Raw genomic sequence first — 144179 nt, forward strand, 5'->3', positions numbered from 1 at the left:
ATCACAGTTAAGTACAGTATTATGAGAAGCATCATATGAATGCAGATATAGATAAATTCATCAATTTTTGCCATGGGACGTGAAATGTTATTTACCATTACTAAGCAGTGATGCACAATGCCATGTACCATGCAAAAGCTGAGGAAAGAAACACAGAACTTAGTTTATATGACATTTCTGGTCATGTGCGTGGTGTGTAAATCTATCTGATGACCAGATTAACGGTGTGATATAGGGCTGATGGTACAGTTGTGAAAATGGAGAGCAAGCAGAGCTTACAATACTGGGGGAGTTATTCAGAAATGTGTTGGACAGTGGTAGAAGGAACCATAGTTCTCCACTTCTTCACAAAGTATTATTTTATTAATAGAATTTTCCGAAATTCAGATAGCCACATCATAAAGAGTGTGTGACAACAACTTAATAATGTTGTGTGACCACCTGGAACAAATCAAGTGTGTCATGCACACACATATGTGAAGTAGCGAGCTATGTATAGGGTGTAATTTATTTTTCTTGTATGTGACAGGTGCCCTTTCTATGTTTTTTTTGAGAGATAGAAATGTTGTGAAAGCAAGTTATAAATGGGAGGAGTAGGTAGTAGATGCAGATAAACAGGACATATAAGACAGACAGGAGTGGTGATGGGCAAAAGAAGTTGGGGACACTGTGATTAGAGATATATATTGGACTTTACAGAACTAATCCTGATGGGTATCAGTGCACCAGCCCATAGGGCAGAGTTGCATGATGAAGTTGGAGCAGGAATTGTAGGTGTTGTGGAGAAAACACTCCTAGGTTGTGACCCAGAAGTTCAGGGAGCCTGTGCTGCAACTGGAGATGTTGCCTCTGCATCCACCTGTGGAGGGATGACAGCCTATGCTCCTGTGCCTGGATTACCTCCCATGCTGGCGGTTGTGTTGCAGCAGGAGTACTTTCCAAATACCACAATTGAAAAAAAATTGAGAGGGAGAAGAGAAAGGAGAGACAATGCAGAAAAATATCATAAACTTCATGTAATTATAATATATCCCAATTAATGCATATTTACACATAAATATTTACATTTGCCACAGACACATATGAATGTGAAGCCATACAGTTGTGTTACAGTAAAACTTAATCTCCTCAATATTATACACATTTTGCAAATAGTGTGACTATAGGATCGCTGCTTTATGCATTTCAAGTCATGAAATCTATATGTGAATTGAGAAAAATTTTATTCTAAGTTATTGATAGCAGAATAATAAATAGTAAGTAATATGGACTAATTATTGATGCTGGGATTTGACTCCACAGACATCTACATTTACTGAAGCATTCACTAATTAAATGTTTCAAGAAATGTTTGTCTAGGTCTGTTTGATTTCTATATGTAGAGTATACCTACTTATGTATTACTGTTTCAAACAGCCATGGACTGATGTCCACTGAATTGATAAGCTATGTTTACAATCAGTGCTATTATGAAATGGCAATCAGTCATACATGACCCAGACTTATCTTGTGACTATCTGAAGCATTGTAGTCTTTCCTGATGTGCCTCCTTATTTCCTTCAATCTCTGCAGAAGCTACACAAAAACAGACAAAAAATAATGAACACCTGTTTCTGTTATGTGGCATTCTACTGCCTGGTTATGGTGCACTATACTTATGCAACCAAGGTGGGTTGTGGGTCTGATAATATTCTTCCCATCAATAAAGAAGGTCCTGCTTTTGCTTTTTCAATTCACTATCTCAGTGACACCATTGTTCAGACATGCAAGGGGATGCCAGTTGCACCAGAGACAACCTTGGCAGAGTTATTCTAAGCCTCAGCTTTCTATTCTGACTTGGTACAGTTATCCTGCAGAAATCTTGGACTCCTCTTCACATCACATCTGAGTTTGAAATGGAACACTACCCTTGCCATCACCTACCATGGTTTCTCAAAGATCTCTGGAAAAATTGCAGGAAACTAGTGCCCAGTTTAGATCTCACGTTTGCTAGCCTGTGCTCAACAACAAACAACATAGAGAACTGCATTTGCATGACAGAAAGCACAGGGATAGGCTGCAATCAAATGCACATATTATTTCTTCGATGTCTGCTTCAGGTGAGAAACATGACAGTAACACATGGCCATATGTGTGCTCATTATATTTACAAATACCCATTACTGACTCCAGCTATTGCTGGTTAATGCTGATATCGCTATTACATTTCAAATTATATATTGTCACGTCTAGACATGTTCTCTGGGATGGTTGATAGCATTTATAACAAGAACATTATCACAAATAACATGAAAATCTCCCTGATATTGTTTTTCAGTGTTGCCATATGTAAATTTTGTTTAATTAGTACACAATGCCTTAATGGCACATAAAAAGTGATAGCACCTTGGAATCAAACCTATGACAAAAAGATTCATACACTTCTGAAATCTGCATATTAACTGTTAATTCCCCACAAAAACTGATGTTCAAAGGTTGTAAGTTGCGGTATAAAGTTTAGAACATGACTGGATATAAACTAACTTCTGACAACCCTGTAACTGTCACACTTTGATATATTCCTTGACTGGAGTAATAATTTAGCCAAATATGTATTCCTCTGGATATCATTGATTTTTGCAGTATAGTAAATGCTAACTGATGTGTGCTAAAGCCAAGCTTGTTTGCATGACTGATGGCAAAGTTTTAGCACATGAGTAACCATTGTCTGATTTTTTTTGCCCCAGGACATAAAGTGGCAGTTCTCTGCAGTCATGTCTGCATACCTACACGTCAACTGTGGCACAAACAATAATCAAAATTTTAGAATTCCTAACTTAATGTGTGATACAATGTTGTTTTTCAATGACATCATTATGTCTTTGTGTTATAACACATACAGGCAATGCAGTGTTAAGAGAAGGTGATATTCTCTACGGGTCTATATTAGAACATCGAATATTTAACAGTTCGAATCACTAAAGATCGACCTTTAGTGATCGAACTGTTAAAACATTGAATGTTCATCAAAAAAATAAAAACAAAAAAAAAACTAAATGGTGTAGGCAGGGGGCAAGCCCCCCTGCACCCTCCAGGTGGGGGGCTGTGCCCCCCCACACCCCCGCTACTTAAATATACCAACTCCGAGACCGCACCACATTGAAGTAAACGGAAATCTCCCCTTACGCAGATTTCCGTTTACTAGTTCGATGTTCTACAGTTTTGCTATTCTCGTGTCGACAATGTCAGATTCGACATTGTCGGTGTACGAGAATTTAATATAGACCCAATCTCTACAGCATGTAGCAGTACAATGTATATTTGGGATAATTAGAAACACATTCCATGAAGCAATGTTCAAACATATTTTTAAAGCTGCATTGCTGTGCTCATCATATTTCTCTCACAGAATTGCACATGAACTATTTTTTTACAAGCATCCATACAGAACTATGCTTTTGCTATAAACATTCATACAATGCAGGTGACACAGATCACATTTCTCTTGTTTAGCAGCCATAGTACATAAGTATATTGCAACATTAACATTTTCAATTCCATGTGCAGTGCAGATTAAAGTACAGAAAAACAAGGATCACACACATATATTATGCCACATAGATGTAAACTATCCCTGATGAATGTGGAAGCAAACCCTGCACTGCTTCTGCTGTTAGTCAGAATGTACTTCATTAACACAATGAGCTACCAAGAAAGTTATGCAACACATTGTTTTCTGCATTCAGTAATGTGTAACCTGCAGAGCAAGGTGCAATGCCACCACTCCTATTTGCATGACTGATGGCTAAGTCGTTTTTGCATGTCAAATTAAGTTTTGAGTTTTTGCCATAGGATGTGAACTGTCATTCAGAGAAGGACACATCAGTGATTGGCACTGATGCATAATGTCCACCATCGGACAAAGGATGAAGCAAAAAAAATATTTATTCATAAATCAGTGCGATGATTTCACAGTTTTGTGGGTTTATACAAGTAAAATGTTTGCAGTAAGGACACCTACATTCACAGATATGGCACTTGCACAAGATTTGAACACTACAGCCACAGCATTACAATGAAGCATTGACATGCTAAACATATTTTACCACCAGAACAGTTACATAGAAAAGAAGAAAAAGTGTGGCATTTTTACTTGGCATTATACTTCTGAACTTTACTGTTACTCTGCACTATACCCATGTTAACATACAATTGTCATTCTTCCTGTCAGTACAATTGAGTGACAATGATCATTGAAGAAATAAGGATACTAAAGCATGCGTGGTTGCAAACAACTGCCTGCAAGACAAGAGTTTCTGATAGCAGTTGTTGTGCATTACATCACTGTATTACCTCTGTATCATGAATGTATTACATTTTTCATGACTATGAGTATCATGTGTTTTTTTTCTGTCTTTCTAAGTTGCATATATGCTATGAATTACAGTCACTTTGTCATGCTAGGCAACTAATATTTTAAAAACTGTTAACTAAAGTGTGTATCAAAGTTCTCTCCTAAGTAAATATAATTTAAACCTACTCAGTAAGGGATTTCTCTCTGTACTCCTCAAGAGCAAGACTCATAAATGGTTACTGAACATGCAGAACTGATAACGACTCACAATGCCAAGGCATTACCTAGGCAAAGGTCTTAATGCTAACTCTTGTACTACTCAGGTGTGTGCACATCCTTGTGCAGGTACTAACACCATGTTTTGCTACCCAGCACCTCAAGTAAATGGAGTGATTCAGGCATGATAATGAGCTGAGAACTAATTAGCATATTTAACATGCACAGAGAAGATATTCTACATGACATAAGCAGACCCTGGGGCTATGGAACTTCCATCATGCTAGGGAAGACTGCTTGGTTTTCCAAGTCCAGCCAAAGAAAACTGCTGCTGACACTACAACTGTTAGATTTGCAAGGCTTTTTGGAGAACTTTATGAAATCTTTCAAGGTATGTAATGTCTTTACAGGTATTGCTTCTAAGTGTACATTTCATATGCAATGACTGCTGTCTAACTTTGTAAATTTATGTTTTGTAATGAACAAATGAAACATTTGTTATTGCAGTTATCCCTTATATGCATTTCATAGGGTTTGAGCATCATCCTTCGGATGTTGCAACATAGCTGATGTGTAGCAGTTTTTTTCAGTTATTGTTACATTAAACAACTGTTCTCTGTTTATGCTGTTCTATCTGCCTAGTAGTTGCATGTCACAATTCTGTTATGTATATGAAATCAGTTTGTTCATTTCTGGAGTTGTAAGTTTTATCCTTATTGGGGTTGCATATGGAAATATGAATGCGTGCGTGTGTGTGCCTTCTGTGGAAGGTTGGCTGCCAGGCTGGCAACTCGACACTGTAAAACTCTACTGCCAATCATGAGTGGACAGGTGATCCGCTGTGGCGACCCCAACTAGGAAAAGCCGAAAGAAGAAGAAGAAGACAGGGCTTGCACTGATATTTTCAGAATTGTTTGATACATTTATAAACAATGCCTTCATAATGAATAGTTGCTCTTCAGAATTAGTTGGCCTGTAATGTTCACCCTTTACTGTGCTGTTTGGGCTGATATACATTTTTTCTATCACAACAGGGATGTGGCTCCCAAATGGATAAAAAGGGGTCAGGCCACAGAAACCTCCTTTCTCAGATGCTGAGAATGAGGACATACTCCATGTCCTCCCTTTCCATAGGTTCATAGGTTCATACAAGGCTATCTGCCCTAGGGCATTTATAAGCCTAGCCAGAGTGTGTTTGGCTTTCGCCACCCATTTTAAATTAATTTTGCTATGCCCTTTTTCGAGGTTAGTATACTGTGCCTCTGTCTAACAGTGACACAGAAGTGATACCCGGGGTAAACCTACAATCTCCCATCCACTCATCAAGATTCCTCTTGAAGAGAGTCAATGAGGGACTCTGCCTAACCTTGACTGAGATTTTATTCTAGAGTGAAGGGAGCCTCTGGGTTATGAATCTGTCCCTCCAGCATATCCTATTTATTTCAGTGCTGAGGTTCAAGTCTCTCGAGCGCGTAGCTTGATGGGATTTGGATTTTCTGAGGTGCAGCATGTCTATTAATTCCGGGTTGGACATGGCTTTATATGTCAGGCACAAATCGTCTCTGAGCAGGCGGTATGCCACTGAGTAGAGCTGGAGTTTCTTTAACCGGGCAGCATATGGCATCTGTTTGAGCCCTATGATCCTCTTGGTGAGGTACTTTTGGGGTCTTTCCAATTGCTGCAGGTGTCTGGTAAGGTACATCCCAAAAGGGGCATTGTACTCAATTATGGGCCTGATGAGGGATGAGTAAAGAGGCACGATGACCTCCCCTGATCTAGATGTGAATCCCTTCATGATTAGGTGGGCTATATAAAATGTTTTTCTAACCACTTTGGCCACGTGGTTGTCAAATGAGAGATTGCTATCAACTTGAGTCCCCAGGTCCCTAATTACTTCTTCTGTACTTAATGGATTACCACCTATGTGGTAATTTGTGGGCACTTTGTTTTTGCCAAAGGGGATGATTATACACTTTTTGGCATTTAGCTTGAGGCCATGGCTCTGGCACCAGTTGTCTGTTTCTATGAGGCCCTTTTGGAGGATGCTTGTGTCGGCTGGAGAGTCGATTATGGTGCCCAGTTTGCAGTCATCTGTGAACTTAGTCAGACACAGTCCTTCCGTGTTGGCCTGTACCTCCGAGAAATATATACCGAACAAGAGAGGTCCCAGGACTGAGCCTTGGGGGACGCCACTTGTAACTGGTTTGGAGTCTGACATGGCTCCAGAAATTCTAACCATGTGGGTTCTGTCCTTGAGCCAGTTTGCAACCCATCTAGTGACATAGGGGTTTATATTTAAGCTGGTGAGCTTATCTATAATGCCTGAGTGGGGTATTGTATTGAAGGCTTTTGTGAGGTCCAGGTAGGCTGTGTGGACCACCTTCCCCTCGTCAATGGCCTTGTTGACTGTTTCAAAGAAATCAACCAGGTTTAAGAGGCAGGATCTGCCCTTAACAAAGCCGAACTGGGTAGGATCCAGTGATTGTATGTCCCCAATATCTTTATTTATGAGGTCCATGATGATCCTTTCCATAGCTTTGCAGACCAAGCTAGTCAGGCTTATGGGGTGATAGTTTCCAGGATCCGTTGAGGCACCACCTTTGTGGAGAGGGACCACTGTTGCTGTACGCCACTCTTTGGGTACATATCCTGTAGTAAGGCTGAGATTGAACAGTAGTTTTATGTTTGGGTTTAGCTCTTCTTGGAGTTCATGTAGGACGCAGCCCAGGACACCGTCTGGTCCCATTGATACTGTGTTTTTTGCTTTGGAGAGGGCAGCTCTTACCTGAGCATCTGAGATGTCAGGGGGGCAGCACTCTGCTGGGATAAATATTTGCCCTTTTCGTGGGGAGGGGGGGAGAAGTTTGCGCTGAACCTGTCAGCTAGGATGTTGGCAATGTCTGTGGGTTCGGTGTATTTTTTGTCATTTTGGACTAATTCTGAGCATATCTGGGAATTCCCACCCAGGTTCCTAACATAACTAAAGAAAGCCTTGTGATTATCCTTCGTGTCCTGTGCAATTTTTCTCTCGAAGCTGGCCTTAGACGATTTTATGAGTGCCCATAATTTTTTGCTAATACTGATCAGAAATGCCTTCCCTTTTTGGGATTTTGCTCTATCATGTAGTAGCTTCCTCCTTCTATTGTATAGTTTGTTTATGGCTAGGGTCCACCAGACAGGACGTCTGCCTTTGGAGGATTGGGTCTTGGTTTTATTTGGGATTGCATGATCCATGCATTCCTGAAGGTGTTCATAGAATTTGTTTATAAAGGATTCTGCGGTCTGGGCCATATTTTTCACAGGCCCGGGGGCTTTGAGGGATTCCACCTCGGTTTTTAGGAGTGTGAAGTTTGCTTTAGAGAAGTTTTTCACTGTGGTTTTCAGGGCAGGGGGTGGAGTCGGGATGTGAATATCCAGTGAGATTAGTTTATGGTCTGATCTTACCAGTGAGGGATATACTTCTGGTCTGGAGCATAGAGTCCCCATGTTGGTGATGATCAGGTCCAGTATGTTTTCCCCTCTTGTGGGAGTGGTAACAAGTTGTTCCATAGCATTTGAGTTTATAAATTCTGGGAACCTTTGGGCTAGGATGTTGGAACTAGAGTAATGCTCCCAGTCTATGTTTGGGTAGTTGAAGTCGCCCAATATAATGGTGTTTGGAGAGACCTTCATATTTTCCAGTGTTCTCAGAAAGGCCGAGTGGGGTTCCTGGGTTTGGGAGGGTGGTCTGTAGCAGGCTATAAACTGGAAGGCAGTTTTACCCACTGTTAGTTGCACATGGATAGTCTCTGATGCTTCATGCTGTGCCACCAACCTGGAGGTGTGGGTATCTTTGACGAATATTGATACTCCCCCTCCTTTTGTAGTATGGTCCAAGTTTTGGGGCCGAAAAGCATGGTATGAGGTATAACCTGGTAGTGCTGGGGTGCTCTCGGGAGCCTTGAACCAGGTTTCTGTTACTGCACAGATATCGATCTTCTCCATGCTAAGGAGAGTTTTGAGTGCGTGCATCTTGAGGTTTAGACTTCTGGCGTTGAGTAGCATTACTCTTAGTTTCTTATCCCTTGTGATACCTATGGAGGTGGGTTTGTCTTTTGAGCTTTGCCTAAAAAAGGCACTATGGGGGTAGCAAGAGCCTTTGCCAATATCCAAAAGCCCAGGGGTGACAGGTGCAAGCCGTCCCTAGGGAAGCATCGTGGCTTGTCGAGCATGTCATCCCAGGCTGACAGGCATTGGATCCCCTTTGAATGACACTAATACTTAATCCAATTGTTGAAATTGATCATCTTGTCTTCATATTGTGGCATCATTCTTGGTGAGGGTAAGATGCTACTCAAGGTCAGGATCATACCGGCCTGGGCTACATGCTCAGAGAACTCCTCTATGTCTCTTTTCATGTAGTCCAGGGAGGTACGTCTCAGGTCATTCACACCAGCATGGACAATTACTGAGTCATATTTGTACTTGCCTTGGAGTGACTTGAGTGCTTGTGTTATGTGGCGGATCCTAGCGCCCGACAGGCAGCTCACCGTGACCTTCTACCTGTTCAGCCTGGTGAGCGGGACGTCAGTGTGCCTGACGATAGAGTCACCTATTACAAGTGTATCAGGTGTGTTGTTTAGCCTTAAGGGCTGTGACTGTTAGGCACACTGGCTTTGTGAGCTATGTGTTGCACGAGTTTTGTTTTGGGGTAGCGGTTGCTTGGGTGTCTGCTTTGGAGGTCTCTGCTGCTTAGGCAGATTTTTATTTAGAGCCTCCGAGTATGTTTTTGTGTGTTTATGTGTTTGGTTTGCTGTCGTGGTAGGTCTATGTGAGATTGGAATTCTAGTGAGTGTGGTTTCCTTCTCCTCCTGACTGGTTTCGCCATTACTGAGTTGAGAGAGCTTAGCCTCCAGTATGGCTATATGGTTGCATCTCTCACATGTGTTGGAATTTGTTGGGAGGATGAGAGGGTTGTCTGTGTACATGAGGCAGTTGTAACATTGCCTCAAGATTCCGAGATTCACCAGCTGGACCAGAGAGGAGATTGACAACTGACCTTTGGACATGCTAGAATAGTATTGGGAATTCCTTTATAATTGAAAAAAATGGGTCAATGGGGAACGAGGTACTCAAGGGGAGTTTGTGAGGGTGTAGTGCTTTTAATATTTTAGTGCTGACTTATATAATTGCTTTAGTGAGCAAGTGCCAGGTAACTTAAATGCAATGTGTTTCAGGTAACTTAAATGCAAAAATGACAAACAGTAACTTTCTTTCAAGTGAAACAAGGAAATAAGTGCAGTAAGTAATGCAGATATCACTAGGGATCCACAGAAGCGCTGAAAAGCCGAGTTTTAGGTGGAATTAGCATTTCAGGGAAATAACAAGCAAACAAACAAGCAGCATACAAATAAAGCTAGATTCAGCAGGCCTGGATCTAGTCTATGCTACAGCAAACAAGGTGTACCAATTTCAGTAAGAAACAGTTCAAATATGCAGGCACTATAAGCCTTTAACCAGAAATTCCCAACTCAGAAGGGCAGAGTCCAGCCTCTCCTCCCACAAGAGTGCAGACCACGAACTTTCTTAATGTAAAATAACTGGCCTGAAGCCCAAGTGCTTAAACCAGAACTAATACACTTTTAGAATAACAGACACTGAGCCCTCAATCAGCAGTTCACAACTTAGAAGGATGTAAGCTATCTGTCCTGCCACCACAGTGCAGGCCACAAACCTTCCTAATGTAAAACAACTGGTCTGAAGCCCAAGTGCTTAATCCAAAAGACTTAGAATGATAGCTACACTTTAATCAAGTTACTACCAAGCAGTAATAAATACAATTCAATACTTTAAAGAATGCCTGGATTAGTGCTCAAGTTATACAAACAAAGCTAGATTCAGCAGGCCTGGATCTATAGGGTTGCCACCTTTCCAAATGGCCAAAGTGGGACATTTGTGCTACAAACATCAGAGTTTGCAGGGCAAAACATACCCACGGCCAGTAAAAAGGACAGAGCTTCAGTTGTTTGCCTGAATAAAAGTTTATTCTTGTAGCATTTTTGTTCCTTATTCTGTTTCGTATAACATTTAGGTGTTTCAGATACAGAATAACTGTTTTATGCAACTATTACATACAATATAGAAAATAATTTTGTCCTAAAATCTCAGGACATTTGCCATTTTCTCACAATATTTTGCAGGACACAACTGCCCAAAGAGGGACTGTCCCTCGCAAAGTGGGACAGGTGGTAACCCTATGGATCTAGTCTATGCTACAGCAAACAAGGTGTACCAATTTCAGTAAGAAGCAAGGGCAAGACTCCTAGATCTTTGTTCAGCCAACAGTCCCTTCCATCCAGGCAGGTTAGAAATGGTAAGAGATCCAGACAGTTTAGAAATGGTAAGGGATCAAGGCAGCTAAGAAGAGTTCCACACCGCTGTGCTGGATATTGGAACAGAGATGGAGGACAATTGGAGGTTTTCCACTAATGATGCTTCAGTTATGCCATTCAATTATATGAATTATTTAGTTTAAATTTTCTAGTAGTTGCCCTAAATTGTATATTTCTAAATACCTCTGTCAACTAAAATGTGTATGTGGATACTTGGCATTGAGATACAGTGACATCCTGCAAATGGTATCTGCATACTTTTTTTTGTCATTAGCTATATGTAATTCTCTCTAAGGTTATTTTCATTTGTAGGTGTGATTGATTCATTCCAGTATAAGTATTATATTGTTATCATCTTTGTATTTCTTCTATTTTTCTGTTTTCTTTCTGTATTTGCAGGTGAGGCTGGCACCAGCACTATGGATCTCCTTTGCCTGATGACAGAGGTTCAGTATCCTATGTCGAGGATGGCAGTGATTAACAGGCATGATCTGGAGTTGCAGAAGGTATGCCTGAAATTGAGGGTGTGGCTCCCACATCCTGTTCCCATAGTCTGGGCATAGTCATTATGACTAAGCATACCCATAACACAGAGCCATCTGAGAGTGGACAGATTGGTGGGGAGGTAGTTCATCAGTGTAGTCTGCTTACCCCAGTTGTAGAGCTGGTGGAATCTCCTAGGAGCTTTCTTGAGGGTGAAGTACCACACAGGGGTGTTGGTCGAGGTGCTCAAAGAAGTTATGCTTACTGCCCTCTCCCTGATGTTGGTGTGTCAGTAATGGCCACCAGAAATATGTGTAGGACCATCTTGGAGGCACAGGCAAGTTCCACCAGGGCCTCAAAATAGATAGTCAAGAGTACTTTGTGTCATGTATTCTGACATATGAGATTGCATGAACCATGTATGTGACTCACTGGACATTATGAGTGATACACTGGACCATGTGGTGTCTGTTATGGAATGTCTTTTGAGGGAGGGGCTGCACCCACAAGGCTGAGCAGCTAGTATATCATCAGATGTGAACTGACGTGGTCATGGACATGCCAGGTCTGGCTCTCACAGTGGTACTACTTCCTCTGCTATGTCAGTGGTGGATATGTCCACACCCAGACATGGTTGGTCACATGGTTGTGGTCATGGACATAGTCATGATGACAGCTTATCCAGTAGATATCTTTCATATTCAGGTAGCCAGGGACCCAGAACCAGCCAGTGCAATTCCTGGTAGAAGTAGCTCATGTGGTCAGGGGGCATCAATGATGAAGCTACCACACATGGCTTACAGTTGTCCAGGATTCCAGGGGATAGTGTTAGCACAAATGCTGAGGCTGTGTTCTTAGAAACCCAAACATAGTACACTTCAGGATGACCATATCACCTCACACACAAAAAAATGTCTTCAAAATTGACTTTTTGACTTTTGGAGACCCTGGCCCTGACAGTGGATCCTTCTCATCTCTTGCACTCATACATGCACACATACACACACACACACACACACACACACACACACACACACACACACACACACACACACTATTCAGGTGGTGATGACTGTGCCCTATACACAACTCTGTGATTCATGTTTGCCTATGTTTGATGCACAGAGTGGTCAGCAAATGCTTGTTTGGTCAAATGGTCATGTTTTCATTAAGATACATAAAAATGTTCAAATCAGTTTAGTCTGCGTAACTTAAGTAGTGTTATTACTTGTAGTGGTCATAGTTGTAGCATTAGGAGGAGGAGTAATAATAAGGTAGTATTACAAATGTAGCACAGTTTGTTCAGTCCCTTGTGCAGATGATGCTGAGATTGCTGGGCCCCTGCTTGTGTATCTGTCTTGGACAGTGTATGTCTAATGCAATTAGTGAGCAGGCATATCGATTTTCTCTGTACTGTTAGACTGCAATGTGTCATTTGTGTTTTAATTGTCTTTTTCTCTATACTTTAAGGTTGTTGTATAGATATCTTGATCACCTACATGTGCAGATGTTGCTGACATTGCCCTACCTCTGTGTGTTTAACACAGATTATTAATGCTTTTTGCACAGGGTGCAAACATGTGACACATGCAAACAAGATATATCCATTTGATTTGAATGTATCCTAGTTGTTTTTTGTCTATATCTGCTGCATATATTAGTCATAGTTATGCCATTCTTGTATAGATCATCATAATTTAATTGTACTGAAGTCAGTACTTAAACATAAGTAAGCATTATTATCGGTTCATTAGAGGTTCATCACTCAATTTTTTACTGGTGCTAAAAACATTGCAGCATGGGATTGCCTACTTCTGATGCTCATAGTACCCAGCAATTGCACAGGTAAGTAAAGGCTGTTTTTGGTATGCATTATTGTTACTGTTTGTATATTACACACTTTTTATGACTAAGTGGTGAGTATATTGCTATTTGCTGCCTCTTAGTCAGTGCTAAGGCATATTGTGCAAGCCTCCATCTGCCATGATTATCCCCAGCTACAGATTCCTCATCTGAGTCTATTGGCCTTCCCTGAGGTTCATGGAGCTGCAGTACCTGTCCTGTGGAACCATGCTGCAACTGCTTTCTGAGTATAATGATATGTAAGATGGCACAGACAGCATTTTGGCAGAGCTAGTAGGGTCATATTGCAGGGTACCGCCAGAAGTATCTAGACAGTGGAACTGTGGTTTGAGCAGGGCAAATGCTCTTTGAAACTTCTTCTCTATGCATGTGCAGTATTGTAACCTAGTTCAGTGGGGTTGTGTGGGATTGTCAAGAGTCATAAACCAATGTTGTACTGCATATTCTGCATCCTTCCCTAGATGTCATTGTGGAAAGTCACACCTGAGAAATCTTTAGGTACAGGTCACATGTGTGCCACATGTGAGAGACATGGAAACTGCCAATGTGACCTGCAAAACCATTATAGATGATACCTTGTGCATTGCAAACCACAGGACAGTAAATGGAATGTTGCCTTTTCTGTTTATGTGCCTCCTTCCCTGTTCATTACATGGGGCTTTTATTTTAATGTGGGTACAGTCAATGGCCCCAACACCTCAGGGAAATGTGCTATGGCATAGATCTTTTGCAAGGCGGTAGCTCTTTGATCTACAACATTTTGCAGCATTGCACGGAGTTTTGGAGTTTCCCCTCTGGGTCACTTAAATGCCACTGTATTCAGTATAAGCAAAGCTACACATACTTTAGTTTCCACTGAGATGGGTTCTCCATGATTCCCATAGGACCTCAGGTGAGGCCAGCAAGTGTCCACTATTTATTATATAGTATCCCTGTCTATACCTCTCATCCTGGAAACATCAAAAATCTGTACAAATGCCATGAAAAATAGTACAAATCTGTATGCTGATTAACATAAAATTTGCATGCATATGTATGTAACCCGCCCACTCCAATCGAATTGTGGGATATCAACTTTCAAATGCAAACTGAAGAACAGATAACCAAAATATGGCCTCAGCCACACACACTTTTTCTACTGTTTTTAAGAATACATATTTAACTAGTTTATGCACTGTATGACTTCAAATTCAATAGTCTAAAAAGAATGGTGTGCATTACCTCTTTCATTTATTTTTTTGAATGCCAACCAGTAGGCCCTGTCAACTAATCCATTGTGTGTCACTTTTTAGGAAACCTAGCTAAATGGAGGCATGCTAGTTACTTATATGCCATGTCATGGACTATATTGGGTTGCTGTCACTCTCATGTTACACTCTGTTCTCTAACACCTCCTCTAATGCAGATGTGTAATGACATCAGCCCCGTGTTACTGCAGTTTTATACGTATCTGTAGGATTCGCATTATGACCTTACCCTATTGCCCTTTAAAGGTTCACACTCATTCTGCATTCCCCCCTTCCCAGTCTGTCACTGCTGTGCCAACCACACTCTGCCAGGACTAACCACAAGTAGGTAGCAGTACTCCCCCAACACAGTAATAGTCTCTGTGAATAATGGACACCTAAACTGACAATCCTGTTTTACCCCAACTTGTTTTTAAGGATTTATATGCACAGAAAGGTTTAAAGTAGAAAATGATCACCAGAACAATCAACAAAAATATAATGCAGATATTTTCTTTTTTTTTAATTCAAGCTTAACTGTACATGTTTGGGATGTTGTCTGTGACAGTATGTGACAGTATGGCATCCCCCACCAGTTTTACCAATCCTCAGTCCATGTGAAACATCTAGTACTGGTTATAGCCTTTCTGGTCAGGGTCATTAGTCTTCTGTCTAGAAAAGTGAGGTACTGCAGAAGGCCTTGCATGGTCTGCTCACAGTAGGGATACTACAGCAGTTTTAGAGTAGGAGACATGTCTTTTCTTTTGTTACTTATCTGCCATTACTAGTTCCAGTAAAAACAACAGAAATGAAAGAAACATAGAACAAAGAAATACAAGACTTATCTTACTGACTTCCATTTCTTCTGACAGACTGCTCATTACCCCCAATGCATGCAGTGGCCCTGAGCATAATATATCAGTGGCCCTGAGCATAATATATCAGTATTTATCCAGCTGAGACTAGAAAGCTGTCAGAAAAGTTAGGGTTAGTTATTTCTCTGATTAAGCATGCACTGCAGCTATAGTCAGCTGGCATATCTCCATACTTAGTTCAGTTGGAGGATAAACAGTGAAGCCAGAAAATCTGCCCCACCCAAAAAAAGGAACTGCATACAGGGAGGCAAATAGTGATACAATGTACAAATCATTAACTCAGACGTTAAACAAGAAGACAACTGAAAACAAATAAATAAATCTGGCATAAGAGTAACATGTTATCAGCCCTAATGAACATGAGAAAGGTAGTAAGAAGGTTGCTGTCACTATGCATTCAAATTTCATGCTCCAAAGAATACAAAATATCCCTTCTGATGAAAAATGTGTTATTATATTAGCTTTTTTAAGGAAATCAAAGTAAAATTTAAAAGTTGCCCCATATTTTTTGCATTTGTCCTCCCATTACTTTTTGCTTTCTAGCCCTCACCATGCCATGTCACAGGTTATAATATGGTCTTGTGCATGTTGGGGGTTGGGGATTGTATTTTTTAATACCATACAATCTGTAACCACCACTATATCCCTTTTAGACCAACTAATGTGAAATGAGTCTAATACTCAAAAACATCCTCAAACATTTAGCACCCACATTCATCAATACATCATTTTTGGAAATTCGATAACAAAGGAGAGAACTGAAACAAAGGCCATAAACTATTGTTAACTTGTACTTAGTCTTGGGACCTAACAGTGCTGGAACAGGAACAATACCTAATACTCAATAAGGAATTTGATTTATTTTATCTTTTGGTTATAGCAGTTTATTTGTGATATATCCCAGAGATATTTCCGTGAACGTGGACATACATGTCTGTTTTCTTTATAATTTGTTTGTTCACCTTTTAATCATCTTGCATCAACATTTTCAGTAATAATAACTTATGTGCCAGGTCATAACAGTCACTAACAAAGTCAGAGCCAAGTGATCTGTTTTCAGTAGCTTAATATCAAATTAAACCTTTTCTTCTCAAGTCGCTGATACCATATTCATCACTGTTTGGGCTACAGACTGTCATGGAATGCTTTATGAATTACCTGTCGCTTCTCCCACTCCATTACACACACACACACACACACACACACACACACACACACACACACACACACACACACACACACACACACACACACACACACACACATCTCTCTCTTCTCTGTTTAATGTCAAGGCTTCTGAAGCAGCGCATCTTTCCACAGTAAATAAAGAAACTGTTTCTGTGTATGTTGCCAACATTACCATTCAACTCCTGTAGCACCTCCAAGTCTTTGATTACTGAAAGTCAGATAGGTATAGAACTTCATGCCACAAGCAATCTGTGGTGCCAAGTCCTCCACTCCTCTCAAAACACCGTGCAGGTGACTACAGACAGTGTGTCACAGTTTCATAAAGGAAATCTCAGCAATAGGTGATGTTGTAAGAGTGCTTCATGAAAATGGTGACTGAAGTATACAAAGCCAAGTTACAAGCTAGCTCTAGCTGTCGTCAGTAAACTTCAAAAAGTCGAAGAAATTCAGAAAATGCACCTGTCACAAAAAAATCCTACTACATTTCTTCAAAGGGAATGCGTAGTGGGTCTAAACTTTTATTTTTTTATGAAGAATTGTCTGAGGCAGAAACAACAGCCATCAGTGTCTACACATTCCCCTGTATCAATAGTTTTCTAAATAAACAATCTGGTATCCTATTTTGCATGATCCGTGATCCATAAATAATCATATTTATGAGCCCTTTAGTATAAAGCAATAAAAGCATGCGGCAAACAGCATTATTTTCAATGGACATTCACAGGTTAGACTGTCCTTCACTGTGGAGTTAATGATGCTTCTTCTGTGTATTAAGTCCTACTCCCTACTCTTAATGGAAAGAGCGAAGATCCTATTGCAGCCCATCCAGATATTCACTAATAGTATTAGTGATTAAACAAGCTACGCATTCTGGCACCGAGACAGGGTCACTCATGTGAGGGGAGCGTGAGGAGGCGGTGCAGAGTGCACTAACTTGGACCTGACAAGCTGCATGACATACTTTTAAGATAAGAGGGAAACCGGCGCTGGTTTTGTAAATTAATTGTAAGGTCTCAAATACCATATATTGAATCTATTTGTGTTTTGATCATTCTGACATTGACACCTTTTAGTCTAAATGAAACTGCAGTATTTTACACTGGCTAATCTTTTCTTCGTATTGCAAAACTTGAGCCGTTACCATCCATTATGCATTCAGGGTCATAATTTCATATTAGATCAGATGCTGCCTTGTAGTTTTGACATTTATTGCACACATCAAGGATGCACTCTTGGAGAAGAAATGAATACCACTGCTTATTTGTGCAGTGTTCTGTGTGTGCATACATGCGTGTCTGTGTGAGTCTGTGTGTGTTGGGGTTGGGGCATGGAGGAAGAGTCTTGAAGTTTGCAATGATCGTGTAACCTGGAAGCTGTTTGATTCATGGGTATTTTGTTGCTTCAGAGCATTCTGTTTATTTTTTCAACAGTCAGGCGAAAATAGAGACATTTTGTAAAACATCCCCCTCAGCTAAATTCTGAAAGGCTGGCAGGCTGTTCACAGAGCTGACATCCTCACACATGTCTCTGCACATGATGACGTCAGCCCACAAAAGACAATAACATTAAAAAAAATAGACAGGAAAATCGTAAATTAAGGGGTGCCACTGGGGAATCATGGCACCCCATTATTTGAACCTCAAAACCATGAAAAAACTAGAAGTTTGGTACGGTTGAGAGGTATGTCCTTGTCCACCCTGTAGTACTCTACTGCTTCTTTTTCCTGTAGCTCATGATACGTCACACATGGTCTGAACACCCTGCACTTTCTAGGGTGTGCCTTATTACAACTCTGTAATAACTGGACTTCCAAGATGGCCACACAGTGATCAACAGCATAATTTCAGCTTTCACACTTAAAAAAAAGAAATTGAGAAATAGCTAGTAATTCTGTCAGCTGGCTAGTAAGTACACATCCTGATTGCCAGCAAAGACAAAATTTAGAAAACCTGAAAAAAATCAACTAGAAAAGGTGAAGAGAAAACACTGGCTGGGAAGAATCCTTTAGCTGTTTAGCAAAAAAGCAGTTCAAGTTTCAGCTTTGGTACATTAGATGGCGTCCAGTCATTTAGAGGAAAAAAAATAAATCAACTGTACTCAAATGTGCTTAAAATAAATAAAACATTGGAGTATTTCAACTTAAATATCAAAAGGGTAGAAAAATACAAGAAGTTTTAACTAGCTGTTCAGATCAACTGTTAAAATGCAAAAAATAGAAACTGAAATGATGAAAAGGCTGGCTGATTATGAGAATTCACAAGAAGAGCTGTTTCAAAAATGATATCATTACAAGGCAGAGCATTCAGAGGAAAGCAAAGATTTTCTGCTGTACCAGAAAAACTGGAAGGATCAGACTGTTTTATTTTTTATGAAAGCACAAATAAGCAACTAGACTGGTAATTTACAGCAGAATTTGTTAATTGAAAGGGCACATTGAATGTATATGCCAAACCTGACGGTGAGAAAGCAGCCAAAACCTGTATTAGTAAAGATAAAATTCTAACAGCAGAAAGAGTTGATCCTGGCAAAACTGTGGCTAAAGAGAAAAGTATTAAAAACTGGAGACAGCAAATTGTTTGTGGATAATGATTATTCACTACACACCAGGCAGAAGAGAAGCAAATTTATCCCAGCAACCAGGATGTCAAGAAGCAGGTTTAAGATTCAAGATGCTGTATCCAGCCATCTTTAGAATATTCTTTCCTGGAAGATTAAACACATTTTTGATTTGGCAACCCCTAACATTTTTTAAAGTTTTTTCTGTGGCTGTATTCCAGCATATGTTGGAATTCTGAACTAATGCAAGCACAGCATATTTGTGCTCATTTTATATGCTTCTGAAACACTCTGCCATGATTTTTCATTCATTAGCATGAACCACAACTGATTATATGGTCATTAGCAGATTCAGATACTAACAAGTGCCTTGCAGCTGACAGCAATGTGTTCTGTTGTTTTTTTGAATCTCAAACTGTTCATCTCTGCTCATCAAGCACATGAGTTTAACATGATGAGCAAGTGTTCAGAAATCCTGGCCTCAGTTTTTACTATCTGCATCAACTTTCCTCAGTGAGGATCCAACAAAAACTGAGCCATCACATATAAGGAGACTCTACTTTCATTCTTCTGGCAGTAAAGCTCATAGAGAAACTTTGCCAGTGAAATTCTTTCCAATGTTCCAAAGAAAAATTCTTGAGAGAAAGAAAAGAGCACAGGAGCTGACAAGAAGGATCAGGAGAACCTTGGGTTAGAACCAGAGTCTGGTGTTGGGAGATGGGATTGAACAAGATGAAGACAAGCAACACAGAAATTAGTGATCAAACATGGGATTATAAGGCATCAATCACATTTATGAAGTGGTCAAGGAAGAATGACATTTTGTTGACTTTGTTAAACTTGTGGGTGGACTGTAAAGAATATACCCCACTTTCTGTCATTAATGTTCAGAAAACCACTAAAAGGAAAAAAGTAACCATAAATAAAACAATGTTTCATCTCAACGTTATTTGTATAAATCATTTTAAGATATAAACAGCATGTTACATAGTAAAGCAGTTTTGTGTTGTATTTTGTAGTCAAAGGGTATTTTAAATATGGGGGAGTCTTTTCAGTGAGTGTTGTAAATGTTAAAAATTTTGAAGTAAACAAGTACTTTGTTACTTGTGAGAAGTATATACTGAAAAATGTAATAAGAGAAGAAAGGCTGGAAAAAAGCAAGTTTAAGTGAATATGCTGTAATCTTGGGTTAATGGGGTGGAGATGTAAAAGTGCACTAACTATATTATATGTAGAGCTGAGATTTTTTCTCTTAATTATGCAAAGGTGAATGTTTAGATCAATGCCTTGGCTTAATTTAGAAACAAGTGTTTTTGTAAGAAAGCAGGCTTTAAAAATAAGACAAAATGATGAAAGCCATGAGAAGTGCTAAGTTTCTTGCATATGCAATGTTATTGGCTTGTTTGTTTTTCAATTGCAAATGTTCAGTGAGAATCAAGAAGTCTGTAACTAAAGGCAGTTGTACATATTGTTCTGAAACTGACAAACATTCCTTCATACAGCTGCAGAATTTGTAACTTCTTTTCTTTCTCATTGGTGACTATGTTTCTATGGAGATGAGCTGTATACAGGTGCAAACAATTAATCTTAAGAGTTCTGAACATTTTTTTGCTGAGGGAAGTGCAAAATTTAAAGGTACAAGTACAATCAGATCAATGAAAAATAATGTTTGAAATTATTGAAAGTGAATAAGAGATAGCGACTTCCCTAGCAGACTTAATATCCTAATGCATTTAATAGGACAATGTATAATTTAGTTCTAATTAAAAATAGCCAGTGCACTTTTTCTTAGAGAACTTGAGCAACAGTGAGGATGTATCCAGGAAACATAGATGAGAAAATTTAACAAAAGAGGGTGGATTTCTGAAATAATTTCTGAAAATATTTGGTATGGAAGACATGAATTCAGCAGAAGGAACTCAGACAAAATATACAAATTTCCCAAGGTATAATAACTGGTCTAGATACAAATTATATTTCACAAGAATATGTGCATTTCATTGAAAGCTATAACACACATTCAATAACTATTTCAGATCCTACACCAATAAAAACTAAGATAAAACTTCAAGGCAATGAAATAAAAATGAGACACTGGCACTTTCCCACCTAGCTGTTAAGAAGAGAGGAATTTCAGAAATTGGTAGTGGAAATTATTTGAGAGTTATTAGGAAGACAGAAATTTCTTCAGATGTGATAATTTGTGAGTGGGACAAAATGTAAAAGGAGATTTAAAATACAGTAGAAATAAAAAAGAAAGAGATACAGTTAAGAAGTAATATGACTTATTTAGATGGGCTAACAATGAACGTATTGCAGAATAAGGGGGTCTCACATAACAAGAACAGGCACAACTGCAGAGTGCTAAAGAAAAAATATGGGAGTATCTGCATAATATGCATCAGTTTAGAAAGATTGCTGTAAAGCAAATATTTTTTGATCATAACTCCAGAGCACAAAAAGTTTTAACACAACGACTTAGGCAACAGAAAGTAAAAAGGATTGTCAAATGCAGGGAACCTAAAACAAGAAAAATAACCAGAGATCCTGTACAGCTGTTAGAGATATTTCATAAATGTTATGAAAATTTGTATAAAACTGAGAAATTTGGAAATCAAGAAAGATCATAATTAAAATATATATGGAAGACTTAATTATGCCAAGGTGAGAGGTAGATGAGACTCAACAATTAACACTTAACATAGAATGAGATGAGATAAAGATAGTGATGTACAATCAATCTGCAGGAAAGTCTTCTGGGATAGAAGGTATTCTTGTGGAAGCTTGGAGTTAGGTAGGAAGAAAGTGATAAAGAACTTGAAGATTTTCTTTAATAGCAATTTAAAAAGAGGGGAAATACCAACATTGTGGAAGAAAGCTATGGTGGCTGTAATACCTAAAGGTGGTAAAGACCTGTCAGACCCAGTTTCTTATAGACCCATTTCTAATTTAAACCATGACTATAAAGTGTTTATGTCTATGCTAGAAAAATAGTAATATGTTATAAAAATTGATAGATATGGAACAATGTTGTTTTGTGGAGGAGAGGCAAACATTTGCCAACATTAATAAAATAATGATGATTCAGAGGGAAGCAGAATGTAAGAAAATTCTGCTGTTGTTTTTGGGTCTAGATGCAGTGAAAGCATTTGGCAGACTACACTTGGATTTTATGAGTAGGTCAATAGAAACAACTACATTTCCTGATATAATAATAAGGTTCATTAGGAGGTTATATGAAGGATCAGAGGCAAGAGCTAAAGTGGGAGGGTTCCACTCTAACAGATTCTGTCTAAATAGATGAACCAGGCAGGGCTGTCCTCTTTCTCCTTCACTTGCTTTATATTTAGAGCCACTTGAAAAGAAAATAAGGAACTCAAAAAATCAAAGATATAAATGGTGTGGCAATCAAGAAAAGTTGGATTTATTTGAGAGGATATTATTTTGCAACTGCAATCCAGAAAAAATACATTGCAGTGGATTGTGGAACATTCTGAGACAGTTTTATGTCTTTTTAGGATATAAAATTAATAAAAAATAAAATGAAGGCTATAGCCAGAAATGATGTACCCACAGATGAATTGGTTCAGCAATACCCATATTTATGAGGACATGATAAGACGAAGTATTTAGGAATATGGATTAAAAATTAAAAATTTGTTCCTGTACAACCCCAACTTAACTCCTCCCTCTCTTATCTAAGCTCTCCCACCTCAGTTACCTTGAACCTCATATCATTATTGCTTATTACATCTCTACTATATGTACTGTTAACCTCCCCTCTATTACATCTAAGTACACCTTATAGTGTATCTACCTTCTTTTCCTTATTCATATATATATATATATATATATATATATATATATATATATATATATATGTATATATATATAGATGATTGTGTGCTACAGTGTATGCATTGGATATTATAATGTCTGTATAACTCAATTTCTTGAATGTTTCATTACTAAAATGTTTTTTTTTTTTTTACTAACAGTGTATAATACAATAGCTGAATGTGTTTTGTTACTGTATTTCTTAAAGCTTTTCTCCTCGGGTCTCCACTGAAAATGGGCCAAAAGCCTAGCTGGACTAACCCGGTTAATGAATGTCAATAAATAAATAAATAAATAAATAAATAAATAAAAGGCTTCTGTTATGGCAGCTAAAGCTATGAGGGAAGAGACTAAACCAAAGATAATAAAAAAACTGAGAAACAGGAAGTTCTTGTTTATAGATATGGATAGTAAAATACAAGCAGTTAAAATGTTTTAGTACCTTTAGATTTATATACAAGTCAGGCATATTTCTATCAACCAGAGGAGAAGCTGTGGACAGTAATTAATAACAAGTTGATGGAATTTATCTGGGAGGTAAAGCATTAAGTGGGATAAGTTGATCCTTCCAATAGAAGAAGTCAGTTTAGGATTACACAATACAAAGGGATATTTTAGAGCTATACAATTAAGGCTCACATACATAAAAGCAGCAGAAGACTGTAATTCAAAGTGGAAAGGGATTGTGGGAAATTCAAAAATAAGGAAACAGTGACATTTTGGATGTAGAGCCTTAAGGAAAATGATAACAGCCATATATAATATTGTATTCATAAAGTAGCAGAAAGTATTCTGAAAACTAAGCCAACATGAGAATGGAGAAAGGAGATTCTGATGATAGGGATGACTGGAAGTAGGGAAACAGAGAATTGACAAGAGGGGGGTGGAGTTTACTGGAGAAAATTGGCAAAGGTACAAATGTATTAAGAGCAAATAACTAAACAGGACAGGTAATACAATGGGATGAGTCCAAGAAGACATTTGGACTGCAGGCTAGAGACTGCCTTCCCTACCAGAGATTGATATCACAGTATAGGCAAAGAAAGAGGTGGGGAAATCTTAAGTGAAAGAACTGCTCTTGTAGAGTTTTGATTTCAATGTAGAGCAGAAGCTTCTGTTAAAAATGGATAATTACTAGGGCATGTAACATATCGCACAATAACTATAGGAATAAATCAGAAGAGGTTCAAAAAGATTTGGATGACAGATTGGATAAACAATTTACATGGGAACACTGGGAGAACTTATGCATGACTTCCAACTATGCAACAAAGTCCAGAAGGTTTAAGATTTTTGCTTTGAAAGTGTTTTCATAGGTATTTTATACCCCAAGTTGACTTCAAAGAATTCTTTCCTCAGGTAGATGACAGATGTCAGAAGTGTGATGAGGAAGACAATGGCCTTATCATAATATTTCATAAAGGCACTGCTTCATTATGATCAGTGTGCACTGATGCCCATTACTGGATTTTTAGCAATAGCTCCATGATGTCCATGGCAATACATTCAAACAGTACTTCTATGATAGGCATTGGGATCAATGAACATTTATATCCAGGAAAGGATGCAGTTCTGTCATTGTGGGAAAGAAGAAGAGAAGTTTTCTTCCATCCCTTTCATTATGCCTAACAAGTAAAATCTGACTAATACTCTTATTTTAGCTTTGTCTACCACAGGAGAATGCCTAATACGTGACTATGGACTGCCTTCATTACTAATATCCGACAAGGTTTATTCATGAGTAAGTGATGCAGAATTTCTTCCTTATCTTTATATACTATGTATGGGAGGTCATCTAAATTTTAATTAATTTTTATTTGTAATTATAAATCTTCCTGCTCTCTTAACAATCATTCACACAATCTCAACTGCAGATATTGGGGTCTGAATGGAGAGATGAAAAGTCAGCAAGCAAAGGAGAGCAGTAGTGCTGAAATTGAATTCATCCTCAAGTCTTGGTAAGTACCTTCATAAGGCGGACCCTGTTTTTCACAAAATCTCACCAAGGCAACACTGATATATAGACTGTATTTATATAGCATATATCACGGACAGAAGTAAGTCAAAAATTAAAAAAGATAGCTGGGTGCACAAGACCCAGATAAAAAGTGTCCAATTCTGGTAGGCGCACTGGTGCCAGGAATGGAAAAAAATGACAGTGTACAATCCTCAAAATACGGAAACATTCCTACAATGAGGCCAGGCCCATGAGGAGGATTTTATAGAAGAAAGTAGCAGTCCACAAAAATCACAAAACCTGATAAGCCAAAGAAGAGCCATAAAGATGTTAGAGTAGGCTATTGAGGATAAGAAAGAAATGATGTATTGTTACTATTATGCAAAAATCCCATAATTTCCAGAAAGAGGATATACAAAAAGATTAAGAGATAAATTAGAGGAAAGAAAAATATTTCCACAGGAAAAACTGCCAGAAGATTCAAATGAAAATGTGCATTCATTAACACAACAGATTTTTGAAAAACAATGTATAGATCAAGAAACTTTGATCTGGTTGGGAAAAGAAGCATCTGAGGATGTGTGAAAATGTAAACAACAAAACCTAGATATTTTTGAAAAGTGTAAAAAAGAAATATGGACATGGGAATGGAAGAGAGATTTGATATGGTGCAATATTTATGCAAAGGAGAAAGCCAAATTAGTCAATATAAAGAAGGCAGCCCCAAAGATATTTGAAGATAAATACAAGCAAAGGCATCCAGATATGGAAAATTTCACAATAAAAAAATAATATCACAGAGTGAAGGTAGAAAAGAAGATTAGCAAAGCAGAAGTTAAATGATAGAAGTTGAAGTTATGGAGTGCCTGCAAAGTGAAGGATTCAGTGTAGAAGGTCTAACACAGATTACTTCACAGCATGATGTAGTGAGTCCCCAAAGTAAGGAGAAGCAGGAAGGTCAGAAGACATCTGAAGAAGAAATATGAACATGGGAAAGAAAAAGAGATTTAATATGGTGTAATATTTATGCAAAGCAGAAAGCAAAACTAACCAATACAAAAAGAGCAGCACCAAAGAAATTTGTAGAAAAATACAGGCAAAGGAATCCAGATATGGAAAACTTTACAGTTCAAAATAGGAAAAGTAGAAAAGGAGATTAATAATGGAGAAGTTAAAAAAATAGAAATTGAGGTTATGGAGCATCTGCAAAGTGAAGGATTCAGTATAGAAAATATAATGCAGAAAGCACCACAACAGGATAAAGCAATGGAGATCCAAATTAAGGGGAAACCAGTGGAACAGGAAGCAATTGGTCAGGTGCCATATCAAGATATTTTGGAGCCTTCCACAGGCAACCAGTATAAATGTTCACTTGAAGCTAGACAACAATGGAAGGAACAGGGAACCGTGGAATCTCTGACAAAGTCAATGTTGAGGAGTGATATGTGAGTGAGTTCCCATTTGACAGAACAACAGATGGCAAAGATGAAATTGAAGAGAATGTGCCACAGAAAGATGCTACAGAACTTTCTATAGAATGCCCGCAGGAAATGGAAAATAAGGGATATGCCCTCAGTTTGGAAGAAAATGAGCTAAGAGAAGAGTTGCTTGATTTAATAGACATGGATAGAGATATTAAGATCAATGAAAGAAATAGACTGCAGAAGGTCAATAAAACCCCAAAAGTCAGAAGTCTGATAAAACAAATGAACACAGTAATTAAGACTGTTCATAGAGATCCATGTGATATAACAGAAGTAAAGAGGATATATTACTGTGAAGCTAAATTAATAACTGATAAAGTTCTACCGCAAGAGCACAGGGTAGTGAGGGAAAGGAAGGGGAGAAATCAAATACTATCATGGAAGTATATAAGAGAGAAAACTATAAAGCAAATAAGATAAACAGTGTCACTGTTAGAAGACTATAGAAGAGGGAAAAAATCAACAAAAATACTAAGAAAGATAGACGTGATAAAAGCAATATGCAGTATTAGAACAGACCAGGCTCTGTCATGCACTATCGCAAATAACAGACTAAAATTGTCAGCACAGGTGGAGAAACTTAGAAGATACACAGATAAATATAAGGGAAAACTACAAAACAAACAATTCATCAATGACCCAAAAAAGGTTTACAGAGAATTGGGAAACAAGATAAAAGGAATTGAAAGACTGCCAAAAAGATGAAATAGATGCATTTTGGAGAAGTATCTATGAAGATCCTGTGGAACATAGCAAAGATGCTAAATGGATAAAAGAAATTAAAAAAGGAATAAGAAGTTTAAAGGTACAGGATATGAAGTGGGATGAAGTGATAACCAGAGAGATTGAAACAAAGTAAAGCCTCTATTTGGAAAACCCCAGGCCCAGATGCATTACCTAACTTTTGCTTAAAAGTATTAACATCTTTGCACAAAGATTTAGCCATGAGTAAGAACTATTTAGATGCACACCCCGAACAGACACCAACCTGACTATAAACAGGTAAAACAATGCTCCTACTTAAGAGTGAACCTGCAAGCTACCCCAAAAATTATAGACCAATAACTTGCCTTCCGATGACGTATAAAATATGCATGGGAATTGAAGCTGACAGAGTTTATAGTCATTTAGAAGAAAACTCAATTATGGCAGTAGAACAAAAGGGCAATAAAAGAAAGTCATATAGAAGAAAGGATCATTTGTTGTCAAATAAAGTCATAGTGGGGAACTGTGAAAAGGGGAAAAATGTAAGTATGACATGGATTGACTACAAAAAAGCATTTGACAGTATCCCAAATTCATGGATAAAAGAGTGCTTAAAATATATGATATACCCTACACTGACTGATTACATTGCAGTGACCATGAAAAAGTGGCAGACCACTTTGCAATTAAGCCACGATAAAGGACAAATTATTATCCTAGGGATAAAAATTCAAAGGGGGATATTCCAGGGTGACTCTTTGTCACCACTGTTATTCTGCCTTGTCTTTAACCCATTAAGCTGTCTACTTAACAACTTAGACCATGGCTATAATTTGGCTCCTAGAAAACAACAAACTGTAAAGACTTCTCATTTTTTCGTTGTCAATGATTTAAAACTGGATAGCTCATCAGATGAAGAACTGAAAGCACAGCTATAGGTTGTCACAACTTTTTCAGATGATATTAGAATGTCATTTGGTCTTGATAAATGTACAAAAGCAACCTTTAAAGGAGGAAAACTGCAGCACCAGGAAAATATCAGTTTGGGAAAAGAATGTGATATAAAAGAACTTGAGCAAGAGAGAGTGTATAAATACTTGGGAATTGATGAAGGACCAGCAATAAAACATGAACAAATGCAAATAAAACTTAGTAAGGAATACTTTAGAAGACTTAAATTAATCCTGAAAACACAATTGACAGCTAGGAACAAAATCCAAGCTATAAACCAGTTTGCTCTTCCTGTCCTAACTTACAGTTTTGGAGTGATTAATTGATCCCAAAATGCGTTGGATAGATTAGATATTAAAACAAGAAGGATGCTTCATGCTCACCAAAAGATCTATAAAAATCAGTGCCTACCAAGATTATATGGGTCTATATTACATATTCGAATGCTTAAATGTTCGAATCTCTAAAGATCGACCTCTAGCAATCGAACATTCAAATGTTCGAATATGTAATAAAATAAAATCTTAAAAAAAAAAAAGAAAAAGGAAAGGGTTAAAGCTGCGCCCCCCCACACCCCCCGCTACTTAAATATACCAACTCCCAATTTCTCATTACCTACACTGTAGCACAATCTTGGAGTTGGTATATTGAAGTAGCAGGGGGTGCAGGGGGGCTTGCCCCCCTGCTTACACCCTTTAGTTTTTTTTTCCTTTTGTTTTTTTTTTTTTTTTTTTCATATTCAAACATTTAAATGTTCGATCACTAAATGTCGATCTTTAGCGATTCGAACATTTAAGCATTCGGATATGTAATATAGACCCGATTAAATATTCCCCTCCGAAGGAAGGATGGGCCTCCTTGAAATCGATTACATGTATAGATCTGCAATCATGGGACTCCACACATATCTTATGACCTCACAAGACCCAAATGTAGTGAAAGTGTTTAAACATGAGGAGACTAAGTCTAAGATTACTTCTCTGCTTAACCTAGCAGAAGCATACCGGCATCAAGTAGGAATGGAAATCAAATCAGAAGTAGATAAAATTCAGGCAGCAACTGAATGTGCCAAAAAACAAAAGAAAGAATATAAGGTGAAGGTTCAGATGAACAGGCAAGAAATGTGGAAAACACATAAATAAAGTTGCAAGTATGGAAAACTTCTGGAAGAACCACATATTGATCAGGAAAGAATACAGGAATGGTTAAGGAGAGGAGAATTCAAACCAAGAGACGAAAGGTTAATATTGGTGACCCAAGATAGTGGGTGATGTACACGCTAGTTTACAAAGTCCATTGAACATGTGGTGGAAACAGACAAATGTAGGTTTTGTAAAACTGAATTGGAAACAGTCACACACCTCATTGCTGGTTGTGACATACTAATGGCAGAAGGACTGTATACTGAAAGGCATAATAATGTGGCGAGACTGTTGCACTGGGGATTGTGCAAACGATATGGTACTGAAGTGTCTGAAAAACACTGGAAACATGACCCACAAAGCATCATAGAAAATTATGGTCTACATCACATGGGATCATCCATTACCAACAGTTCCAAAGACAGATGCTAGAAAACCGGATATAGAGGTCCAAGAAAAGAAGACAAAAATAGCATCGATCATTGAAATCGCCACACCCAGTGACTACAGCGTCCTGCGTACAGAGAGACACAAAGTTATAAAATACCTGGATTTGCAGGCAGAAATGAGAGCAATGTGGAAGAAAGATACCCAGATATTGCTAATAGTAGTAGGAGCAATGGGAGTTATAAAAAAATGAGTGTACAATCATATTTAGATATGTTATGAATACATGTAACTCCATACGAATTGCAGAAGGAGTCATTTCTGGGCATTTTGTGGGTGCTGCGAAAAGCACTTTTGGCTGGCATCAAACAGTGAAACAAGACTAATTTCATGAACTTTAATCATACTTTGACTTAGGAATGAGGTCAATTCCTGTCATGGTATTAGAAGCTTAAAAGATTTGGAGAAATTAAAAAGTCACAGCATACTTTACTGTTTGCCTTCCAGCCTTGACACATCCCTCTCTTACACAGCTGACTTAATTTCAGTTTTCAGATGACAGCGAGTCTACTTTGACACACTCTACTTAGTATTACTCTATTGCCCTTTCTTCTATCTTGTCTTCTTCCTCTTTCATTTGGGCAGTCATCCCCTCCAACAGTCCTGTTTTTCTACTCCCTTGTTTTAAATAGGCACATATAGACTGTGTTACTTTCTAAATGATTTGTTCATTTATGAACATTCACATGTTAACATTAATGTTTATTACACAATGTTTCCCTCATGGTAATGTTATTTTATGTATCTTGTTTTTTTTTTGTTGTTGTTGTTTGTTTACTGGGTTCATCTGATTGGATTTAGTCAAAGACTCCTTTGCAGCTAAAGCCCAGGGTATGTGGACTGTGCCTACAATTTATCTGTGATCAGTGATCTACCCCAATAAACAAATACAGATGCAAATAAAAACAATCTTTTAATTTGAAATAGAGAGGGATAAAAAATAGTAATATCTTGTTCACTATCTTAATTATGTTCTCTCTTGCTCCACTTAAATTTTCATTAAGCTTTATGTAGCTTACTTGAAAACCAATTCATTCAAGATTACTTTCTTCAGTAATCTTCACTGAGGTGCAAAGTGTTTATTCCACCTCCAAAAATACTGTATTGGCATCTTCTTCTTTGTCTTCCCTTGCAAAAGGTAGTTCTAAACAAAAATCATTTTATCATTTACTTTTATAGCTTTGTAAGAGGTTTCTAGGCTAATAGCTTTGGGGTCCTTACAAGCCAAGCCAAATTCAACCCTTGTTCCCTCATGGTTCTAGAGATATGGTCTATGTTATAAGCAGATCTAAATATGCACTGACTGCCTCATCCATGAGGGACTCAGGTGAAACCTCTGGGGTGAATGTGTGGCTTCCCATCCAATTGTCCAAGTTTATGCTTTAAAAGTGTTAACGAGGGGCTCTTTTTAACCTGTATTAAAAATGTATTCCAAAGGAGAAGCAATCTCTGAAAGACATATCTGTCTCTCCAGCAAGTCCTGTTGATATCACTTACTTGGTTAAGGTCCCTAGGGCAAATGAATCGTGTACCATTTGACTTACAAAAGTGCAGCATTTCTATTAAGGCAGGATAGGAGGTTGCTCTGCATGCAAGGCACAGGTCATCTCTGATTAGTCTATATGATACAGAGTCTCTCATCCAGGGACAAGGATGTCATAACATTCCTGTATTCGTCTCATATAAGATCTTTTGGCATGTACCTCATAAAGCACATGCAGCAGCTGGAGAGACCACAGAGGTTCCTCACCAGGAGAATCCACGGCCTCAAACATCTACCTTACACAGATAGTCTAAAAGCCCTGTCCTTCTACTCAGTCTCATACTGACACCTCAGAGGTGACCTTTGTCTGTCATATAAAGCAATATCAAACCCTGTCTTGATGGGACTGCTGCATATCCACTAGTCAAGCTCCACTTGGGTAACCCACACTCGCGACCTCATCCTGGTCTGTGACATCAATAGGACTTGTTGGCAGGAAAGATTTGTGTTCCAGAGACTTCTCTTCTGTGGAACACACTCCCTCTTCACATCAAGCAGAGTACCTCATTATCCCTTTTTAAATGCAACCTGGATACTTGGATGGGGAACAGAAAACACACCTCTGGGGATTCCACCTGTGTCCCTGCTGGACAGGGGCACTGGATGCTGACTTGTCGGAACATGGGCTAAATCATTGACTAGGCTTGTAAGGGCCTCAAGGCCAATATTCTAGCAACTTCCTATTATCCTATAGTGACAGTGATATCAGTCTGTTCATGTAAGACATGTGCTGAAGAGCCTGAATTTTCTTTGTGAGGAATCTTTGAGGTCTCTCCAATTGCTGCAGATGCCTGTTTAGCTATATACCAAAGGTAGCATTTTACTTTATTATTGACCTCATGAGTGAAGATTAAAGGGGGTGGGGGTATAACCTCTTCTGTTCTGGAAGCTATGCCCTTGTTTATGAGGTGAGCAATGCAAAAGGCCTTCCTCACTGCTGTGGGGACATGATGATCAAAAGTAAGGTTGCTGTCAACCTGTGTGCCCAAATCTCTCACCACTGATTTAGAGCTTAAGGTGTTGCTAATAATATGGTAATCTGCAGGGACATCACCTTTGTCAAAGGGGATAGTAATGCATTTTTTGCACTTAGTTTAAGAGCATTACTTTGGCATTAATTATTGGTTTGTGTAAGTCCTTCTTGTAGAATGTTGACATCGTTTGGGGACTCAGTGACTGCTCCCAGTTTGCAGTCATTAGAAGACCTTGTCAGTCACAGACCATTTCTTTTTACCTGTACTTCTGAAGTAGATTCCAAACAATAGGGGCCTCAGCACTGATCTCTTTGGTATTGGGTCTGCTAGTGGAAGTGGAGTCCCCTATTTTGATGGTATGTGTTTTGTCAGTAAGCCAGTTTGCAACCCGCCTGACCATATATGGGTTGATCCCCAGCTGGGTGAGTTTTTCAATGATACCTGAGTGGGGGATTATATCAAAGGACTTGGCCAAGTCTAGGTAGGCTGTATGCACAAATTTGCCTTCATTCAGGGCTTTGGCATCAGTGTCGAAGAAGTCCACCACATTCAACAGGCAAGATCTCCCTTTAACAAAACAAAACTAGGTTAGGTCAAGTGCTTAAAAGTCTCTTATATCCTTGTTGATAAGGTCCTTGATGATTCTCTCCATGGCCTTGCAGATAAGCCTGGTTAGGCTAATGGATATATAGTTCCCAAGGTTGGTGGATAACTCCCCCCTTGTGCAAGAGATGATGGTAGCTGTTTTCCATTCAGCAGGAACAAAACCAGTGCTTAGAGTAAAGAAAAGAGTACCCAATGGTGTTGCTAACTCCTGTTTTATACCACTGAGAACACAGCCTGGGATATTATCAGGTCCCATAGAGGCTATGTTTTTGGCCTTGGAGAGAGCAGTTAAGACCTGTTCTTTAGAGACACTAGGCGGAGAATAGGTGGTAGGAATGTTTTGGGGTATATGTGGCCGGGACAGGGGGGAGAAGTTTTATTGAACCTGTCCACTAGCAGGTTGGCTATTTCTACTGGTTCAGTACATGTGGTACTATTCACCACAAGAACAAAGCTGAGCTTTTCCTTAAGGTTTTGCCTTATGATTATCCTTACCAAGAGATGCTAATCTAGATATATAGTTAGCTTTAGAGGACTTTACAATATGTCTTATTTGCCTGCTCAACCTGAGAAGGGTTTGCTTCCAATTCTGAGATCATTCCTTCTTGCTGTTAGACAAGAATTTCTTCCTCTTATTATATAACCTGCCTATGGTGGATGTCCACCAGGCAGGTTTGCTTTTCTTCAGGATCGTGCTTTGATCCTATCAAGAATGACTGAGTCAATACAATTGTATAGATGTTTATACAATGCATCGGTTCTTGCCGACAGTGGAAACAGGAGCTTTAAAGCTATTAATCCCTTCTCGTAAGAGGCTGTAGTTGCCTTTGGAGAAGTTTTTAGCATAATTTCTCCTGGGTGGGGGGTCTGATGCTATTGTTACTTTGAAAGAGACTGATTCATAATCAGACTTCAGCAGGGAGGGCTGCAAACGTCTGGTGGTCCACCATTCTACCATGTTGGTGAGTACCAAGTCTAGAATGTTTGTGCCCCTTGTGGGGGTGCCAGCTATTTGCAACAATGCATTTGTGTTAACAAAGCCCAAGAACCTTTGGGTGAATGTGTTTTTACATGTATAATTTACCCAGTCTATGGACGGATAGTTAAAGTCACCCATAAAAAGGGTGTTTGGTTGTACTTGAGCGACTCAAGTAGATCCAAGTAGGCAGTGTGGATATCATGGTTCATGGAGGGGGATCTGTAGCTGGCAATAACTTGGAGAGGGGTCTTTCCTCTAATTATTTGCACATGGAGTAACTCTAGGGAATCATTCTCTTTAACCAACCTGGAGGTGTATTTATCTTTGATGAATATTGATACTTCTCCTCCTCCTTTAGTTTTCATGCATTTGTTTTGTGGTCTGAATGTGTGGAATGCATTATATCCCAGTATGGCCAGGGTGCTCTCCATAGCCTTGAACCAGGTCTCTGTGAATGCGCAGATGTCTGCATCTTCCAAGGTGAGAAGTGCTTTCACTGAGTACAGTTTCAGATTTGAACTCCTATCGTTTAGCAGCAAAACCTTAACAATGTTTTTTGAAAATGTTGTTTTGTGACATTGCCTAAAAAAGGCACTATGCTGGAGACAAAAGCTTTAGCCAGTAGCCAAAATCCCAGAGGTGACAGGTGAAGACAATATCTGACAAAGCATCATGATCTATCAACCATATCATCCCAGGCTGACGGGCAGTGGATCCCATTAGAATGACACCAGAAACTAAGCCAATTGTTGAAGTCAATCATTTTTTGTCTGTATTGAGGCATCATACTAGGTGAAAGTAGAATGGTGCTTAAGGCTAAGGACATACCTGACAGGGAAACATAATCAGAGAGCTCAGTCATATCTCTCTTCATATAGTACATCTCAAGTCGTTCACACCAACATGGACTATGACAAAGTTATAACTGTGGCTGCTGTTGAGAGACGTGAGTTCATGTGTGATGTGTTGGATCCTGACACCTGTCAGGCAACTGACCCTGACCTTTTCCTTATCCAACCTGGTGAGTAGGACATCTGTGTATCTCACAATGGAGTCACTTATGACGAAAACATTTGATTTTGTGTTTTGCCTTAGGGGCATGTTTGCTGATACAGTGGTCTATGCATTTGTATGCTCATAGGTTCATAGGTACGTACTAGGCTATCGGCCCTGTGGCCTATACAAGCCCAGCCAAAAAGGTACCCTGGCTTTTGCCACCCAAGAAAATAATTTTCCTGTGCCACTGTCGAGAAGAGCCACAGAAGTGATCGCCGGGGTGAATTTCCTACTTCCCATCCAATCATCAAGAATTTTCTTGAAGAGTGCCAATGAGGAGCTTTGTTTGATATAGATAGGTAGTTTATTTCAGAGTATGGGAAGTCTCTGGGACAGGAATCTATCCCTCCGGCATGTTCTGTTTATTGTGGTGACAAGGTTTAGGTCCCTAGAGTGTGCAGCTTGGAGGTATTGGGATTTCTTTAAGTGAAGCATGTCCAACAGTTCTGGGTTTGACATAGCTTTGTATGTTAAGCAGAGATCACCTCTGGGTAGGCGATATGCGATGGAGTAAAGCTGGAGTTTTTGAGACAGTCTGTGTAGGGCATCTTTTTGAGGCCAGTAATCCTCTTTGTGAGGTATTTCTGTGGCCTTTCCGGTTGTTGTAGATGTCTTGTGAGGTACATACCAAAAGGGGCATTGCACTCTATAATGGGCCTAATGAGTGATGAGTAGAGGGGAACAATGACCTCTTTTTTTTCTGGATGAGAAACCTTTTGTGATTAGGTGCGCCGCATAGAAGGATTTCTTGACTACTGTGGCGATGTGATTATCAAAGGAGAGACTACTGTCCACCTGTGTCCCAAGGGCTCTTATCACAGTTTCAGTGTTAAGTATACTACCGCCTATGTTGTAGTTCATGGGTAAAGAGTTTTTACCAAAGGGGATGACAATGCTCTTTTTGGCATTGAGCTTGAGGCCATGGCTTTGACACCAGGCATCTGTCTCAGTGAGGCTCTTTTGGAGGATGTCCACATCGTTAGGAATTTTGATTATGGTTCCTAGTTTGCAGTCATCTGCAAACTTCATTATCCAAAGACCTTCTGTGTTCACCTGTACTTCAGAAAAGTAGATACCAAACAGGAGAGGACCCAGGACTGAACCCTGTGGTACTCCACTTGTCACTGGTCTGAAGTCGGATTTGGAGTCTGCTACTTTCACAGTGTGGGTTCTGTCAGTGAGCCAGTTGGCAACCCATCTTGTGACATAAGGATTTATACCTAGTTTAGTGAGTTTATTTATAATTCCAGAGTGGGGGATGGTGTCAAAAGCCTTGGCAAGATCTAGATGGGTTGTGTGAACCACCTTACCCTCGTCTATGACTTTGGTGACTGCTTCAAAGAAGTCTATCAAGTTTAGGAGACATGATCTGCCTTTTACAAACCTGAACTGGGTGGGGTCCAGAGTTTGGAGATTACCAATGTCTTTGTTTATAAGTCCCATGATGATACGTTCCATGGCCTTGCAGACCAGGCTCATCAGGCTAATGGGGCGGTAGTTACCGGGGTCCGTGTTGGCTCCCCCCTTGTGGAGTGGGATAAAGTCGCTGTGTGCCATTCAGCAAGCACAAAGTCTGATGTGAGGCTATGATTGAACATGGTACTTAGGTGGGGTGCCAGTTCGTTCTATAGTTCATGTAGAACGCAGTCTGGGATGTTGTCTGGTCCCATGGATGCTGTGTTCTTGGCTTTGGAGATTCTGGTTTTTACCTGTCCAGCCGTGATTACATGAACTTTGCATTCTTCCAGTGTAGAGATGGGCTCTTTAGGGGGTGAGGGGGGGGTAATGTTAGCACTGAACCTATCTGCCAGGATGTTGGCAATATCAGTTGGGTCTGTATATTTAGTGCCATTGTGCTGTAACTCAGAGCAGATCTGAGTGTTGCCATTGAGATTCTTGACATAGATATAGAATGCTTTGTGGTTGTCTTTAGAATCAGTGACAATTTTGTTTTTGTAACTAGCTTTAGAGGATTTTCTCAGGGATTGCAGCTTCTTACTGAGGCTGACCAGGGAGCTCCTCCACTCATGGAATTTCACTCTCTTTTGCAACAGTTTCTTCCTTCTGTTGTATAGTTTGTTTATGGCAGGGGACCAGCAGATTGGCTTCCTTCTTTTTGAGGATAGTGTCTTGGTTCTGTTTGGGATAGCACAATCCATGCACTCATGTAAGTGCTTACAAAGTGCAATTGTGTAGGATTCAGTATTCGTAACTGTATTATCCATATGCATGGGTGTCATGAAGTTCACCACTTCTGTCTTAAGAAGCATGAAGTTGGCTTTGGACAAATTTTTTACCATAGTTTCCTTAATGGGGAGTGGGGGCGGGATGTGGATATCTAGGGTAATTAGCTTATGGTTGGATTGTGCCAATGAGGCGTTGACTTTAGATGTGGAGCACCGGTCACTCATGTTGGTAATGACTAGATCTAGGATATTGTTGCCCCTGTTGGGGGTGTGGATAAGTTGATCCAGGGCATTGGAGTTTATGAATTGCAGAAAGCGTTGAGTGAAAGAGTTGGTGCATGAGTAGTTTTCCCAATTAATGGTATGGTAGTTGAAATCACCCATTATTAGGGTGTTTGGTTGAACCCTAATATTTTCCAGTACATCAAGAAAAGAGGAGTGGACATCCTGAGTCATGGTGGGGAATCTATAGCAAGCTACAATTTGGATTGCAGTTTTGCCCAGAGTTAGTTGTACTTGGATAACTTCAGCTGCATTATGCTGAGCAACTAGCCTGGAGGTGTGGATATCCTTAATGAATATGGACACACCTCTGCCTTTGGTGTTCCGGTCCAGGTTACATGGCCGAAAAGTGTAGTATGGGTTATAGCCTGGTAGTGCAGTGGTGCTCTCTGGAGCCTTGAACCAGGTCTCAGTCACTGGACAGATATCGATGTTCTCCATTTTAAGGAGTGCATTTTGAGATTTAGACTTCTAGTATTGAGTAGCATCACCCTCAGTTTTTGCTTGCCTGTTCCTGTTACGGTGGTAAATTTGTCATTTGAACCTTGCCTAAAAAAGGCTCTATAGGGGTGGCAAGAACATTAGCCAGTATCCAGAATCCCAGGGGTGACAGGTGCAGGCCATCTTTGGCAAAGCATCATGGTCTGTCGACCATGTCATCCCAGGCAGACAGATACATGGCAGAATGCTACTCAGGGCTAGGGTCATACCTGCCTGGGCTACAAGATCGGAGAGCTCTTCCATGTCTCTTTTCATGTAATTCAGGGAGGTATGTCTCAGGTCGTTCACACCATCATGGACAATGACAGAGTCATATTTGTACTTGTTGTGGAGTGAAATGAGTGTATGGGTTATGTGGCGGATCCTGGCACCCGACAGGCAGCTGACAGTAAAGTTCTCCTTGTTTAGCCTGGTGAGTGGGACATCAGTGTGCCCAACTATAGAGTCACCTATGACTAGTGTGTTGGGTACGTTGTTTTGCTTTATTGGCTGTGGTTGATGTGTATGTGTACTGTGATTTGTTGGGAATGTATTAAGTGAAGTGTGTTTATGTTTGGGTAGTCTGTGATCTTTAGGTAGGCTTCTACTGAGAATGCCTGTATATGTAGGTTTAGGTGTTGTACGCGTGGATGGTAGAGGATGTGAAATGTGTGAGCTGACAACCTGCTTAGTATCTGATATACTGCTTTGTGAGTGAGGGAGCCTAGATTCTAGATTCTTAATATAGATGCATCTCTCACATATTGAATTTGTGAGAATTAGGAGAAGTGGGTTGTCAGTGTACATGAGGCAATTACTACAGTGCCTCACAATGTCCATGTCGATCAGGTTGGCTGGAGAAATGGTGGGACTTTATCCATTCATGATGTTAGGTGAAGTACTTTGGTCAGTAACAGGGAGGGGACTAGAAGGACAAGGTATGGCTAAAGGACAAGGAAAAGTTTTAAACTGCGAAGCGCTTAATGGATAAGACTTGTGGAAGAACCTTAGAGGATCAGCTGAGAGTCTAACTGGACAGTGAAGCACAACAGCAAGAAACTTCAGATGGAGCACAAGCAGTTGACTAAGGGAAAAGTATCTAAGAGTTCACATCTGTAGTCACCAATGGTATCCTCCACTGTGCAGTAATGCATAGTTATGTGGATGGTGTGCACCACGCAAACTCGAGCTAATGCAGGCAACAAGTAGCAATGAAATTAAATCAATTTCAAACAATCTAACCAATAGTAGAACACGACACTGGGCACTGGGCCAACAATCTCCACTCAGATAGGTCCTTAGCTACACTCTACTCTCACTAAGTTGCAGGGGAGGCCCTCTTTTGAGGAAGAAAGCTAGATCAGTGCTGAGGAACTATAAAAACAGACTGTGTCCAGCAAATCTTTACTAAGTCTATGCTAGATTAAAAGTGTAGGAAATAGCAAAAATACAATAAAATATAGTTAAAAAATAACAGCACACAGTAAAATACAATGCAAGAAGTATAGATCAAGTAAAAATTATACTTTTTTCAGCAGTAGGCAGTGGATGTTTCTGATAACACGGGAGATTGCTTTATGTTAACCTCTAAATTAACCAAAGGGAAAGCCCAAGACTCATTCTAGCAGTTCCCAACTCATATGGGTCCTTGGCTGCAAACCTCTGCCACAAGTGTGCAGGGGGCCTTCTTAATGTAAGATTGCTAGTTTGAGTACTCACATGATACCAAACAGTCTAGATTCAGCAAGCCTGAATCTAGCCTATGCTGTAAAATGCAGAAGCACTAGAAATTCGAAGTGCAGAAAATCACTTTGCAACAGCAAAAAAACTGTTTAAATAAAGCAGCAGTTCAGAAGAATACTCCCAAAAGTGTAGAATACAAAGCTTCCTAATGTAAAATAACTGGTTTGGAGCCCAAATGCTTAAACCAGAACTAAGACACTTTGAGAATAACAGCCATAATAATCCTTCACCAGCAATTCCCATCTCAGAAGGGCAGAGGTTATTCTCTCCTCCCACAAGAGTGCAGACCACAAACCTTCTTAATGTAAAATAACTGGCCTGAAGCCCAAGTGCTTAAACCAAGACTAAGAGGTTTAGAATAACAGTTACAATTTAATCAGGCTACTAGCAAGCAATAATAAATGCAGCAGAATAAATGCAATTAAGTACTTTTAAGAACAAGCAGCAAAAGCAAAATAAAATACGAAGAAACACAAATACAGTAAAATTAGCCGAATAAAGTGCAATCTTTTTTAAGTTAAGTGGAAAAAGAGGAAACAGAAGATAAGTCAAGGTTAAGAAACTTAGTGGGTGGGCCTTCCCAACTGATCTCTCCATACTCAGTAGAATGAAATGAGAGGGGACTTGGAGGAGTGTCCAAAACCAGATTTATAGTGGAGGTTGGCAACTCAAAAGCCACCAAGTTTAAGAATACAACAGTTGGGCAGGTGGATGGGATAAGTAAAATGCAGACAGAGATCAGCAATATTCAGGCAGAGTACAGCAATCAAACCAAACAAACACTCCAGCTAACAAGAGATGCCTCCAAAAAATTCAAGCAGAATGAGAATGCTATTTCTCAGCTCCCCAACTAATTAGGTAATGTTATTCACTGTTTGCAAATGAATTCTTTACTAACTTTTCTAACTTGACCCTAGCCAAGACCTCTTAAAACTCCAACTGAGCAGAAAACTTAAAACAAAACAAATGTAACATAAGAAAAAGATAAAAAATAGAAGTAACTAAACCTTAAATGAAAAACTTCAAAATAAAATGCAAAGATCAGCAGTATTCAGCCAGAGTACAGCAAGCAAGCCAAACAAGCAGTCCAGCTAAATGGTTCATAGATTAGTAATATGCTAACTGCCCTTGTGGGCCATTTTAAGCCTAACCAATTAACTATTTTTTTTAGATTGTTCTGTTTCTCCATAAAAGTGTATACCAACCTCTCACATCATTTTCTCCCTTATATTGCCCTTTTACTGCTTTTCTTGGTTCACAGATTCTTGCTGCTTTGAGTCTACTTTCACTTGCAATCTCTGCTTCACAACATCAGAATTAAACTATGAACTATGCTTTCTTGACTGTAGTCATTTTGTTTTGTTTTGAATGACCTTACTCAAGTGTCCATCTTTTCCTATGTTTATCTTGGTGCCCCTCCTAATGCTTCTTGCAAATGCCTCTGCTGATTTCTCTCTTGTACTGATTTTTACTTCTGCTTTTTCTATCACTTCATCTTGATTTCCCACAGTGACATCTCTTACAGTTTTGGGTATCTGTTGCTTTATCATTGCGACTTACAACTGATAACAAGCAGATTCCTTTTTGCTCTCTAACACAACCAAATTTTGGCTCCTTTTGTAATTTCTATGCCAACTCCCTTCTGATTTGATTTTTATTCCCCTTATCCTGGATTTGACTCTGGATCTTTTTCTGATTGCTATTACATTCATTATCATTGGTTTAAATCAGGGATTAATGCCACAAGATGCAACATTTTTCCATATCTGTCTGAATTCCTGCATGTATAGTGACATGTTATATCCATTTCTGCCATCATGAATGCATATTACCTCAACTTTTTAGATGTTACAGATTTTATGCTTGCACATTAGAGAAAGCTTAACAAGGCAAATCGTGCATCCAGATTACAGCAGAGCTTATTCCTCCCTTCTAAAAATACAGTACATTTCCTAGATTGGTTGTAACACTGACAAATGTTTGATACAGTTATCCTAGATCTCTTTTAAATCACCGTAGCATTCACTTTGGATCGACTAAAAGTGCTTATATGTGATTAGCTCGCAATACTTGCTCACTGCCACTTGTTATAATTGCTAAGTGCCTTAACTCATACTAGTCTGATCCTAGAACATTGCCTAAGACTCCCACCACCCAACTCTATTAAACTGCATAGCCTTACCAAAACCAAAACTAGGGATCCAAAAACTGCAACTTCTCCTGAACCCTAAGCATAGCACTCCCCTAACAGTAAAGTTCAAAGTCACTCCCTAAATTTAAAATTCCATTCTATTCTCCCTAAACCTAAAACCATGGATTACTCCCTAATCATAAAACTACACTCCTGCTCCCTAACCCTAAACACCCCTCCCACTCTCTAAACATAAAATTCTCTTCTTGCTCCCAAATCCTGAAGTCCCTAATAGCCCTCAACCCAAAAACTTCCATTCTGCTCTCTAAATTAAACATCCTGGGTCAGACCCTAAACCTTAATCTCCATCCCAAATGCTGGCTGAAACCCTAGCTTTATATGCACCCCCTCCCACTACCTCCCCACAGCTGCTACACTAAACTTCCCTAGTTTTGCTACTGTGTTGAAGCAAGGTGCTGCAGTTCTACTCTTTCACAGCTGTAGCACCTCACCTAAGCATTTAGTTGGGTTTGAGTGTTAGTAGCTAGCCATGTGAACTACAAGACTGCAAAGTCCCTGGCTTTGAAATAGTGATACTTGAGCAGCTGGAACATAGGTGCTTGAAGTAGTTCTTTCTTTTTAGCAGTGTGATCCACCCCCCCCCCATCTGTAACAGATTAATATATAACATAATGCTTTTGTTTCACAGAAAAAATGCAATTCTTACTGCAGTTTTAGTCTTGGTAGCAGTCAATTATTGTATTACTAGGCAAATCTTTTTAAACCCATCTGCTGTTAAAATTTCTAACATATTTGCTTAACACTTGTGTCACAAAAGGAGGTACTGCCAGCACAGCTAGTGGAATTTTGTAAATAAGCATGTCATATGTGAATATCAAAATGATTCTTATGCTTGTGTTACAAATGTATTAGAACTGCATGTTGTCTGTTTATCAAACTGCTGCTACAGACGTGTGTGTTGAAAGGGTTTGTAAAGTTTTGAGCTTAAGGATGTATTCACAGTCTACCCTACCGGAAAAGAACAGAAATGTATATGCACTATTGTAACTGTGTAAATGCATATATTTTAATAGTGGAAACTGGAACATAGAGGGTTAACTTGCAAAACTTCAAAAAATAGCTGAAATTAAATTATTTTATAACTGCGTCATAAAATATGCTTTCAATGAAGTAAGGAGATGAAGCAAAGAGACAGGATGTCTAAAACTAGGGAGCCTTCTACATTGTCTTGTGTTTTATTATTTTATGTCTTTCAGCAGATGCAAATATTTGAGGGCTATGTTTTCACAAGTAGATGCTAAAGGCTGACAGTTTCTAGCAATGGGGATTTAGCTTGGGAACTAAAGTCAGATGACAAGAAGTGATGTCATCCTGCAAGCTAACCCAGCAGTAATATTTGAGATATTAATTTAAGAACTCTCTGAGAGAGACAGGACATTTTGTATTTTGTCTTTGACCTGACAAGAACATCTACTCACCGCATCTGCTTGCTCTGTATGTAAGTTAACTAGGGTACAGTAATTTCTCTTAGATACAGCCAGAAATATAGTGAAGTAGAGCTTAGATGTTTTCTTTATTTATTTGAGACTGTCCTGTAATGTTGTTTTAAATATTTCCTGTGATTTTGAACTCTGGTGCAACTAATTATTTAATGAGTATTTCTTGTTCTTTTATTATTCATTATTAAATATGTTTAAGCCTATCATTGTTGCTGACATTTGTGAGACATATTTAAGTTCTGAAAGTACTTGCATATTTACTTGGTGACACTGTGTACCACTCCTAATTGACTTGCTCTTGGTCAAACTACCACTTGGATTAATATTAACATTACACAGTAAGATTGGAAACACTTTGTTAAGGGCCTTAAAGTGGCTGATGAGTGGCTGGTAGCGGTCAAAACTACCTTGTAACCTGGGCAGAAGGGGGCACAGCTACCAAACCTGTGCCAGTCTTTCCCAGGTGTGTGTGTGTGTGTGTGTGTGTGTGTGTGTGTGTGTGTGTGTGTGTGTGTGTGTGTGTGTATGTGTGTGCATGTCAGCTACTTGGGCAGGGACAAGAAACACTGGTTGGACAGAGAGGGTGCTGGAGGCCTTGGCTTGGCCACTCAGCTGAGATCTCAACTCTATAGCTGTGCCAGTGGGGAGTCTTACTGGGGATCTTGAGAAAGAGGGAGAAACCATCCCCAGACTGACAGTGGTCTCTGTGCACTCTTACAGGAAATTGCACTTTACTGTGTGTGTACGTGTCATCCTCCCATTGTGTACATCCCCCACTGTTGCTAGTGGTGAGGATTGAGGCTCCTTGATTACTAGGCCAGTGGGTGGTGTCACAGCTTGTTAGGAGATTCATTTTACAGCATTACAACATGATTTATTCCATGTTTCTGTGCATTTAACAGTTTATACACAATGAACAGCCACTTATGAAACATTACCAGAAAAAACAGGCATGAGTGCTGTGACTACCAGCAACCAAAACAGGAAAGCAGCAATCAGTCACTTAGGAACAGTAAAAAATGGAGCCCAAAAACTCATATACAGTGGATATAAAAAGTTTACACACCCCTGTTAAAATGCCAGGTTTTTGTGATATAAAAAAATAAAACCACAATAAATCATTTCAAAACTTTTCCCACCTTTAATGTGACCTATAACTTGTACAATTCAATTGAAAAAATATAAAAAATAAAAAACGTACAATATGCTGGTTGCATAAGTGTGCACACCATTACACTATTAAACTAATACTTAGTTGAAGCACCTTTTGATTTAATACAGCATTCAGACTTCTTGGTTACACACTTGCCATTAATTAAAGAGACTCTGATTAACCCCAAATAAAGTTCAGCTGTTCTAGTAGGATTTTCCTGACATTTAAACATTTGCCTTCTACAGCAAAAGCCATGGTTTGCAGAGAGCTTACAAAGCATCAAGGGATCTCATTGTTGAAATGTATCAGTTAGGAGAAGTGTACAAAAACATTTCCACAACATTGCTATACCATGGAACACAGTGAAGACAGTCATGAAAAAGTGGAGAAAAATATGGGACAGCAGTGACATTGCAAAGAACTGGACGTCCCTCCAAAATTGATGGAAAGACAAGACAAAAACTGGTTAGGGAGGCTGCCAAAAGACCAACAGCAACACTGAAGGAGCTGCAGGAATTTCTGGAAAGTATTGGTTGTGTACTACATGTGACAACAATCTCCCATATTCTCCATATGTCTGGACTATGGGGTAGGGTTGTTAGACAGAAGCCTTTTCTTACACAAAAAAACACCCAGGCCCAGCTAAAATTTGTAAACCAATACATCAAGGTTCACAAAAGCATGTGGGAAAATGTGTTATGGTCTGATGAGACCAAGGTTGAACTTTTTTGCCACAAATCCAAAAGGTACATTTAGCTCAAAAACAACACTTCGCATCGCCAAAAGTACACCAACCCACAGTGAATCATGGTAGTGGCAGTATCATGCTTTGGGGTTGCTTTTCTTCAGTTGTAAATTGGGCTTTAGGCAAGGTGGAGGGAATTATGAACAGATCCAAATACCAGTCACTTATGGCCCAAAACCTTTGGGCATCTGCTAGAAAGTTGAAGATGAAGAGGAATTTCACCTTTCATCACAACAATGACCCCAAGCCTACATCCAAATCAACAAAAGAATGACTTCACTGGAAGAAAATTAAAGTTTTGGAATGGCCCAGCCAGAGCCAGTCCTAAATCCAATACAAAATATGTGATGTGACTTGAAGAGAGCTGTGCACAAGAGATGCCCCCACAATCTGACAGATTTGGAGCACTTTTGCAAGGAAGAGTGGGGAAATATTGTCAAGTCAAGGTGTGCCATTCTGATAGACTCTTACCCAAGAAGATCAAGTGCTGTAATTAAATCAAAAGGTGTGTATTAGTTTAAAGTCATGCACACTTATGCAACCAGCATATTGTACATTTTTTTTATTTTTTATATTTTTTCCTCTAACAGATTTGTTTGTTTTTCAAATGAATTGCACAGGTTATCGGTCACATTAAAGGCGGGAAAAGTTTTGAAATGATTTATTGTGGTCTTATTTTTTTATAACACAAAAACCTGGCATTTTAACAGGGATGTGTAAACTTTTTATATCCACTGTAATTTAATAGCCAGATGTTCCAAAAACAAAAACACATAAAAACATACACCAAGCAGTTCAGTGCTTTCATTTCACACACAACAGGAACTTCATCAGAACTATTTGCTATTTCCTCTCTTAATTTTACTTTTAGTTTTCAACATGTGTTTAATATTACTCACTGTTCTGTACACAAACCTAAGTTTGTTCCCCACTAACTGTGTGAAGCCTTCATTTTCTAATTCTTCTCAATTAATTTTGAACCCTTGTACTACCTAACTTGTACTGCAAAGCCAATGCCCTACAAAAAATACTCTCTTTTTAAATGCTGGAACCACTTTCCCCAAAGGAGTACTGCTGTAAATTAAATATAATGAACCAGCTCCTAAAAGCGGACTAAATTTTCTTCTCCTAAGATCACTAATTTCCTTACTCATGTTGTTCACCAATTTACATAGATAGCCCCTTTCATGAAGCATTTTTTTCCAACTTTTTTTTTTGGCTTCATATGTTGAGCTTTTCGAAACCATTCAGGATCACCTAATAAACTGTCCTTAACTAGCCCTTTCTTCATCACAAAGGGGTGCAAACTATTATACTATACGTAATAGTCACTAAAGGTGGGTTTGATCTGTAGATTTTAGAACTAACCCCCATTAATATTAGACATATAAATGTCCAAGTAATTAACTTCCTCATCTCTAGCTCTTTCTCAACAATCTGTCTAGGTGCAAACATCATCAGTCGTGCTACATCCTGATCTGAATTAAAACTGCTCATCTCCCATCTAACATTGTACTACTCTGCATATCCGTTTATCAATCATCCTCTCCAGAACTTTCATGCAGTGTGATAGGAGTTTGATGTCCCTGTTCTGCCCACAGTTGTGGGTGTCTCCTTTGTTCTTGTACACTGGCATTAGTATGCTTATTCTCCAGTCTGGGATATGCCTTTTTCTCCACACTGCTAGGAGTACCTTCAGATGCCATTTCTCCCATATCTAACACAGCATCTTTATCACATCTGCTGTGACCTCATCTGAGCCTGCTGCTTTCCCCGACTTCATTTTCCTTAGTGCTGTTCTTACTTCTTCTAGGGTGGGCTCCTCTTTTTCTCTCATTGTAGACTGTTTCTGGGGCAGTACAGTTTCTGTGGGCTTTTCTTCATTCAGAAGCTGCTGGAAATACTCATTACATCTGCCTTTGATGTATTGTGAACTCATGAGCAGGTTGTTGCTGGCATCTCTTATGAAGGGTGTCTGACTATCTTTTTTTATCTTTCTTTCTTTGCCTTGCAACCTGATATACTTTCTTTGTGGCACCTACTGAGTCATTTTCCGATGAGCTGGTAGACTGCCTCTGATGCCCTGTTCTTTGCTATTGCATTTTCTTTCTTAGCCTCATCATTAGCCAGCCAGTATTGCTTCCTAACCTGGTCAGTATTTTCTGTCTCCCACTTTTTCCTGCACTCCTTCTTTCTTTTGATGACTTCCTGGACTTCTGCATTCCACCACCCGCTTTCCTTAACTACCTTATTTCCATACCTGGCTCAGCCACATATCAGTTCTGCAGTCCTCACACATGATCTTTTGAGATGTTGCCATTCTTCTTCAACTCCACCTATTTACTTCTCTTCTTGGGGTGCTAGAGCCCTGAGTAATTCCTTTAACTGTTGCACTTTCCCTCCAGTCTACTTCCAGCTCTTCAGCCTTGTCTCTGTTGACCTTAGAACCTTCTCTGGCCACTGCTTGCAGGTGATTGCGGCAACTAGTGGTTTATGCTGTGAGTTGACTGTTTCACTGGGGTTGGTTTTGCAATCATTGATTCTACCCCATTTTTCTTTACATACTAGAAGAAAGTCTACCTGAGTTGCATGTTGACCACTCTTGTATGTGATCTTGTGATTGTCTGTCTTTCTGAACCATGTGTTAGCTACTATCAATCTATTTGACAGACAGAAGTCTAGAATGGCCTCACCTTCTTTATTCCTATTGCCACACCCATGTGCACCCAGGCAGTCCTCATATCCTGTTCTCTCTGTCCCGATATGTGCATTCAAGTCCCCATTATCAGATGTTATGTGTTAAAAAGTCACAACTTAAAAGAACTTCATGAAAAAAGTCTTACCTTCTTCTTGGGGGATGCACATCAGTCAAAAAAAATTATATATATATATATATATATATATATATATATATATATATATATATATATATATATATATATTATTCTCCCAAACATCATCCTTATGTCTAGCAAGTATATCCCAGAAGTCCTTAATAATATATGTGTTTTTACTAGCTATAGGTTTAAGGATTCAGTCTCTGTAAGTTGCAAGGTGATATGTCTTAGAATTCCTAGTTGCAACAATGGGCCTAAATGGAGTTTGTAAAACATCTTTATGAACCTTAGGGATCCCAAAAGTAGTAGGAATTAAAAGTCTAGGATTCCTATGAAAATCGTATAGCACAGGATTAACAGTGCCCTGCAATAAGCAATCTTCAAGATAGAAATCAGCTTTGTTAAAAGCAATTTTCACCTTGTTCCTCAAATTTTGCAAGTACACTTCCTTATCTTGCAATAATTTAAACATACAGGTTGTATAATCAATACTATCCAAAATTACTATCCTCCACCTTTGTCTGATTTCATGATTCATAAATTCCTGTCACCCTTAATGTTATTCAAAAGTTCCCTCTTTTATTTATTGAGATTAATCTTAATAAATATAATATATTTCCTATGCATTTGGCAAATATCATGAACACAAATATTCTCAAAAGTTTGAATTAAAGGATGTAAAACTGGATTAAAGATACATTTTCCCTAATATCTGTGCTCACTTCACAGGCATCAAAAGTATTGTTAAATGATTATTGTTTTATGTATTAACATTTTAATAATTAATTTTTACAAATCTGTTAATTTTTCAAGAAAGACAACCTGCAACTTTTATGTTGATTAAATGTATATATATTGCTTTAAGTGGGATAGCTCTGGAAGCAGCAGTTTCTATATAAGGAGGTCACAATCAATTAATTTACTTCTGGTGAAGTTCCTGTTGTGTTTGGAATGAAAGTGCTTAACTCCTTTGTGTATGTCTTTATGTGTTTATGTATTTAGAACATTTGACTATTAAATTATACCATTTTTAAATTTTTTTGGCTCCATTTTTACCATTACATGCCTTATGGGCTTCTGGATACTGGCCAAGGCTCTTGCCACTCCTATAGTGCCTTTTTTAGGCGATAATTCAAAGACCAAATTACCACCGTAACAGCTACAAACAAATACAATCTGAGGATCATGCTGCTCAAGGCTAGAAGTCTATCTCAAAATGCACTCACTCAAAGCACTCCTTAAAATGGAGAACATCGACATTTGTGCTGTAACAGAGACCTGGTTCAAGGCAGCACAAAGCACCCCTGCACTACCAGGCTATAACTCATTCTACAACTTTTGGCCCCAGAACTTGGACCGAAGCTCCAAAGGCAGTGGTGTTTCCATATTCATAAAGGATGTGCACACCTCCAGACTGGTAGCCCAACATAGCGCATCAGAGATACTTCAGGTGCAGCTAACCTTGGGTAAGACAGCGATTCATGTTGTAGTCTGCTATAGGTCTCCAACCATGTCCCAAGACACACTCCACATTCCTAAGCATCCTGGAGAATATTAGGGTCCAACCTAACACTCGCTTACTAGGCGACTTCAACTACCCCTCCATTAACTGGGTAAACTACTCATGTACCAATACACTTGCTCAATGTTTCCTGGAGTTCATTAATTCCAATGCCTTGGACCACCTCATTCTTACCCCCAACAGAGGTAGAAAAATCCATGACCTGGTCATTACTAACATGGGCGACCATTGCTCTACAGCAATAGTCAGCTCCTCCCTGGTTAGATCTGACCACAAACGAATCACCTTGGAAATCCACATACCTCCCATCCACCCCTCACCCACAAAGGTAACTACCATGAAAAACTTCTCCAAAGCTAACTCTGGGCTCCTAAAAACAGAAGTGGCTAACTTCATGGCATCCATGCAAATAGTGAATAGTTGCATGACTGCAGAATCATACACCAATGCACTGTATGAACACGTACACAAATGCATGGATCTCACCATACCCAATAGAACCAAGAGGCGCTCCTTCAAAAAAAGGAAGCCAATCTGGTGGTCCCCTGCCATAAACAAACCCTACAACAGAAAGAGGAAACTGATGCGGAATAAGGTGAAGTCCCAAAACTGGAAAAACTCCCTTATCAGCTTCAACAAAAAGTTGAGATCTCTCATCAAATCCTCTAAAGCTAGCTATGAAAACAGAATTGCAGCAGACAGTAAAGACAACCACAAGGCCTTCTATATTTATGTAAAGAATCTCCATGGCAATACCCAGATTTGCTCTGAGCTACTGCACATTGGTACCTCTTATACTGAGTCAACAGATATTGCCAGTATACTGGCCGACAGATTCAGTGCCAACTTTACCCCTCCTCCCCCAAAGGACCAATCACAATACCAGTAGATTGCCAGGCACCAAGTATTACTGTTGCACAGGTTAAAACAGCACTGTCTAAGGCCAAGAATACAGCTTCTATTGGGACGTGGCAATATCCCTGGTTGTGTTCTACATGAACTACAAAGTGAACTGGCACCTCACCTGTGTGTCCCGCACAATCACAGCCTCACCTCAGGCTTTGTCCCTACCAAATGGCACACTGCTACAGTCATCCCTCTCCACAAAGGAGGAGTGACTGCAGACCCTGAGAACTATCACCCCATTAGCCTGACGAGTCTGATATACAAAGCTATGGAACGCATCATTATGGACCTAATAAACAAGGATACAGGGAATCTCCAAACTCTGGATCCCACACAGTTTCGTTTTGTAAAATCTCCAAACTCTGGATCCCACACAGTTTTGTTTTGTGAAATCTCCAAACTCTTGATCCCACACAGTTTGGTTTTGTGAAGGATAGATCATGCCTGCTCAATTTGGTTGACATCTTTGAGTCAGTCACCAGAGCTGTGGATGAAGGCAAGGTGGTTCATACAGCCTACCGTGATCTGGCCAAGGCCTTTGATACCATTCCCCACTCAGGAGTCAAAGAAAAAAATCAATAAGCTTGGCATCAACCCCTATATCACTAGGTGTGTTGCAAACTGGCTCACAGATAGAACCCACAGTGTGAAAGTAGCTTAATTTAAGTCAGACTGCCGACTAGTCATGAGTAGAGTCCCACAGGGTTTGGTTCTGGGTCCTCTCCTGCTTGGTATCTACTTCTCTGAAGTCCAGGCCAACACAATGGGATTCTGGCTGACAAAGTTTGCAGAAGATTGCAAGTTGGGAGCTATTATTAACTCCCCAAATGACGTTGATGTCCTACATTATGGCCTCACTGAGACCAATGACTGGTGTCAGAACCATGGCTTTAAGCTCAATGCCAAAAAAGGTGTCATCATCCCTTTGGAAAAAAAACAGTTCCCATGAATTACCACAGTGATGATAGTCCACTGAACACAGAAGGTATTATAAGAGATCTGGGAACACAGGTTGGCAGCAACCTCTCTTTTGATCACCACATTGCCACTGTGGTCAGAAAGTCATTTTATGTGGCACATCTCATTACTAAGAGTTTTGCATCCAGGAAGAAAGAGGTCATTGTCTCCCTCTACTCTTCCCTTATAAGGCCAATCATCAAGTACAATGCCCTTTTTGGCATGTACCTCACTAGACACCTGCAACAACTGGAGAGGTTGCAAAAGTACCTCACAAAGAGGATCCTAGGCCTTAAATACTTGTCCTATATGGATACACTCAAAAATTTCCAACTATTCTCTGTCTCATATTGCCTACTTAGAGGCGATCTCTGCTTGACTTACAAAGCCATGTCTGACCCAGCTCTGTTAGAAATCCTACATCTAAAGAAATCCCAACTCCTCCACACCACATGCTCTAGAGACCTCAACCTCATTACCAAAATTAACAGAACATGCTGGGGGGACAGGTTCATAACCCAGAGACTGCCCATGCTATGGGACAGACCTCCCATACATGCCAAGCAGAGCACCTCGCTGACACTCTTCAAGAGAAATCTTGATGAGTGGATGGGAAGCAGAAAATTCACCCTGGGGATAACTCCAGTGGCTCTACACGACAGAGGCACTGGGAACTAAGGTCAGGTGGCACTATGCCAGGGTAATCCCATGGCTAGGCTTGTAAAGTCCCCAGGGCCATTAGCCCAGTACACACCAATGAACCTATGAGCCTATGAGTGACTGAGTACTGTTTTACTGTTTCATTTATGAAATGCTATTGTTTATATCTCACAAGTTATATCAGCCCTGAGTAACAATTCTTTCTTAAGCTTTTTAAAGAAAAAGGTTCTAAAGTTGCTGTTAGTAACAGGTTACTATGCATTAATTAACATCAGCTGTAGAGACTTTTTAATTGATTAATTGTATCTGCATTGCTATTTAAGTTAAGAGCAATGAGTTTTTATTTGTCTGAAGAAGCGGTGTGGGGAACATCGTGAAAGCGCTTAGTCTACTTGGAATAAATACGTTTGTTTTTATACCTCCTGATTTGGTGTTTGCCTACTAAGTTTACTGCTTAGTACGATTTACAGTGATTTGTGTTCAGTGTTTGCACTCGGCCTTCCAGACTGGTGCTCTTCTATTTCTTGGGAACCTTTATGTCATCTAGGGATTTTGTCAGCATATATATATATATATATATATATATATATATATATATATAGATAGATATATAAAGAGAGAGAGAAAGAGAGAGAGATATGTTGTGCTTTCCTCCTGCTTACATACAGTGTCTACCCTTCAGAAGATCCGCTGTACACACAAACTGCTCATTATAGGACATTGAAATAAAGCAAACTGCAATATTACTTATACATCTTAAAATAAATTCATACCACTGATGAAAATATCATGTTACAATGTACAAAACCATTTATAATGATTTTTTTTGTAATTTGCTGTTTTAGATGAAATGATTTTCAGAGTTGAGTTTTCAATGAAATGATATGCACCTCTATATATATATATATATATATATATATATATATATATATATACATATATATATATATATATATATATACAAACACATACACACACACACACACACACACACACACACACACAGACACACACACACACACACACACACACACACACACACACACACACATATATATATATATATATATATATATATATATATATATATATATATATATATATATATATATATGGCTCTACTTTGTTTCACCTAACTTCCAATTCACTGACTCCCATTTCACTGAGACCAAATGACTGAAATTTCATTTCACTGACACTTCATTTCACTGACAGTTCATTTGACTGACAAGTATTATTAGCAAGAAAATGGAATATGCCCCTTCCCCACTGTAGTGCGACCTGGAGTTAGAATCTATAGTTGGGGCACAGCCCCACAATGGGGGTGTGGGGTGCAGCCCCCACTTACTTTTATTTTACTAAGCAATATTATATCAAAACTTAACAATATCATATGAAAGGAAGTGGGGCTCGCACCCCAACTATATATTCTAACTCAGGGTCACACTACAGTGGGGAAGGGGCATATTCCATTTTCTTGCTAATAATACTTGTCAGTCAAATGAACTGTCAGTGAAATGAAGTGTCAGTGAAATGAAATTTCAGTGAAATGGGTCAGTGAAATGAAATCAGTGAATTGAAGTTAGGTGAAACAAAGTAGACGAAAAATGCCCAGGGAAACAAACAATCTGATAAATGATCAGAAGATTTTGAAGAAAGAAAGAAAAAGGGGGAATGTTTTAAATGCGGAAAAAAAGGACATTTAGCAAGGGATTGCAGGCTAAATAAAAAGGTGACTACAGAAAATAAGGAGGATGAGGAATGATTATATAATAGTCAGGAATCACTGAATGAGAATAAACAGGAAAAGGCAAATGCAAATGTGATTGCAAGGGTAGAAGATGTGACAGAAGGGGTAGAGGAAGTACATGAATTTGTAGATGTTGACGAAAATGAAATTTTGGACTTAGCGTTATTAAGCCTAGAGCTCTACTTAGCAGACACAAAACCGAAAGTTACACTTCTAGTAGAGGGGAGGGAAGTCAAATGTTTGTGTGGCTCAGGGGCTTCACGGACCCTGATACATCCTTCCAAATTACCGGAAGATTCAGAATCACCAGATTATATACTAGTGAAAGCAGCTAATGGACAGCTGTATCGGGAGCCACTCTCCCATGACATAGCAATAGCAGACCCCATTTCAGGAATGACCCAGAAAAGTAAAATTGTGGTTTCTGAAAAATGCCCAGTAAATCTCTTGGGCAGAGACTTAATGCAGATATTTGGCATAGCTGTAGTTCCAACCATGCAGGGTATGGAAGCACAGCGACAAATGGATACTTTTGTGGTGCGACAGGCGGGTGAGGCATATTATTGGTACAGCCAGGACTTGGTTACGACTGGTCCAGGGGCAGTAACCAAAGAACTGATGAATGTAGCCATCAGTAAATCCCCCTCCTTTGACAATGACAAACAACATTTGTTGCATTGTACTCTATATTACTGTAATAGACCAGGACCTGATAAAGAATATGAACAAGAATTGTTTCAAAACCATGCAAACAGGCTAGTGTTACAAAACTTGTACTGGGACACAGAAGGAAACAGTGTAGTAAGCTGTTCATTGCCCCTGGAATTTTTAGCACTTTACAAATCTAATTGATTGCCACATGTTAGTTTAACCAAAAATAGAAGTTTGAAATGGGCAGACTTAGGAGAAAAAGTCACAAGGTAGGAAAACAGACAGAATTAGACCTCTCCAAACAAGGAGTACAGAAGCAGAAATTGAACTGGATAACACAGACACACCCAGCTGTGCACTCACAGGCTATTGAGAATAGCTGAGTATTACTCTTATTGGAAGAAGAGGAAAAAGCCTTGCAAAACATACCAGAGACTCTCTGGTCAACAGGGAAGTCAGATGCAGGGCTTATTTGAACAGCAGGACCAGTTACAATTATGCCAAAATCAGCATTTAGACCTCAGAAAAGGCAGTATCCCTTGAGGAAGGATGCAGAGATAGGGATCAAACCTATAATAGCAGCCTTACTCAAGGAAGGAGTCCTGATAGAATCACCTGATTCACCATGTAATACACCCTTATTTCCTGTTAGGAAAGCAAATGGGGAGTGGTGTATGGTCCAAGATTTGCAAGTTGTGAACAATGCAGTTATACCCAGGGCACCAATGGTGCCAGATCCGCACACTCTATTGAATGACTTAAAACCTCAGCAACAGTATTTTTCTGTGGTAGATATTAGTAATGCATTTTTCTCAATACCGATACACCCTGACAGCCAACATTGGTTTGCATTTACATTTCAGAGGAAACAGTATACATATACGAGATTACCACAGGGATATTGTGAAAGTCCAACAATATTTGCACAAGAAATAGCAAGCAACCTGGCGGGATTTATCCCACGGAAAGGTAGTCAGATTTTACTTTACGTAGACGACATTCTGCTGGCAGCCCCCACCCAGCAAGAATGTAGAGAGGATACTATAGCATTATTACAATTCTTAGCTACTCAAGGACACAAGGTGAATAAAAATAAACTACAACTTTGGAGAAAGAAAGTTAAATACCTGGGATATGTAATATCCAAAGAAGGCAGAATATTAGATGAAGACAGAAAAACAGCAATATTACAAGCACCCAGACCAACTACCAAGAAGGAAATGATGTCCTTCCTGGAAACTACTAACTTTTGTCGGAGTTGGATACCAAATTATGCTTTGGAATCTGCTCTACTGACTAATTTGATATTCAAAAAGCCAATGGCAGCACAGAATTTATTACAGTGGACACCAGAAGCAGAAGCAGCTTTCTGCAGGTTAAAACAACTAATAGCATCATCCTTAGTTTTAGGATTACCAAACTATCATAAGCGATTTTTCCAAACTGTAGACTGTAAGCAAGGTTATATGACATCAGTGTTGACACAGCAACATTGGGACAAACAACGCCCCATAGCTTACTATTCATCACAGTTAGACCCAGTAGCGCGATCCCTGCCCCACTGTGTACAAGCAGTAGCTGCAGCTGCAATGGCAGTGCAGGCTTCGGCCTCAGTAGTGTTGTTCCACCCTCTCACATTGAGAGTGCCTCATGCAGTCGCAATTATTTTACTGCAAGAAAAAGTAGCATATCTTTCTCCTGCTAGACATCTTTCCTGTATGACTATACTGTTGAGCCAACCTCATATGACAATTGAAAGATGCACAACTTTGAAAACGTCAGCCTTGCTCCTGACCCCTGCAGATGGCAAACCACACTGCTGCCTGCAGGAGATTGAGCAAAAGACATTACCTAGACAAGACCTTACAGATGTTCCCTTGGATGATGCCGAGGTGACATACTATGTGGATGGCTCGTGCAGGAGGGGTCCTACAGGACAGACTCTAGTGGGGTATGCAGTCGTTTCTGATACCGAGACTTTAGAAGCAAAATCTTTACCACACAACTTATCTGCACAAGCAGCAGAATTGATTGCCTTGACAAGGGCATGTACCTTAGCAGAAGGTAAGAAAGTGAATATTTTTACTGACAGTCAGTATGCTTTTTCTATTGTACATGTTTTTGCGCAGCAGTGGAAAAATAGAGGAAAGATAACATCTACTGGTAAACCAATTAATCATGCGCAATTTATTTTAGATTTATTAGACTCCATTCAGTTACCTCAAAAAGTAGCTATTTGCAAATGCGTAGCTCATACCAAGCAACAGGATAGAATTTCAAAAGGTAATGTGCGGGCTGATACAGCTGCAAAACAGGCAGCTTCAGACTCAGAAGCTTTTCTTTTGAGTGAGGAATTACAACCCTCTGAGATTTTAGATTTAGAAATGTTGAAAACAATGCAGACACTTACTACAAATGTAGAAAAACAGAAGTGGATAAAACGAGGAGCAATTCTTGAAAAGGGACTGTACATCTCCAAGGAAAAGAAACCAATTCTGCCATCTAACTTGTTTAGATATGCAGCTTTGTTGAGCCATGGGCAGAGCCATGTCTCAACAGGGGGAATGGTACAGTTAGTGAATCGAGTGTTTAAACGTATAGATTTACAAACTATACAAAACAATTTTGTGCAGCATGCCATGTTTGTAACAAGCATCATGCACAAGGGGAATTGAAGCCTAAGCAAGGGAGTTTCCCTACACCACCGTATCCGTTCCATACTATTTGTATGGATTTCATAGAACTGAATAAATGTGAGACTAAAAAGTATTGCCTTATCATTATAGATATGTTTTCCAAATGGGTGGAAGCTTTTCCAACTAAAAATCCAGATGCAGCTACTGTTGCAAAGGTCCTTGTTAAAGAAATTATACCCAGATTTGGCATACCGGAAAAGATTTATAGCGATAACGGTACACATTTCGTGAACCAAACAGTGCAACAACTTAGTCGCTATTTCGGAATATCGTTAAAAAATCACTGCGCATACCACCCCAATCTGCAGGATTAGTAGAGAGGCATAATGGGGTATTGAAGAATAAACTTAGGAAATTGATGAGTGAGACACAAAAGAACTGGGTGCACTGTATGCCTCTGGCACTGTTGAGCATGAGAACTGTTCCAAATGCAAAGGGATTGACTCTTTTTGAAACTTTGTTTGGGAGGGCATATTATACACCTCAGTGGAAACCTCTCATGTCTGCAGAGCAAAAGGCTGACAGTTCACTTGCAGGGTATATGAGACGATTTTTGAATAACAAACTTTTGCAGTTAAATTCTGTTTCAGATAAAGAGCAACCGAAATCGGAAGCAGCAGTAGCCCCAGGCACCTGGGTCTGGGTGAAGATTGTGAAGAAAAAGAACTGGAGTTCTCCAAAGTGGGAAGGGCCGTACCAGGTACTACTGTCGACACCCACTGCAGTGAAGATCGTGGAGCGAGCTTCTTGGATTCTTTTGACACACTGTAAACTGGTTAAAAACTTTGAATTGGACAAAAACCTTGTTACTGTTATACAACGAGAAAATAATGGCCAGGTATAGAGTGAATAGAGACATTGAGCAACCTCAGAAAACTTGCATGATCATTTTGATAGCTATGCTAATCACATTGTTCTTTTTGTTGTGGCCACTCCTTTTTCCTGCCACAAAAGTTGAACTGATTAAGCGTGCTGGGCCAAACATAGACTGGCATCCGAACTTTAACACTTATCAGGCAATTACACGTGTGTATGCTGAGACTTTTAATGTTTCGAACTGCTGGGTCTGCACGGCCATACCAACAGCATAGGGGGGTTTATTGATGGCTGCTATCCCCCTGGGGGTCAATGAGACCTGGGAAAATCTGGTTTTTGATACAGTTGCTATTAAAGCATATGATAAAGTAGCACTGTATTTGCCTGTAACACAGAAAGGAATTGTATGTTTTTAAAAAAATGATACCATCCAAGTGGGATGGAGCAAGTGTAATGTCACTGTACAGTATAAATGTTATACAAAAGCAAATAATTTAGGTGGATCTTGTAGTACAGATTATAACTCATTTCTTAAATCTATGCATAAGACTCTTGATCAGGTACAACATAATCCTGTACTTTTTAAACAGTTATCAGTAATAGATAGGAAAATGTTTCATGCAGGGCAGTCATTTCGTAACAAAGTAACAACTAAAGTAGAGGACTGTTATTTTATGTGTGGTAAAAAAGCATATAAATGGTTACCTGAGAATTGGTCTGGCAGTTGTTTTTTGGGATACCTGATCCCGGCCATATGACACACACTGCAGTTTTGCCTCAGGGAAGTATTCAAAACACCCGAGATGTAACCAAAAAGACTGTTAAGAAACCTGAGAATCCAGTGGGACAGATCGAAGCAGACTGGAAAGACCACCATAATGTGGGAACCAAACTTGCGCACATGGACTTGAGTGATGCTGTCATATCTTGGGCAGGCATATTACCTGCATATGGCACAGTTAAATCAATTTGGGAGCTGCGAAAACTGTCCAAACTTCTCGAAGTAATGAGTAATGCGACTTTTTCTGCTCTTGAACTGATAACTGATGAACTGAATGCCATGAGAACTGTAGTGCTCCAAAACCGAATGGCTCTTGACTTCACCCTAGCGGCGAGGGGTGGGATGTGCACTTTAATCAAAGAAGAATGTTGTGCGTTTATTCCTGATCATCAGCATGAGATTAACGATCATCTTGAGGTGATTCAGCAAGTGTCGGCCATGACCAAACCAGGCCCAAACCCTCTGACAGACTTTTTCCAGAATGTATTTGGGGGGTGGGGTTCCATCCTAATGAACATACTGATTGTCATTGGAGTAGGATTACTCCTAATAGGACTTTGTGTTTGTTGTGGAATCCCCTGCATGAAGAAATTGATAAAAGAATTCATAGACATATCAGTATCTGAGACTATGTATCAAAGTACTGAATTTGAAGAGTTGTTAGAATGTGAAACACTTTCATAAAAGTTTTAAACTAAATTACTTTCTTAACCGCAAATCCTGATTGGAAGAGGTTAGGAAAAGAAGCAAATTGTTTATTCTTTTTTGAAAATAGAATTAAAAAGTATTAACAGGAGGGAAATGTTAGAAAAATATGCATTAATGTGTGTATGCTTAAATGCTAATTAATAGTCAAAAGAATTAACACGTTTTTCATTCTATTTTACATGCACTGTCATATATAAATTGAGTTTCATATGAGACTGAAAAAGATGCTTTTTGAAAACTACAGTATGCTTTCTGAAACTTGCAAGATGCTCTCTGACCTACTAATTGCTAGCACAGCATTATTCATGTTTATTCCTTTTGGAAATGTACTTGAGAAGCAGGTGCTTATCTGCTAGGTCAGGAAAGAATGAATGAACAATGCTATATCCTGTAAATGTAATGATTTTAAACAATCCGCTCTGTTCGAAGCATGAGAACATGTGCAGCTGCAGAAGCTTAGAGATAAAGTAGACAAAGGATTATTAGAAAAATAAACTGTTAGCATTGTGCTTGAATTAGCCATAGTACCTTGAAGGGTAACATAACATGTATCTAACTGGTGGTAATCAAGGCCACGTTGTTTTCCTCAGAAAGTTTCTCACAAAAATTATTAAATCAGCAGAAATTCATGGGACTGATGGTCAACAAATGATGATGAAAAGACTGGTAATTTATTACGTCAGATTGGTAGGCCATGTCTAGTTAGAGAATGTATAAAAGTGAAAGTATTTCCTGTTTCTAGTTAGACAAACTCTGTAATAGCACGTTTTTGTCTCCTTGCTGCAAGATTAAAGTACCTTGACCTGAACCTACCGTGTTTTGATCATTTTTAAAGTATATTTTTCCTTTGACAACCATTTTTTTATTTTTTTTGGCTCCATTTTTACCATTACATGCCTTATGGGCTTCTGGATACTGGCCAAGGCTCTTGCCAGTCCTATAGTGCCTTTTTTAGGCAATGATTCAAAGACCAAATTACCACCGTAACAGCTGCAAACAAATACAATCTGAGGATCACGCTGCTCAAGGCTAGAAGTCTAAATCTCAAAATGCACTTGCTCTAAGCACTCCTTCATGGAGAACATTGACATTTGTGCTGTAACAGAGACCTGGTTCAAGGCAGCACAAAGCACCCCTGCACTACCAGGCTATAACTCATTCTACACCTTTTGGCCCCAGAACTTGGACTGAAGCTCCAAAGGCAATGGTGTATCCATATTCATAAAGGATGTGAACACCTCCAGACTGGTAGCCCAACATAGCGCATCAGAGATACTTCAGGTGCAGCTAACCTTGGGTAAGACAGCGATTCATGTTGTAGTCTGCTATAGGTCCCCAACCATGTCACAAGACTCACACTCCACATTCCTAAGCATCCTGGAGAATATTAGGGTCCAACCTAGCACTCGCTTACTAGGCGACTTCAACTACCCCTCCATTAACTGGGTAAACTACTCATGTGTAGATAATGACAGAAAAACTTTGAACAAACAGCCACAGACCAAAAACTTCAAAAAACAAAGGTGGTAGTCACTCGTGCACAAGGACCATCAGCAAATAAAAGTAATCCAGATGCCAAAACCACTAAGACCACGTTTAATCTGGAAATTGACAGGACAGATGATACAAAAACAGTTGTTTACCTAGGTTTCATCTTACCACAGAAGACTTATTCAGAACAACTCCACAATAATACAATCCTAATTATATACACCCATTTAATTGATAATTAACACCATGTGCAACACTTGAAGGCATTACGAATTCAAGCCTTTGAAATAGATAGAAATATCTAAAAAAAATAATAATAATAAAATATACTAGCTTTTAATCATAAATATAAAATGCTCTAACCTGTTGGATAAAACAAATCCGTATACTGTTGCGGTATAGTGCAACTGTGAAAAATTAAAAATTGCTAATAAAATAAAAAAACTAGAACAAAATATCTGTAAACGCTGAATACTAATCACCTACATAGACTACATAAAATATAATAAATATACTTAATGTGTGTTCATTTTGTATGCAACCTAGGTAAACAACTGTTTTTGTATCATGTGTCCTGTCAATTTCCAGATTAAACGTGGTCTTAGCAGTTTTGGCATCTGGATTACTTTTATTTGCTGATGGTCCTTGTGCATGAGTGACTACTACGTTTGTTTTTTGAAGTTTTTAAACTACTCATGTACCAATACATTTGCTCAATGTTTCCTGGAGTTCATTAATTCATTAATTCCAATGCCTTGGACCACCTCATTCTTACCCCCAATAGAGGTAGAACAATCCGTGACCTGGTCATTACTAACATGGGCGACCATTGCTCTACAGCAATAGTCAGCTCCTCCCTGGTTAGATCTGACCACAAACTAATCACCTTAGAAATCCACATCTCTCCCATCCACCCCTCACCCACAAAGGTAACCACCATGAAAAACTTATCCAAAGCTAACTCTGGGCTCCTAAAAACAGAGGTAGTTAACTTCATGGCATCCATGCAAATAGCGAATAGTTGCATGACTGCAGAATCATACACCAATGCACTGTACAAACACGTACACAAATGCATGGATCTCGCCATACCCAATATAACCAAGACGCGCTCCTTCAAAAAAAGAAAACCAATCTGGTGGTCCCCTGTCATAAACAAACCCTACAACAGAAGGAGGAAACTGATGTGGAATAAGGTGAAGTCCCAAAACTGGAAAAACTCCCTTATCAGTTTCAACAAAAAGTTGAGATCCCTCATCAAATCCTCTAAAGCTAGCTATGAAAACAGAATTGCAGCAGATAGTAAAGACAACCACAAGGCCTTCTATAGGTATGTAAAGAATCTCCATGGCAATACCCAGATTTGCTCTGAGCTACTGCACATTGGTACCTCTTATACTGAGCCAACAGATATTGCCAGTATACTGGCCGACAGATTCAGTGCCAACTTTACCCCCCCCCCCAAAGGAACAATCACAATATGAGTAGATTGCCAGGCACCAAGTATTACTGTTGCACAGGTTAAAACAGCACTGTCCAAGGCCAAGAATACAGCTTCTATTGGGACCTGGCAATATCCCTGGTTGTGTTCTACATGAACTACAAAGTGAACTGGCACCTCACCTGTGTGTCCTGCACAATCACAGCCTCACCTCAGGCTTTGTCCCTACCAAATGGCACACTGCTACAGTCATCCTTCTCCACAAAGGAGGAGAGACTACAGACCCTGAGAACTATCGCCCCATTAGCCTGACGAGTCTGATATACAAAGCTATGGAACGCATCATCATGGACCTAATAAAGAAGGATACAGGGATTCTCCAAACTCTGGATCCCACACAGTTTCGTTTTGTGCAATCTCCAAACTCTGGATCCCACACAGTTTGGTTTTGTGAAGGGTAGATCATGCCTGCTCAACTTGGTTGACATCTTTGAGTCAGTCACCAGAGCTGTGGATGAAGGCAATATGGTTCATACAGCCTACCGTGATTTGGCCAAGGCCTTTGATACTATTCCCCACTCAGGAATCATAGAAAAAAATCACTAAGCTTGGCATCAACCACTATATCACTAGGTGGGTTGCAAACTGGCTCACAGCTAGAACCCACAGTGTGAAAGTAGCTTAATCTAAGTCAGACTGCCGACTAGTCATGAGTAGAGTCCCACAGGGTTTGGTTCTGGGTCCTCTCCTGCTTGGTATCTACTTCACTGAAGTCCAGGCCAACACAATGGGATTCTGGCTGACAAGGTTTGCAGAAGATTGCAAGTTGGGAGCTATTATTAAGTCCCCGTTTGACATTGACATCCTACAGTATGGCCTCACTGAGACTAATGACTGGTGTCAGAACCATGGCTTTAAGCTCAATGCCAAAAAAGATGTCATCATCCCTTTGGAAAAACCCAGTTACCATGAATTACCACAGTGATGGTAGTCCACTGAACACAGAAGGTGTTATAAAAGATCTGGGAACACAGGTTGGCAGCAACCTCTCTTTTGATCATCACATTGCCACTGTGGTCAGAAAGTCATTTTATGTGGCACATCTCATTACTAAGAGTTTTGCATCCAGGAAGAAAGAGGTCATTGTCTCCCTCTACTCTTCCTTTATAAGGCCATTCATCGAGTTCAATGCCCTTTTTGGCATGTACCTCACTAGACACCTGCAACAACTAGAGAGGTCACAAAAGTACCTCACAAAGAGGATCCTAGGCCTTAAATACTTGTCCTATAGGGACACACTCAAAAATTTCCAACTATTCTCTGTCTCATATTGCCTACTTAGAGGCGATCTCTGCTTGACTTACAAAGCCATGTCTGACCCAGCTCTGTTAGAAATCCTACATCTAAAGAAATCCCAACTCCTCCACACCACATGCTCCAGAGACCTCAACGTTATTATCAAAATTAACAGAACATGCTGGGGGGACAGGTTCATAACCCAGAGACTGCCCATGCTATGGGACAGACCTCGCATACATGCCAAGCAGAGCACCTCGCTGACACTCTTCAAGAGAAATCTTGATGAGTGGATGGGAAACAGAAAATTCACCCCGGGATAACTCCAGTGGCTCTACTCGACAGAGACACTGGGAACTAAGATCAGGTGGCACTATGCCAGGGTAATCCCATGGCTAGGCTTGTAAAGTCCCCAGGGCCAATAGCCTAGTACACACCAATGAACCTATGAGCCTATGAGTGACCGAGTACTGTTTTACTGTTTCATTTATGAAATGCTATTGTTTATATCTCACAAGTTATATCAGCCCTGAGTAACAGTTCTTTCTTAAGTTTATTATAGTCCAAGCAATCAGTCTCACACATGTTTATGCAAATTTTCAGTACCTTTCCTGCCATCTGAGTTGACAAGATTATTGCCCAATCTGCTAATTCTCTGAAGTGACATAGTACTGAAATGTCACTGAATCCGACTTCAGGACAACCTATATTGTTAGTGTCATCGATGGCGGTAAAGCCTTTCTTTGGGTTGTCAGCCATGCTGGGTAGGATAATCAGCTGCAGCTGTACTAGACCGCAGTTAGTGTTCACCTGCAATTCATTATTTTTTTTCCAGAAAATTCTCTATGGTTACAGACAACAGATAACTATACCAGGAAAACAACAGTCACAGAATGATAGCGAATTTGTAGCTCAAATCTGGATTGCACTTAACAGCTGAGGTATGGTAAGGAACTAAAAGTTGGGAAGTCTGTGGTCAACTGCCTGCATTCTCCAACACTATAAGATGAAAAAGACATTGTTAGCATGACATATATAAAAACAAATACTTATTCAGTTATTCACAAATCACAAATTATCCTCCTTGGTACTGCAGTTTAAAAAGAAGCTAAACAGCACTTCAGTAATTTCTTATTAACCGGATTCAGTCCAGACATCCCCTCCAGGATACAGGCTGCTATAACACAAAGAAAGGGTAAAGCTGCAAACATTTCACATGTCTAACTTGCAGCTCCAAAAATCAGATATTTCATCAAGTTATAATCAACATAAAGCCATACTGGGCTCTCACTCACAAATTACTTCCAGGTCTTCATTCAGTTGATCCTCCAGTAAGGAAATAACTTCCTATGGGTGACAACCCAGTGCACTCTGGTTTATGTCATGGTCAATTGCAATGAATTCCTTGTGATCTAGCTAATTGCTTTAAAAGTATTCCCACATTCCATACCCATACAGCAGTATATATTCTGAACACACATTAAAAGCACATACATCCAACATGGTGCAAAAAATGTATATCTATACGTGTCCCATACCCATCTCTCTCTCTCTCTCTCTCTCTCTATATATATATATATATATATATATATATATATATGGGTCCATATGAGAAGATCGACAAGTCATAACATCGACATTACCATGTTTGACACGAAATGAACGACTAGTCAGATAAACGACAGTTGAAATTACCGACTTTCACTTCTTCGACAAGGAAATGTTTACGTAGGACATCCTTGTGTGAACTGCACACCACTTTTAAACCGAGTACATTATAGCACTTACAAACCGTTGCTTTATAATTTGTAATGCTTACTTAATGTCCTGGTGAGTTACTGTTTGTAGGAAGTGTTTTGTGTTTACGTTATATGGTGAAGTGCTAACATAACCATAGTGCATTGCATAGCACACTGTTGTCGGACGTTTCATTTTCAGTTGTCGAAGAAGTGAAAGTCGGTAATTTCAACTGTCGTTTATCTGACTTGTCGTTCATTTCGTGTCAAACATGGTAATGCCGATGTTATGACGTGTCGACCTTCTCATATGGACCCATATATATATATATATATATATATATATATATATATATATATATATATAGATAGATAGATAGATATATAGATAGATAGATATAAAGAGAGAGAGAAAGAGAGAGAGAGATATGCTGTGCTTTCCTCCTGCTTACATGCAGTGTCTACCCTTCAGAAGATCCCCTGTACACACAAACTGCTCATTATAGGACATTGAAATAAAGCAAACTGCAATATTACTTATACATCTTAAAAAAAATTCGTACCACTGATGAAAATATCGTGTTACAATGTACAAAACCATTTATAATGATTTTTTTTGTAATTTGCTGTTTTAGATTAAATGATTTTCAGAGTTGAGTTTTCAATGAAATTATATGCACCTCTATATACATATATATACATATATATATATATATATATATATATATATATATATTCACAAACACACACACACACACACACACACACACACACACACACACACACACATATATATATATATATATATATATATATATATATATATATATATACATATATATATATATATATATATATATATATATATACATATATATATATATATATATATATATATATATATATATATATATATACATATACACATACATATATACATACACATCCTTAAACATCACTGAAATATTTCCATCTAAACAATTAGCATATAAATAATTCCCAAATGATTTCTTTATGAATATCAAACTACTATCCAGTGTGTACTAAGCTTCTGTGTCCCTTGCATCAGATTGCCATCAGAATAATGATAAGAAAGTTTCTAACAAACTTTACAGCATAAGGAAGAAACTGTTGCAGAAAAGAGGAAAATCCCAGGATGCAAAAAACTCCCTTACCAGCCTCAGTAAGAAGCTGAAATCCCTCAGAAAATCCTCCAAAGCTAGTTACAAAAATAAAATTGACAAAGATTCCAAAGACAACCACAAGGCATTCTATATGTATGTCAGAAATCTAAATGGCAATGCTCAGATCTGCTCTGAGCTACAACAGAATGGCATTAAATATACTGATCCCAAGGATATTGCCAATATCCTGGCAGACTGATTCAGTGCCAACTTCACCCCCCTCTCACCCCCTAAATGGCCCATCTCAATACCGGAAGATTGCCAAATTCTGGCAATAATGGCCACACAGGTAAAAAACGCACTCTCTAAAGCTAAGAATACAGCACCCATGGGACCAGATGACATCCCGGGCTGCATACTACATGAACTACAAAATGAACTGGCACCTTACCTAAGTGTCATATTTAAACATACCTTCACCTCAGGCTTCATGCACACTGAGTGGCTCACAGCTACAGTTATCCCACTCCACAAGGGGCGATCCACCTTGGATACCGGGAACTACCGTCCCATCAGTATGACAAGCCTGATCTGCAAGGCCATTGAACGTATTATCATGGAACTTATAAACAAAGATGTTGGCAACCTTAAAACACTGGACCCCACCCATTTTGGGTTCGTGAATGGCCAATCTTGTCTCCTGAACCTGATTAACTTCTTTGAATCAGTCTCCAGGACTGTGGACGAGGATAAGGCAGTCCACATAGCCTATCTGGACCTCGGTAAGGCCATTGACACCATCCACTACTCTGGAATCATAGGCAAACTTACTAAGCTGGGCATTAATCCCTACATCACCCAATGGGTTGCCAACTGGCTTACTGACAGAACCCACATTGTAAAAGTAGCTGACTCCAAATCCAGCTCCAGAAAAATGACAAGTGGAGTACCTCAGGGTTCAGTCCTGGGACCTCTTTTGTTTGGAATCTACTTCTCTGAAGTACAGGCCAACACTAAGGGATTCTGGCTAACAAAGTTCACAGATGACTGCAAACTGTGAGCCATTATTGAATCCCCAAATGATGTGGATACTCTACAAAAGTGCCTTACAGAAACAGATGTTTGGTGCCAGACCCATGGGCTCAAGCTCAATGCAAAGAAATGTATATTTATCCCCTTTGTGAAAAAACATGTACCAGTGAATTACCACATAGGTGGCAGTACACTAAACACCAAAAGTATAAGAGACTTAGAGACACATGTGGAAAGTGGTCTCACCTTCAATAACCATATCACCACAACAGTCAGGAAATCCTTCTATGTGGCACACCTCATCACTAAGGGCTTTTCATCCAGAAGAAAGGAGGTCATTGTCCCACTGTACTCATCCCTCATTAGACCCATTATAGAATACAACACCCCATTTGGTATGTACCTCTAAAGACATCTGCAACAACTGGAAAGGCAGCAGAAATACTTCACTAAAAGAAGCACAGGCCTAAAGAAGATGCCCTATGCTGACCGCCTTAAAAAACTCCAGCTATACTCTGCCGCATATCGTCTACTCTGAGGCGATCTCTACTTAACATACAAGGCCATGCCAAACCCAGAGCTGTTGGACATGCAACACTTAAAGAAATCCCAATCCCTCAGAGCCACATGCTCCAGGGATCTAAACCTTGTCATCACAATAAACAAAACATGCTGGAGGGATAGGTTCTTGACCCAGAGACTCCCCAGACTCTGGAATAGACTGCCCATACATGTCAAGCAGAGCGCCTCTTTGCCCTCTTCAAAAGGAACCTTGATGACTGGATGGGAGAAAGGAAATTCACTCCGGGGATCACATCAGTCTCCCTGCTAGACAGGGGTCCAGGGAAGTAAATAGTGTGGGACGAAATAGCCAGGGAATTGTTAATGCTAGGCTTGTATAGGCCCTAGGGCTGATAGCCTAGTAACAACCTATGAACCTATGAACCTATAAGGTGTGAAAGGATGGATTTCACTGTTACAGTTAGTAGCCAGCTGGCCTGGGGAGGCAACATAAGCAGGTGCGTTACAGTAGATATAAATATGCACAGGTGAAAAAGGACTGGGGTACAGCCACTGATACAAACCAAAATCCGAAACAAGTAAACTTTTCAAGCTAATGCCTGGGGCAGCTAACTTGTTTTCTCCTGGTTCCTATAAACAGAAAATGTTTCACTTTGCATATTCAGCCTTTTAACAACAGGTTGATTTCAAAGCACACTATATTTTTTTAACTGAAATTAATTATGATAACTTTTCACACTACTGCCTAGATGATACGATTGCCTGATCATCACCAGATGATTAAGACAATAAAAATGGTAAGACAATTCACTTCTAGACCAAGACAAAAGTCACACAATATAAAAATGGTTTATTATCATGTTCATGAAGTGTATTCAGTCATAGATGGCACCATTGAAAGGCAGTTTTCAAACAGGCTAATCATAGGTTCATAGGTAGGTACTAGCCAACAAAGTTCCCTGGCTTACCCCACCCAAGAAGGTTAATTTCCTGTGCCCCTGTCGATCAGAGCCACAGAAGTGATCCCCAGGGTGTATTTCCTATTTCCCATCCACTCATCAAGATTTTTCTTGAAGAGTGCTAATTAGGAACTTTGCTTGACATAGATGGGTAGCTTGTTCCAGAGTATAGGAAATCTCTGGGACAGGAATCTATACCTCCAGCATGTCCTGTTTATTGTGGTGACAAGGTTTAGGTCCCTAGAGCATGTAGCTCAGAGGGATTGGGGTTTCTTAAGGTGTAGCATGTCCAACAGCTCTGGGTTTAACATAGCTTTATATGTTAGGTAGAGATCTCCTCGGAATAGGCAATATGCTACAGAGTAAGGCTGGAGTTTTTTGAGACAATCAGTGTAGGGCATCTGTTTGAGGCCAGTAATCCTCTTTGTGAGGTACCTCTGTGGCCTTTTCAGCTGCTGCAGATGTCTTGTGAGGTACATTCCAAAAGGGGCATTGTACTCTATAATGGTCTGAGTGCCGAGTAGAGGGGAACAATGACCTCTTTTTTCTTGGATGAGAATCCTTTTGTGATGAGTTATGCCACATAGAAGGATTTCCTGACTACTGTGGTGATGTGATTACCAAAGGAGAGACTACTGTCCACCTGGGTCCCAAGGTCTCTTATCACACATTTGGCATTAAGTAGACTGGCGTTTATATGGTAGTTCATGGGTACAGAGTTTTTACCAAAGGGGATGACAATGCACTTTTTGGCATTGAGCTTGAGGCCATTCCTCTGACACCAGGCGTCTGTCTCAGTGAGGACCTTCTGTAGGATGTCTACATCATTTGGGGACTTGACTATGGCTCCTAATTTGCAGTCATCTGCAAACTTTGTTAGCCAGAGGCCTTCTGTGTTAGCCTGTACTTCAGAGAAGTAGATACCAAACAGGAGAGGTCCCAGGACTGAATCCTGTGGTACTCCACTTGTCACTGGTTTGAAGTCAGATTTGGAGTCTGCAACTTTTACAGTGTGTGTTCTGTCAGTGAGCCAGTTGGCAGCCCATCTTGTGACATAGGGATTTATACCTAGTTTAGTGAGTTTATAACTCCAGAATGGGGGATGGTGTCGAAAGCCTTGGCAAGGTCAAGATAGGCTGTGTGAACCACCTTACCCTTATCTATGGCTTTGGTGAGTGCCTCAAAGAAGTCAATTAGGTTCAGAAGGCATTATCTGCCTTTCTCAAACCTGAACTGGGTGGGGTCCAAAGTTTGGAAGTTACCAAAGTCTTTGTTTATGAGTTCCATGATGATACGTTCCGTGGCCTTGCAGACCAGGCTCGTCAGGCTAATAGGTTGCTAGTTTCCAGAATCAGTGGTGGCTCCCCCTTTGTGGAGTGGGATAACTGTTGCTCTATACCATTCACTGGGCACAAAGCCTGATGTGAGACAATGATTGAACATGGTGCTTAGGAGGGGAGCCAGTTCATTCTGAAGTTCATGTAAAACACACCCTGGGATGTTGTCCGGTCCCGTGGATGCTGTGTTTTTGATTTTAGAGAGTGCAGCTTTTACCTGCATAGATGTGATTACAAGGACTCTGCATTCTTCCTGTATAGATATAGGCCCTTTAGGGGGTGAGAGGGGGGTAAAGTTAGCACTGAACCTATCTGCCAGGATGTTGGCAATATCAGTTGGTTCTGTACTTTTCATGTCATTGTGCTGTAACTCAGAGCAGATCTGGGTGTTGCTATTGAGATTCTTGACATAGTTATAGAATGCTTTGTGGTTGCCCTTAGAATCAGTGGTGATTTTGTTTTTGTAGCTAGCTTTGTAGGATCTTATAAGGGATCTCAGCTTCTTACTGAGGCTGACCAGGCAGCTCCTCCACTCATGGGATTTTACTCTCTTTTGCAACAGTTTCTGCCTTCTGTTGTGGAGTTTGTTTATGGCAGGGGACCACCAGATCGGCTTCCTTTTTTGGAGGATAGCATCTTGGTTCTTTTTGGGATAGTATGATCCATGCTCTCGTGTAATTGCTTATAGAGTGCTTTTGTGTAGGATTCAGAAGTTGCAACTGTATTGTCCATTTGCATGGGTGTCATGAAGTTCGCACTTCTGTCTTAAGAAGCATGAAGTTGGCATTGGAGAGATCATTTACCATGGTATCCTTAATGGTGGGTGGGATGTGGATATCTAGGATGATTAGCTTATGGTCAGATCTGATCAACGAGGAGTTGCCTTCTGGTGTGGAACAGCAGTCACTCATGTTGGTAATGACTAGGTCTAGGATATTGTTGCCCCTGGTGGGTGTGTGGATAAGTTGATCCAGGGAATTGGAATTTATGAATTCCAGAAATTGTTGAGTGAAGGAGTTGGTACATGAGTAGTTTTCCCAGTTAATGGTGGGGTAGTTGAAATCGCCCATTATTAGGGTGTTTGGTTGAACCCTAATATTTTCCAGTATGTCAAGAAAAGAGGAGTGCAAATCCTGGGGCATGGTAGGGGATCTGTAGCAAGCTACAATTTGGATTGAAGTTTTGTCCAGAGTTAGTTGCACTTGGATAACATCAGATGCATTATGCTGCGCAACTAACCTGGAGGTGTGGATGTCCTTAATGAATATGGACACACCTCCACCTTTGGTCTTCTGGTCCAGGTTAGATGGCCGAAAAGTGCGGTATGAGTTATAGCCTGGAAATGTACGGGTGCTGTCTAGAGCCTTGAACCAGGTCTCAGTCACAGATATCAATGTTCTCCATTTTAAGAAGTGCCTCAAGTGAGTGCATTTTGAGATTTTAGACTAGTATTGAGTAGCATTACCCTCAGTATTTGCTTGCCTATTCATGCTACGGTGGTAAATTTGTCATTTGAACCTTGCCTAAAAAAGGCACTATAGGGATGCTAACTCAGCGAACTGCAACACCGAACATTGAAGGGTACATTTAATTCAATGGCCACATTTTCATAACAGTGAATGTCGAGCCATCAATATTAACATAGTTTGATAAGGGGATGAAATGATGTTTTTATTTGCAGCATTCCGGTTCAGTGATGTGACCATTTGACTGAAGGCACTTTAAGGTTTTCATAGGATCATAGGTGTTTACTAGGTTAATGACCACAAGGGCCATTTTAAGCCTAGCCATGGATCCCAAATCTCTGACAAGTTCTGATACCCTTGATAAGTGTAAGCAGGAGCTTCGGAGATGAAACATTTACAAGCTAGAGCCTGGGAGATGAATCATTTACAGGTTGCCTGTATCCATTAGAGACATAGCTGCAAAGCCAGGGATGAATTTCCTGTTCTCCATCCAGATGTCCATGTTGCACTTGAACTCTATTATGGAGGAACTCTGCTTCATTTGGATAGGGAGCCTGTTCCAGAGACAGGGTATTTTCTGGGATACATACCTGTCTCTCCAGCAGGTACTATTTATATCATATTCAAGGTTTAGGTCTTTAGAATGGGTAATTCTGGTGCTGTTTATTTTGCGGATATGCAGGAGCTCCATCAGAGTGGGATCTGACAATGCCCTGTATGCCAGGCATAGATCTGCCCTCAAAAGTCCGTAGGAGACAGAATTCAGGGATAGAGCCTTAAAATGGTCTGCACAGGACATTTTACTCAAACCCTGTATTCTTTTAGTAAGGAACCTTTGTAGATGTTCCAATTGTTGGATATGCCTGGTTATTTACACACCAAAGGGGGTATTGTACTCAGTAATAGGTCTGATGAATGCTGAATAAAGTGGACGTAGATACCATACCTCTGTTTATAAGTTGCCCAACATAGACTGATTTCCTCACTACTGTAGACACATGATGGTCAAAGACTAGATTATGTGCGTCCCTTAGTCCCTGAGTACTGGGTCAACTCTAAGGGGTGTGTTGTCAATATGATAGTTACCTGGGGTGGATGACTTCCTGAAGAAAACTATTAGGCATTTCTTGGCATTTAGTTTTAGTCCATGGCGCTGACACCAGTCATCTGTCTGTGTCATCCCCTCCTGGAGAATATTTGTGCCAGTGTAGGATTCGATGACAGCTCCTAATTTGCAATCATCTGGAAATTTAGTCAGCCAGAGACCGCTGACATTGGCCTTGACTTCAAAGAAGTAAATACAAAAAAAAAGCAGTCCAAGGACTGATCCCTGAGGGACTCCACTTGTGACTGGCCTCTTTGTAGAGGTGGACTCCCCAGTTCTAACTCCCTGGGTCCTGTTTGTGAGCCAGAGCCAGTTGGCTATCCACTGTGTAACATACAGGTTTGTACCTAACCTCCTGAGTTTGTCAACAATACCCTAGTCGGGTATTGGGTCAAATGTCTTGGCCAGGTCAAGGTAGGCAGTGTGAACAATTTTGCCCTCATCCATAGTTTTGGTGACCTTCTCAAAGAAGTCCACCAGGATGAGTAGGCTTTACCTGGCATTCACTAAACCAAACTATGTTGGGTCCATTGTCTGGAGTTTTACTATATCTTTTTTGATCATGTCCATGCTAATTCTTTCCATGGCTTTACATATAAGACTAGTGACACTTATGGGTCTGTACTTCCAGGGTTTGTACATGGCCCACCTTTGTGCAACGGTATGACTGTAGCTGTTCTCCATTCATGAGGCACAAAGCCTGTTTGGAGGCTATAGTTAAATAGCAATTCCAGAAGCCCTGATAGGTCATGTATCATGCTATTTAGAAGGCATCCTGGGATATTGTCTGGGCCCATTGATGTAGTGTCCTTGGGCTTAGAGAGAGCATTAAGGACCTGTCCCTTAGTGATAGCAGGGGGAGTTATATTTTATGGTATTTCCTGAGGGAAGTTTGAGGAGGAAAAAGGTGTAAAGTTGGAGCTGAATTTGTCATCTCCAATAACCTAGCGTATAAAAACAAATACGCTTAGGCAGAAATTATAAGTTTTACAGGTTATAAAATGCTTTACCCAAGAATGTGTTTAGCTGGAGATTATTAGTCTGATTAGTTGCAAAATGTTTTATTTTTGTGGGGGGTCCCTCATGATTCCCTTTGGCCTATTTATTCTAAACTGGGTGAAAATCCAATAATAGAAGGCTATCAGCCTGGTAGCATCAAGGCTAAAGGATTTTACTTGCCCATTCCCAGTCTCAGATGCTGCTTTGATGTGAAAGGCACCCACAATACCAGTACTTGGACAGTAATTTTTCTGTAAATATCCTTATCACCAGGTACAGCATTGATATGCTGCAGGTGGGGATTTTCCTCATACTTTTCCTCTGCATTGTATTGTGGTACCCAGCCTTCCCACTAGGTGCCAGTAGCACAGAAGACCAAGCTGCCTCCATAGGATGGGTGAACCAATGACAAACCATTACTCCCACCTTCTCTGGCTGGTTCTCCTGGTTCCCAGATTGTAGCTGATTACAGGTCATGTGCCTCACAGTAAGGGCGTTACTCCTCCATGTCAGAGTATTACTAGTAACAGAGTACATTTCTCTATACAACCGCTGCACAAAGATCTAAAATTTTCACATTGAACTGTTAACAAGGATATTCAGAACTACACCAAAATTCTAAGCAGAATATTGCTCTGAAGTCAATGTGCAAAAATTAAATTAAAATAAAAAAACAGATAACTTAATTCAATTAGTTAAAACTGAAACTGGAATATAATGTAGGAAAAATGACATACCATCTAATATATTTCTCTGTTAGTTTTTTTTTCTCTACTTATTTATAAGGAGAAAAGTTTTCACGGTAATGAAGTAAAAAGGTAAAGCATATCCAAGTGAAGAAAACTGTACAAAATCTTAGGATCATCTCTGCATAAAATCTGTTTTTCAGACACATATATGTATTGTTGGTTGCAGTTTAAACTACAATTCTACCAGATGATTCTGAAGAGGCAAGGATGGAAGACATTTTGCCTGTTACATTTTTTCCTCCTGCCTTTAGACTTCAGCTCACATTTGTTCATATTTTCACATGTACACCATCCACTATGGGTGATCTGACTTTGTCACTACCGTCACTTATATGTTTGTGCTAGGCACTTGATTTCCATCAAATGCTGTTAACCAGAAAGGAAGAGGTTTGCCCCCACCCCACCAAAAAAAAAACGTCAGAAGCTGTATGATCCTCTTTTCCCCTCCCCTTTAGTCATCTCAGTGCCACATGACTGGTTACCTCAACTCTGCTCATCGGCATTTCAAGTGGCACCATTCACTCTGCACTAGCAGGCTAGCTAGTGAAAATGAAAAACTGGAGACAATTTGCAGGCACTGAATATTATCAGATTCCAAAAGACAGTGTAAAGAAAAAAAAAGAGAAAGAAAGAGATAATAGTCTGCACTTTGCCTAACGTTTAATTATTTTTGAAGAATCTGAACTTAGTGACCACATTCTACACATTATTATTTCATTAAAATAGATTCACACTCTGTAAGGCACTTACTATCAGCAGCATGATGTAGAATGCTCTTCCTCCGTTACTGCCAAATGTTGAATTTTGCATTAGCTTTAATGAGCTGACTTCTGTTTAACATCACAATCGGCAACAACTCAAACATTTTCTTTTGACCTAGTTTGCCCAGGATGAATCACTGTGTAACATCGACAGTAGGAACTGGCTGTGTATCAGCTGGTAATTAGCACTTACAGATAAAGGCAGGCATATTGCATGAATCTAATTAGGCATTTAGGCAATATAAGAAAGCAAAGCATTGAGGCCAAGCAAGCCACTCACACATATAATTAGCATTAACGCAGCTGTCGATTATAAATACTGATAAACTCAACTATATCTCTGTACCTGAGACCTACCTGGTATATGCTTAAGTCTGCTCATTGAGAATGAGCTAACAATTTCCTTAAAACAGTAAGTATTGTGATTGATATCCTTGCTTGCCATCTGGAAACTGTATGCAGTTCTGTTCTGTCCAAAAAGCTAAGTGGAAAAAGGGTGCAGACAAACTGTCAATGGAAAATTCCAGTAATCCTTGCATGGAACTGTGATGTCATGTACTCTGCTTCCAAGTGTAGTGATATAGTTTGACTGTATCTGATGTAATGGGAACTGCTATTGAAGGGGATGGCTAAATTAAAATAAAAACTGGCATACAATCCAGAGAATGGCAAAATGGTGCTGTCAGGAGTACACCAGGAAACCCGGAGCAGCAGCAGAAATTATTAGTAAACTCACCAGAAACAGCAACCAAAATGTTTCAGGGAGGCATTAGCAGCTCCATGGGGAACAATTAACCCAAACAGGTTATTCATTTGGCAGCAGGGGCATTGCGAGAAACAATATTTTTGAAAATATTTGGCCAAACCATACATGCAAATACCACCATTGTAAGTCTGAAAAAATACTGAGATCATACTCATAAAATTAGGTTTATTTACAAAAATAATAAACCTGTTTATTCTTTTTAATTTAGAAAAAGAATAAAAAAATAGCTCACTTTGCCTTTCAATATAATTTCCATCAGATGTTTGCAAGATTTGTGGAACCTTCAGAAGAAGGTTTGTAATCTATAAAGGTATCTCTTCCTCACACGTGCAATCTCATGCAATCCATCCAGTACATCAGGCTGCCTACACACATGTCCTGCCTGCTTGTCCTACCAGGTCTTCTTCTCAGCTTCAGGTACAATACAAGAAGTTTTCGGCTTAGATGACCCCAGACCTCATCCAAAAAAGAAACCAATACTGGGCCGTTGAACTCCGTAAGTCTTAGGTTCTCAGGTAAAGCCTCTGCTTTACCCCATGCTTAGCCTCTGACTGAACCCATTTTATTGTTTTCCATGTCCAGGCTACCTTTTTCACAGAATTGTCAGTTTAGTTTACATTAGATACTAATGCAATTTGAGCTGTGAGAATTGTCAAACAACAAGCTTCAGAAATATTTTTAAAGGCAAATACCCACATTGCCATACAAAATATATTACGATATATATGTATGCATGTGTGTGTTTTTATATATATATATATATATATATATATATATATATATATATATATATATATATATATTTTTTTATATATAGGTTCATAGGTTTATACTAGGCTATCTGCCCTAAGGCATTTATAAGCCTAGCCCAAAATTTTGTGGCTTACGCCACCCCTTATGTTAAAAAATACTGTGCCCATTAGTTTGTTGTGCCTCTGTCCAGCAGTGACACAGAGATGATTCCCAGGGTAAACCTACGATCTCCCATCCACCGGTCAAGATTTCTCTTGAACAGAGCCAGCGAGGTGCTCTGCCTCACATGGACTGGGATTTTATTCCACAGCATAGGGAGTCTCTGGGTGACAAATCTATCCCTCCAGCATGTCCTATTTATATCCGTGCTAAGGTTTAAGTCACTTGCTCTAGTGGATCTGATAGATTTGGAGTTTTTGAGTTGGAGCATGTCCATTAATTTCGGGTTGGACATGGCCTTGTACGTCAGGCACAGGTCACCTCTGAGCAGGTGGTATGCGACTGAATAGAGCTGGAGTTTCTTCAGTCTGGCAGCATATGACAGATTTTGGAGTCCCTTTATCCTTTTGGTGAGGAACTTTTGAGGTCTCTCCAATTGCTGCAGGTGTCGGGTGAGATACATCCCGAATGGGGCATTGTACTCGATCATTGGTCTGATAAGTGAAGAGTACAGGGGAACAATGACCTCACTTGATCTGGATGTGAATCCCTTCATGATCAGGTGGGCAATGTAGAAGGTTTTTCTAACCACTTTAGCAATGTGAGTGTCAAAAGAAAGGCCACTGTCAACCTGGGTCCACAGGTCCCTGATAACCTCTTCTGTGCTTAATGGATTGCCACCTATATGGTAGCTTGGGGTTACCTTGTTTTTCCCGAAGGGTATGACTATACATTTTTTGGCATTTAACTTCAGGCCATGGCTCTGGCACCAGTTATCAGTTTCCGTGAGAACCCTCTGAAGGATATCTGTGTCAGATGTACTTTCCACTATGGCGCCCAGTTTGCAGTCATCTGCAAACTTTGTCAGCCATAGTCCTCCTATGTTTGCCTGTACTTCTGAGAAGTAGATGCCGAACAACAGGGGGCCAAGGACTGAGCCCTGTGGGACCCCACTTGTGACCAGCTTGGAGTCTGACATTGCGCCAGCAACTCTAACCCTGTGGGTTCTGTCCTTTAGCCAGTTTGCAACCCATCTTGTGACATATGGGTTTACATTTAAGCTGGTAAGTTTCTCTATAATACCCGAGTGGGGTATTGTGTCGAAAGCTTTTGCAAGGTCAAGGTAGGCTGTATGGACTGCCTTCCCTCATCAATGGCCTTGGTGACTGTTTCGAAGAAGTCGACCAAGTTCAAAAGGCATGATCTGCCCTTGACAAAGCCAAACTGGGTCATGTCCAATGTCTGCAAGTCCCCTATGACTTTGTTTATGAGTTCCATTATGATCCTCTCCATAGCTTTGCAGACCAGGCTTGTTAAGCTTATGGGGCGGTAATTTCCAGGGTCCGTAGAGGTACCGCCTTTGTGGAGTGGGACCACAGTTGCCATACGCCACTCCTTGGGCATGTATCCTGTGGTAAGGCTAAGATTAAACAGTTGCCTTATATGTGGGTTTAGTTCCTCGTTGAGTTCGTGTACAACACAGCCGGGGACACCATCCGGTCCCATTGATGCTGTGTTTTTAGCTTTAGAGAGAGCAGCTTTCACCTGCGCATTAGAGATGTCTGGGAGGCTACACTCCGCTGGGATAGTTATCTCTCCTTTTGGGGGGGAGAGGGTGGTGAAGTTTGCACTGAACCTGTCTGCCCGTATGTTAGCAATGTCTGTGGGTTCAGTGATTTTTGTATCATTTTGGACTAATTCTGCGCATATCTGGGAGTTTCCACCCAGGTTTCTAACATAGCTGAAGAAGGCCTTATGATTGTCTTTTGAATCTATTGCAATTTTTCTCTCAAATTTGGCCTTGGATGATTTTATGAGTGCTCGCATTTTTTTACTAATAATGATCAAGGGTGTCTTCTCTTTTATGGATTTTGCTCTATCATGTAACAGCTTTCTCCTCTTATTGTAAAGTTTGTTTATGGCTGGGGTCCACCAGACTGGACGTTTGCCCTTGGTGGAAAGAGTCTTGGTTTTATTAGGGATTGCCTGATCCATGCAGTCCTGGAGGTGTTCGTAGAAGGCATTTGTAAGGGCTTCCGCAGCTTGGGTTGTGGTTTCCACTGGCTCAGGGGCCTTGAAGGATACCACACCAGTCTTGAGTAGTGTGAAGTTTTCTTTAGAGAAGTTCTTCACTGTGGTCTTTTTTGTTTGGGGTGGGGGGGAGATGTGGATTTCCAGTGAGATAAGTTTGTGATCTGATCTCACCAATGAGGGATATACTTCCGGTGTGGAGCATTTTGTCCCCATGTTTGTGATGATGAGATCTAGTATATTTTCTCCTCTTGTGGGAACGGTGACTAGTTGTTCCATGGCATTTGAATTTATGAACTCCAGGAACCTTTGGGCTAGAAAGTTGGGGCTTGAGTAATGTTCCCAGTCTATATTCGGGTAGTTGAAGTCACCCAATATAATGGTGTTTGGAGATACATTTATACCTTCCAGTGTCTTCAGGAAGGCTGTGTGGGGTTCCGGAGTTTGAAAGGGTGGCCTGTAGCATGCTACAAATTGTAGAGCAGTTTTGCCTATGGTTAATTGCATCTGGATGGTTTCCGATGCTTCGTGCATTGCCACCAACCTGGAGGTGTGGGTATCCTTGATGAATATGGATACACCCCCTCCTTTTGTGGTGTGGTCCGGGTTTTGGGGCCGGAACGCATGATATGAGGTAAAACCCGATAGTGCTGGGGTGCTCTCAGGAGCCTTGAACCATATGGGTCTACCTGATAACACCGACACGCCAAAACACCGACAACTAAATAACCGACATGACAAAACCGAAAGAAACCGAAAGTTCAAAAACACGAAACTTCACATGCCCGACAAACCACAATTCTGATAGCTTCTGCAGTAGCATAAGCTATATAGGTTATATCCTCCATAGGATATAACATCCATCCAGCTTCCAAAGCTTCAGGGCACATTTCATGCACCCAAACCATTAGCTCAAGCTGAGATGACTAAAGAAACAGGTTTGGGCACCAAGCTCTTCAGAGCTTTCATGGCAACAAAGATGGAGGCTGAACCCTGAAGGGGCACTGTTAGAGGAAACACGCAAATTTCCACACACTGGTATACAAAGAAGAACAAGGGAGTGGAGAGAGGGGCCAGCTACTCTAGTGAACATCTACTGCTATGGTAGTTTTATTTGCATAACTGTACTATTCTCATTATATTGATCACTGCTGCAGTAACCTAAACTATATGGGTAAATTTCCATAGCTTATAAAATCAGGGATGTGGAAGGGTTAAGGGTCCAGGAGCCTATGTAGATTGGTCCTACCAAAGCTGGACCTAGACCTGGAGATGGAATATACCTTGTATTGCTTTGTAAAAGTAGGCATAGAGGACCAGAATACTTCTAGAATTCATCCCTTTCCAGAAAAAAAAAATGATGAACCCAAGGTTCTAGAAAATGAGCTTTGACCCTGCCTGGAAGTAGTTTTGTGTGGTGGGAATAACAAAAGATAATTGCCTGAGACAACAACTTAGCAATAGTCTGCTTAGACACGCATTATTCCTTTTTCTTACCTTCACAAGTAATGAACAACAAGTTCTGAAAGATGGTTTGTCAAGATAGTATCTAAGTTGTCTGTGCACTTCCAAGTTATGAAGTTTTCTTTCGCTCTCATTACTTCAGCAAAGTAAATCCACCATTGAGTCACCAGGTTTTTTAGAGACCCCTTCTAAAAACATTTTGACATGAGAATGCCTTAAAAGATGGGTATCCATTGGTAGGCATGCTGAAATGGCCAACAAATGAATCTTAACAGAGGAGTAAGACAGGCTACAGGAAAGTAATAGCCAGGCCAAACAACAACTGAACAAGGAAAAGGTCACAGTAAGCTGCCTGTCGGGAGCTAGAATCCACCACATAACACAAGCACTCAGGTCACTCCACAGCAAGTACAAATATGACTCAGTCATTGTACATGCCTGGACTACATGAAAAGAGACATTGACCCTGAGCAGCATCTTACCCTCACCAAGAATGATGCCACAGTACAAAGACAAAATGATCAGTTTTAACAATTAACTTAATTACTGGTGTCATTCTAAGCGGGTCCAATGTCTGTCTACTTGGGATGACATAGGCTCAAATGACAAACCTACCTCCCTAGAAAACACAAGTGGAAAAAAACTAAGGGTAATGCTGCTCAATGCCAGAAGTCTAAACCTCAAGATGCATGCCCTCGAAGCCCTCCTCAGTATGGAGAACACTGATGTCTGTGCAGTGACTGAAACCTAGTTCAAGGCCACCCCAGTACTATCAGGTTTTACCTCATATCATGGTATCCATATTCATCAAAGATACCCACACCTCCAGGTTAGTGGCAATGGGAGACCATCCAGGTGCAACTAATCATAGGCAAAACTGCCTTACAGTTTGTAGCATGCTACAGTCCACTCAAACTCAGGAACCCCACACAGCCTTCCTGAAGACACTGGAGAGTATGAATGTCTCTCCAAATACCATCATATTGGGAGACTTCAACTACCCAAACAGACTGGGAACATTACTCAAGCCCCAACACCCTAGCCCAAAGGTTCCTAGAATTCATAAACTCAAATGCGATGGAACAACTAGTCACCATTGGAGACAATATACTAGACCTGATCATCACAAACATGGGGACAAAATGCTCCACACCAGAAGTATATCCCTCATTGGTAAGATCAGACCATAAATTAATCTCACTGGAAATCCACATAGACCACAGTGAAGAACTTCTCAAAAGCCAACTTCACACTTCTTAAGACTGAAGTGGTATCCTTCAAGGTCCCTGGACCAGTGGAAACCACAACCCACACTGCTGAATCCTTTACAAATGCCTACTACGGGCACCTTCAAGAATGCATGGATCATGCAATCCCAAATAAAACCAAGACCCATTCCCCCAAAAGCAGGTGCCCAGTCTGGTGGACCCCAGCCATAAACAAACTTTACAACAGAAGGAGGAAGCTACTACATGACAGAGCAAAATCACTAAAAGGGAAGGCATCTCTGATCAGTACTAGCAAAAAACTACGATCACTCATAAAATCATCCAAGGCCAACTTTGAGAGAAAAATCGCAAAAGACACAAAAGACAATCACAAGGCCTTCTTTAGCTATGTTAGAAACCTGGGTGGAAACTCCCAGATATGCTCAGAGTTAGTCCAAAATGACACAAAATATACTGAACCCACTGACATTGCCAACATTCTGGCAGACAGGTTCCCAAAGGAGAAATAACTATCCCAGCAGAGTGTAGCCTCCCTAACATCTCAGATGGCTAGGTGACCTCTCTAAAGCTAAAACACAGCATCAGTGGGACCGGACGGTGTCCCAGGCTGTGTGCTACATGAACTCAAGAGGAACTAAACCCACACATAAGGCTGCTGTTTAATCTTAGCCTTACTACAGGATCACGACCCAAAGAGTGGCAACAGTGGTCCCACTTCACAAAGGCGGTGCTTCTTGAGCCTGGTCTGCAAAGCTATGGAGAGGATCATTATGGAACTCATAAACAAAGACATTGGGGACATACAGACATTGGATCCTACCCAATTTGGCTTTGTCAAGGGCAGATCCTGCCTTTCGAACTTGGTTGACTTTTTTGAAACAGTCACTAAGGCCATTGATGAGGGTAAGGCAGTTCACACAGCCTACCTTGACCTTGCAAAAGCCTTTGACACAATAACCCACTCGGGCATCATAGACAAACTCACCAGCTTAAATGTAAACCAATATGTCACGAAATGGGTTGCAAACTGGCTTAAGGACAGAACCCACAGGGTCAGAGTTGCTGGAGCTATGTCAGACTCCAAGCCAGTCACAAGTGGTGTCCCACAGGGCTCAGTCCTGGGACCCCTCTTGTTTGGCATTTATTTTTCCGAGGTACAGGCAAACATAGGAGGATTGTGGCTGACAAAGTTCGCAGATGACTGCAAACTGGGCCATAATTGATACTCGGTGGACACAAACATCCTTCAGAGAGGCCTCATAGAAATGGATAATTGGTGCCAGAGCCATGGCCTTAAGCTGAAAATGTATAGTCATACCCTTTGGGAAAAACAAGGTACCCACAAATTACCATATAGGTGGTAATCCATTGAAGAGGTAATCAGGGACCTAGGGACCCAGGTTGACAGTAACCTCTCATTTGACACTCACATTGCCAAAGTGGTTAGGAAGACCTTCTGTATTGCCCACCTTATCATGAAGGGTTTCACATCTAGATCAAGAGAGGTCATTGTGCCCCTGTACTCTTCTCTTATCAGGCCAATGATTGAGTACAATGCCCCATTTGGGATGTATCTTACCCGACACCTGCAGCAGTTGGAAAGACCCCAAAAGTTCCTCACCAAGAGGATAAAGGGTCTTAAACATATGTCATATGCTGCCCGACTGAAAAACTCCAGCTCTATTCAGTGGCATCGCCTACTCAGAGGTGACCTGTACCTGACATACAAGGCCATGTCAAATCCGGAATTAATGGACATGGTCCATCTCAGAAAATCCAAATCCATCAGAGCGCAAGAGACTTAAACCTCAACACAGAAATAAATAGGATGTGCTGGAGGGACAGATTCATACCCCACAGGCTCCCTACACTCTGGAACAGAATCCCAATCCATGTTAGGCAGAGCCCCTCACTAACTCTATTCAAGAGAAATCTTGGCGAGTGGATGGGAGATAGTCATCTCTGTGTCACTACTAGACAGAGGCACAGCAAACTAAACCCTAAATGGGAGTAGTATTCTCATCCTAAGGGGTGGTGCTCTGGCTAGGCTTATAAATGCCCTAGGGCAGATAGCCTAGTATGAACCTATGAACCTATGAACCTAGAAATATTATAAAACCAGAGAAACACTAATGCTGAATGGGTGCTGGTTATGTTGTTGACACCAGCTAAAAAAACCTTTCATTTACTTACATGTGAATTTCTAGTAGCAGGCTTTCTTTTCTCAGTTAGGACCTGCTGCATGCCCTCAGTAAACAGTTGCCTAAAATGTACAAAGACTGTATCATCCTAACAGTCAGGTGAAGTTGTTTGGGGTCTGGCTGTATCCAACACCCCTGTTCTTTTGTGAGTAATCCAGTCTGTGAGAAAGTTTATGGTAATGGCTCCTAGCTAATTCCAAAAGAAGAGGAAACCACTGTTGCCTGTGCCAGAAGGGAATCACCTCAGTGATCTTAGATAATTCCTTATGAATCTTCAGATGTACCCTGGATATCAGTGGTAAGGGTGGAAAAGCATAAGGAACACACCTGTCCAAGGAAGGAAAAGGCATATTCCAGTCCTTCTTGCATGGAGCAGAAGTTTGTCAGCTGATTGTTCAGAGAAGATGCAGAAAGATCTACTTGAGTAACTCCCCACAGATGGATCAAATCTTGAAAGACACCCCCCCAATCCAGTTTCCATTCATGTGGATCTGCCTTTGTCCTGCTCAGCTTGTCTGCCACACAGTTTTGCTCTGATGTAAAGCTATATCCCATGATAACATAAGATATTCTGCATGGGGGTAAAATCTGACCCCCCTTATTGCTTATGTACAACATGACTGTCATATTATCTGTAACAACCTGAAGTGGTCCTGTGGACCAGAGGTGATTCAGAGAGTAGAATACCTTGATAAGAGCAAGCATCTCTTTTATATTTAAGTGCTTGTGTTTTTGTTGTCCCAGATACCTTGCACTTTTATCCCCCTTGACAATGTTCCACGGACAAAGACTGTGGTGTCTGTGGTGACTGGCTGCTTTGAAGCAGGAAGGAAGAAGAAAATACTTGGATTCAGAGATACCTGATGTCCACACAAAGTGATTTTTCTTCTCACAAATCCCACAACTGGAATCAGAAAAGGTAATGGGTGTTGGTGCAGGGACCAAACAAGCCTCAGATATCATTGTATCTTTACCATGTTTAGTCTTGCCTGATGTATCATATGAATCATAGATGGTATGCAACCCAGATTTCTGAGGTATTCCCCTTTCAGTGACCAAAGTCTGAGTGGAAAACCACTGAAATAGATTTAAATGTAGATCTATTTTTTTCCAGTAGAAGAAAAACGCTTTGCACTGAGGTGTCTGGCAGACACCCCAGAATACAATTATGTGTGATGGAGTCAAAAAAGGCTTTTGAATGTTTTCTTGGAACACTCAAAAATTGTCTGCAAAAGATAAAAAAATCATCTAAATTTTGAAAATAAAGTATATACCTTGTAGCTTGAAATGAGATATAACAGGAGCTAGACACTTTGTAAACACTGTCAGAGAAGTGGATGGTCCAAAGGTAAGGCAGATAATTGATAATGTGATCCAGGCACACAAAACCTTAAGAAATGCCTGAAGTCTGAATGAATAGGAATGTGATGATATGTATCTTTTAAATCTAAGGTTACGAAGAACCTGAAATGAAAAAGAAAGTATAAAAGGTTTTAATGTGAAAGCATTTTGAACTTTGGCACTATTACATGTTAGTTTATGAAAGAAAGATCTAGAGCTGCTCTTGAGGCATTTTCTTTCTTTGGTACCAAAGCCATTATTGAATAAAAATGTTTTCCCATCTGGGAAGGAGGAACTGTTTCTATTACCCCCTCATACTGCATGTGCTTTTGGACAAGTGGGAACAGAAGTATTTGGTCTGATGGATGTGGAATAATTCCCTTGAAATGGGGAATTTCTTGCCACTGCCACTTTCCCTAACTAGTCAATTGTCTTACCATCCTTGTCAGAAGGAGAAGGATTAACAAAATACTTGGTAGTAACTGGTTAACTAGCGCTGTATCAGCTGGCTCAGATCTGGAATTACTCTATAAAAATTTGAAAGACTGAGAAACTTTGTACATTCTAGATGCAACGGGCTGGCTGTCAGAGAAACCACAGTCTATTACAAAAACGTCCTCCAAAGCTGACAATACAGTGGGGTGGAGGGTGGATGAGACAAAATGCTATGAATTCTGGTTCCAGCAATTTATAGTATTTTCTGTGGGACTTAGAAACTTCAGTGTTCTCCCACTGAAAACTTTGACACGTTCTGGAAATAGTCTCTGACAAAGAGAATCCTTGATAGGGAGATTCATATAGCATGCTCTCCTCTGAGTCTGAATCAGAAATATGAGGAGTAAAACCTGTATCTGTCCCACTGCATTCATCTCCAGATTCAGTTTCTTGCACCTGTTCAGAAACATATGGCGTATACATTCTAGTTACCCCACTGGGTGGTGCATAACACCATCGCAAACAGTACATTGACAACAGTACAGCACACTCAACAACATTCTCATAACAAACCAGCATTTTTCGTAACTTAAATGGCATTTTCTTTTTGACAAACACCATTTTCATATAAAACAGCATTTTGACAGCTTGTCAACATCGTTTTGACATTTATTATGTCACTGTTTATTTATCTGTTTATTTAATTACTTTATTTTTATCTTATTTATTTGCACAATAGAAAACATGACAGGCTGAGTGTGAAAAATGTTTTGGACCTCTGATGTGCAAGAATTAAAAAACATTTCATCAGCATGAATCTTAAAGAGCACTGTTGCTGTTTCTATGCATATTTGCTTTCAAACTAATTTTATTTGTAATTGTACTCCTGATGTTAAACTTGTAAGTGATTTAGAAAGCAAATGATTACAATGTGCTTTTGATGTTTTGTGTACATGGCGACATGAACAAAATGACATCATGGTATTTTCTGAGCAGTGATTTACATATACCAGCAAGGCATCCTTGGTAAGTAAAAACAGCTTTCTTCTTTGGAAGAGCAACTTCTTACTTACATCATGGCTTCTCTCCTACATCATCATATATGATTATTTTCAGTATAAGGCTTTCTTTCTACAAGATGGAATTGGCATCTTGTCTTTCCAGAAAGGAAGACTCTTATTGCTACAGTTAACAGAGAAATATAATAACCTATAGCCTTATTTAAGGAGTGAGGTATTGCAGGTTCAGTATTTCTTGATGTCATGATAGGAGTTTTCATATCTAATAAAAATTTCAGGGTGCTCTACTTACCAGTTAGAGTAATGTGAAAATAATGCACTTCTTATATTAATAAGTGGCTCCCACTTAATGAGTTGCATCTCACAGAATAACTAACACAGAGCACAACTGACTGGGAATTAACTCCCCCAAAAAAACAAAAAATAAAATAAAAAAATAGAATGTAAACATTTTGCAGGAGGGCAAGCTCTATGCACTTCACATGTGATGTTCAAGAACCCACCCCTCAAAATTATATATCCTAACTCAGGGTTCTGCAACCTGTGGCTCTTCCACCCCTCTGCAGTGGCTCCCTGTAACTTTGAAAAATAATGGCCACTCTGCTGCACAACACACACACACACACACACACACACACACACACACACACACACACACACACACACACACACACACACACACACACACACACACACACACACACACACACTGAGAGTGATCAAGCGATGGACTTTAAATATTGCTCTTATAAACTTAGAAACTTGCAAGAATAACATGGTTTCTGTCGCCATGCATTCCACACACACTGAGAGTGGTCAAGCGATCCCCTGCAGCAGCATCTCCTGAGAGATTTCCATACCTCTCAGTCTTATCACAAGAAATCTGGAGAGAGACACAAAGGGGAACAAAGGAACAAAAATAGGAATGGACTTTAAATATTGCTTGTATAAATTTATAAAATTGCTAGAATAACATGTTTTTTGTTAACATGCATTTTACACACACACACACACACACACACACACACACACACACACACACACACACACACACACACACACACACATACAGTTACCTCTCAACTGTACAGATTTTCCCAGAATGTCCTGACTTTTGCCTCATATTTTTGTTCTGTTTCTCATAACATTTTGGTTTTCTGGCAAATCATTGAGGGCTGAAGTCAGAAAAAATACAGACATTTGAGTTTCAGACTTCATACCCTTCAGAAAGTTCATGGTAATGCAAAATCTGTTATTCTGTCAACCTTCTGAGTTTGTAAGAGCAATATTTAGAAAGTGTCCCTATTTTTGAGCCTTTGTGCCCCACTATTTATGGCTTTGTCCAGATTTCTTGTTTTAAAAGGTTGAGAGATATGATACACACACACACACACACACACACACACACACACACACACACACACACACACACACACACACACACACATACACACACACACACACACACACGCATGCACACAAACTGAGAGCAATCGAGCAATCCCAACAACAAAGGAACAAAAATAGGGATGGATTTTAAGTATCTCTCATAAACTTAGTTCTTTTATATTTAGTATAATAACTATATATAAAACTTTACGTGCTGTGTTATCTTGATTGTAGGGGTCAAATAGATTTTGTGGCTCCTGATGAATTTTATTTGGTGGGAGAGGGGCCAAAATGGCTCTTCTGATGGTGAGGGTTGCAGACTCCTGCCCTAACTCATTCATTATACCAACATAAATAAAAGGGAAATCTGTTAAATTAAATGAATGGCTGCCAGTTGGTATTATATATGAAAAAATGTTATTATTTATACTTGCTTAAGAAAGTGCAGAACCACACTTTAAGCAACTGAAATATGGATACACAAAACCCACCAGAGTTAACGCTCAGTAAAGTGATATATGTAAAGAAAAAGAGGGGACGGGGAGACAGAGACAAGCAGAAATTGTTTCAAGATCTTCACAAGTGAACTGTAGAATTATTTAAAGGCATTTTAAAGTCCCAAGTGAGAACATTATATTGTGAGGTTATGACATTATATTGTGAGTATGATCGTACAGATAAGTGAGATAGGCAATGAAACTAAAACATCATGAAATACCACCGTTGTGAAAGGTCATTTAATGAAAGTTGTATATAACTGCATGCAGGAATGATTAGTACCTCAACAACACTTAGTACCTCATCAACACTTAGTCCTACTTGTCTTCTCCATTAAAGCAATGTGCAAAGGTGATCATTTGAGCATCTGGAAAACGGTACATCTTTATGAGATTTAATTTCAGAAACCTGAGCCCTAAGCATGTACTAAAAATTCTTCTACAGGTACATGGCAGTTAACCTATAATGCTTGAGTCATGTGACAAATAGCACTGCAGAGCTGCTGCAGGAAGCCTCGAGCCTGGTTTTCCTGATGTGATCAGCAAATGAGAATAAAAGTCTTTCATAAAAAATGGTAAGGCAGTTAGACAGCCTCATTACTATGCACTGATCACTTATTGCACAATCCTTATCTGCAGTCTTCAGACTGCCTCATTTGTATAATGGATTTCAATAACCCCCCTCAGCACCCCTCCATCACAAATATTTTCTTTCATTTGACAGCAGTTCATTTAGAGAAACAGCTGGGTATCTCATTATCCCACAGGTGCATTGTGCCCCATCAGCTGTAGCACAGTAGTTTTTCTAACAAGGCTGTGACGGGAAAGGTATACAATGTGGAGCATTTTAATGTATTACCTTAACCAGGAAATGCATTTACAGTATCAGAATTCATTTCATGTACACTTCTGGAAAATTCCATTAGAATGGAAATCCTATAGTACTATAAAATGTACTATAAAATGTGTATTTGTTTCCTGCTTATTATGTAGTATAGTTTGCAAATGTACTGAGAATAGTACAGTTTCAGATGGGACTTGAAAAGAAAAAAAAATTCTGATAGTATTGCAGACATTACAGTGTTCAGGTCCTGTCTGTTTGCATTACAATTAATTATAAATGGTTAATAGCATATTTTAACCTTTACTTAAAACACAGAAAAGCGGGAGAAGGTCTAAAACAAAAATAAAACTTATATTTTTCTTTTTCTCTGACTCACACAACCAAATTCCAAATGGCAGTATCTGCAACATTTCTTGTTCTGACAACAGAAATATTTGATCTTTCTGCCGTGATGTTTTTGTGACATGATAATAAACCATACAATCAACAGCACTCTAATCTCACATATGGCTAAGATGCAATCATTTAAGTGTCAATGATTATCCAAGTATGTACTGTCTTTTACAGAAAGTGTAAAGTAATCTGAAAGCTGTTGGTAAAATAGGCAATAATTTACTGTAACCAAAAATTTGGATACATAGAGATGACAAAAAAATATACGTAAGTGTAGGTTATAATAAACAGATTAACAAGACCGTAATGTAACAACAATTTGATATGCCATACAACACTGTTATTTTAGACAGCAAACAACAACATAAGGACAAGTGGGGAGCGAGACAGATAGGAAATGAAGGTGAGAAAAGTATGCTGTTGGTCTGACATATATATTTGATTTGGATTGCTTCAAAGGAGAACTATAAGTTCAAAATGGTCCAAAACAAAATATAAGGAGTAAGCAGCTGATGGAATTCTGTACTGCTCTAGACTATACAATTAATGTCATCATTCCCAATGTCTTCAAATTAGTCTGTTTAGATCTCTGCACCAGAGGATATGTACTTCAATTAGCTCAAAGCACAAGTATAATTATTTTTAGTGGACCGCCACACTAGAGAAAATTGTTCTTTTCCAGGGTGACCGAGTAGCAATGTGTGGTTAAGTGACTTACTCAGAGTCACAGAGTCACATGGTAAGCAAATGAAGACCGAGGGAATCAATCCCTCGACTGCAGGAAGAAGTTCTTTAACAGAGCTCATAGCCTTAATTCTACATACTGTCAGTCTGTGAATATCTTGCATCAAAACCTCAAAGCAACATTTAAAATATTTGGGACTAGTAGTCCAAAGATGCAATGTTTAGAAGAGAAAGACAATGTACAGTTATTATATTTTCAGATGTTTATTGTGTGTGTGTGTGTGTGTGTGTGTGTGTGTGTGTGTGTGTGTGTGTGTGTGTGTGTGTTATGCAAAGAATATTTAACTTTATTATCAAAGCTAAATTAAAATTCCTCTTGTTGATTCAGCTGAGTTGTAAGTGTGCATGCATCTGTGATTATATTTCTATGGGAAAACTACTGAATCCCGAGCCTTTGAAATCTCAAATTTCAAAAGCTTGAGACCATGTAGATGAAACCCCACATTACCGAAAGACCAGAAGCACGAAATTCAAAATCCCAATGTTAAGGGATTTTGAGTTAGCGCTTCTGGTGTTGTGGTTTAGGTAAGTATGTGTGTGTAAGTGTGTTTGTGAGGGGCTTTAGTGTGTGTAAGTGTGTGTTGTGACTGTGTGTGTGTGTGTGTGTGTGTGTGTGTGTGTGTGTGTGTGCGTGTGTGTGTGAGGGGCTGTAATGTGTCAGTGTGAGTTTGCCTTGTGTGTATGTTTGTGCGATCTCGGAGTTAGAATATTAAAGCAGGGAGGGTGTGGGGGCACAGGGGGGTGAAGCCCCCCTGCTTATCTTTAGTGTAGGGTAATTTGTTTTGTTATGGGGGGAGGCGGTATGTATGTTTGTGTGTGTGCTGTATGTATGTAGTACTTTCGCGATTTTGAACTTTGCGGTTTTAATATTTCGGTAATGTGGGGTTTTGGGCTTATAGCCTCGGTATTTAGATCTTTGAGATTGTGTTATTTCAAGATTCAGTAGTAAAAACATTTCTACACATCTACAGATGACACATTCTCAGACATATGCAGAAATATAATTAACCACAGCAACCAGAAAAATTTGCTTCACCACAAAAATGAACCACACAGCAATAGCCACTGAAAAAGAATGTATTCCTGTAGTGTCTCGGCAACAGTAAGCCTTCAAGGAGTAACATACAGAAACTAAAAAACATTTTTATACTATCAGCTCTACTCAATAAAGCAATCAAGCAATTAATTAATTAATCCAATTATTAAAAGAAACACTCATATATTTAAAGTAAAAATACATTATTTTTACAAAACACTTTTCCAACAGCAATCTGTATTCAAGCCCTTTGGAATCAGTGTATCATATTTTAAAATGAAAACAGTCTATTTCCGTAAAAGCATCAACTTATACATTTCTTTATTCAAATATGGCATATTAATCTGTTCTAAAACAGTAGCTTTCAAACCCTCTATATTCCCATCATGACATCTATTAAAATGAAGAGCCAAAGGGCTCTCCATTTTATTTATCCTAATATCTCTCAGATGTTCCAATAATCTTGTTTTAAACATCCTTTTCGTCTGTCCTATATAAAACTTATTACAACTACATTTGATAGCATATATAACACCCTCTGTCCTACAATTAAATATTCCATTTGTTTTAAAACTAACATTATTAAAATACAAAAAGGAATTAATAATATAAGGACAACCACTACATTTGCCACAAGGTTCCGTCCCTCTAAAATAAATTTGCTGACATAATTTGATATCAGGTCTCTGAAACTTAGTATGTACCACCAAATCTTTGATATTCCATCCCCTTTTATATGAAAACATTAATTTTTTATTAGAGAGACCATCAAGTTCTATAAATTGTTTAAGAAATTCCCAAAAATGAAGAATACATTGTCTAATACTGTCACTTAAAATATTATATTTAGACACTACAAACAACTTATCATCTTTATCACCACTAATCATCCTACTAACATTCATTTTATTATTTCTATTATATCTATTATCCAATACTTTTAGAACACTCTTATCTATTAGTTCTATATCAAAACTTCTATTTTTAAACATTAATTTTGTTTGTTCTAATTCATTATTAAAAACATCTTCATCATTACAAAGTCTGGAGATTCTCAAAAACTCTCCGTAAGGCAAAGATTCTATAGTATGTTTAGGGTGACAACTATTTCCCATTAAAAATTAATTTACTACCCCAAACTTTCTGTGTTTACTCGTACTAATATATTCTCCCACTTTTCCACATAAAGTAATGTCCAAAAAGGAAACTTGATGGCCAACCTGTAAGCCATCAAAAGTTATACCAAATCTATTAATTTGAATATTTTCCACAAAATTTTGTACTAATTGATTGCCACCTTCACATAAAAAAATTAAATCATCTATATATCTAAAATAATATTTCACATATTGTTTAAAAAATAATTTATCATAAATGCATTCTCTTTCTACCAAGCCCATGAAAATATTTGCATACATGGGTGCAAAAGGTGCACCCATGGCCGTACCTTTGGATTTGATGATACACTTGATTTTCAAAATAAAAAAAATTATTCTTTAAACAAAATTGTACTAAATCCATAACATAATGAGTCAATGGGCTGTTGCCCATCTGATACAACAATGATTCTAGTCCAAAAATGTGTTTTATATTAGTGTAAAGACTCTTTACATCTAGGGTTATCCAATACATATTTTTACGCCACACAACATTTTTTATTTTATCTAAGAAGTCAAAAGAATCCTTAATATACGATGGAAGTTGTTTGGCTTCCTTTAATAATACACCATGAAGGACAACCCCCAAATTATGCAAGACATATTTACTAGCTGAAACTGTAGGATGGCCTGGAGGATTAACACTATCTTTATGTATTTTAGGCAGACATTAAAAAAAGGCTGGATTTGTTTCTTTTATTATTAATTTATTTTCCACATCTTTTTCCGACCAATAACCCAGTCTAAGACCCTTATGAATCAATAATATATAATCATTTTTAGCTTGTTCCACAGCCTCAATATTTACCATTTCATAAACTGTCTTGTCCTCTAGTAGTTCAAGACACATTTTCAAATATTGTGCATAGTGAAGAATTACTATTTTGTTGCCCTTGTCTGAGGGTTTAATAACTAATTCCCTTTGCTTCGAAAACTCAATCAAGGACAACCATTCTTGTTTCGATATATTATAATTTACACCTTTCAAATTAAAGTTTTTAAATAACATTTCCAACTCAAACTTAATCATAGCATGAAACTTTTTTATGCCTTCATGTGTAAAAGGTGGCATAAATTGACTCTTAAAAATCACAGCAGAAGTATGAATTAAACAATAAGCATTGGCATCACTATTACAAGAAATAAAAGAGTCAAACAATTCACTTTCAGATTAATTTTCATCTGTGCTATCATAGCATGCTTCAGGAACAACATTAAAGCATGTTCGATGTTCAAAATAGTACGACAGATGTAATTTCCTAACAAATTTATACATTTCTAATTTACACTCGTATAACTGTGGAATAACAGTAGGGACAAACTTCAACCCATGATTTAAAGCACTGAGCAAGACCTCATCAACTGACAAACCAGATATATTCACAATATCGTTATATGAAACAAGTCCATTAATACCACTTTGTCCTCTTGCTGTTCCGCCATGGTTTGTATTGTTCCCCTCTTGGTTGTTCGCGATCCGCATATCCTCTTTTACACTGTCGATTGTTCTCGCCTTCAAAACGAAAATTATCATAGAGATAATGTTCGTTTATCAGTGAGGGCAAAGGTGGATAATTATGAAGGTCAACAGTCTCACTCTCATATCTTTCATTGTTTTTTAGGGAACGCTTCTAAACTGTTATTGCTCACCAGTCTCTCTCTTGACAAGCCCGCCCCCGGTGGAAAGCGGACCTTAGAGCGTGACTTCTGATTGGTTGGCCCAAAGAATGCTGTTCCTCTTTCAAAATCCCAAATGTCTCTATGAATTTTATACATTTTCTGTTCAAGGACTTTCTTTTCATAAGCACCAAGTTTATTCTGAATGTCACATAAACATGCTTCAAAGCGAACCTTTTCCAACACAGCCATTAGACTAGTACACACACTCGAAATATCTTTTTTAATTTTAGCCAATTTTATAATGTCTCTTTCTATGAGAATACCAACCCATTCCTTAGAACAAGAATGGGCTGCCTTTTCCCATCTATTGTTTAAAAATCTTATCTTCCGAAGAAGTCATGTCAAATGGTTGAGAGGGAAATTTTATCGCTCTCAATCCCCTTGGAACAATGTCTAGGTCTAAATATCTCTGCAAACTAGTGTAATTATAATAAATAGTCACTTCTTTATTCATCAAATTAGTCAGCTTGGAAATCAAAGTCTTTACCTCAGTAGGATATTCAAGGGAACGTTTGCCAATATTAGCAAATGGATTCACAAGCCGTTTACTGCGAATTTCTGCTAAGACACGTTCCCAAATAGAAGTAGCAGAGTTGTCATCATTTATTTGTCTCTCAGACTGATCTCTGTCACGTTCCACATTTGAATTAAGAAAACCATCCATAGTACGCTGAGAGGAACCACCACTTTCCTCTCTAAAAATACGCGGAATGTTGAGAGCTGGATCACTGGCCACAAAGTAAAATTAAATAAACTTGAAACCGAACAGCGAAAAGTTGAGTAGACCACAATAAAGGCAATGGTAACTTAGCGCTTTCTTCCACTTTATTATACGTGAACTTCCTCAGAAAAAAGACACAAGCCCCCTCTTACTTGTGTCTTTTATACAATAAATACAGGATGTGATGTCATAAATTAATGCTGTTTTCACTGATTAATATAAAAATGTTTATAACAAATCAATAAATATTATTAAACATAAAACATCGTGAACAGTGTTATGTTTGCCTCTAAACGCTAATTACTTATTTCACAAATAAATGTCATTTGATTATATTCCCATCATATAAAACCAAAACATAATACTTGTATTCATTCAACTTTAAGTGGAGAAATCCCCCACACTCAAAACAACAGATGGATTGTTCTACTATCACAAACCTTGATTTGTTTGTTGAACGTAAATTCATAAACAGTGTTATGTTTGCCAATAAACTGCTGGATACTTCTTTCCCAAATGTTCCTAAGTAATAAAAACACAGCATAATGTTTGTATTCATTCAATTCAAGTGTGGAGATCCCTCACTGTTGAACCCCAAATGGATTGTTCCACTATCGTAAATCATAGTGTAACCATGCAACTCTTGCCACCAACTCACACACACTCACGCACACACACGCGCACACACACACACACACACACACACACACACACACACACACACACACACACGCGCGCATGCACACACACTGATGTGCAAATGCCCCACATTAACACCTCACATACATACACACAAACATACACACACACCCCTACTCACCATGCGCTCACACACACACACACACATATGTATCCACTATCCTAGTGTGTGTGTGCACATCCCTTCTTCGTGTACCTCCACACACAATCTCCATGACTAGCGTGAAGCGTGAATGTCTTGTACACTCACCCATCCCATTCACTTGCTTTCACATTCACTCCTACTCTCCCACTTGTGGCTGCAAAAAAGATTGTCTCCCATAATGTGGTGGGATTGACAAGACTCAAATGCTAGTGGTGCCAATATCCAAGGATACTTAGAAACTCATAACATTGACTGATGTCTTATTTTCACCCCCTCCAAAAGTACCAGTCAGTTGTCCATTGTCCTAATTCTTAAGTGTATATACAAATTATCGACATGTATTGATAAATTCAACACTGTGTGTGTTCACTTTGTCTGGCATATGATGTTTGAAAAACACATATGTGAAATGTATATATATATATGGTGCAATACATGTACTTTCTAAGTATCCTTGGATATTGGCACCGCTAGCATTTGAGTCTTGTGTGTGGAGGTACACGAAGAAGGGATGTGCACACACACACACTAGGATAGTGGATACATATGTGTGTGTGTGTGTGTGTGTGTGTGTGTGTGTGTGTGTGTGTGTGTGTGAGCGCATGGTGAGTAGGGGTGTGTGTGTATGTTTGTGTGTATGTATGTGAGGTGCTAATGTGGGGCATTTGCACATCAGTGTGTGTGCATGCACATGTGTGTGTGTGTGTGTGTGTGTGTGTGTGTGTGTGTGTGTGTGTGTGCGCGTGTGTGTGCGTGAGTGTGTGTGAGTTGGTGGCAAGAGTTGCATGGTTACACTATGATTTACGATAGTGGAACAATCCATTTGGGGTTCAACAGTGAGGGATCTCCACACTTGAATTGAATGAATACAAACATTATGCTGTGTTTTTATTACTTAGGAACATTTGGGAAAGAAGTATCCAGCAGTTTATTGGTAAACATAACACTGTTTATGAATTTACGTTCAACAAACAAATCAAGGTTTGTGATAGTAGAACAATCCATCTGTTGTTTTGAGTGTGGGGGATTTCTCCACTTAAAGTTGAACGAATACAAGTATTATGTTTTGGTTTTATATGATGGGAATATAATCAAATGACATTTATTTGTGAAATAAGTAATTAGCGTTTAGAGGCAAACATAACACTGTTCACGATGTTTTATGTTTAATAATATTTATTGATTTGTTATAAACATTTTTGTATCAATTAGTGAAAACAGCATCAATTTATTACATCACATCCTGTGTTTATTGTATAAAAGACACAAGTTAGAGGGGGCTTCTGTCTTTTTTCTGAGGAAGTTCACGTATAATAAAGTGGAAGAAAGCGCTAAGTTATCATTGCCTTTATTGTGGTCTACTCAACTTTTCGCTGTTCGGTTTCAAGTTTATTCAGTTTTTTCGGTTGGTCCAAGTTTCTAGCGTTTGTACAAAGTAAAATTAACCACAGCAACCAGAAAAATTTGCTTCACCACAAAAATGAACCACACAGCAATAGCCACTGAAAAATAATTTATTCCTCTAGCGCCTCAGCAACAGTAAGCCTTCAAGGAGTAACATACAGAAACTAAAAAACATTTTTATACTATCAGCTCTACTCAAAACAATCAAGCAATTAATTAATTAATCCAATTATTGAAAGAAACACTCATATATTTAAAGTAAAAATACATTATTTTTACAAAACACTTTTCCAACAGCAATCTGTATTCAAGCCCTTTGGAATTAGTGTATCATATTTTAAAATGAAAACAGTCTCTTTCCGTAAAAGCATCAACTTATACATTTCTTTACTCAAATATGGCATATTAATCTGTTCTAAAACAGTAGCTTTCAAACCCTCTATATTCCCATCATGACATCTATTAAAATGAAGAGCCAAAGGGCTCTCCATTTTATTTATCCTAATATCTCTCAGATGTTCCAATAATCTTGTTTTAAACATCCTTTTCGTCTGTCCTATATAAAACTTATTTTATTACTGTTTGCTATATGCAGAAATATGTCTGTATTTTAATAGCGCAATTCTACAATATTAAAAGGAGTGCCAGAAATATTTCTCCGCTAAAAATATCAGGTTATAGAACATTATCATCAAGTCTTGGAACTCATTTTTTAATTAATTTGAATCATGGATATTAGTACACTTTGTTCTGTACTAGAAGACTGTGTGTATGAATCTCACTGAGTTTAACTCGTGTATTAGCAGTGTAAGGTTAGAGGTTTAAATGCCAGCCCTATGACATCGAACAATTAGCATTTTCTGCACTGAAGGCAATGATTTGCTAGTCTTTTTTCCACAACTCGTAAGCCCAGCCATGCTATAAATAATGACCTGCATGATACTGATTGCCTAAGTCTTATCTTCTCTTCACCTATTCTGGAATCTATACACATATCAATGATTTGAAGATCAAACCACTGAATCCCTGATGTGTAAAAATAACCAAATGAAACCAATCTCCTCACAAACACTAACAAAGTAAAATGACTACTGCAAAACCATAATGAAAATGTACAGCGTGGAAAATATTCCAGCCATCATTTCTGCAGAGGAAGGCGGTGGCAGCTTGATCACCTGTACCTCCCCTTTCACCCACTCATCTTTCTTCTATATGTTAACTACATGGTAGCACAACCATAAGGGAACCATCATGTCCAAAAACGGTACTATTTGCTAATAGCACAATTTACATTCAGTGTAAAGCACAATATCCACGATTCATCACAAAACCAGTTCTTATCCAATGGCTTTCAAAACACAAGCTTTAACCCAAAGGAATATGATGGACTGGGCTTCAAAATAACTACATGATTAGCTTGGTCATTAACTGCATTACCAGACTTCCACCAAAGACACTGTATTGTATATCTCAGGTGTCTTCTGTTCTTCCTGTTCTTCACAAAATTTATGATAACATTGTGAGGAATAAGGTGCCTAGATAACAATAGGTGTTACATACATTTCATTTCTCAGAGAATGCATATTAATGCAAGTTTTCTTATTTTATGTATTTTGCAAGTCAGTATAACCATTGTTTAGAAAGTATATACATTTTTTTATCTTTCTTTTTTGTTGACCAGATTAGTCCCAATAGGCTAGTAGCCTCTTTTCAGGGGAGGCAGATGGACAGAGAAGCAGATGATGGAGTGGTGAGAGAAATGAAATAGAAAGCAAATATAAAGACAGGAGAATGTATACAGGAGTCTAAGGAGATATTCCAAAGAAATCTGGTGGAAATGAGTCGGCAAATGATGGCTATATAATTACAATGGTCTGGTTGGGAGGGTTGCAGAATGGTTTACTTAAAGAAATGGTGGTGCAGAGTGAGCCAGAAAATCAAGGAGATGTTTTCTGGAGAGACATTATGGAGAAAATAAAAAAGGAGGATGCAGAGACAACCCTGAAGATTAGTGGTGCGATGGAAAAGAAAACATATCCAGAGAAAGTAAAAGAAGGCAGAAGAAAGTGAAAAACAGACGTACGTGGTAAGGATTGAAAGTAAAGAAAAGAAAGAAATGGACAGTATGAAGTGTGGGGCAATAGAATAGCTCTGCTGGGTGTAAAAAACACAAAGTAAGAGCATTTATTCTTATTAAGAAAGAAGCTTTTTGTCACATTATATTTCAGACTGTTTTTCAATGGAAACTTTTCTTGGCGAATATGAATAAAAGAACGACTGCATCCCATGGAGTCTTTATGTGATAAAAGCATTTAACAGGGAAGCAAAAAAGAAAATCTGTGTACAATTTCAAAAAGAGGTAGAAAGAGAAACGTTGAAAGTACGTTCATAAACTTTATGTAAAGAAGTACTGGACATTGTAAAAGATTATGATGTACTGGAAAATACTAGGGTTCAACCAAACACCCTAATAATGGGCGACTTCAACTACCCCACCATTTACTGGGAAAATTAATCGTGTACCAACTCCTTAGCTCAACACTTTCTGGAATTCATAAACTCCAATGCCCTGGTTCAACTTATCCATACCCCCACTAGGGGCAACAATATCCTAGTCCTAGTCATTACCAACATGAGTGTTTTTCAATGGAAACTTTTCTTGGCGAATATGAATAAAAGAACGACTGCATCCCATGGAGTCTTTATGTGATAAAAGCATTTAACAGGGAAGCAAAAAAGAAAATCTGTGTACAATTTCAAAAAGAGGTAGAAAGAGTCATAAACTTTATGTAAAGAAGTACTGGACATTGTAAAAGATTATGATGTACTGGAAAATACTAGGGTTCAACCAAACACCCTAATAATCCCACCATTTACTGGGAAAATTAATGTACCAACTCCTTAGCTCAACACTTTCTGGAATTCATAAACTCCAATGCCCTGGTTCAACTTATCCATACCCCCACTAGGGGCAACAATATCCTAGTCCTAGTCATTACCAACATGAGTGTTTTTCAATGGAAACTTTTCTTGGCGAATATGAATAAAAGAACGACTGCATCCCATGGAGTCTTTATGTGATAAAAGCATTTAACAGGGAAGCAAAAAAGAAAATCTGTGTACAATTTCAAAAAGAGGTAGAAAGAGAAACGTTGAAAGTACGTTCATAAACTTTATGTAAAGAAGTACTGGACATTGTAAAAGATTATGATGTACTGGAAAATACTAGGGTTCAACCAAACACCCTAATAATGGGCGACTTCAACTACTCTACCATTAACTGGGAAAACTAATCCTGTACCAACTCCTTAGCTCAATACTTTCTGGAATTCATAAACTCCAATGCCCTGGATCAACTTATCCATACCCCCACTAGGGGCAACAATATCCTAGACCTAGTCATTACCAACATGAGTGACCGGTGTTTCACACCTGAAGTCAACTACTTGTGGGTCCTATCCAACCATAAGCTAATCACCCTTGATATCCACATCCCACCCCCACCCCTATTTAAGGAAACCATGGTAAAAAATTTCTCCAAAGCCAACTTCATGCTTCTTAAGACAGAAGTGGTGAACTTCATGACACCCATACAGATGGACAATACAGTTACAACTGCTGAATCCTACACAAATGTACCCTATAAGCACTTACACGAGTGCATAGATCGTGCTAACCCAAACAGAACCAAGAGGCTATCCTCCAAAAAAAAAAAGCCAATCTGGTGGTCCCCTGCCATAAACAAACTGTACAACAGAAGGAAGAAACTGTTGCAAAAGAGAGTAAAATCCAATGAGTGGAGGAGCTCCCTGGTCAGCCTCAGTAAGAAGTTGAGATCCCTAATAAGATCCTACAAAGCTAGCTATGAAAACAAAATTGCCACTAATTCTAAGGACCACAAAGCATTCTATAGCTATGTCAAGAAAATCGATGGCAACACCCAGATCTGTTCTGAGTTACAGCACAAAGGCATGAAAATTACAGAGCCAACTGATATTTGCCAACATCCTGGCAGATAGGTTCAGTGCTAACTTTGCCCCCCCCCCACCCAATAAAGGGCCCATATCTATACAGAAAGAATGCAGAGTCCCTGTAATCACAACTACACAGGTAAAAGCTGCACTCTCTAAAGCCAAAAACACAGCATCCATGGGACCGGACAACATCCCAGGCTGCATTTTACATGAAATTCAGAATGAACAGGCTCCCCACTTAAGCACCATGTTAAATAATAGCCTCACATCAGGCTTTGTGCCCACAGAATGGTGCACAGCAATAGTTATCCCACTCCACAAAGGGGGAGCCACCACTGATCCCAGGAACTATCAAACTATTAGCCTGACGAGCCTGGTCTGCAAGGCCATGGAATGTATCATCATGGAACTCATAAACAAAGACATTGGTAACCTCCAAACTCAGGTACCCACCCAGTTCGAGTGTATGAAAGGCAGATCATGCCTCCTGAACCTGATCGACTTCTTTGAGGCGGTCACCAAAGCCTTAGATGAGGGTAAGGCAGTTCACACAGCCTATCTTGACCTCGCCAAGGCTTTTGACACCATTCCCCATTCTGGATTTATAGCTAACCTCACTAAACTAGGTATAAATCCCTATGTCACAAGATGGGTTGCCAACAGGCTCACTGACAGAACCCACACTGTAAAAGTTGCAGACTCCAAATCTGACCTCAAAGCAGTGACAAGTGGAGTACCACAGGGTTCCATCCTGGGACCTCTCCTGTTTGGTATCTACTTCTCTGAAGTACAGGCTAACACAGAAGGCCTCTGGCTAATGAAGTTCACAGATGACTGCAAACTAGGAGCCATAGTCAAGTCCCCAAATGATGTAGACATCCTACAGAAGGGCTTCGCTGAGACAGATGCCTGGTGTCAGAGCCATGGCCTCAAGCTCAATGTCAAAAAGTGCAATGTCATCCCCTTTGGTAAAAACTCTGTACCCATGAACTACCACATAGGCAGCAATCTACTTAACACCGAATGTGTGATAAGAGACCTTGGGACCCAGGTGGACAGTAGTTTCTCCTTTGCTAGTCACATCACCACAGTAGTCAGGAAGTCCTTCTACATGGCACACCTCATCATAAAAGGGTTCTCATCCAGGAAATAAGAGGTCATTGTTCCCCTCTACTCGACACTCATTAGACCCATTATAGAGTACAATGTCCCTTTTGGAATATACCTCACAAGACATCTGCAGCAGCTGGAAAGGCCACAAAAGTACCTCACAAAGAGGATCACTGGCCTCAAACAAATGTCCTACACTGACTGCCTCAAAAAACTCCAGCTTTACTCCATAGCATATCGCCTCCGAGGTGATCTCTGCCTAACATATAAAGCTATGTCAAACCCAGAGCTGTTGGACATGCTACACCTAAAGAAATCCCAATCCCTCTGAGCTACATGCTCTAGGGACCTAAACCTTGTCACCACAATAAACAGGACATGCTGGAGGGATAGATGCCTGTCCCAGAGACTTCCCATACTCTGGAACAGGCTACCCATCTATGTTAGGCAGAGTTCTTCATTAGCACTCTTCAAGTAAAATCTTGATGAGTGGATGGAAAATAGGAAATACACCCAGGGATCACATCTGTGTCTCTACTCGACAGTGGCACAGGAAAATAACTTTCTTGGGTGGTGTAAGCCAGGGAACCTTGTTGGCTAGGCTTGCGTAGGCCCTTGGGCCGATAGCCTAGTACCTACCTATGAACCTATGACAAAAGGGTTTTATTGACTGGTAGCAAGGACTGTAACAGTGTGTTGGCATACATATACCAAAGGGTGTTGTAAAATAGGGGGGACAACCCAAAACACATTTGTGTGTGTGTGTGTGTGTGTGTGTGAGTGTGTGTGTGTGTGTGTGTGTGTGTGTGTGTGTGTGTGTGTGTGTGTGTGTGTGTGTGCGTGTGTGTATGTGTGAAAAGGAATGCAATTTGATCAGTAACTGTGACAAAAGAAAATGTTATATTTGTGGGGAAATGGGATATGATGCAAAAAAGTGTGAATTGAAATTATATAAATGTAACAAAATAAGACATTTATGGATAGATTGCAAAAATGAAAATAAAGAACAGTGAAAAAGGAAGACAAGAAAATGAACAAATAGAAACATATTAGAAGTAGTAGAAATAAGAGAAAAATTAGATGTGAAAAAATAATAAAGTGGACATAGAAGAAGGTTCTGAAATAAGTGATGAAGAAGGCATAAATCTGGAGGTAATAAAATAAACAAAGAATTCTATTGGTAAAAAGATAAAGGACAAAAAGAAAATTAAATGGATAAATACACAAGGAAAAAGAAAGGAAATGGATAAAAATAATATATACAGATAATGATAGGGAGTTGTATAATGCTCATAGACACAAGGTGCAATGTTTAATTTTCACCTTTGGGAGGGAAATTGGCTAAGTTTAGAATATACTGTTAAGAAATATGGTCTAGTAATTAGCTATAAAATAATAAAATCATGATTCTAAGAAAAGAGAAAATTAAAATTTTAGAGTGCTTTCTGTAAATGTGAATAGTATTATCAATATAGTAAGAAGAATATGAATTTTGGACTGGTGCAATACATGTGATATACATGTAATTGTATTAGATGACTTAAGATTTTTAACAAATAAAGAAAGATTACAAACAGAGAAACTATGGGGAGGAAAGATAATCTGGAATTTGGGAAATGAGAGATGTTCTGGAATAGTCATATTCTGTAGAAATATAGTAATGATATTAGAAGTTGCTTTAGCAAAAGTGGGAAGATTAATCATTGTACATTGAAAATGGAAAGAGCAAGTTTATAGAATTATACCATTATATACTTATACTAATTGTAATGTAAAGGGAAAGACTATTTAATCAGATTTAGGCTATGTGGTGCTAAATATGAATATTATAAAAACAGGAGACTTTAATCATGATTTAAGAGGCAAGCATAAAAAAGGAAATTATATAAAAAATGTTAGAAGTTATAGGATATGGAAAGGTAAAACTTTAGGATAAAACTTCATAGGCTTGCAAAAAGGGTATGTATAGAACTGAAATAGATTACTTTACAATATCAGAAAGTTTAGTTATTGGAGAAGGGCATGTTATTGAGACATGATTTTCTGATCATCTTGCAATATAGCTAGATATAAAGGAAAACAGGGAATGTATCAAAATAGGCAAATGAATAAAAAGGATAAACGAGAAAGCATGGAATGAAGAAGGAAAGAGATTGGTAATACAGTTATGGAAAGATCATATTACTATGAGAACATTTTATAAAAAAATGTCCTGAATGGTGGATGATATTTAAGGAAAGGTATTAAAAAAGTTGTTTTTTTACAGTGGTAATATAGTGTGAGATAAGTAGAGAAAGAAAAATCATATAAAAATGCATTGGAAGATTTAGAACATAATTATAGAAAGTACTTTGACAAAGAAAAAAATATATATGAAAGAATCAAGAAAAATGCAAGAACTGTTAAATAAGCATAGACATATTTACAAGGAAAAAGAGAAGTATTGAGTTACTTAAGCAGATTAGTAAAGGAAGATGGCAGTGTAATGACAGAAATAAAAAATGTAAAGGAGAAAAAGAAAGAACTCAGAAAAATATAAATAGTGTAGCACAATATGTACAAGAAATCTTTAAAGAAAAACATGGAAGATAGTGAAAAAAACATGGAAACTTAAAAAGCTAACAGAAAATAGAATAAAGAAAAGGGCATTTCTTTAAATGATCTAGGTAAAGTATTAGGACAAGAAAATATAGATTCAGCTGCAGGACCTGATGGAAAAGGGTATGAAATGTATAAAAATTTAAGGGATTGGCAAAAAATACTTTTAAAGATTTTGAATGAATGGCTAAATGAAGGTTTTTATGTATAAGGAATTATGTAGTGGAATACTTAAATTCATATGGAAGAAGGAAGATAGAAGACAATTAAAAACTGGAGACTATTGGATAATAATGGTTATATAATCTTTATGAAAATAATATAAAAGAAATGTGAAACTAAAATGGAAAATATTATGGAAGATAGTATATATAGTCTAAAGAAGAAGTGTTGTTAAGAATTAGTAATGATAGAGAAATTTGTGGATTATAATATGAATAGAAAAAAAGTGAAAATCATGATAGGAATCGTTAATAAGGCAGGTGATACAAATGGACATTAAATCTTATGGGTATTAATAAAAAAAAGAATGTAAGTGAGAACATTAGAAAATGTTGTATGCCAGCATATAGTAGTAATAAAAAAAAAAATACTTGCAAATGGCTGGTTAAGCCAAGAGGTATATACGAACAGTGGTGTAAGACAGGGATGTCCAATGAGTTGCATACATTTTGCATTAATCATGAATGTATTAGTATGTGAAGTCAATTACAAAATGAGGAGGCAGGGTATGTAACACCTGAAGGGGTCAGAATTCCAGTTATGTTAGCACATGCAGATGACAATATAATAATTGGATTAATGAAGTAATAATTTGCACAAATGAGTGTGTAGCATTTATAGGGAAGGCTTTGAATAAAGAGAAAAGTAAAGGTTTATGTGATGTAGTATGGACAGGGTTATATATTTTACAATTAATGAAATTTCTGTATTAATTATAATATTTTATAATAAAGATGTAAGTAGAATTCAATAAGTAAAAACAACAGAAGGAATAAAACAAACCTGCCTTTCCTGAAGAACATATAAATTATCATTCAGAAAAAGTCTTATTTGATGAATTCAGTACTGATGGGAAAACAGCATACTTAAGTGTATTTATGTTGCCAATAATATTTGTAAAGGAATTATTGCAGTTACATTTTTCATTTGTATAGGGTTCTAGATTACACCCAGTAAAAAAAGGAGTTTTGTATGCAAATAAAGAGGAAGGGGGTATAGAGTTAACTAACCTAGTAGTATATGCTGCTTCATTAAATTTGTATAAATAATTAATTGTACTTGTGTTTCTACCTACTTAATTTTACTTTTGCATCATCTTAAAAATACTCAATTGTATTTATTACTGCTTGGTGTAACTCATTCTAAGCCTTTTGGTTTAAACACTTGGGCTTCGGACCAGTTAGTTGTTTTGCACTGAGAGGGTTTGTGGTCTGCACTGTTGTGGCAGAACAGGTAGCTTACATCCTTCTAGGTTGAGAACTGCTGATTGAGGGCTCAGTGTCTGTTATTCTTAAAGTTTAATTCTGGTTTAAGCACTTGGGCTTTCAAGCCAGTTATTTTACATTAAGAGGGTTTGTGGTCTGCACTCTTGTGGGAGGAGAGGCTGGACTCTGCCCTTCTGAGCTGGGAATTTCTGGTTAAAGGCTTATAGTGCATGCATATCTGAACTGTTTCTTACTGAAGTTGGTGCGCCTTGTTTGCTGTGGCATAGACTGGATTCGGGCCTGCTGGATCTAGCTTTGTTTGTGTAACTTGAGCACTAATCCAGACATTCTCTAAAGTATTCAATGGTATTTATTACTGCTTGGTTGTAACTTGATTAAAGTGTAGCTATCATTCTAAGTCTTTTGGATTAAGCACTTGGGCTTCAGACCAGTTGTTTACATTAGGAAGGTTTGTGGCAAGCACTGTGGTGGCAGGACAGGTAGCTTTCATCCTTCTAAGTTGGGAACTGCTGATTGAGAGCCCATTGTCCAAGTGTATTAGTTCTGGTTTAGGCACTTGGGCTTCAGGCCAGTTATTTTACATTAAGAAGGTTTGTGGTCTGCACTCTTGTGGGAGAAGAGGCTGGACTCTGCCCTTCTGAGCTGGGAATTTCTGGTTAAAGGTTTATAGTGCCTGAATATTTGAACTGTATCTTACTGAAATTGGTACACCTTGTTTGCTCTAGCATAGACTAGATCCAGGCCTGCTGAATCTAGCTTTGTTTATATGCTTGTTGTTTGTTTGCTTGTTATTTCCCTGGAAGCTAATTCCACCTAATACGCAACTTCTCAGCTTCTGTGGATCACTAGTGATATCTGCATTGCTTACTGTACTTATTTCCTTGTTTCACTTGAAAGAAAGTTACTGTTTGTCGTTTTGCATTTAGTTACTTGTAACACATTGCACTCAAGTTACCTGGCACTTGCTCACTAAAGCAATTATATAAGTCAGCACTAAAAATTAAAAGCACTACACCCTCACTCCCCACTGGCCCTTGTTTTCAATTAAGGATTTCCCAATATTATTCTAGCATGTCCAAAGGTCAGTTGTCAATCTCCTCTCTGGTCCAGCTGGTGAATCTGGGAATCTTGAGGCAATGTTATAACTGCCTCATGTACACAGACAACCCTCACCTCCTCCCACATAACACAAATACTTGTGAGAGATGCAGCTATTTAGCCAAACTGGAGGCTGAGCTCTCTCAACTCAGGACTGGCAAGACCAGACAGGAGGAGAAGGCAACTACACACACCACATAACCAGCCTCACATAATGCTACCACTCCACTGAATCAAACACATAAACACACAAAGACATACTCGGAGGCTCTGAGTAAAAATTTACCTAAACAGCAGAGGCCTCCAAAGCAGACACCCAAACAACTGATACCTCAAGACACCCCACAAGCAACACATAAACCACAAAAGCAGTGTGCAAAGCAGTCACAGCCCTTAAGGCCAAATACAACACCAAACATACTTGTCATAGGTGACTCCATAGTCAGACACACTGACGTCCCACTCACCAGGCTGAACAAGGAGAGGGTCACAGTAAGCTGCCTATCGGGCGCTAGAATCCGCCACATAACACAAGCACTCGGGTCACTCCACAGCAAGTACAAATATGACACAGTCATTGTCCATGCTGGTGTGAACGACCTGAGACGCACCTCCCTGGACTACATGAAAAGAGACATAGAGGAGCTCTCTGATTATGTAGCCCAGGCAGGTATGACCCTAACCCTGAGCAGTATCCTTCCTTCACCAAGAATGATGCCACAATATAGAGACAAGATGATCAGCTTTAACAATTGGCTTAATGTCTGGTGTCATTCAAAGGGGATCCAGTGTCTGTCTGCCTGGGATGACATGCTTGACAAGCCACGCTGCTTTGCAAGGGACGGCTTGCACCTGTCACCCTGGGATTCCGGATATTGGCTAAGGCTCTTGCCACCCCATAGTGCCTTTTTTAGGCAAGGCTCAAATTCTAAACCTACCACCCTAGAAAAAAAAATGGGAAGAAACTGAGAGTAATGCTGCTCAATGCCAGAAGTCTAAATCTCAAAATGCATGCACTCGAGGCCCTTCTCAGTATGGAGAACATCGATGTCTGTGCTGTAACTGAAACCTGGTTCAAGGCTCCTGAGAGCACCCGGCACTATTAGGTTTTACCTCATATCATGCGTTCCGGCCCCAAAACCCGGACCACACCACAAAAGGAGGGTGTATCCATATTCATAAAGGATACCCACACCTCCAGGTTGGTGGCAACGCACAAGCTTCGGAAACCATCCAGGTGCAACTAACCATAGGCAAAACTGCTCTACAAATTGTAGCATGCTACAGGCCACCCTCTCAAACTCAGGAACCCCACACAGCCTTCCTGAAGACACTGGAGGGTATAAATGTATCTCCAAACACCATCATATTGGGTGACTTCAACTACCGAATATAGACTGGGAACATTACTCAAGCCCTAACTTTCTAGCCCAACGGTTCCTGGAGTTCATAAATTCAAATGCCATGGAACAGCTAGTCACTGTTCCCACGAGAGGAGAAAATATACTAGATCTCATTGTCACAAACATGGGGACAAAATGCTCCACACGGAAGTATATCCCTCATTGGTGAGATCTGATCATAAACTAATCTCACTGGAAATCCACATCCCGCCCCACCCCAAACAAAAAGACCATAGTGAAGAACTTCTCTAAAGCAAACTTCACACTACTCAAGACTGGTGTGGTATCCTTCAAGGCCCCTGAGCCAGTGGAAACCACAACCCAAGCTGCGGAAGCCCTTACAAATGCCTTCTATGAACACCTCCAGGACTGCATGGATCAGGCAATCCCAAATAAAACCAAGACTCTTTCCACAAAGGGCAAACGTCCAGTCTGGTGGACCCCAGCCATTAACAAACTTTACAATAAGAGGAGAAAGCTATTACATGATAGAACAAAATCCATAAAAGGGAAGTCACCCCTGACCATTATTAGTAAAAAATACGAGCACTCATAAAATCAACTAAGGCCAATTTTGAGAGAAAAATTGCCATGGATTCAAAGGACAATCATAAGGCCTTTTTCAGCTATGTTAGGAACCTGGGTGGAAACTCCCAGATATGCTCAGAATTAGTCCAAAATGATACAAAAATCACTGAACCCACAGACATTGCCAACATACTGGCAGACAGGTTCAGTGCAAACTTCACCCCCCTTTCCCCCCCTAAAGGAGAGATAACTATCCCGGCCGAGTGTAGCCTCCTGGACATCTCAAATGCGCAGGTGAAATCTGCTCTCTCTAAAGCTAAAAAAACAGCATCAATGGGACCGGATGGTGTCCCCGGCTGTGTGCTACACGAGCTAAATGAGGAATTAAACCCGCACATAAGGCAGCTGTTTAATCTCAGCCTTACCACAGGATACGTGCCCAAGGAGTGGCGTACGGCAACTGTGGTCCCACTCTACAAAGGCGGCGCCTCTACGGACCCTGGTAATTACCGCCCCATAAGCTTAACAAGTCTAGTCTGCAAAGCTATGGAGAGGATCATAATGGAGCTCATAAACAAAGATATAGGGGACTTGCAGACATTGGACCCGACCCAGTTTGGCTTTGTCAAGGGAAGATCATGCCTTTTGAACTTGGTCGACTTCTTCGAAACAGTCACCAAGGCCATTGATGAGGGAAAGGCAGTCCATACAGCCTACCTTGACCTTGCAAAGGCTTTCGACACAATACCCCACTCGGGTATTGTAGAAAAACTTACCAGCTTAAATGTAAACCCATATGTCACAAGATGGGTTGCAAACTGGCTTAAGGACAGAACCCACAGGGTTAGAGTTGCTGGCGCTATGTCAGACTCCAAGCCGGTCACAAGTGGTGTCCCACAGGGCTCGGTCCTTGGCCCCCTATTGTTTGGCATCTACTTCTCAGAAGTACAGGCCAACATGGGAGGACTTTAGCTGACAAAGTTTGCAGACAACTGCAAACTGGGCCATAGTGGAAAGTGCATCGGACACGGATATCCTTCAGAAGGGACTCACGGAAACAGATAGCTGGTGCCAGAGCCATGGCCTGAAGTTAAACGCCAAAAATGTATAGTCATACCCTTCGGGAAAAACAAGGTAACCCCAAGCTACCATATAGGTGGCAATCCACTAAGCACAGAAGAGGTTATCAGGGACCTGGGGACCCAGGTTGACAGTGGCCTTTCTTTTGACACTCACGTTGCTAAAGTGGTTAGAAAGACCTTCTACATTGCCCACCTGATCATGAAGGATTCACATCCAGATCTAGTGAGGTCATTGTTCCCCTGTACTCTTCACTTATCAGACCAATGATCGAGTACAATGCCCCATTCGGGATGTATCTCACTCGACATCTGCAGCAATTGGAGAGACCCCAAAAGTTCCTCACCAAAAGGATAAAGGGACTCCAAAATCTGTCATATGCTGCCAGATTGAAGAAACTCCAGCTCTATTCAGTCGCATACCGTCTGCTCAGAGGTGACATGTGCCTGACATACAAGGCCATGTCCAACCCGGAATTAATGGACATGATCCACCTCAAAAAATCCAAATCCACAAAAACCACTAGAGCAAGCGACTTAAACCTTAGCACAGATATAAATAGGACGTGCTGGAGGGATAGATTTATCACTCAGAGACTCCCTATGCTGTGGAATAAAATCCCAGTCCATGTGAGGCAGAGCACCTCGCTGACTCTGTTCAAGAGAAATCTAGACCTGTGGATGGGAGATCGTAGGTTTACCCCGGGAATCATCTCTGTGTCACTGCTGGACAGAGGCACAACAAACTAATGGGCACAGTATTTTTTCATATAAGGGGTGGCGTAAGCCACAAAAATTTGGGCTAGGCTTATAAATGCCTTAGGGCAGATAGCCTAGTATAAACCTATGAACCTATGAACCTAAATGACAAAGATGAGAGATTAGTAAATTGTATAAATATAAGTATGATAAATTTTGGGGTATAGTAAAAAATAGTAAAAGAGAAAAGGTGAGTATAAATGAAGAAATAAAATGTTACTAAGAAAAAAAAAATTTTGTGAAAAATAAAAATGTACGCTATAGAAAAAGATAGAAAGTATGGTTTAAGAATGTAATGAAAAAATTACTACATAAAACCCTGGGAAAAATCTAACAGATGGAAAAGTTAAACCTCTAAAAATAAGAAGCAAATGGTGTAATCAGAAAGTAGAACATCAAGATTTTTTGTAGACACTAGTAACAGATAATTTGTTAGTAAAAGGAAATATGCCATATAAAAAAAATGATAGAATATGTTTACATTGTCATGAAAAAGAAACTGCAGAACATGTGTTTTCATAGGTTCATAGGTTGGTACTAGGCTATCAGCCCTAGGGCCTATACAAGCCTAGCCATAACAATTCCCTGGCTATTTCTTCCCACATTATTTACTTTCCTGGACCCCTGTCTAGCAGGGCAACTGACGTGATCCCTGGGGTGAATTTCCTTTCTCCCATCTAATCGTCAATGTTCCTCTTGAAGAGGTCCAAAGAGGCACTCTGCTTGACATGTATGGGCAATCTATTCCAGAGTCTGGGGAGTCTCTGGGTCAGGAACCTATCCCTCCAGCATGTTTTGTTTATTGTGATGACAAGGTTTAAATCCCTGGAGCGTGTAGCTCTGAGGGATTGGGATTTCTTTAAGTGTAGCATGTCCAACAGCTCTGGGTTTGACATGGCCTTGTATGTTAAGCAGAGATCGCCTCTGAGTAGGCGATATGCGACAGAGTATAGCTGGAGTTTTTTAAGGCGGTCAGCGTAGGGCATCTGCTTTAGGCCTGTGATTCTTTTAGTGAGGTATTTCTGAGGCCTTTCCAGTTGTTGCAGATGTCTTGAGAGGTACATACCAAATGGGGCATTGTATTCTATAATGGGTCTAATGAGGGATGAGTACAGTGGGACAATGACCTCCTTTTTTCTGGATGAAAAGCCCTTTGTGATGAGGTGTGCCACATAGAAGGATTTCCTGACTGTTGTGGCAATGTGGTTATCGAAGGTGAGACCACTGTCCACCTGTGTCCCTAAGTCTCTTATCACACTTTAACTTTTTTTTTGCAATGTAAAAGAGTAAAAATGTTATGGGGACAACTATGTCAAGAAGATTTTTTTCAAAAATATGAAAGAAGTGAATAAAATAAACATAGATATGATTAAATATGAATATTATAAAAATACAGGTAAAGAATATGTTAAATATAGATAAATAGTTATTTTATGTTATATGGGTTATATGGAATGAAATAAAATAAATGATGTTTAATGGTGAATAGATTTTAGTTACATTATTAAAAACAATCAGATGATGGTTATGGAAAAAGGTGTGGGGGTCTAAAGGGGAAGAACATTTTGTATGCTTATAAAGGAAATTGTGAACATGTTCAAATAGACTTCTATATCTGTATATTTGCACACTTGTAAATAGGTAAATGTTTTGTAAATTCTTTATATAAATAAAGGACCCTTACTCTTTTCGATAGGTGCCATGGGATTTTTTGCATCCACTTTAGCTACTACCAGCTTAAGTAGATAGGGCCTCAGTTTAACATCACATCCGAAGAGTGACACATTCAAGAGTGCAGCACCCCCCTTATGCTGCCCTGCATTGTTAGTAATTGATCTACCTGTTGAGGGAATAGAACCCACAGCCTTCTGCAGCAAAAGCAAGCATGATACCTGTTGCACCCCTGACATGGCCATCATGGGATGTGTCTCATACATTTTACAATAATTTTTCATGATCCTGCATTGTCTGAAAAATAGTCAAATGAATACTTTCTAAACTAGAACCATGGCTGAGGATTCATTAAATGAAACATAAAAAGTAATAAACCTTGTGATCAGAGATATGCTCTCTACCCTTATGTCAAGCCCACTTTTCACTTCTTACAGTTTCCCGTGATACAAAAGTTGTTTTCTGCTCAGCTCATACCAAAATGTACCTTCCCAGATTCCATCATTTTGTTTGTCCATCGTTGTATTGAATGATACTGGCTAGCATTCACTCCCTCTGCTATTTCCATGTGTCATAAGGTGCACATTTGTTAACCCTGGTTACACAGTCATCTTTGTATACAATGTTAATAATGTCAGGGTACAAGTATACTAGAAGTAAAACAGCTGGCAGCTTTAATATCACACAAAATGGCTACACTGCAAGAATGCTGTTAACAGCTACATTGCTCATCACAAACAAACAACTGACAACCAGATGCTATGCATTGTGGGAAACATCCCTTCTTAAAATCACAGTACTATTATACATATTGAAAGTATATATAGGTACACAGCTGCTATATATTTCATAACATCAAATCTCTCCCATACCCAAGAAAAGAAACACATCTCTCTAACGCTACAAAATATGGTTATAATGTACTACCAATGCACATATTTAATATTCTTAAATTTGTATTGACAAGATGAGTGCTCCAAAACTTTGCTCGTGCTAGACAAGCACTTACTCATGAAACAGCAGCAAATGAGGCAACTATTACTCTTCAAAGAAATACAATAACTGATTTTATATGAGGAAAATAAAAAATACGGCTTTATTTGTAATACTAGTTGGCTACAAAATTTATGTCATAACAGAGTTCACACTTCACAGCCATTTCAAGTTGTAAGAATGAGATTAAAATTTGTGGAAGGAAAATTAATACACAAACACTTTAAATGACCACCGCTTTGCCAGGTGTCTGTCTGTCTGTAGTACAGACTGGACAGAATCAAGTACAGTCACACTCAGATCACTAGTATACAGCCTGTTATCACATGTTGAGGATTCAGGAATTGCCGCCTTTTCACAGATACTGGCACTGCCTCCAGTCTCAAAAAAACGTGTTTGTCTAGGTGGACCACACATACATGATTTATGACAATAGAAACACATTCATATCATTTTAGCAGATTACTGTGGTGGTGCTGCGGTAGCGTTGTCGCTTCACAGTAAGACGTTGTCCTGTTCAATTCTCAGCTAGAGTGTCTTCTGTGTGGAGACATGCGTGAATGGGCGTACCTTCGTTGAAGGTTAGTGGACCGGAGCTCCGCTGTGGCAACCCCTAAGCCGAACGACACAACATGAATGAAATATCTCTGGTGCTGAAGTGATACTTTACACACGGGAACAATATTAAGCAAGTGATCATGAGAGCCATACGAAGGCTGGCCGTAAAGACCCTTAAGTAAGTTTGTGCTTCCTTTTTTAAACCACTTAGCAGTGCTCTTCCAAACTGAACAGAGCTAACCACGACAATGACATTCTCGTAACACACAATCTTCTCACTGAAGTAACGAGATCATAACCCTTTGACTATCGTTTTCTAGGAATGCTTACCAAAACACACTAGAAGAATCTAATAGGGAGAACACTTTGACATTGACTAGTTTAAGTGCTGCCTTCTAATGTAGGTAGAATAAACCTTTCTTTCAGGACTGCATCTTTAACCTTTTTCAGACAATGCACATTGGTACACTGACATTATTTTTGATGACTGGCACCATTAACAAACACCATTTAGTCAGTTCAGTTACAATTTCAATAACATTAAGTGCTTGTATTCTATAATTCTAGATACTGGATTATGGCTGAGAAGGATCTTCACACTAGGCCACCTACCTGGTTATCACATTGCAAGGAATAAATAAATGGCATGATACCTGGTGCAGCCAGCTCTTATGAAATGGCTTCTGACTCTAATTTTATCTTTGTTGGTTCAAAGTTATGTAGACCAACTTCAGCTCTCATGTCCCCATTTATTTCACTTATTCTGGAAATCATCCCCATCTCATGTCCCACAATTCTTTGGAGCAGAGTTTTTATGTCCAGCCCATCCAGAAATTAAATCCAGAAAACATACGTGTGATCCTTTCAGTCAGATATGGATACAAATCTATCAGTACAACTGTGTTTGTCAGCAGGGCTACATATTTTCATTCCTGTTTAATGAAACTGCAAACACTTTGATATTCTTCTAGAAGTAGCTTGTGATATCTAACATCAGCCCCTGTATCAGTCCTAAAACTCACTCAAGGTCAGTGAGTAGGGAGTTTACTCGCCAGTTAGATTTCATGTTTGGCAGAGTAGTCATTAAACCCAGAAAAAAAATGCTTTCTAAACACTTTTCTCCAGTAGCCATTTCCTTAAACAACTTAATTTTACAGATATAAGCAAATGCTCCATCTTACTGCATTTCTTACACCTTCTGCCACATGTGGTGTGTCTCAGCATGATAACAATTATACATTGTGTATTTGCCAAGCATGCATTCACTGTGCTTCTCATACATACTTTAGCAAGTATCATATATTTATTTTTAAACTTGTCATTTTCTCTGGGTTTTATCTCACACCTCATATGCCTTATTCATATTAGCATTTTACTCCTTTACAACTTCAGCCTCTAGAGAAATTTGTATTGCCTTTTAAATTAATTTCTTAACTTTTGAGACACTTACAAACCAGCCCAACTGCAATAGTCTCTCTCAGCCATTCATCTTTTGTTTTGGCAAATTTAAAGTTTTTAGCTAGCTGATAAAAGTGGCTTATACAATAACTTTAACACTTTTCAGTTTTAGCTTGAACACATCTGTAGAAGCATTCAAAAGTGTTTTTTTTTTTCTCTTTGGAAACAAAAATAATGCAGCCTCACTTAATTTTGTAATGATAATGACTTATTTTGCTATTCATTATTACTTATTTATTTATCCTTTGTTGACCAGGTTAATCCAACTAGCATAGTAGCCTTTTTTTCAGGGAAGACATGAGGTGGTATTTATAGTACTCATGGAAATTTGGCAAAGGCATCAGGGAACTCTCCCTACTCCATTTGATAGGTGCCATGGGATCTATCACATCCACCTGAGCTACCACCAACTCACGCAGTTGGGACCTCAGTTTAATGTCTCATCTGAAGAATGATGAATAATCCCAGAAGGCATACATGCACCTCTTTCACAGACTTAACACCACATAGTAACATAACAAATCTGAATTAACTGCTGATGCATTCCATCAGCTCCATAAGTTACACAAATCATTCCAGGGGATAAGAGAAGTAAAAATTTACCAAAACCAATAATATTGCTTGCAAAGATGCTGACACAAACTCCGGTCCTAAAAAAGGGAAGTATAAAAGTGAGGGTGTTAGTGGATGGGAACTGCACCCCCATAAGTGATATTAGTCAATGATTTTCTTTTTGGTATAACTCCACAATAAAGACTCTCTGATATGACCATGCATGGTCCTTAAACTTCACTATCACCTCTATGGCCCTTCTGATATTCAAATCCACTCTTTATAAATCATCTCCAACAATTTAAACTCAGTTGTATTACTGACCCCCACACCATACTACTGTAGTTTATGATAACTGGTACTACACAATACCTTTAACAATCATGGACAAGGCCAACAATATTCAAGTATAAAAGACACTGTGTGTGTGTGTGTGTGTGTGTGTGTGTGTGTGTGTGTGTGTGTGTGTGTGTGTGTGTTTGAATTTAATGAAAATCACCAATCTCAAGAGCAATTAAACAAAATAAATTAATTTAGAGCTTATGTCCTGTTATTTGCTAGATGTCTTCAGAATAAATGCTCATTTAAAGACACACACATTTAAACCAATAAGAAACAGTCATGTGATTAGGCATGTAATATAACAATGTGAGTACACTGACGTAAAACTTTTTTTAAAAGCAATATGGAAAACACAAGTAAAGACTTTGAAGTACATTGAATAGATAAAATTAATGAAATTAATTTTGTTATGCCCAGTTCTACTCTATCAAATACCATTTGATATTAATTGCCTTGTTTACACCTAGGAGCTTGGCAGCATGTAGCTTGATCTACCATTTAGTTACCCTGGTCTCTAATTTATCTTTGTTATTCCCGCCACTGTAATCACAAGGCTCTTATTGGGATTATTGAACAACAAAACTTTGTTTTAACATCATGAAAGAACAAAGTATGTCTACACAAATCATTTTTGTATTCCCACTAATAATAACATAAACATGCTATTTAATTCTAACAGATAGGATGTGGATAGTCATACTGACATAAAACCAGCTGTAGTGAGAGCATACAGCAACATAAACCACACCCATTGAGTTGCCATTATAATGGGCACAGCTATGGATAGTTTTCTTCTGATGTGGTAAAAAAAGATCATTTTTGAACCTATCGAAACCCTCTTCATTGTCCACATGTATAAGTGCCCAAAATTGTATTAGTTAAAGATCAACTTTAGCCCTATCATTTTCTATGACTATGATTTTAAGTTTAATTTCCCTTTTATACATGAATGATCGCAGGTCATCCACCACATATGTTAACTTGGAAATCCCTGTGATCATGTTCCAGTAATTCAAAATTATTTTTCTGATACTAAATCTATCGAGTGACATGTCCAGACTAAAAGAATTACCATACAAATCACTGACTGCTCTTACTTTCCGATTCATTCCTGTATATAAAATAGGTGAAAACTGAGCATGTCTCTTGGTGTAAATTATGTCAGTAATTTCTGCCAAGTGATTATTGTAACCTCTCTCACTCTGCAATAGGGGTTAATAATGTACTGGACCTCTTTCCTGAAATTAATGTCAGTTCTAGTTAATCATGATGCTTGGAGCATTGCCCTCTAGGAATGTTATGTTTCATAAAAGTAGGATGATTCTTCTAAGGTTAACAGAAGTATTCACAAAAGTACTTTTTCTATGTGTTTTACTATTAAATATAACATCAATGTCTAATACAACATCCAGAAAATTGATAGTTTTACCTACAACACTTGGAAAAATTGCTTTTGTTTTATTCACATGGATATTAACAGAATAGGATAGGAGTGGTTAAGAATAAAATTTTGGAAAGTAATTTGTTGGTGGTCTTATTCTTGATTGGAACATGATGAAGGCTATGGTTTTCACAGTATTGCAATGGCTGGATCTTGTGTCTGGGATTAGCATTTCGATGGGAAAGTTTATCTATAATGGATAGTGTCAAACACTTTTGTAAGGTTTAGCTATGCAATGTGTACAGATCTGCCATCATCCATTGATTCAATAAGCTTCTCAAAGAAGTGAAACAGGTTTAAGTGGGCAGGATTTCCCCTTAACAAAACCAAACTGGTAGGGGCAAGAGTTTGTAGGTTAATGCTGTCTTTATTTATTGATTCCATAATGACCTCTTCCGTAGACATACATATTTTATTTTATTTTTATTTTTATTTTATTTTATTTTACATTTGTTGACCGGGATAGTCTGACTGGATGCATGTCCATTTTCAGCGGAGGCCCGGGAAGAAAAGCTCCAAGGGTAAGCAGATATAGCATTACATAATAACAGCATTACATATTTCAAACAGTCTATTTACAGTGATTACATAAGTAAGCAAGTTAAACAAGTTCCACAGGTTAAAGTTAATCCCGAGCATAAGTCAGAATTAAATTAAACTACACAGTAAGCTGGTTAACAGATTTTTACACATTCTAGAGAGAGTTAGCCAGGCTTGATACATTGACATAGCCAGTTAAGTGCCAAATGTTGTTTGAGTCTAGTTTTAAATTGACCTAAGGTAGAAAGTAAGGTAATATCAGCTGGAAGTGAGTTCCAGGGTATATTTACAGAGTTTGCAAAGAGAGAGTCTCTGGCTGTGTTATTAATTTTGCTAGTCTGAATTAGTAGTTTGTTAGAGGATCGAAGCGGTCTAGGATTGTTAGAGCGGGTGATAATATTTTTAAGTGCAGGAGTATTGTCCAGATTATAGAGGATTTTATAGGCCATAATCAGTTGGTTATACTGGATTAGGCTGGGTAGTTCAAACCACCCAAGCTGATTTAGATTGATGCAATGAAGTGTCCTAAAAGGCAGCCCAGTGGCAAACCTGGCAATGTGGTTGTAGCAAATTGAGAGTTTGTTAAGAACAGTCTTGTTTAAATTCGAGAGTAGAGGGGATGAATACAGAAGGGTTGAAAGAAGGTGAGAGCAAGCTATGGCAGGTTTAGCTGGAGTGGTTAGGAAGGCTTTTATTCTGTAAAGTGACCCTAGTTTTTTATTAATGGCTTTGATAGTTTGGTTAACATGTAGGTCAAATTTTAGATTATTATCTATGATGACACCAAATAGTTGTGTAGAGGCGTCAGGAGAGATTATTGTGCCACCATTTGAATTTATGGTAAAGGTGAAAGCGGTAGACCTACGTGTTGGTGAAAATAACAGCATTTTAGTTTTTTTGGGATTTAGGATCAGATGACGTTCAGAAAGCCAGTTTTCTATTGTAATGAAGGTGGTCTGGGTAGCTGACCATAACTCTATTGGGGATGTGGCCGAGCAAATCAGAGTAGAGTCATCAGCATATTGGATACAGCTGACTTTTGGGATGAAAGTATAAAGGTCGTTAATGAAGATGGAGAGCAGCAAGGGCCCTAGTATAAAGCCTTGTGGTACTCCAAGGGTGTTAGGTAGAAGATTAGAGAGTTTGTTCTGCCAGAGGATAGCCTGCTGTCGACCATTCAGGTAGGACTGAAACCATTGAAGGGCTCTAGTATCTAGACAGAGGGCCTGATTCATGAAGGCTTGCACGGAGTCTTAGAGTAGACTAAGACTCCATGCAGCCAACATGTCTGCCGAGCGATCCAGGAACAGCCGGTAGGGGCGTGCAACTGAGATCTCAAAACAAGTCCTACACGGCAGGACGGGGGTATGCAAATTACCTCAATTGTAGGCGAAAGCTATGCAAATGAGGTAAATTTGCAATCCAGGAAACCTGAACTTGTCCGAGTAGGAGTAGTGTTACTTGCAGAAACATACTCAGTTGATAACTGAGTACGGTTCTGCAAATAGCAAAATGGAGTCGTGTCAGCTGGACATGCATGTACAGGAGGAAGCATGCCATTGGCCAAAAATATGGCCACTGGCAATGGGAAGGGATGTAAATTAAAAATAAAATAACTTTTTTTTATCCCGATCTCTGGGGTTTAATCGTAGCACAGCGCCTCGCAAATGCGCTGCGCCCTAAAAAGCAGAAAATTAATAATTAAGATCCACAAATGTGGATTTTATAGCTAAAAAGAATTTACAATGTAAGGGAATGGCAGGTTGAACACAACATGACCACCGAGTAGAGGTTGCTAAGGGGGGAAGCTCAGTCTAAGAGATGTAACTAAGCATTAGTAGGCAATCCTATGCAAATGAGAGTTAGGATAGTGAATCGCAAGTTTACATAGCAAATGAGCCCAGTCAGTGGAGTGTAGGAGTAGGATAAGGGGAGTAACAGAGTAGAAGATATGTGACATCACTAGGGGGGGTATGTATGAAAGGAGTGAAGCTCATTGGAGCAGAGTGTCATGTGTCAGCTTACATTCACATAATAGTGAAAGAGGTGTGTCAACAGGTAGGCTAGGTAAAGTCAAGAAATCGAAGGTGTATGCCGTGGATAACACCAAAGTTTCTTGCTGAGCGTGCATGCGTGCGTGTGCATGCCAGTAAACCTGAGTAAGACAGTGTGCACGCGTGTAACTGTGTGTGCGCACGTGTAGGCTTGAGTAAGCATATGTAAGACTGTGTAAACAGCTGTAAGCGCGTTTGCGCTGGTGTGCACGTGTTTTAACAAGAATAAGCAAGTTTTAGTCTGTGTAAGCATGTGTGCACGTGTGTTAGCTGCTGTGCGCATGTTTGCACTTGTGTGTGCGGCACTCCCCCCTGAGGAAACAGAAAGGAAAAGGGAAGCACACCAAATAGTGGAAGTTACCAGGGAGTACTAGCAGAGCTAGCAGGTGAAAACAATCAGAATCAGGAAATTACCCAGGCAGAACACTAGCCCAGCCCAGCCCAGCCCACACTTAAAACTCTGCAAACAACAGTCCATTATGTTTCTCTTAAGAGACACTGCAACACTGCAGTAAGCTAATAGAAGTGAAAACTGAAAAAGCTTCACTGAGACAAAAAATGTTAGGGGCTGCCATTGCTGTTATAAGGCGACATATGCAACATGCTGAGGGTGGTGATAATGCAAATACTGCTGGACAACCCACAGTGAGGAGACGGAGAAGAGTGTACAGGTCCAGGTTTACCTACCAGGGGCTACATGAGCTGGAGATAGTGGAGTGCTATAGAGTGGACAGAGACCTCTTGTAGCAAATGTTGAGCTGTGCAGGCCACGCCTCACACACAGAACCAACAGAGGGGAACCCATCCCAGTGGAAACTAAGGTATGTGTTGGCCTAAGAATATTAGCAACAGGTACCTTCCAGAGACCAACTGGTGATATGATGGGGATATCACAGGCATCAGCATCCAGGGTACTGCACCAGTTCCTGAATGCCATGTCAGCACATGTCGGTGATCATGTATATTTCTCCAATTCCTGTGAGGTATTGGCTAGCAATATGCATCTCTTCCAGCAAATAGCGGAATACCCTGAGGTAGTGGGTGCAATAGACTGCACGCACATACGCATCAAAACATCAGCCGGTGAGTGGGGTAGGGTCTACTTCAACTGCAAGGGCTTCCCCTCCATCAACTGCCAGGTCATATGTGATGCCCAGGGCATAATACTGAATGTGTGTGCTGGCTGCCCTGGAAGCTACCATGATTCCCATATCTGGCATCTGACGCAGCTGTATCAGACTTTTGCCAATGGGGACATCCCACATGGTCACCTAGTGGGGGATGCTGGCTATACACTGGAGCTGTGGCTGATGACACCCATCAGAAATGCACACACACCTGAACAGGAATGCCATAATGCGGCACACGCACAAACATGAAATGTAATTGTGCGTGTGTTTGGGCTGCTTAAGTCACAGTTCCGGTGCCTGGACACATCTGGTGGAGCCTTGCAGTACTCACCAACTACATGTACCCAAATTGCCATGGTATGTGCTATGCTACATAATATGATCCTGCGAAAACAGCTGCAGCAGGACCAGCATAGGCCTGGGCCAAACAGCCCCCCAACATTGCCAAGGCCATCACAGGCAGAGTGTGACTTGGAGGAGGAACAACCTGAGCCTGCCCCAGGAGGCAGAAGGAGGCATGCCCAGTATGCTTTGGCCTTGGCAAAGAGGCAACGCATAGCACATACACTTGCTCAGTAGGAACTCTGGAAATTATACCTTTCTCTGACCCACACATATTATAAAAGGGATGCCTACGTTGGCAATACCTGCTTTCAAACATGTATAGGGAGTGTAGTATGTGCATCCAACATAGGCAGCCCTGCATCAACACCTGAGGCATGATTGCCATGTGTTAAGCAATATAAAGCAGTGCTAAACAGCATTTACCATCATGAAGCATATGTAAACAAAATTGCACACACCAACTACTACAAATGTGGTCAAAGTAGAGTAATATTGGCCAATGTCCAGCAATGATGGTTAATACTGAGCAATGTTGGACAAGCTGGGTCTAGGTAGGGCATAGCTGAACAAAAGCCAACATGCTCATATTTGCTCTACTGGCCCCTAAGCAGTCTGGTCTGCTCAGTATGAAAATATAAGTGGCGATGGGCCTCAAACCCAGGACACTGTGCACTATAGTCATAGTACTGAACCACTAAACCATGACAGTATTGCAGTGGTTAGCCTGTCTGAAGAAATGTCGATAAGTCTTTGCAAAGTGTTTCATGGAAACCCTGCAGGCACAGCGTAATCCCTGTCGAGTTATGACACAAAGGTGAGTCCTGCAGTAAGAATAGAACCTGAGTTTCAACACACACAGTACAAATGTTAATGTTGGACATGTAGACATACATCAACAAATGTAGTGGACCTCAGACAGCAGCATAGTGAAAGGTCACACTGGGCATGCTCACACACTTTAATACATGAGACAAATATCAGGCAACAGAACACTGACAGTCTGAACTGGACATGCTCACACACTTAGGCCATGTTGGAGTACAGCATTTGGCCACACATAGCAGGCAGTTGCATGTGTTAACCCAGGAACCTCTCACTACCCAGCAATCTGCCCTGTGCACACACTGATATGACAACAGACATGTAAATAATATAGTGGAACCCTGCCATAAGCAAATATGTTCTGCAGATACCTAAGCGGTTCATAGAAAGTGTGAAAGCAAAGATGATAAAAACCTGCAAACAGTATCAGCAATAAACATTGTGCATCATGAAAATTATCATAGGTTCAGAGGTTGATACTAGGCTATCTGCCCTAGGGCATGTACAAGCATAGCCAGAGTGTGTTTGGCTTCTGCAACCCAGTCTAATCAGAACACTGTGCCTCTGAATAGTAGGTCACACAAGATAGTCCATTCATGTTGAGTGTATTGTGCCTCTGTCTAGCAGGGACCCAGAAGATATCCCATGGGTAAACATGTGATCACCCATCCACATGTCAAGATGTCACCTGTAGGTGGTCAGTGGGTGGCTCTGCCTATGCAAAACCGGGACTACACTCCGGAGTGAGTGGAGGCTTTCTGATAATAATCTGTCCCCCCAGCATGTCCTTTTAACACCAGTGCTGAGGTATATGTCCATGGAGTGTGTAGCTCCAAGGGAGTCAGATATCCTGAGGTGGAGCATGTCCAGTAAGTCTGGGTCAGATATTGCCTGCAACTACAGGCATACAACACATCCGTGTAGGTGGTAAGTGCCTGAGTATAGCTGGAGTTACTGTATCGGAACTGTGCAGGGCATCTGTGTGAACTGTGTGACATGTGGGCATTGTAGTAGGGTAGCAGTTGTATGTGTGTCTGCTGTGGAGGTCTCTGCTGCTTAGGCAGAGTGTATGTAGAGCCTCTGAATATGTGTATGTGTGATAATGTGGTTTGTGTGCTGTCACTATCGGTGTATGTGAGACTGATATGTGGTGTGTGTGGTCACCCTCACCACCTGATAGACTATGCCAGTCATGGGTTGAGAGAGCTCAGTGTCCTGTATGTCAATATTGTTACATCTCCCACATATATGTGAGTGTGATGTCAGGAGGAGAGGGTTGTCTGTGTACATGAGGCAGATGTGACATTGTGTCATAACCAAAATATTCACTAGCTGGACTGGAGAGTACACTTTAAACTGACCCCTGGACATGCCAGTGTATTATGATGACATACTCTGTAGCCTGAGCACAAAGGATCAGTAGGGTGTTAAGTGTGTAAAAGAGTATAACCGGGATTAGTGCTCAGGTTTGTTGGTGTTTTGTAAAGAGTAGCGGAGAAGGAGTCCAGACTAAGAATCATGATATGTCTTTCAGCTATTTAATAAATAGTAATGTACACGCATATATGTGCTGAGTCAGGGACAACTGTACCTTACTGACATTGCCAACATCCTATCAGGCAGGCCCATGTATACATACCCACCTCCCACAGACGATAGTCCCTGGCATCATACCAGGAGATATCACATGTAGAATGGCTGAACAGCTGCCCCCAAAGCCAAAAGCATGGCAGCAAATGTATTACATTGTTTCCCAATATGTGTCATGCATGCACTACAGAACAAACAGACCCTGCACCTGAACAGTCTGTTGAGCCTCACCCACTCCACAGGACCTGGAACCGTTGAATGTGTTACAGCAACATAAGGCACTCCCCACATGTGTGGGTGCACAACACACCATGGGATGTATAGTCCAGTAAGCCTACAAAGTCTGATCTGTAAGGCAATGAAGTGCATCACGGCAGATGTGATAAACAGAGCTATTGGAAACCGACAAACTCACAACCCTACCAACTGTGGTATGTTCATGTGCAGACCATGGTTCCCAAGCATGCTACACCATCTGCAAGGCAGCCACCTAGGACATACATCATGGAACAGAGCTACACATGTCCCACATAAACTTCAACAACATCACAGACACATGTCGTATCCGCAAAATCAACAATCTGTGCATAGATATGTGTTGACATATGAAGGGATGTCAATATGTCCACAGATAGATCACACAAGGTGGGACTCACGGGGTCCTGTACAAGCTGTTGATACCTGCCAGCCTACATGGATCATTCCTGGGATTGCAAAACAATGTGTACACACATTACCATGTCCAGTCTGATGATGTCATCATCCTCAAATATACCAGGAGAACAAAAATCACCCAGTAAAGCATATAGCACGCCATGTTAATGTGTATCTCTCTAGTATCATAACAAAGTGAGGTAGGGGTGTGAGTCCTGCAAATGCCAAGTGTGTGCGTGTGCGTGTGCGTGGGGGTGTGTGTGTATGTGTGTGGTTTCCTTTGAGAGGAGTAGCCTTTTTGGAGACTGGGAAAACACATTAAAAGAGGTACATCCCTCTTTGGAAAGTCTGATGATGTCAGCATCCTACAAATATTCAAGGAGAACATAAACCACCCAATAATGCATATAGCGAGCCGTGTTAATGCATATCTCTCTAGTATTATAACATAGTACTTCATACAACTTCAGGTGTCTTTAATTGACTCCTTCCCCCCCACACCAGGAAATGCTGAAATTCTTTCCACCAAACTCCAAATTAACAAAACCAAAGCTATAAACATAATATGTTCCTACATCCCCCCAGGCAAGAACATCAATACCCTGGAAAATATCCTAAGCTGGATTTCTAGCACCTTCCCCCAGGAAACCATAATCTTAGGTGATTTTAATATTGACTGGAGCTCCTGCATATCCCCCAAACCCACCATACACCTTAACCTCTTTAACTTTCACCAAACCATTAACTCCCCTACTAGAATACATAAATCCACCCACAAACAAACCATCCTAGACTGGATACTGACCAACAATAATCCCCTCTCCTATAAAACAGGAATACTCCCTGACAATATCAGTGACCACCTCCTTACCTTTATCACCAAACAAAAATGCAACAATCCTAAACAAACTACTTATCGAACTAAATACAACAAAACAGCATTCAATCTAACATCCTTTCAAACTGAACTCAAAGAATATAACTGGTCAACTCTAAAATACCTCCCAATAGATGAAGCAGTAACGCATTTCAACAACACCTTCTTACAAATTCTAAACCAACATGCCCCATCCCGGTTAGTCAGAATCAGATCCAAAGCAGCTCCTTGGCTCTCTGTTATAACTAAACAAACTATGAGAGCGAGAAATAAATCATGGTCAAAATGGAGATCCACTAAAAGCCCTACTGACCATCAAACCTTCAAACATCTAAGAAACAAAACAAAGAAACTTGTCATCCTGGACAAAAAAAACTACAACTTTCAATACCAACAAAACCAAAACCCAAAAAAATTCTGGTCAGGAATAAATAAACTACTCCACCCAGGCAACAGCAAAACACCTACCCCAGCTAGCTTAGCACAAAAACAACCTAACATCATAGCCAACACCTTTAACAACTTCTTCTCTCAAACTGTAAACTCACTTGCAAGCACCATGACTCCACCCCCCTCCCTCCAAACCACCCCCATCCCCAACAATACCTATACACTAAAACTTGAAACCGTCTCAACAACCTATATACAGAAACTACTTTCTAAACTAAAACCCTGCACCCCCTCTGCTGACAAACTTCCAGCTGAATACCTTCAGTTAGCTGCAAAAGAAATAGCCTACCCAGTATCCATCTTAATAAACAGAACCATAACAGAATCCAAAATTCCTTCCTGCTGGAAAATCTCCCATATTATTCCACTCCATAAAGGAGGAAACTCTAATGAACTATCCAATTTTAGACCTATTGCCCTTCTATCGCCTCTATCCAAAATAATGGAACGCTGTATTCACCATCAACTTCTAAACTATCTCTTAAATAACAACTTGCTTGTAGACTCTCAACATGGTTTTAGACCCTACCACAGCACTACTACTGCCCTTCTCTCCTTCTCTGACACTATAAATAAAAATCGAAATAGAAACCTGTTCTCATCTGCACTATTTCTGGACCTCTCAAAAGCATTTGATATGGTCAACTATCAACTTCTCCTCGATACCTTAAAATCTCTATCACTGGATTCTCAAGCATTACAGTGGTTCAACTCGTATTTGACTAATAGAAAACAAGCTGTCCTTTGGGACAGCCATCTATCCACTCAACTCCCTGTTACTATTGGTGTCCCACAAGGATCTATCCTAGGCCCCCTACTTTTCTCCATTTTCATCAATTATTTGCCCAATTCCCTACCATCATCCACATGTATACAATATGCAGATGATTCCACTCTCATCTGCTCTGCCTCTACCCCAGCAGAACTCCACTCCACTACCCAAGTAGTCTTTACTGCAGCAGAAAATTGGTTTCAACACATCTGTCTCCTCCTTAATCCCAAAAAAACCAAACTACTACTCTTTACCCCTACCTCTAAATCCACCCCTATCTCTTTTTCTATAACATCCTGTAATGGCACTGTCATCAAACCTGACAACTGCACTAAACTCCTAGGCGTCACCATAGATAACCAGCTAAATTTTGACTGTCACATTGATTTAACTATCAAGACTGTCAATAAAAAGATTGGTGCCCTATACAGGCTAAAGCCCTATCTCACTACAACTTCCCGAGTAGCCCTTGCCCAAACTCACCTTATCTCTACACTAACTTACGCCTCCCCCTCCTTTGTCAACTTATCTAAAGCCAATCTTCAGAAACTGAATACTGCCTACCACAGTATAGCCAGATTTGCCACTGGCTCACCTTTCCAAACTCACCACTGTCTTAACTTAAAGAAACTCAACTGGCTTGAACTCCCGAACCTTATACTCCTACAACAACTAATCATCACTTTCAAAATTCTTCATTACCCTCCAATATACCCATACTAAATAAACTCATCACACCTTATAAAAATCTCACGACACTCAGATCAGCCAACAAGCTACTAGTTACTACTTTGAAATCTCATAACAAATCAGGTGATTCCCTATTTGCAAACACTATCGGTTCTTACTGGAATAAACTTCCCATTGAACTGACCTCCCTAACCTCATGTCACCTTTTCAAAAAACAGATAAAAACCCACCTACTAATTCACTGGCTATGCCCCTGCTCCAATCCTGACTGAGCATAGTACTCTTCATTACTCTCTCCAGTCTGCTACTTGCAATTCTTTCCACTCCCTTTCTTACCTAGACTAACATCCTCAGCCCCCTTCACTGGACCTTCACTCTTTTTCTCCAATCTTTTTGCCTACTTCACCGTATAGCCATCCTCTCTATTTTCTTTCCAGCCATACCTAGACCATCTTTATCCTACTACCATAGCATTTCATCTCTATCCTGCTTCCTCACTCTCCTTTTCAACTTGACTTTCATAACCTTTAACTATGTTATAATACTTTTACCCAACAAAACCATATTCTATCCACAATTTCTATCTATCTTTTTTCCCCTTTTTCCTATAGCTTTACTACCAATCTACCTGTTATACCTTCTAATTTGCTCTTTTAACACTTGATACCATCAGTTTCTTTCCCTCTGCTAACTACCGAATCTGTCTTCTAGCCTACTGACCGATGATTACATTATTTAGCTTGACTAGGGATATCCTTTAACTCAACTTTGTATTTTTGTGCCTGAGCTTATCTCCTCAGCCACATATTCTGAACTCTGTTTGTTACCTACTTAAATTAGTCCAGGCAAACTGTATTTTGTCTCTGTACATTTTTTTTTTTTAAAAATTGATTTATTAGTAAAGTCTTTGAAATGTATTGTCTTATTCTGATAGTGGAGCTTTTCTCCTCGGGCCTCTGCTGAAAATGGACATGTATCCAGCCAGACTAGCCCGGTTAACAAATGTAAAATAAATAAAATAAATAAATAGTTAGGTAGAGGTTTGTGTGCTGCAAATGCCAAGGTATGGCACTACAGAACAAACAGACCCTGCACCTGAACAGTCTGTTGAGCCTCACCCACCTGGTTATCACATTGCAAGGAATAAATAAATGGCATGATACCTGGTGCAGCCAGCTCTTATGAAATGGCTTCTGACTCTAATTTTATCTTTGTTGGTTCAAAGTTATGTAGACCAACTTCAGCTCTCATGTCCCCATTTATTTCACTTATTCTGGAAATCATCCCCATCTCATGTCCCACAATTCTTTGGAGCAGAGTTTTTATGTCCAGCCCATCCAGAAATTAAATCCAGAAAACATACGTGTGATCCTTTCAGTCAGATATGGATACAAATCTATCAGTACAACTGTGTTTGTCAGCAGGGCTACATATTTTCATTCCTGTTTAATGAAACTGCAAACACTTTGATATTCTTCTAGAAGTAGCTTGTGATATCTAACATCAGCCCCTGTATCAGTCCTAAAACTCACTCAAGGTCAGTGAGTAGGAGTTTACTCGCCAGTTAGATTTCATGTTTGGCAGAGTAGTCATTAAACCCAGAAAAAAAATGCTTTCTAAACACTTTTCTCCAGTAGCCATTTCCTTAAACAACTTAATTTTACAGATATAAGCAAATGCTCCATCTTACTGCATTTCTTACACCTTCTGCCACATGTGGTGTGTCTCAGCATGATAACAATTATACATTGTGTATTTGCCAAGCATGCATTCACTGTGCTTCTCATACATACTTTAGCAAGTATCATATATTTATTTTTAAACTTGTCATTTTCTCTGGGTTTTATCTCACACCTCATATGCCTTATTCATATTAGCATTTTACTCCTTTACAACTTCAGCCTCTAGAGAAATTTGTATTGCCTTTTAAATTAATTTCTTAACTTTTGAGACACTTACAAACCAGCCCAACTGCAATAGTCTCTCTCAGCCATTCATCTTTTGTTTTGGCAAATTTAAAGTTTTTAGCTAGCTGATAAAAGTGGCTTATACAATAACTTTAACACTTTTCAGTTTTAGCTTGAACACATCTGTAGAAGCATTCAAAAGTGTTTTTTTTTCTCTTTGGAAACAAAAATAATGCAGCCTCACTTAATTTTGTAATGATAATGACTTATTTTGCTATTCATTATTACTTATTTATTTATCCTTTGTTGACCAGGTTAATCCAACTAGCATAGTAGCCTTTTTTTCAGGGAAGACATGAGGTGGTATTTATAGTACTCATGGAAATTTGGCAAAGGCATCAGGGAACTCTCCCTACTCCATTTGATAGGTGCCATGGGATCTATCACATCCACCTGAGCTACCACCAACTCACGCAGTTGGGACCTCAGTTTAATGTCTCATCTGAAGAATGATGAATAATCCCAGAAGGCATACATGCACCTCTTTCACAGACTTAACACCACATAGTAACATAACAAATCTGAATTAACTGCTGATGCATTCCATCAGCTCCATAAGTTACACAAATCATTCCAGGGGATAAGAGAAGTAAAAATTTACCAAAACCAATAATATTGCTTGCAAAGATGCTGACACAAACTCCGGTCCTAAAAAAGGGAAGTATAAAAGTGAGGGTGTTAGTGGATGGGAACTGCACCCCCATAAGTGATATTAGTCAATGATTTTCTTTTTGGTATAACTCCACAATAAAGACTCTCTGATATGACCATGCATGGTCCTTAAACTTCACTATCACCTCTATGGCCCTTCTGATATTCAAATCCACTCTTTATAAATCATCTCCAACAATTTAAACTCAGTTGTATTACTGACCCCCACACCATACTACTGTAGTTTATGATAACTGGTACTACACAATACCTTTAACAATCATGGACAAGGCCAACAATATTCAAGTATAAAAGACACTGTGTGTGTGTGTGTGTGTGTGTGTGTGTGTGTGTGTGTGTGTGTGTGTGTGTGTGTGTGTGTGTGTTTGAATTTAATGAAAATCACCAATCTCAAGAGCAATTAAACAAAATAAATTAATTTAGAGCTTATGTCCTGTTATTTGCTAGATGTCTTCAGAATAAATGCTCATTTAAAGACACACACATTTAAACCAATAAGAAACAGTCATGTGATTAGGCATGTAATATAACAATGTGAGTACACTGACGTAAAACTTTTTTTAAAAGCAATATGGAAAACACAAGTAAAGACTTTGAAGTACATTGAATAGATAAAATTAATGAAATTAATTTTGTTATGCCCAGTTCTACTCTATCAAATACCATTTGATATTAATTGCCTTGTTTACACCTAGGAGCTTGGCAGCATGTAGCTTGATCTACCATTTAGTTACCCTGGTCTCTAATTTATCTTTGTTATTCCCGCCACTGTAATCACAAGGCTCTTATTGGGATTATTGAACAACAAAACTTTGTTTTAACATCATGAAAGAACAAAGTATGTCTACACAAATCGTTTTTGTATTCCCACTAATAATAACATAAACATGCTATTTAATTCTAACAGATAGGATGTGGATAGTCATACTGACATAAAACCAGCTGTAGTGAGAGCATACAGCAACATAAACCACACCCATTGAGTTGCCATTATAATGGGCACAGCTATGGATAGTTTTCTTCTGATGTGGTAAAAAAAGATAATTTTTGAACCTATCGAAACCCTCTTCATTGTCCACATGTATAAGTGCCCAAAATTGTATTAGTTAAAGATCAACTTTAGCCCTATCATTTTCTATGACTATGATTTTAAGTTTAATTTCCCTTTTATACATGAATGATCGCAGGTCATCCACCACATATGTTAACTTGGAAATCCCTGTGATCATGTTCCAGTAATTCAAAATTATTTTTCTGATACTAAATCTATCGAGTGACATGTCCAGACTAAAAGAATTACCATACAAATCACTGACTGCTCTTACTTTCCGATTCATTCCTGTATATAAAATAGGTGAAAACTGAGCATGTCTCTTGGTGTAAATTATGTCAGTAATTTCTGCCAAGTGATTATTGTAACCTCTCTCACTCTGCAATAGGGGTTAATAATGTACTGGACCTCTTTCCTGAAATTAATGTCAGTTCTAGTTAATCATGATGCTTGGAGCATTGCCCTCTAGGAATGTTATGTTTCATAAAAGTAGGATGATTCTTCTAAGGTTAACAGAAGTATTCACAAAAGTACTTTTTCTATGTGTTCTACTATTAAATATAACATCAATGTCTAATACAACATCCAGAAAATTGATAGTTTTACCTACAACACTTGGAAAAATTGCTTTTGTTTTATTCACATGGATATTAACAGAATAGGATAGGAGTGGTTAAGAATAAAATTTTGGAAAGTAATTTGTTGGTGGTCTTATTCTTGATTGGAACATGATGAAGGCTATGGTTTTCACAGTATTGCAATGGCTGGATCTTGTGTCTGGGATTAGCATTTCGATGGGAAAGTTTATCTATAATGGATAGTGTCAAACACTTTTGTAAGGTTTAGCTATGCAATGTGTACAGATCTGCCATCATCCATTGATTCAATAAGCTTCTCAAAGAAGTGAAACAGGTTTAAGTGGGCAGGATTTCCCCTTAACAAAACCAAACTGGTAGGGGCAAGAGTTTGTAGGTTAATGCTGTCTTTATTTATTGATTCCATAATGACCTCTTCCGTAGACGTACATATTTTATTTTATTTTTATTTTTATTTTATTTTATTTTACATTTGTTGACCGGGATAGTCTGACTGGATGCATGTCCATTTTCAGCGGAGGCCCGGGAAGAAAAGCTCCAAGGGTAAGCAGATATAGCATTACATAATAACAGCATTACATATTTCAAACAGACTATTTACAGTGATTACATAAGTAAGCAAGTTAAACAAGTTCCACAGGTTAAAGTTAATCCCGAGCATAAGTCAGAATTAAATTAAACTACACAGTAAGCTGGTTAACAGATTTTTACACATTCTAGAGAGAGTTAGCCAGACTTGATACATTGACATAGCCAGTTAAGTGCCAAATGTTGTTTGAGTCTAGTTTTAAATTGACCTAAGGTAGAAAGTAAGGTAATATCAGCTGGAAGTGAGTTCCAGGGTATATTTACAGAGTTTGCAAAGAGAGAGTCTCTGGCTGTGTTATTAATTTTGCTAGTCTGAATTAGTAGTTTGTTAGAGGATCGAAGCGGTCTAGGATTGTTATAGGGGATGATAATATTTTTAAGTGCAGGAGTATTGTCCAGATTATAGAGGATTTTATAGGCCATAATCAGTTGGTTATACTGGATTAGGCTGGGTAGTTCAAACCACCCAAGCTGATTTAGATTGATGCAATGAAGTGTCCTAAAAGGCAGCCCAGTGGCAAACCTGGCAATGTGGTTGTAGCAAATTGAGAGTTTGTTAAGAACAGTCTTGTTTAAATTCGAGAGTAGAGGGGATGAATACAGAAGGGTTGAAAGAAGGTGAGAGCAAGCTATGGCAGGTTTAGCTGGAGTGGTTAGGAAGGCTTTTATTCTGTAAAGTGACCCTAGTTTTTTATTAATGGCTTTGATAGTTTGGTTAACATGTAGGTCAAATTTTAGATTATTATCTATGATGACACCAAATAGTTGTGTAGAGGCGTCAGGAGAGATTATTGTGCCACCATTTGAATTTATGGTAAAGGTGAAAGCGGTACGTGTTGGTGAAAATAACAGCATTTTAGTTTTTTTGGGATTTAGGATCAGATGACGTTCAGAAAGCCAGTTTTCTATTGTAATGAAGGTGGTCTGGGTAGCTGACCATAACTCTATTGGGGATGTGGCCGAGCAAATCAGAGTAGAGTCATCAGCATATTGGATACAGCTGACTTTTGGGATGAAAGTATAAAGGTCGTTAATGAAGATGGAGAGCAGCAAGGGCCCTAGTATAAAGCCTTGTGGTACTCCAAGGGTGTTAGGTAGAAGATTAGAGAGTTTGTTCTGCCAGAGGATAGCCTGCTGTCGACCATTCAGGTAGGACTGAAACCATTGAAGGGCTCTAGTATCTAGACAGAGGGCCTGATTCATGAAGGCTTGCACGGAGTCTTAGAGTAGACTAAGACTCCATGCAGCCAACATGTCTGCCGAGCGATCCAGGAACAGCCGGTAGGGGCGTGCAACTGAGATCTCAAAACAAGTCCTACACGGCAGGATTGGGTATGCAAATTACCTCAATTGTAGGCGAAAGCTATGCAAATGAGGTAAATTTGCAATCCAGGAAACCTGAACTTGTCCGAGTAGGAGTAGTGTTACTTGCAGAAACATACTCAGTTGATAACTGAGTACGGTTCTGCAAATAGCAAAATGGAGTCGTGTCAGCTGGACATGCATGTACAGGAGGAAGCATGCCATTGGCCAAAAATATGGCCACTGGCAATGGGAAGGGATGTAAATTAAAAATAAAATAACTTTTTTTTATCCCGATCTCTGGGGTTTAATCGTAGCACAGCCGCAAATGCGCCCTAAAAAGCAGAAAATTAATAATTAAGATCCACAAATGTGGATTTTATAGCTAAAAAGAATTTACAATGTAAGGGAATGGCAGGTTGAACACAACATGACCACCGAGTAGAGGTTGCTAAGGGGGGAAGCTCAGTCTAAGAGATGTAACTAAGCATTAGTAGGCAATCCTATGCAAATGAGAGTTAGGATAGTGAATCGCAAGTTTACATAGCAAATGAGCCCAGTCAGTGGAGTGTAGGAGTAGGATAAGGGGAGTAACAGAGTAGAAGATATGTGACATCACTAGGGGGGGTATGTATGAAAGGAGTGAAGCTCATTGGAGCAGAGTGTCATGTGTCAGCTTACATTCACATAATAGTGAAAGAGGTGTGTCAACAGGTAGGCTAGGTAAAGTCAAGAAATTGAAGGTGTATGCCGTGGATAACACCAAAGTTTCTTGCTGAGCGTGCATGCGTGCGTGTGCATGCCAGTAAACCTGAGTAAGACAGTGTGCACGCGTGTAACCGTGTGCACGCGCGTGTAGGCTTGAGTAAGCATATGTAAGACTGTGTAAACAGCTGTAAGCGCGTTTGCGCTGGTGTGCACGTGTTTTAACAAGAATAAGCAAGTTTTAGTCTGTGTAAGCATGTGTGCACGTGTGTTAGCTGCTGTGCGCATGTTTGCACTTGTGTGCACTCCCCTGAGGAAACAGAAAGGAAAAGGGAAGCACACCAAATAGTGGAAGTTACCAGGGAGTACTAGCAGAGCTAGCAAGTGAAAACAATCAGAATCAGGAAATTACCCAGGCAGAACACTAGCCCAGCCCAGCCCAGCCCACACTTAAAACTCTGCAAACAACAGTCCATTATGTTTCTCTTAAGAGACACTGCAACACTGCAGTAAGCTAATAGAAGTGAAAACTGAAAAAGCTTCACTGAGACAAAAAATGTTAGGGGCTGCCATTGCTGTTATAAGGCGACATATGCAACATGCTGAGGGTGGTGATAATGCAAATACTGCTGGACAACCCACAGTGAGGAGACGGAGAAGAGTGTACAGGTCCAGGTTTACCTACCAGGGGCTACATGAGCTGGAGATAGTGGAGTGCTATAGAGTGGACAGAGACCTCTTGTAGCAATGTTGAGCTGTGCAGGCCACGCCTCACACAGAACCAACAGAGGGGAACCCATCCCAGTGGAAACTAAGGTATGTGTTGGCCTAAGAATATTAGCAACAGGTACCTTCCAGAGACCAACTGGTGATATGATGGGGATATCACAGGCATCAGCATCCAGGGTACTGCACCAGTTCCTGAATGCCATGTCAGCACATGTCGGTGATCATGTATATTTCTCCAATTCCTGTGAGGTATTGGCTAGCAATATGCATCTCTTCCAGCAAATAGCGGAATACCCTGAGGTAGTGGGTGCAATAGACTGCACGCACATACGCATCAAAACATCAGCCGGTGAGTGGGGTAGAGTCTACTTCAACTGCAAGGGCTTCCCCTCCATCAACTGCCAGGTCATATGTGATGCCCAGGGCATAATACTGAATGTGTGTGCTGGCTGCCCTGGAAGCTACCATGATTCCCATATCTGGCATCTGACGCAGCTGTACCAGACTTTTGCCAATGGGGACATCCCACATGGTCACCTAGTGGGGGATGCTGGCTATACACTGGAGCTGTGGCTGATGACACCCATCAGAAATGCACACACACCTGAACAGGAATGCCATAATGCGGCACACGCACAAACATGAAATGTAATTGTGCGTGTGTTTGGGCTGCTTAAGTCACAGTTCCGGTGCCTGGACACATCTGGTGGAGCCTTGCAGTACTCACCAACTACATGTACCCAAATTGCCATGGTATGTGCTATGCTACGTAATATGATCCTGCGAAAACAGCTGCAGCAGGACCAGCATAGGCCTGGGCCAAACAGCCCCCCAACATTGCCAAGGCCATCACAGGCAGAGTGTGACTTGGAGGAGGAACAACCTGAGCCTGCCCCAGGAGGCAGAAGGAGGCATGCCCAGTATGCTTTTGCCTTGGCAAAGAGGCAACGCATAGCACATACACTTGCTCAGTAGGAACTCTGGAAATTATACCTTTCTCTGACCCACACATATTATAAAAGGGATGCCTACGTTGGCAATACCTGCTTTCAAACATGTATAGGGAGTGTAGTATGTGCATCCAACATAGGCAGCCCTGCATCAACACCTGAGGCATGATTGCCATGTGTTAAGCAATATAAAGCAGTGCTAAACAGCATTTACCATCATGAAGCATATGTAAACAAAATTGCACACACCAACTACTACAAATGTGGTCAAAGTAGAGTAATATTGGCCAATGTCCAGCAATGATGGTTAATACTGAGCAATGTTGGACAAGCTGGGTCTAGGTAGGGCATAGCTGAACAAAAGCCAACATGCTCATATTTGCTCTACTGGCCCCTAAGCAGTCTGGTCTGCTCAGTATGAAAATATAAGTGGCGATGGGCCTCAAACCCAGGACACTGTGCACTATAGTCATAGTACTGAACCACTAAACCATGACAGTATTGCAGTGGTTAGCCTGTCTGAAGAAATGTCGATAAGTCTTTGCAAAGTGTTTCATGGAAACCCTGCAGGCACAGCGTAATCCCTGTCGAGTTATGACACAAAGGTGAGTCCTGCAGTAAGAATAGAACCTGAGTTTCAACACACACAGTACAAATGTTAATGTTGGACATGTAGACATACATCAACAAATGTAGTGGACCTCAGACAGCAGCATAGTGAAAGGTCACACTGGGCATGCTCACACACTTTAATACATGAGACAAATATCAGGCAACAGAACACTGACAGTCTGAACTGGACATGCTCACACACTTAGGCCATGTTGGAGTACAGCATTTGGCCACACATAGCAGGCAGTTGCATGTGTTAACCCAGGAACCTCTCACTACCCAGCAATCTGCCCTGTGCACACACTGATATGACAACAGACATGTAAATAATATAGTGGAACCCTGCCATAAGCAAATATGTTCTGCAGATACCTAAGCGGTTCATAGAAAGTGTGAAAGCAAAGATGATAAAAACCTGCAAACAGTATCAGCAATAAACATTGTGCATCATGAAAATTATCATAGGTTCAGAGGTTGATACTAGGCTATCTGCCCTAGGGCATGTACAAGCATAGCCAGAGTGTGTTTGGCTTCTGCAACCCAGTCTAATCAGAACACTGTGCCTCTGAATAGTAGGTCACACAAGATAGTCCATTCATGTTGAGTGTATTGTGCCTCTGTCTAGCAGGGACCCAGAAGATATCCCATGGGTAAACATGTGATCACCCATCCACATGTCAAGATGTCACCTGTAGGTGGTCAGTGGGTGGCTCTGCCTATGCAAAACCGGGACTACACTCCGGAGTGAGTGGAGGCTTTCTGATAATAATCTGTCCCCCCAGCATGTCCTTTTAACACCAGTGCTGAGGTATATGTCCATGGAGTGTGTAGCTCCAAGGGAGTCAGATATCCTGAGGTGGAGCATGTCCAGTAAGTCTGGGTCAGATATTGCCTGCAACTACAGGCATACAACACATCCGTGTAGGTGGTAAGTGCCTGAGTATAGCTGGAGTTACTGTATCGGAACTGTGCAGGGCATCTGTGTGAACTGTGTGACATGTGGGCATTGTAGTAGGGTAGCAGTTGTATGTGTGTCTGCTGTGGAGGTCTCTGCTGCTTAGGCAGAGTGTATGTAGAGCCTCTGAATATGTGTATGTGTGATAATGTGGTTTGTGTGCTGTCACTATCGGTGTATGTGAGACTGATATGTGGTGTGTGTGGTCACCCTCACCACCTGATAGACTATGCCAGTCATGGGTTGAGAGAGCTCAGTGTCCTGTATGTCAATATTGTTACATCTCCCACATATATGTGAGTGTGATGTCAGGAGGAGAGGGTTGTCTGTGTACATGAGGCAGATGTGACATTGTGTCATAACCAAAATATTCACTAGCTGGACTGGAGAGTACACTTTAAACTGACCCCTGGACATGCCAGTGTATTATGATGACATACTCTGTAGCCTGAGCACAAAGGATCAGTAGGGTGTTAAGTGTGTAAAAGAGTATAACCGGGATTAGTGCTCAGGTTTGTTGGTGTTTTGTAAAGAGTAGCGGAGAAGGAGTCCAGACTAAGAATCATGATATGTCTTTCAGCTATTTAATAAATAGTAATGTACACGCATATATGTGCTGAGTCAGGGACAACTGTACCTTACTGACATTGCCAACATCCTATCAGGCAGGCCCATGTATACATACCCACCTCCCACAGACGATAGTCCCTGGCATCATACCAGGAGATATCACGTGTAGAATGGCTGAACAGCTGCCCCCAAAGCCAAAAGCATGGCAGCAAATGTATTACATTGTTTCCCAATATGTGTCATGCATGCACTACAGAACAAACAGACCCTGCACCTGAACAGTCTGTTGAGCCTCACCCACTCCACAGGACCTGGAACCGTTGAATGTGTTACAGCAACATAAGGCACTCCCCACATGTGTGGGTGCACAACACACCATGGGATGTATAGTCCAGTAAGCCTACAAAGTCTGATCTGTAAGGCAATGAAGTGCATCACGGCAGATGTGATAAACAGAGCTATTGGAAACCGACAAACTCACAACCCTACCAACTGTGGTATGTTCATGTGCAGACCATGGTTCCCAAGCATGCTACACCATCTGCAAGGCAGCCACCTAGGACATACATCATGGAACAGAGCTACACATGTCCCACATAAACTTCAACAACATCACAGACACATGTCGATCCATAAAATCAACAATCTGTGCATAGATATGTGTTGACATATGAAGGGATGTCAATATGTCCACAGATAGATCACACAAGGTGGGACTCACGGGGTCCTGTACAAGCTGTTGATACCTGCCAGCCTACATGGATCATTCCTGGGATTGCAAAACAATGTGTACACACATTACCATGTCCAGTCTGATGATGTCATCATCCTCAAATATACCAGGAGAACAAAAATCACCCAGTAAAGCATATAGCACGCCATGTTAATGTGTATCTCTCTAGTATCATAACAAAGTGAGGTAGGGGTGTGAGTCCTGCAAATGCCAAGTGTGTGTGCGTGGGGGTGTGTGTGTATGTGTGTGGTTTCCTTTGAGAGGAGTAGCCTTTTTGGAGACTGGGAAAACACATTAAAAGAGGTACATCCCTCTTTGGAAAGTCTGATGATGTCAGCATCCTACAAATATTCAAGGAGAACATAAACCACCCAATAATGCATATAGCGAGCCGTGTTAATGCATATCTCTCTAGTATTATAACATAGTACTTCATACAACTTCAGGTGTCTTTAATTGACTCCTTCCCCCCCACACCAGGAAATGCTGAAATTCTTTCCACCAAACTCCAAATTAACAAAACCAAAGCTATAAACATAATATGTTCCTACATCCCCCCAGGCAAGAACATCAATACCCTGGAAAATATCCTAAGCTGGATTTCTAGCACCTTCCCCCAGGAAACCATAATCTTAGGTGATTTTAATATTGACTGGAGCTCCTGCATATCCCCCAAACCCACCATACACCTTAACCTCTTTAACTTTCACCAAACCATTAACTCCCTACTAGAATACATAAATCCACCCACAAACAAACCATCCTAGACTGGATACTGACCAACAATAATCCCCTCTCCTATAAAACAGGAATACTCCCTGACAATATCAGTGACCACCTCCTTACCTTTATCACCAAACAAAAATGCAACAATCCTAAACAAACTACTTATCGAACTAAATACAACAAAACAGCATTCAATCTAACATCCTTTCAAACTGAACTCAAAGAATATAACTGGTCAACTCTAAAATACCTCCCAATAGATGAAGCAGTAACGCATTTCAACAACACCTTCTTACAAATTCTAAACCAACATGCCCCATCCCGGTTAGTCAGAATCAGATCCAAAGCAGCTCCTTGGCTCTCTGTTATAACTAAACAAACTATGAGAGCGAGAAATAAATCATGGTCAAAATGGAGATCCACTAAAAGCCCTACTGACCATCAAACCTTCAAACATCTAAGAAACAAAACAAAGAAACTTGTCATCCTGGACAAAAAAAACTACAACTTTCAATACCAACAAAACCAAAACCCAAAAAAATTCTGGTCAGGAATAAATAAACTACTCCACCCAGGCAACAGCAAAACACCTACCCCAGCTAGCTTAGCACAAAATCAACCTAACATCATAGCCAACACCTTTAACAACTTCTTCTCTCAAACTGTAAACTCACTTGCAAGCACCATGACTCCACCCCCCTCCCTCCAAACCACCCCCATCCCCAACAATACCTATACACTAAAACTTGAAACCGTCTCAACAACCTATATACAGAAACTACTTTCTAAACTAAAACCCTGCACCCCTCTGCTGACAAACTTCCAGCTGAATACCTTCAGTTAGCTGCAAAAGAAATAGCCTACCCAGTATCCATCTTAATAAACAGAACCATAACAGAATCCAAAATTCCATCCTGCTGGAAAATCTCCCATATTATTCCACTCCATAAAGGAGGAAACTCTAATGAACTATCCAATTTTAGACCTATTGCCCTTCTATCCTCTATCCAAAATAATGGAACGCTGTATTCACCATCAACTTCTAAACTATCTCTTAAATAACAACTTGCTTGTAGACTCTCAACATGGTTTTAGACCCTACCACAGCACTACTACTGCCCTTCTCTCCTTCTCTGACACTATAAATAAAAATCGAAATAGAAACCTGTTCTCATCTGCACTATTTCTGGACCTCTCAAAAGCATTTGATATGGTCAACCATCAACTTCTCCTCGATACCTTAAAATCTCTATCACTGGATTCTCAAGCATTACAGTGGTTCAACTCGTATTTGACTAATAGAAAACAAGCTGTCCTTTGGGACAGCCATCTATCCACTCAACTCCTGTTACTATTGGTGTCCCACAAGGATCTATCCTAGGCCCCTACTTTTCTCCATTTTCATCAATTATTTGCCCAATTCCCTACCATCATCCACATGTATACAATATGCAGATGATTCCACTCTCATCTGCTCTGCCTCTACCCCAGCAGAACTCCACTCCACTACCCAAGTAGTCTTTACTGCAGCAGAAAATTGGTTTCAACACATCTGTCTCCTCCTTAATCCCAAAAAAAACCAAACTACTACTCTTACCCCTACCTCTAAATCCACCTATCTCTTTTCTATAACATCCTGTAATGGCACTGTCATCAAACCTGACAACTGCACTAAACTCCTAGGCCACCATAGATAACCAGCTAAATTTTGACTGTCACATTGATTTAACTATCAAGACTGTCAATAAAAAGATTGGTGCCCTATACAGGCTAAAGCCCTATCTCACTACAACTTCGAGTAGCCCTTGCCCAAACTCACCTTATCTCTACACTAACTTACGCCTCCCTCCTTTGTCAACTTATCTAAAGCCAATCTTCAGAAACTGAATACTGCCTACCACAGTATAGCCAGATTTGCCACTGGCTCACCTTTCCAAACTCACCACTGTCTTAACTTAAAGAAACTCAACTGGCTTGAACTCCCGAACCTTATACTCCTACAACAACTAATCATCACTTTCAAAATTCTTCATTACCCCTCCAATATACCCATACTAAATAAACTCATCACACCTTATAAAAATCTCACGACACTCAGATCAGCCAACAAGCTACTAGTTACTACTTTGAAATCTCATAACAAATCAGGTGATTCCCTATTTGCAAACACTATCGGTTCTTACTGGAATAAACTTCCCATTGAACTGACCTCCCTAACCTCATGTCACCTTTTCAAAAAACAGATAAAAAACCACCTACTAATTCACTGGCTATGCCCCTGCTCCAATCCTGACTGAGCATAGTACTCTTCATTACTCTATCCAGTCTGCTACTTGCAATTCTTTCCACTCCCTTTCTTACCTAGACTAACATCCTCAGCCCCCTTCACTGGACCTTCACTCTTTTTCTCCAATCTTTTTGCCTACTTCACCGTATAGCCATCCTCTCTCTATTTTCTTTCCAGCCATACCTAGACCATCTTTATCCTACTACCATAGCATTTCATCTCTATCCTGCTTCCTCACTCTCCTTTTCAACTTGACTTTCATAACCTTTAACTATGTTATAATACTTTTACCCAACAAAACCATATTCTATCCACAATTTCTATCTATCTTTTTTCCCCTTTTTCCTATAGCTTTACTACCAATCTACCTGTTATACCTTCTAATTTGCTCTTTTAACACTTGATACCATCAGTTTCTTTCCCTCTGCTAACTACCGAATCTGTCTTCTAGCCTACTGACCGATGATTACATTATTTAGCTTGACTAGGGATATCCTTTAACTCAACTTTGTATTTTTGTGCCTGAGCTTATCTCCTCAGCCACATATTCTGAACTCTGTTTGTTACCTACTTAAATTAGTCCAGGCAAACTGTATTTTGTCTCTGTACATTTTTTTTTTTAAAAATTGATTTATTAGTAAAGTCTTTGAAATGTATTGTCTTATTCTGATAGTGGAGCTTTTCTCCTCGGGCCTCTGCTGAAAATGGACATGTATCCAGCCAGACTAGCCCGGTTAACAAATGTAAAATAAATAAAATAAATAAATAGTTAGGTAGAAGTTTGTGTGCTGCAAATGCCAAGGTATGGCACTACAGAACAAACAGACCCTGCACCTGAACAGTCTGTCGAGCCTCACCCACTCCACAGGACCTGGAACCGTTGAATGTGTTACAGCAACATAAGGCACTCCCCACATGTGTGGGTGCACAACACACCATGGGATGTATAGTCCAGTAAGCCTACAAAGTCTGATCTGTAAGGCAATGAAGTGCATCACGGCAGATGTGATAAACAGAGCTATTGGAAACCGACAAACTCACAACCCTACCAACTGTGGTATGTTCATGTGCAGACCATGGTTCCCAAGCATGCTACACCATCTGCAAGGCAGCCACCTAGGACATACATCATGGAACAGAGCTACACATGTCCCACATAAACTTCAACAACATCACAGACACATGTCGTATCCACAAAATCACCAATCTGTGCATAGATATGTGTTGACATATGAAGGGATGTCAATATGTCCACAGATAGATCACACAAGGTGGGACTCACGGGGTCCTGTACAAGCTGTTGATACCTGCCAGCCTACATGGATCATTCCTGGGATTGCAAAACAATGTGTACACACA

Source organism: Protopterus annectens, chromosome 3.part0, assembly GCF_019279795.1.
Source record: "Protopterus annectens isolate FY-2018-M chromosome 3.part0, PAN1.0, whole genome shotgun sequence".
In the NCBI taxonomy this organism is placed as follows: Eukaryota; Metazoa; Chordata; order Ceratodontiformes; family Protopteridae; genus Protopterus; species Protopterus annectens.